The following is a 121,284-nucleotide window of genomic DNA, read 5'->3' as shown; positions in this document are numbered from 1 at the left end:
CTTCTCACTCAGGGTGATGGGTTAAATGCAGAGGACAAATTTCACTGTGTGCATCGTGTGCTGCATTGTATCACATGTGACAATCACTTCACTTATTTTCCATTTTTTCCTCGGCTCCAGTGCAGCCAACACGTAGGGCCTGTCCTCACCTGGTTCTGCTGAACCTAGCTGAGATAAGGCTAGACACATTCCAGGAACCCGGGGCTTTTCTCTCACATTCCTGGGCACAACTGCCCTCTCTCTCCTGTCCTTCGATTCTTAATTGTACACTTTTGCGCTTCTGTCCATCCTGTACTTTTTTTTTTTTTTTTACAATTGTCCTCCTCCCTCTGTCATTATCTTTCAATTTATCCACAACCACTTTCCCCTGAAACTAGAACACATGTGAATGTGTGTTTGTCACGGCTGCCACCCCAGCTCCAGGCCCACAGAGGGCAACCCACCCGGAAGGAGGCGGGACACAGGCCAACCCGGCACGTGGTGGCCATCTTGAACACCGCGAACTCATCGTAGCCCAGTCTCAGTGTTGTAAGCCCGTTCTCCTCTCCGGCCCGCCGTGTTCCGCTTCCCTTACTCCACGGTAAACCGAGCGTCCTCACGCCCCTCTCCCACGGCCGAAACTCTTCTCCTTCTCCGCTCTCCTCTCCTGCTTATGCATCCCCACAGCCATCCAATCGCAAGCGCTGCTACAACCCGGCTCCCCTTGGCACGGGCCGTACTTTCGCCGCCTCTGCACCTGCGTCTCTGAACCGGCATCCTGACCGTGTCACTCGTGTGTTACGTCTCTGATGCACCCACTAGTCATTCATGGCAAATATGACCAAGGAGGAAATGGAATATTTTCTGAACGATACTAAGCTGAGGTTTTATTGAGCTGCTTTACAGGAATCGGTAACTAAAGCAACTCTCTGGGTTTCATACCTGCGTCAGAAGAAAAGAAAGAGACACACACACAGATCACAAATCACATGCACACTTTGCCTCACTCTCTGATCTTGCAGATTACAGAAGGAAACATAACGGCTTATTGCTACCTGAAAACAAGAAAATAAATTATGTCCTAGACTAGAAAAAAGCAGAAAGAGGAGAACGAGACTCACAAAGATATTTACAGTACAGGCCAAAAGTTTGGACACACCCTCTCATTCAACGTGTTTTCTTTATTTTCATGACCATTTACGTTGGTAGATTCTCACTGAAGGCATCAAAACTATGAATGAACACATGTGGAGTTATGTACTTAACAAAAAAGTGGAGACCTGACCTCCACAGTCACCGGACCTGAACCCAATCCAGATGGTTTGGGGTGAGCTGGATCGTTATTTCACCTTTTTTTGTTAAGTACATAACTGTGTTCATTCATAGTTTTGATGCCTTCAGAGAGAATCCACCAATGTAAATGGTCATGAAAACACACTGAATGAGAAGGTGTGTCCACACTGTTGGCCTGTACTGTGTGTGTGTGTGTGTGTGTGTGTGTGTGTATATATATATATATATATATATATATATATATATATATATATATATATGTGTGTGTGTGTGTGTGTGTGTGTGTGTGTGTGTGTGTGTATATATATATATATATATATATATATATAGAAGGGTGAGGAAGAGATAAGGTCAGATAAAATGACAAAAACACACACACACTGTTATCAGAGTTAAAACACCTCATTATATAATTTGAGCTCAGACCCAGATAACTAGTGACGTACAACAGCTTACTGTAATACTAACCGTAATATTTACTAGAATGCATCATTATAAGGTTTTACTGGAAGCAGGCTGCTGAAGCTCTTTTCACACAAGGTGCTGCAAGTTCACACCTGGTGAAAAAAAATGAGAAGAATAAAGACCAGAACGTCCCCAGCCATCTCCTGAGTCACCAGCGTCAGCATGTAGCCACACCTCCACCGTTTCACAATGATCTGCACCCAAATTCCTCTCTCACTTTAACGAGCCCTCGAGGAGCTTTCAAAACCAGGATCCTGTGGAGATTCATTCCTACGTTTGTGTTTCATGTTTCGAATGATGAATGGGAATCAGCTGCAACCAGCATTTATTTAAAAAAAGTGAAAAGTCATTGTGATACATAGCAACACAATGACACATCGCCAAAAGTGAGCAGCGGGCAGGCATGAAAGGCGTACAGGGACAAGTGTGTGGGTACGGTACCTTGATTAAGAGGACCTCAGTGGTACCTCCCGATGACAAGTCCGCTTACGAGGCCACCACTGCCCCTGTCTCTGTAATAGTTTAAAATACACATTCAAGCCGTGGAACACACAACAATTAACAAAAAATCCCTTTATCGGTCAACCCAGAGTGAGAACTGCCCAGCAGGAATCCTTCTCCTCTCTTATTGGACAATCACAAACTCCAACTTGAACCGATTTGGACAGTGAAAGACAGTAGGTCGCGAATCCAGAAGAGGAAGACCCTGGGGTCAGCATGGGGCATAAAGACACGGCCATGGTGGTTGCTGCAAACTCATTGTTGATTCATTCATGATGTGCAAGCCATTCCATGTTTGATCCCTGTTTTATGCCCTCAACTTCATTCTACCTTTTATGAGTTCCTCAGTTCCTGGCGTTATACCTCGGCGGATCGGGATTCGAACCAGCAACCTTCCAGGTCCGGGTCCGCTTCCTTACCCACTACAGATCCTTTCTCCAATGCACCATGTCTGACTATTTAATGCCAATTGAAATTGGGAACACACCACAAGGAACATGGAAGAGAAGCATCCAGGAATGTCCGGTCCTTGTTGTTTTCGAGACTGTAAATGTCCAAATTCAGAGGTTTCAGATATTCGGTATACTGCCTGTGGAAGTCCTGAAATATTCATTTGTCTTTGTCTGTTTACCAGAAACAGAAGTCTGGCCCTCCTAGGTATCATTCTCAGTAAATCTGAGACAATTCAAACTGCAATTTCAATTTCATGCTACATTCATGTTACACTTTTATACTAAGAGCTAGAGGACCAAGCCCACCTTGTTTCAGTGCATCAGATCCTTTAATCCCAGAGGGAAATCCTGCTGAAACTCATGTAATATGATTTGACAAGTGTGATGCTCACTAATTTCTATTCAGTTTGGAGTTGATTGCAGCTAATAGATTTTCTTTGGAAATAACATGGGCTTAGTTAGAGTCTATATTAAGCCTAGGTTTTAGTCTTCATGTCCATAGTGTTTTGTCCATGTGTGCACGTCGTAGCAGGGATACAGGCCTGACGCCGGCATGGCCTGGCTGACGCGCTTGACGGTAACGACGCTGTACTTAACCTGGTTGACTTTGGTTTCTGTATATGCTACGCAATAAGACGAATCTTGATGTTGAATACAAAGATGTCCGATTATTCCGATACAGCACGTAGCAGTCATCACCAGTAAGCTCAGTAGCAAGTAGCACAGCAGAGCGTTGCCCTTTCGGCGTCGCGTAAGCGGTCAAAAACCCTTTGCCCCTACCCAAACAAGCAACCATTATATCTACCATGCCACCCAGTGTTCCACATAGGACATTACAGCATTTAACAAACAGCAACATTTGGCGCTTACACATCCTTTGCCCAATAATTTGTTGATGGCAGCAATTACAGCCTCAAGTGCTTTTGAATATGATGCCACAAGCTTGGCACAACTATCCTTGGCCATTTTGGCCCATTCCTCTTTGCAGACCCTCTCAAGCTCCATCAGGTTGGGTACACAGCCATTTTAAGATCTCTTCAGGGATGTTCAATCAGATTTAGCCGGCCAGCTAAACAACCAGCTAAACAACACAGGTTACTGTGCTCATTTATTTTATTATTATTTTATTTGCACCTTCAACAGCAGAATTTTCTATACCTTTCCCAGATTTGTTCCTCGAGACAGTCTTGTCTCTGAGGTCTACAGACAATTCCTTTGACATCATGCTTGGTTTGTGCTCTGACAGGGACCTTATATATACAGGCGTGTTCCTTTCCAAATCAGGTCCAGTCTACTGGTTTTTCCAAAGCTGGACTCCAATTAAGGTGCAGAAACATCTCAAGGATGATCAGGTGAAACAGGAGGCAAAGGCTGTGAATACTTATGTACATGTGATTTCTCAAAATATAAAAAATAAAATTTGCCAAAATAATCTCAAATAATCTTTTATTCACATTGTCAATATGGGGTGTTGTGCATAGAATTCTGATTCAGAGGGGAAAAAAAATATTATAGAATAAGGATGTAACATAACAAAATGTGAAAAAAGTGATGCGCTGCGAATACTTATTGCGGATGAATGACTGATTCATTTTAAGCAGCATCAAAAACTAAAACATAAACCTCAGCAGAAAAGCGCTGCAGTCCCAGCGCCGTGGAGGAGGCTGAAGGGGTTGAACAGTGGGCCAATTGGGAGGTGGCCGCAATGCTTGAAAATAAACACGGCGACGCGAGGCCACCGAATCTAATGCTGAACGCTGCTGCGCAATTCAGGGAAACCATGTGACTTTCCACAAGGCAGCGGAGGGGAGATGGATGGGGGAGGGCAGGGGCTCACAGAGAAAGTGGGTTTATAGCACATATGGCGACGCACGTGAAGAGGAAGATGCCTAAAGAGAGAAGTTGAATTATTAATCAATGTTGGGTAAACAGATACACGACTTAGAATTATTAGCAGAATTATGGTCAAAACAAGTAATGGCTGACTATACAGTAATACATTCCATTTTGATACATATAAAAACATTTTAGAGATGCATGAGACATATCATTGTTTTTCCTTTACTTTTGTGTGGTGAATTTGTCGACTGTACATCAATTATTAATTAAAGCAAATGAAAAAATGTATATTAATGTTGTGAGTCCAGTGTATTCTTATACATTTTTATTTGTCTACTCACAATGACCAAAAATTGCAGAAGGTGGGAGGGAAGTCGGCACATGACATAAATTTGTAATCTGTAAATCTGACAATCTCTAGTTATCATCACAAGATGCTGCGACAACACGTGCTTCTCCATAGAACAAATGAAGTGGATTCCTCATATTGCTCATACTTGATTGTGTAAATAATTGCACTAATGCGCTGTGAATACTTTCCGAATGCACCATATGGAGTTTTTTGCAGATGAATGACTGAAGAGATTCATTTTAAGCAGCATCAAAACCTAAAACATAAACTGCAGCAGAAAAGCGTTCAGGCTGCAGTCCCAGCGCCATGGAGGAGGCTGAAGGGGTTGAACAGTGGGCCAATTGGAAGGCGGCTTGAAAATAAACACAGTGACGCGAGGCCACCGAATCTAATGCTGAACGCTGCTGCGCAATTCAGGGAAATCATGTGACTTTCCACAAGGCAGCAGAGGGGAGATGGATGGGGGAGGGCAGGGGCTCACAGAGAAAGTGGGTTTATCGCACATATGGCGACGTACGTGAAGAGGAAGATGCCTAAAGAGAGAAGTTGAATTTTTAATCAATGTTGGGTAAACAGATACATGATTTAGAATTATTAGCAGAATTATGGTCAAAACAAGTAATGTTTACTGTAGTTACTGCTACTGTTACACTGGTTATTGCACAATACCCTACCCGTGATGCCTGAGTCTAATTGAACATAATATCTTGCTTGCATTATAGCGTTATCAATTTTTACTAATTTTACTAGCCTTACTCTCCTTTTATTTTATTCAGTTTTATTTAATTAGATAACTTTTATTTCAATATGCACAGTCAAAAATGGGTGGTTCAGGATGCAATTCACTGCATGTTGTACTACTATAACTATACACAATTTTTTATACATTTTTATTCGCCTTCTCTCAATGCCTGGTCTGTCAGTTTATGGGTATTTGCCTAAATAATAAAAATCCCTGTGAATTGACGATTCATGATCACATTAAAGGTGCTTTAGGGGACATTCAAGACTAACGTGGCTTTTCACTGGGATGTCCCAGTTGAATGGACACACTCTTACCTGTGCAAGACATTTAGCCCGGGACTGAATCTGTAACTACTGATTGTGAATCATCTCAAATGTAAGATGCTATGAATAAAACAGAATTCTAATTGTTTGTGTGTGAACTGTAGAAGACTTTGTGTCTTTTTCTTATGCGCAGCCAAACATGTAGACACACACACACACACACACACACACACACACAGCTGTTTTACTCTGTGCTAAAGTGGTCAGGGCATTCTAACTGTGTGAAAGAGGAAGGGCACCCTTGGGAGCTGGTATTGTTTAATTAAAATCACTGTGTGAACAAACACACTGAATAATTCATTCATGTACAGTGTGTAAAAGGCCGCAGGTCAACACAGCGGGGCCATGTTCTCTCCAGAATGATCTTCATTACAATGTCAATAGTTCTATGCACCAACCAAACCTCGAACCTCCCGGAGCTCTAATCAGCTGATTTAAACCGGCCCATACATTAAAATACAAGATAAGAACTATATAGTGCCTGGAGTCAGTGTTCTGATTATTTTCAGAAATTCTCTCCCCAAACGCAGTTTCACTTTTAAATTGCGGCTGGTCACAGCTTTCCAGGACGCCAGCTTTTCTCACCATGGGAACCAGTCAAAAACCAATGCTTTTGTCTGCTTTTTGTATATACAAAAAATGTATATCACAGTATATATATCCTCTGTGGTATGATATGTACTCTGATATACATATTTATTTAGTGTGTATTGTCTGACCGTAATGCTGTAATTTCCAGATGTAAGACCAGACATGGAGAGTCATTGCTCTGTTTATGAACCACATGAGCAGGTATATGGGGTTGTAGATACACTTCTTAGATTATGTGTTATAGATTATGTGTTACAATTAATTAACAAAAAGCAAATAAAAGAGCAATATTGTAAATAATAGACATTGAAACATGCTGACTAAAACGAAGACAGGAACACACACACACACACACACTGAAGAGGTGTGATTCCTGAAAACTGAATGATTTATTGGCTGTATACAGTTCTGGTCAGATGTTTAAATACACTTACTCTGAATTCTGGATTTTCTCTAATCTGCACATGGCCAAAAACAGAGCGGCTGAAATGTATAACCAATAATGTATCACCAATAATCTTCTAGCAGAATTGGTGAGGTTTATTTAAATTAGCTGGACATTAATCATAACCATTCCAAAAGTTTGAGGGTATCTTGCTTTATCCATTCCACAAATACTCCTGTTGTGTATCTGGGATCATTGTTCTGACACCCAATCATGTCTATGTTTTTTAAGTGGGTGGAGGTCCGTTCTTGGATGGCACCCTCTCACTTCATAATGACTCTGTGACACTGTTGTTCCAGCAGTTCATGACAACGTTCTGTCAAACAGACCCTATTTATTCTGACAGCTGTAGTTCATATGTGTGATTCTCAAACAAAATTTTTTGAACTATAAATTGAAGTTCAAGTTCAAAACTGAACGTATTTATTTGCTGGTAATAATGATTAAAATCTCTGCATTCACATACAGGGAATAAAACATTATTAACTAGTAACGCTCTCTTCAAGTCTTAAAGTGAAGTGATTGTCATTGTGATACACAGCAGCACAGAACACAGTGCACACAGTGAAATTTGTCCTCTGCATTTAACCCATCACCCTGAGTGAGCAGTGGGCAGCCATGACAGGCGCCCGGGGAGCAGTGTGTGGGGACGGTGCTTTGCTCAGTGGCACCTCGAACCAGCAACCTCCTGATTAAGGGGCCACTTCCCAACGACAACACCACCTCCTCCCCACCGCCCAGACTCGTGTTTGTGTCTGAACTCAGTCAGTCTGTATTAGCCAATCACTAAATAACATGAGAAACATGCTGACCAACGAAAGGTCTGTTTGGTCCCACTGGTCTGAGATCAGTCACTACAGCAACCATGCTGACCACAATTCCACTGGCCAGAGGTGCTGCAGTTCAGAACGACCTGCTGACTACAACGTCCACCAGTTCCTGTAATCCAGAAGATCCTAAATACATTTAACCTCGTTTTGAGCACATATATGGACAGACACACACACACACATATTTACATTTACAGCATTTATCAGACGCCCTTATCCAGAGCGACTTACAATCAGTAGTTACAGGGACAGTCTCCCTGGAGCAATTTAGGGTTAAGTGTCTTGCTCAGGGACACAATGGTAGTAAGTGGGATTCGAACCCGGGTCTTCTGGTTCATAGGTGAGTGTGTTACCCACTAGGCTACTACCACCCATATATATATATCTGTATCAGGGACAGGAGGTTCTGTGCTGATCTTCCAGACCCTGGCCTGTTTCTGACATCTGATGCATTCAGCATCGCACCTTCACCTTCAAACCAGTGTGGGTCTTTCACAAAAGACATGCAGTTTATTTTCAGCCGGAGGGTTTATGGTTATTGGAAAGGCGGCGTCTTTTCCCTCCTTTCCGAGAAGGAGTCAATATTTCTCTGTCTGCCCCGCTGCACACTTAATCCAATTTTGTGTCAGAAACACAGTCTGCTGAAAGACAGGCTGCATGCCATACACACACACACACACACACACACACACACACACACATTCTCGTTGAAATCAGCCAGCAGAAATCTCCTTCACTGAAACATCGTGGTGTTCAGACACAAACACGAGTGCATACTTTGACAAAAGACCTGTGAATGCGTGACAGATTCTTGAGTTTGAATCCTGAACAGACCTGTTAGAATCTACCTGGACCTGGATCATGTCACCCCCTTGGTCCACTTTCCTAAAGGCTTAACAAATTCAGCTCTCCTATAACCTCTGGAGCTGGACCTGGACACTGTATTCAAGGTGACAGCTTCTCAACATCTCACCACTAGATTTACACAGTCTGTCACGCCCGCGCCAGCTCCACCCCCCCATGACATGCTCCCCCTCCCCTGTGTATGAGGTCAGTGTCTGTGTCTGCATGTAATGTCGTCCGTATCCGCTGGCTCCTGCGAAAGTCCCAATCCAATAAACAACATTTATTTCTTATATAGCCCATAATCACATACAGTATGTCTCAATGGGCTTTGACAGACCCTATAGTTGACATTCCCCCACCACACACACACACTTGACCCTTCTGCACACAAGGAAAAAATAAAGGAAGAAAAAAGGAAAGGGACACCCTTCCAGGGAAAAGGGAGTCTGCAATTGGTGTCAGTGCAGGGTTGGTGATGATTTGTCCAAGAAAAGAAAAAATAAACAGTCCAACTGGTGTAGTGGTGGAAAGTGCGGTGGCAGTAGGTAGTATGTAGTAGTGGGTAACACACTCGCCTATGAACCAGAAGGCCCAGGTTCAAATCCCACTTACTACCATTGTGTCCCTGAGCAAGACACTTAACCCTGAGTGTCTCCAGGAGGGGACTGTCCCTGTAACTACTGATTGTAAGTCGCTCTGGATAAGGGCGTCTGATAAATGCTGTAAATGTAGAGCATCTGTCCATGTTTGGAGGCCCTGGACGGTGCACTCCCTCGCACTTCCGTGTTGTGGGTTCCTTCTCACGCTCCCTTCCAAGGTCCCTGCGGTACAGATAGTGACCCCCACAGGTCTAATGAGCGTCAGATGCGGCTGGTTCTGTCTCATCCGCTCCCCTACATTAGCCCCGGGTGATCCGTAGTCCACAGAGCTGTCCTTCAACACAAACCCCGAGGTTTACGTGTGTCCCGTGTGTCCCCATAACAGCGTGTGCTGTGTGCTTTGTTGTCACGGTTTATGTACCGTGCAGGATTGTGCGTAGCCACAAGGACGCCCTGTACCTGTCTGCACAGCCAATCCAAGGCGAAGTGCTTAATGGAAGTTTAACTGTGGGTAGCGGTGACTGACTGACTGCGCACACCCACCGACAGAGATGACCCCCCCATCGAATATTTTTAATTCAACCCTCAGAGGTTGAATTAACCCTCAACCCGTCGTTTCCTCTCCATCCCCCTCGGGCCTTCGTCTAAATCGTCTTCGTCGCCTTCTGCCCCGCACTGATGAGAGGGAAACATGGAAGTTTTCTTGTTACCAGATTAATTCCAGTTGAAATCTTACATTATATTTCATCTTCCTGTTCTTATGCCAGTCTTTAAAAAGGTTGAGACCCTGACTCCATATCAGCTTGGTGTCCTTAGTCCATTGAATATATTAATATATAACAAGTTACATAATTCATGATTTACTTATTCATTTCTGAACAGAATAGATGTCTGGGTCCTGTCATTCCAAAGTTAAAGTAGACTCTGTTGTGATCTCTGCTATATAGTGTGCAGGTATACAGAGGGACAAGACGACGTGGACTTACACTAGAAGGAGGGTGGAGCAGTAGTGCCGGTGTCTGGAATGATGTGCCTTGCAGTTACAGGAAGGCCAGAGCCACTCTCTTTGGTGACGTCACATGCTGCTACCAGCAGGGGTGCTGTTAAGCTGATGAGCGGACCTCCAGAAGACTCTCCTGTAATCAGTCACGGGACAACGGTCAGCCATGACGGGTGAGCAGGCGAAAAGTCTCATTCCTGCAACATCGTAGAATCCATTATCACCCATTTACTCCCCCAGTCCTCTCTTACCGATCAATGTATTTCACAGTCTAGAAGTGGAGAACCTCGGGGGAAGGCGTTCGCTGTCCAGCCGTCTGCAAGGACAAACGCGCATTCGGTCGTTGTAACAGGAGGGGGAGACTGGTGGGGAGGACATTAGAGGTGTTGAAATTAATCGTATAATCGATGCATCGCGATGCAGACGTGGGCGATATTGCATCGTAGGGGTGTTAAAATTAATCTTATAATCGATGCATCGAGATGCAAACGTGGACGATTTTGCATCGATGCAGTGCAGAACATAATCAATGATATCATGATGACGTGGAATTCAATTTCAGCCTGATCTGGGAACAGCGCCACTCCGAGTAGTTTTACGCTGCACGTATTTTCACGTGACCAATTTGGACATTACACGTACCAAATATTACTGCTTTTATGTAATACAAGTTGAAATAATACAAGGACCTCGGTTCCTCTGCTTGGTGGAGATGTCGATCTGCATCAGGACCGGGGCAGACGATTAACTCCGCCCACAACATAGTGCCGTGTGCATTTAAAGGAGAACCACCGGTATATATAACTGTTACAAGGTGAGTGCGGACGTAACACGTTTTTCTGCTCTGGAGCAAATCCGAGCGTCCACACAGGCGTAGGAGACCGTAACTCTGGTATTTGGAAACATCGTGTGACCATGTAGAAAATGGCTGGGATGCATCGCGATGCATCAATATCGAGGCACTGCTAATCGCAATCGAATCGAATCGAATCGTGAGACCAGTGAAGGTTCACACCTCTAGAGGACATGTCACGTCAGAAATCATCACTGCCACCACTAACCTTTAAGGCGGGCCTAAAAGGGGTGGTAGCAGCCTAGCGAGTAACACACTCACCTAGCGGGACAGTGGTGGCCTAGCGGTTAAGGAAGCGGCCCCGTAATCAGAAGGTTGCCGGTTCGAATCCCGATCCGCCAAGGTGCCACTGAGGTGCCACTGAGCAAAGCACCGTCCCCACACACTGCTCCCCGGACGCCTGTCATGGCTGCTCACTCAGGGTGATGTTTAAATACAGAGGACACATGTCACTGTGTGCACCGTGTGCTGTGCTGCTGTGTATCACATGTGACAATCACTTCACTTTACTTTATGACCCAGAAGTCCCAGGTTCAAACCCCGCTTACTACCATCGTGTCCCTGAGCAAGACACTCAACCCGGAGTGTCTCCAGGGGGGGACTGTCCCTGTAACTACTGATTGATAAGGCCGTCTGGTAAAAGGGATTACCAGCATGTTCATCTCTATCTTGTATTTTTGACATGTGTGCACGCTGCAGGTAGTCCAGGAAAAAAAAGAAAACGTCTTCATTCATCCTCCGGCTCTTACGAAAGCTGCAGCAGAGGAATTCTTTGCGCCGAAGGCGGGGGAGAAGGGAAGGGAAGCCGTTTCAGACTGGACTTCCAGTAAAGCCCCCCCCCCCCCCATCCTCCCCTTCTGCACAGCCACTGCACACGCAGGAGCGCCAGAGGACTGAACGTCAGCATCACGCTGGATGCTGCACTGCACGGTCTCCAACCTTCTCTCAGGAAGAACTTATTTCTAGATTTTGGGCAACGGTGCATTCGTTGCTTTTTGGTGCCAAAATTGCAAACGGCTCTGCAAGAAATTGTGAATTTCATCACCCTACCGTGTTATTCCGAAAGTAACGATGGTGGAATTATTGAGAACATCAGCGAGATTCATTACAAATCCTCCACTTTGTAAGAACCAGACATTAAACCTGACAGCGAGGCATATTCCAGGACTGCACATCCATTTGGAACGCCACTTTCCTTTTATCGCACACATGCATGGGATGTTTGGGGGTCCGGAAGGGGGCGTGTCCATTTAAAACACAATGCCGACGTCCCACTGCCAGCTGGCACACCCTTCACCAGCCAACAGCCAGCCCCCACAGACGCTTACTGGAAGCCCGGGCAGCTGCTTCCCTACGGTTCACGGGTTGGAGACACGCGTCGACGCACATATACACTCACAAACAGTACATGACACCGACTAGAACATCACCTTAACATTATCGGCAACCTATACCCGATCAATACCTCTTCAGTGGTTCAGGGGAGGGGCGTAATGCAGCCGGATGATTTCAGGTCAATGCCCCGTGGTGCGGGTGGGGGGTGTCATTTTGGTTTAATAGTTTAACCCCCACGGAAGCAGTAAAATTCATAGGACCAGAGACACCAAGAAGACACCCATGGTTACTGAGTAAAATATTGCGATCGACGGTGTTGAAAGCAGCGGAGTAGGAGGGCCGTTTCAGCCACACATCGTTCACAGTTTGGGTTTTACAGTAATACGACCTTCAGGGCGGCCTCAGCAGCTTCGTTTCTGAGAACATCTGTCCACCAGTCCAAAGCCCCACCAGAACTGGAGCAGGTAACTGGACTCGATGTGGGTCCACGCGTCTTCGCAGCGTCTGAGCTTTAACAGGGGCAGTGGCGGCCTAGCGGTCAAGGAAGCGGTCCCCGTCGACAGGAGGTTGCGGGTTCGAATCCCTGAACAGCCAAGGTGCCACTGAGCAAAGCGCCGTCCCCACACGCTGCTCGCCTAGCGTGGTGCTTTGCAAAAAAGCAGAGAAGCAATTTCCTTCGGGATTATTAAAAGTTAAAAAAAACATGAACACCGAGTAGACACATTACTAAACCCGAGAAACAGCGACACCTACCGGACGATCCGGAATTCGCCGCAGCCATTGCGGAAAAGCGACCGCGTTCCGTTTATTTTTCCGTCAGAAAGATGGAACAAGAAGGACACGACGGACGTCGCCGCTCACCTGGACCTTGTCGCTGACCAGGTCCACCCCTTCACGGGGACAATATTCCCCGATGGCAGGTGGGAACGGTGCCGCGCTCGGATCTCAGGCTGGACGTGGACTCGAACCGGCGAAGCGGCACCGTCACTCTTCGCCGCTCCCTCGGCTTCGCCTTCCTCCGCGTCGGATCGATCCAAAGTTCGCCGGGACACGCGGGACATGGGGACTCGGGGACGATGATTTCCTCTCGGTTCTCTCTCCTGCGCGGCTTCCCCGGACTCGGACTCCGCCCCGCGGCCCGGTTCTACTACGCCGGCGCCGCGGACGGGGCGAGCGGGTCGCCGCCGGTGCGGACCGTCGACCTGCGCAGCGACACCGTCACCAAGCCCGGGCCGCGGATGCGCGGAGCCATGGCCGAGGCCGAGGTTGGGGACGACGTGTTCGGAGAGGATCCCACGGTGAACGGTCAGAACCGCGCAACACGCGGCGGCTTGTTTCGTTTGCGTTCATGTTTAAATTCGTTGTAAGTTGCATTACTGAAACCAAATAAGTTTTCTGCGTTAGAGAAAAAAAAATTACATTTACAGCATTTACCAGACTTACAATCAGTAGTTACAGGGACAGTCCCCCCCCTGGAGACACACAGGTTTAAGTGTCTTGCTCAGGGACACGATGGTAGTAAGTGGGATTTTAACCTGGGTCCTCTGGTGTGTCACTACTCTTTAAAAAAAAAAAAAAAAAAAAAAACAGTGAAAGCGATTTAATTGTCACACGTGTCACAGCACAGCACCCAGTGCACACAGTGAAACGTGTCCTCAGCTTTTAACCCATCACCCTTGGTGAGCAGTGTGTGGGGACGGTGACTTGATCGGTGGCACCTCGGGACTCGAACCCGCAACCTCCAGATTACGGGTCCGCTTCCTTACCCGCTATTTTGTGATTAGTGTTGTGGCCGAGTTGTCCCCACATTGGTCACCTATTCTGAGACACGTTTGGTTGAAGTGTAATCCATTTACTCTGGTGTGTCACTACTCTTTAAAACGGGTCCAACGTTTTATTGTAATTCCATCAGTGCAAGGTACGAGTGACGAGTGCAACCACGTACACGGTCGAGTATAGGCGATGCGCTGGTGTTTAGGGCAGTGGTGGCCTAGCGGCCCCGTAATCAGAAGGTTGCCGGTTCGAATCCCAATCTGCCAAGGTGCCACTGAGGTGCCGCTGAGCAAAGCACCGTCCCCACACACTGCTCCCCGGGCGCCTGTCATGGCTGCCCACTGCTCACTCAGGGTGATGGTTAAATGTAGAGGACACATTTCACCGTGTCACCGTGTGCTGTGCTGCTGTGTATCACAATGACAACCACTTCACTTAGGGTTGGTGAGCTCTGCCGTGTGCTGTATTACTCTGGCATTAAAAACTAATTGTGTTCTTCTGCTGTTACAGGAACCACGTTACCTGAATAATACAATTTTATGATACATTTTTTTACCAAAGAATCAATGGTTGAACCATTTCTCTAAATTCTCAGCACTGTCAGGCAGTGAGCAGCAGGACACAGCAAGCGTGGGGAACGTGCACCTCTGACTGAGTGTTCGTCTCTCTGCAGAACTCCAGAGGCTTGCCGCAGGTATTTTCGGGATGGAGTCGGCCCTGTTTGTGCCTTCGGGCACCATGAGTAACCTGATTGCCGGTAAGATCGGGCTGGGCCTTCGCCAATGAGTCTACTGCAGACCGTCAGTCTGGGATTGCTTGATCACCGGCGCTTGAGACTGTGTGTGTGTTCCAGTCATGGTGCACTGTAGGCAGCGTGGGGATGAGATGATCGTAGGTGACCTTTCTCACCTGCACATCTATGAGCAGGGTGGGAGCGCACAGGTGAGACCTTCCATTCCCCTTTACAGTTCAAGTGGTTTTAATATTATTCTACAGGGTGGGCCATTTATATGGGTACACCTTAATAAAATGGAAATGGTTGGTGATATTAACGTCCTGTTTGTGGCACATTAGTATATGTGAGGGGGCAAACTTTTCAAGATGGGTGGTGACCATAGTGGCCATTTTGAAGTCGGCCTTCTTGGATCCAACTTTTGTTTTTTTTTTCAATAGGAAGAGGGTCATGTGACATCAAATTTATTGGTAATTTCACAAGAAAAACAATGGTTTTAACGTAACTTTATTCTTTCATGAGTTATTTATAAGTTTCTGACCACTTATAAAATGTGTTCAATGTCACCAAACATTCCCATTTTATCCATATAAATGGCCAGCCCTGTACTGCCCTGTACTGTACTGTGGTGGTAGTAGCCTAGTGGGTAAGTCACTCGCCTATGAACCAGAAGACCCAGGTTCAAATCCCGCTTACTACCATTGTGTCCCTGAGCAAGACACTTAACCCTAAATTGCTCCAGGGGTACTGTCCCCTGTAACTACTGATTGTAAGTCGCTCTGGATAAGGGCGTCTGATAAATGCCGTAAATGTAAATGTACTGCATTTCATAAACCAATGTAGTAAATGTAGTGTAATGTAAATGCCCCAAGCGTGGCAGTGGTGGCCTAGTGATTAATCAAGCAACCCCATAATCATTAGGTTCGAATCCCGATCTGAGGTGCCACTGCGCAAAGCACCGTCCCCACACACTGCTCCCCGGGCGCCTGTCATGGCTGCCCACTGCTCACCAAGGGTGACGGTTAAGAGGACTCGTTATTAGACATAAACTCCCTTCTATGGCCTTGCACTGATGAAGTAATTCCAGTGCTTATACATGTGATTGGCAGACGTATGTAGTCATGGAGTTCCAGTCGATTTCTACGAAACCTGATGGAAAGATTGAGGAAGGAGGACCTCATTACATTTCAGATCCCCCCTGGTCCAGTACACTGGGTCGGCATTTTATGTGATAAGAGAGCACAGTGTGATCTGGGTTACTTACGAGTACACTTACGAGTAAAAATGGTGGACCATAACTTATTTATTTAAATAAATTGTCTGTGCTTTATTTGCTCACGTCTTTGGAGATGATTTTGTGGCAACAGCAGCATTTCTTCATTGGAAGGGCATGAGTGGATCCACAAATTTAGTCAAATTTTTGCAATATGTTGTATTTTGTTTAAGCATTCTCTTAGTATATATACAATCCATATTAATATTAGTTTTTTTTTTTTTATATAAATCCATGCATTCGTATCAAATCATATAATAGAGGAGGGTTTTTTTCTCCAATGGTGTCCCAGTGAAGAACACTGTTGTCCTCCCTCCCAGCTGGCTGGTGTCCACTCCACCACGGTCACCACTCTCCTTAATGGCGCCTTCGACCTGGACCAGGTGGAGGCCAAGATACGTCGTGGCTACCCCGACCCTCACTACCCTCGCTCACGTCTGGTCTGCGTAGAAAACACCCACAACATCCAGGGCGGGCGCGTGCTGCCCCTCTCCTTCTTACAGGAGGTCAGTGTATTAAAAAAATAATAAAAAAGGACCTGTTGCTCTGTGGACTGATTTCAGAATCAGAAATCACCAAGCATGCGATGTCACAGTTACTTTTCATCTGGCCAGACCTCCTACAACAGCTGACCACACATACACACTGACCAGACTAACTTTTCTTTCGTGCAATATGTGTATATATACCAACTCTGTGCATATAAGTCTTAACCTTAGCTAAGCTAGGCTAAGCTAGCGAAGCTATGCATTCCTGTGTTCAAGTCAGCCTCCAAACAACGTTTTGGCTAAACATAGGCATTAACTATTTAGACTGTTTTTAGCTGTTTAGTTAACTTTTCTCAAACTTTGAAGGTTTCCTAAAGAAATTCACCTCTGTTTTCAAATCTTAACCTTAGCTAAGCTAGCAAAGCTATGCATCCCTGAGTTCAAGTCAGCCTCCAAACAACGTTTTGGCTAAACATAGGCATTAACTATTTAGACTGTTTTTAGCTGTTTAGTTAACTTTTCTCAAACTTTGAAGGTTTCCTAAAGAAATTCACCTCAGTTTACAAATCATAACCTTAGCTAAGCTAGCAAAGCTATGCATCCCTGAGTTCAAGTCAGCCTCCAAACAACGTTTTGGTTAAATGTAAGAGCTATAATATGGGATTCTATAATGGCCAAATATAATCAAAACAGTTGTTTAGCCTTACCAGGGTTTGTCGTTCGACAGTAATGTAAAAGAGTTTTTTGTGATTTATTTAATTTTGTATAATATTGTATTTTGAAAGCATTTCAGGTTATAAGTAGTTTGTATGTTTATCATATTGCAATCACATATTGCAATATTGATCTCAATAATCGCAATATGTCTTTTTCCCCAAATCGTGCAGCCCTAATACTGACATAGTTTTTTCTTTTCTGTTATTTGCTTATTTGTACATTGAACTTTTATATTGTTTTTTTTTTTGCTGCTCCTATCTTATCATCTCCATCTCCAGTTCTTATCTTGTACTGTCCACTTTCTGCCGTGACAATGTAAATTTCCCACTTGTGGGACATCTTATCTTATCTGTTGTCGAGTGATCAGCCGTCAGTGGTTGTAATGCAGCATCTGATGCTTCCTTTCTCAGGTGGCGTCTGTGTAAGGAAGGTTCAAATCTCAGGCTCAGGCGCCCTGCAGTCTCTGGATAGGATTCAGCTAAATGTAATGAAGTGTTCATGAGCAGCTTCGATAAAATAACCGTGTGTGTGTGTGTGTGTGCGCGTTTTGTAGCTTCGTACTCTGGTAGACAGGTATGATCTGCAGCTACATATGGACGGAGCTCGCGTGATGAACGCGGCTGTCGCTCTGGGGGTCCCTCCCTCCACCATACTGCAGCACTGCCACACTGTCAGCGTGTGTCTGTCCAAGGTACGCCCTGCGCTGCCAAACCTTCGGCAAACGCCCACCGCACACATTTTATGCTCCTCCCATTTTTTGTCAGGGTCTGGGAGCGCCGGTTGGCAGCATTCTGGCTGGACCGAGGGAGTTTACCCAGCAGGCTTTGCGTGCCCGTAAAGCATTAGGCGGGGGACTCCGCCAGGCTGGCATCTTGGCGGCAGCAGGAAAGGTGGCGTTGTCAGAATTGCTGGGAAGGCTGCAGGAGGATCACCAAAACGCCCGGGACTTCGCACAAGGTGACAGTCTTGTCTTTTATACGTGTTAGTAGCGGTGGTACGTGGGATTGAGGTCCCAGGTTCAAACCCCACCTACTACCATTGCGTCCCTGAGCAAGACGCTTATCCCTGAGGCGTCTGGAAAATGGCGTAAATGTCATTACTTCAATCCGTTCTCCAGGTTTAGGGTTCTGCTTATCTGATGTCCTCTCTCTAGCCCTTTTGCAGTGCAACCCCCCGATCTACCAGCTGGACCTTGATGCGGTTGAAACGAATATCCTGCGTTTCCGTGTGTGTGAGCCGGGTGTGAGCCCCGTGGAGCTTTGCCGGCGTGCAGCTCAGGTGTGCGAGGAGGAGGAGCGAACCCTCGGCCAAGGGGTGCGGGTTCTCATGTTCCCACATGTGGGTGGGTCAGTGAGGGCAGTGTGGCACCTGGGTGTCTCAGAGGAGGACACGCGTCTGGCTGCTCTCAAGATGCAGTTTGTGGCCCAACGGCTGACCAGAGAGAGACACAAAGGCCACTGAAGGGATTTCCAACTACGGCCAGCCTAACACCGACCGTTCAGCATTTCACAACCGGTGGATGGTGGACCTCAGCTTCCCATGTCATCATCTGACATCAGATCCGAGTTCTGTACATTCTGTTTGGCTATCTTAGTATAATGAAATAAAATACTTGAGGAAAATATTGTTTGCATGATAATATTTGTTCATTAAAACAGCACACATGCTTTTGAAGTGAAAATCTGTGACGCAAAACCTTTGTTCAAACTGCACAAAGCATAATTTGATGTGCTTTGTGTGGAGAGACCAGGTGAGGAACTTCATGCCCACCACCCCTCACCAGTAGAAGTATTCATATATACAGTGGGTACAATAAGCACACGTCACCAATTTTTAAAGTAAATATAGTCCTATAGGTGCCATTGACATGAAATTTAGGGTAAAAAAAAAAAAAAACAGATATCCATTAATTAAATGTGTAATACATCATTGATTATTCATACAAAGCCTTCTCTGAAGCGTCCACGAGACTTCCTGCCACAGCCATCCAGCCTTCAGACCCACACAGAAGACAGCGAGGTTGAAGAACCTGGTGTGTGTGTGTGTGTGTGTGTGGGGTCATATGTGAGGAGTATGAGCGAGACACTGACCGACCGATGGTAACATCTTCTAAGAACAACTTTACCCCTCTCAATAAACTCTGCTAAAGTGAAGAATCTCCCAGCCTGAACTCTGACTCTTCACCTGGACTTCGCATTTCATCTTGAGGACAGGATTAACTTAAGGAAGAAATCTGGTCTGACTGGTACAGTTGCCAACTTTCTCAACACCAAATGAGAGGCACTTGCGTCCCACGGTGCACAGGACATAAGACTTTTAATTTAAATTTTCCAAACACATTTATCTATTGTAAGACGCATCAGTACCAACCTGAATTTTGCTTGGTATCGGATCGAATAGGAAAGCATCCCCAGTGGAAACCGCTCCTGTACAGATTCAGCTGCGTCCGGCCAGGCGACTGAAGCGCTGCATTGTGGGATCTGTAGTTTTTGTGTTGCCAGCGCTTCATATTGCCAGGACGTTATGATAGATCTATATAACGTGAGCCTGACACCCCTGAAATGGTCTAGAACTTACAGCAACGTTTGCACGAGTTCTGCCGTTCTGCCAAGCTGTCAAAAAAGACCAGAAATAGATGGAATGGAAACCATCAGCGGGTTTTGGTTTTACCCATCATGAGATGGTAATGATACATGTTTTATAGGCCATCAGTCTGATATAAATTCCTAATTAAATCCTAATTAGCAGAGCACCTCCTAATTACTGACCGATTTCAGATGGTGTCATGGATTTCGATGATCATCCTTTTTATGAAGGTGCTCTTCACGCTGGACAAACACAACTCAAACCCTCGTCTCTCACTTCCTGAGAGCTTCCTATAACTTTTGTACCCTTAAGCACATCATTTCGATGAATCATCTCATAGCTTCCATAGACCTGACGTCATGCGGACTGGCCGTGTCCCACTTCGGAATGAATTTCTTGCATAAAATATTATCCAGAGTATACATAATAATAACAACAATAGTCAAATGTTATTAATATTGGCATAAGACCATGTACTTGTATTTTTCAAATCTACTGTTCATTTCTCAGTTGCTCATATAAATAAAATATGAACGATTTAAATTTAGGTGAGATGCAAACCAAACCAATAAAAACAGGTCGATTAATAAGATAAAGGCTATACAAGAATTAAAAGACATAACGGGTTTTGCAGCTTGGATTATATGTTTTATTGACAATGTATGGAGTGAGACGTGGTCAGAAAAGGCAAAATATGGCATGATGTGACTATCTGCTCACATGAGGAGCCATCTTCATTTTTATAACATGAACAGAAAGACAATCCCACTTCTCTGCTGCACATTACTGAGTGTCAAATTGTTGGATCAGGACATTCACTCCATTAGTTGGCTGTGCATCATTTGTAAAGTTGGCAGTGTGTGAATAGGTACAGTGTAAATAATGCATCGAGGACAATATTTTTTTAATTGATTTTGGGGTCTTTGTCACTCATCAATAATGATACATTGAAAATTTCAATATTAGAAATTAGTAAACCATTACATTAGCATTCAATAGAATTTAGAATTATTTTGCATATTTAAGAATAATAGAATTTAAATAGTTAAATGATATCGATATCTAACCTTTTTATTTTTGTGATTTAGTTAAAAGGTTTTCAGGTTATACATTATGGTAAGATATTTCAAACTCATTGTGTGTGAATCTGCCATGTATACAGTAAATGTTATTTGGTGAGTTTCCTTTTTTCAGGCATCTTTTAGAGATGAAAGCAAGTCTAAAGTGAAGTGAAGGTCATGGGTACATTATAGGTCACTCTCTCCATAAAGGGCAGTAGAAAATGCGGTATAATCAAGCGCTCCAGCCACCGTACCCGGTCCAGAGTAGGGGGGCATTCGCATGATGCAGTAATCGGCCTGGTCTGGGGGCAGCTCTCTCCGAAGCTCATCTGCCAGGATGTATGGCTGGGGGGAATTAAAGAGCATTTTTAAAGGCTGCATATCGCCACTCTGCTTTTACAGTACGTGCTTTTTTACCCCAGACACATGCTCACCTTGTCAGTGGCCAGGATTCTGAAAGATGCCACAACTTGATCAGCTGTGTCAGTATCTGCTGTCTCCCTAGTCATAAAATCAATAAAGGACTGAAAAGAGACGACCCCGGTTGCACTTGGATCCACCAACATCATGATTCGTGCAAACTCCACCTCACCCTGACAGAGGAAAAATGACAGTGAGCATATTTTCAGAGAGAAAGACAAGATCATAAAAAATCTGCATCTGCAGTGCTGCGCCTACCAAATCATAACCCATAGAGATCAGACAGGCTCTAAAGTCATCAGTGTCCATGACACCATTCTTTTTCTACAGGGTGAAGGAGCATTAGGTCACAGGTGAGGGAGAGCAGGAAAGTCGATCCAGGGGGGGAAAAACATCCAGAAGAGTCCATAGGAGAATGAGGCATCAAAAACCAGGCACAAGAGAAAGCAGGACCTAACACAGATACACACACACACACACACACACACACACGAGCAACAGAAATACACAGAACAAAGAAATACTTAGCATTGTCCTACAAAGAAAATGTCTTGTATCTTCAGATGAACAATGTATTAAAGGGACACCATGGACTGCCAAATGGCTTACATCATATTTATGATTTAGTGAAGCGATTGTCTTTGTGAAACATTCCAACACAGCAAGCAGTGCACACAGTGAAATGTGTGTGTGGGGACGGTACTTTAGTGGATTTGAAGTGGCAACCTTCCGATTGCGACTACACAGACCCCATCACTATCTATACATTATAAAGACAGAGAGTTTAAATCTGAAAACAGTCAACAAGCTCATTATTTTTTTTAGGCATCGGAAAGGTTGAAAAAGTAGAACATCCCTTTAATTGTAAGAAAAACTGAAATGATATGAAGGTTCGGGTTAGTGTAAGTAAGTACCTTTTTATCACTCCCCATATGGCCCAAGCTAATAAGGCAAGACTTAAATTCGGCAGGAACGAGTTTACCAGCACTTTCCTGAGCCGAGGCAGACACACACAGTTACACACAGTAGTTAGTATAGTTGAGCATACATTTCTTTAAACTGTCACAGCTACTTTAATACTTCCTTGTACTTTGCTTCAAATTTAGTTTGATATGCCACACATTCAGCCAAGGCAAAAACAATTCATTCCTTAATTGCTTAAATTAACTAAGTAAAATAATTGAAAAGAATAAAACTATAAAAATCACGCACACGTAGCACATTCTAGCATGCATTTTCAACCCCATGATCTAATGTTATCTAGTAAATATATTGCATTATTAAAGCCTATTGTGATCACTGTACCCGGTCAAAGTGTTTGAATGAGGAGCGGAACTCATGCATCTGTTCTTGGCTGATGCCCTTAGCATCTCGGATCAGGATCTGAGTCTCAATTTCATTGATGGTTCGAGCAATGGTGGTGAGGAGCAGCTCCCAGCCAACCCGAATATGCTGCAGTTGCCATAGAAACAATCAGATGGAGAGTTATCATTGAAGAAGTGGGTAATTATACATTCCTGATTTACATGCATATACATTTTTTAATACCTCCATTGTATAATTGGTGTGTTTATTATCAAAAATCAGCGATTCTTGTATAAGTTGGTGGTCTCCTTCCAGCTTGTCGACGTTGGGCTTGTATGCAATGATCACGTGTTCGTACTGCTTCAGCTGAGTCATCTGATCCTCCAGAGTCCCGCCCATCTCCAAGGCACAGCGTGCAATTTCCTGTAAGGTTGTCAGGATTGTTAACAACAGCTCCAGTCTACACCATCATTATTCAAGGTCAGAGGTGATGGTCCTTCAGACCTCCATCCTTGTTTGGATCCAGGGTCCAATGAGGTTGGCTTGGGCAGCAAACTGCCGCCTCAGCCTCTCATTAGCGTGCTGCCTAGCCAACTCCTCCTGCAGTGCTCCGTCTCTCTGAGGAACCAGCGTTTTAACCTAAACACACCAACGCAGAGGAAGATTCCATAATCAAGCTCTTACTCAAAACAGAGCTGAATCAATTCTAATTAATGAGGAACCCTGACCTTGTCCCACTTGACGACGATCTCCTCGGTGCTGATGGTGCTGTAGGGATTTGTGACGTTGCCACGGATACCATAATTCTGGTAGATTTTCTGCACCTCATTTTGGATGCCCAGAATGGCCTGCCTCTCACTGTCTGCTTCAGGAAGAGTGGCTTTAAACTGCTCATGAGCTGCGGTTAGACTCTATATGGAAAAAAAGGAGAAAATAAGTGAAGATGTTGGTATGCATAGAACACACGGCTGAATGGTTTTGTTTATACACGAACACTACCATTCAAAAGTGTGGACGCCCCTGCTCTTGGTGGTTATGGAGACTAAGATGGAGACATTTTGAAGAATCCAATGCAAGATACATAGTATTTGGTATTTGTTTTATGAGGAAAAAGTGAAGTATGTTTGATGAATCTGTTTTTTCCTCTTTTTACCTTCATGGTTGCTTTGTTAACTGTGTCATCATCAAAAGCTGCTTGATGAGATGCTTATTAACATGAGTGAATGATAAGATATATGTAAGTCACTCTGGAATAGAGCATCTGCCCAATGCTGTATATGTAATGTAAATAAGAAAGTGTTCAGCATAAACCTTCGGGACTGTTGGAAACCAAGATTATTAAATGCTGCCATCACAGCAAAAGCTCCCTGCTTTGGTGGGACGCAAATCTTCTTTTTTGTTTATTACATAACCGCACATGTTATTTCATAGTCACGTGTCATAGTCCATTTTGAATTAAAGACCAATAAATGAGCATCCAAACTTTTGACTGAGTGTGTGTGTGTGTGGGGGGGGTACCTGAACTTCCTCAATGGTGTGCACTATAAACATGTCCTGCAAATCTTCCATTGCCCCCTCCATCCAGTTATTAAAGGGAGCTGATCTCTTAGCAAACTCCAAAAACAGCTGGTCCACAGTTTCCAGTAATTTCTCTGTCCTCTGAAGCACAAACAGAATATCACGTTGAGGTTTATTGTTATTTCAGCTACATACAGAACAAACCTGGAGCTACATGGAACATTTAAACAAAGTTACACACTGACATAAAGTGCACTTTAAATGCACAAACTGGACAAACAGGGGACACGGGCAGTGCAAGAGTAACATTTAACAAAAACATGTAGACAACAAAGAGACAGACAGCGCTAAACTGGTGAAATGAATAATGAAGGTTGCAAAGTAAATAGTGCAAATACTGCTGTGCACAATGGAAGAGTACTATAATAAACAACATTAGGCCCGAATGCTTGAGTAACTTTTTCCGGATGGTAGGAGGGTGAAGAGTGCCTGTGAGGGGTGTGTGGAGTCTGTCACAATGCTGCTGGCTTTCCTGATGCACTGGTAAATGCTCTCAATGATTCCTCTATGGAAGGTGGTGAGGATGGGTGGTGGGAGTGAAAGTAAAGTGATTGTCATTGTGATACACTGCAGCACAGCACACGGTGACACAACAAAATGTGTCCTCTGCTGGAGGCCTGCTCTCTAGTAGTCAGAGCGCGTACAGTTGTTTTCATCCTGTAGATTAGTAGGATGACGAAGCTGGAGGATTTTCCAATTGTAGACATGGTCATCGTTGGTTCTTGGTTCTCTTGTTCCCAAATCAGGTCAGTTATGAGGGACATGACACATTTCAGCCTTCTTGTGCTTAATAGACATGCCCACTGACCATCTCATTCACCACTCACCTCCAAGGCTTCTCTCCTCTTCTGGGTCAACGTCCCCAGATGGTCCCACAGGTCACAGATGCTCTGGCACCTCTGATTGACAGCGGCAACATCGTGGTAGTCAAGCTCACTAAAGAAACACAGGGATCCTTATTACTTTGCTCAGTGGCACCTCAGTGGCACCTTGGCGGTTCAGGATTTGAACCGGCAACCTTCTGATTAATATTGCTTAATGGCAAAACTGGACAATATTCTTAATGACTATATTTTATGTTGTGCTGTCTATAGGCCAGCATATCTACATAATTACAGAGATTGTAAAAAAAACTTTGAAAGTTTTCCATCGTTTAAAGGTCGGCACACTGGTCCCTGGTCGCTTGCACTGGGGCTTTGGATGAATGACAAGAACCTTGGCTGTTGAGCACGTGTGTGAGCCAGCGAGGGAGGTGAGGTCAGATGGCAAAGAGGTGAAGGACAGAGTACTGATAACAACCGTGCTAGTCAACGGTGACACTCTCTAAAATCTATTTGTGGCCACAGAGGTATGCATGACGTCCATTATCGGACCCCTGCAAGAAATTTCACACGCGTCTCTGTTATAAGGGGGAGAGAGGAAAGTCTGGGGAAATGGCATCGTACTTGAGCTCCTGGGCGATAGCTGCAATCTGTTCCACTCGGTCCTGATGAGCCGCCAGGTCGCTCTCAAATGCTTCGTGTTTCCGTAGCAGTGCCCTGATCTCCGACAGAGAGGCGGAATCGTAATCTTTCTGGGAAAGAATCTGCTCCTTGCCTGAATACAAAACACACAAACACACAGACAAGGCAGTAAAAATACAGGTCTACACACACAAGGATGCTTCTTATTCTTCTCATACTGCATCAGTCTAGTGAAGTTTCAGTTGACTAAAAGTCTTAACATTTTAGTCTAATTTTAGTCTGAATTTTCCATGACTATTTTAGTCTAGTTTTAGTCAGTTGTACTTAAGTAGTTTTTGTTTGTAGTAATGCAATTCTATTTAAGTATTCAAACCCATTTCACAATAAAAACAAGGTTATCTTATTATTATTATAAATTTGTTACCTTATAGACTCAAGAATACTCTACATACATTCCAGACTTGAAAGACACTCTAATATGTTCTTTGTTTTTGGACCACAAATTCTGTTTCCTTTTCCACTTGATTGCAAAGAAAATGCGTCCATGTGTCCAAAGATCACTTCGTCATTTTTTCATCACCACATGTTCACACATCAGAAGTATCCTGAAATCTGATATTGCAAATGCAAATGCATATTGCAAAAGTGACGTCATCTGTGTGACGAGAACCACTGGATAAAAATAATAACACAATTAAACGATAGGAAATAATGTCTCATTTGTTGTTTATTTTAGTCTCATTTTTATTTGTAGACAATATTACATGATATATTTTGTTATATCTATAATCTCATTACCAATATTTAGTGAAAATTAAGTGACTGTCATTGTGATACACTACAGCATAGCACACACAAATGTGTCCTCTGCATTTAACCCGTCCCCCTTAGTGAGCAGTGGGCAGCCATGACAGGCGCCCAGGGAGCAGTGTGTGGGGACAGTGCTTTGCTCAGAGGCACCTTGGCACTTACCCGCGGCCACTTACCCACTTGGCCACCACTGCCTCAGATATTTTCCATATAGGGGGCAGTGGTGGCCTAGCGGTTAAAGGAAGCGGCCACATAATCAGAAGGTTGACGGTTCGAATCCCGATCCGCCAAGGCGCCGCTGAGGTGCCACCAAGCAAAGCAACGTCCCCACACACTGCTCCCTGGACGTCTGTCATGGCTGCCCACTGCTCACCAAGGGTGATGGGTTAGATTCAGAGGACACATTTTTATGTGTGTGCTGTGCTGCAGTGTATCACAATGACAATCACTTCACTTTCACATAGCGTCAAAAAGTGCAAAAGAGCATCCTTCTGGTTGCCAGAGCTTTTGGCAGCAGCCAAACATCTCTGGTGTCTTCCCCTGGCTTCATAAACGTGCTGTCCAGGAATTACAATTTGCGTTGCCAGCATGGAGAACAGCGGGAAAACAGATCCAGCGTGGTGCTTGAATACTATCAGCCCTGCAGTTATACTTGTAGAGCAGGGCTCTCCAACCCTAATCCTGAATGTTTTGGGCTCATCCGTATTCAACCTCTGTGCCTATTACCACCCTGTTATTGCGGCAGATCAAGTATATCATCCCTCTACGGCGAGGGCTGGAGAGCCTGTCACTTACCACTAGCCCAGGTCTCATGGGTGGTCGCCTTCTGACGAAATTTCTCAGCCAGATGGTCGAGACGTTCTAGGCGGCGAATCTCAGTCAGGAGCCACTCCTCATACCCCTTCTCTGCCTGCTCCAGGCCCTGCCAGGCACTTGCTATGTCCTGCAACACACACACACACACAAACAAAGACCGTTTACAGCTCGTAAAAGTTTCTCTGCTTAACTAAGCGTTTAATTCATTTCGGTACGCATGGAGCCGTCATGAAAGCGCTCTGGATCTGTACACGTCAGCTGTAACGTAGTTCACTTACAGACACCATCTTGCCCTCCGAGGGCATGAAGGAGGGCCTGTTGCTGATGCGTAGTTTGGTCTGCAGGGTGTTGAAGCTGATCTCCAGCTGGCATTTCTCCTGCACTTTTGGTGGTTTGTGAAGTCGTCTATAATCTCGGAAATCCTCCAGTTTCTTCCGCATTTCTGACATGGTCTTTTCAGGAACTCTGTTCTCCAACCAGGGGGTTGTGCGTCGGATCCACTCCAACAACTGATTCCCAGAGGAGAAAGTTTCGCATCCATTGTCATTACAGCAATATGTTGGGTGTGTTCGTTTTTGAGGGAATATCATATACAACATATATCTGTAGCATCGGCATACCTCACTTGCGAGTCTCTCATAGTCCTCCATTAGTTTCTCATTCTCCTGGTTCACACCAAGAACTTTACAGATCCGGTTAGCAGCAGTTTCAGCCTAGGGCAAAAAAGAAAAGGGTTAGAATTAGAAGATGGATGGAAGGTGTTTTGTTACATGATTAATCTCATATATGATTTTGCACAGACACAAACATGTTAGGGATCTATATACCTGCTCAGCACCAGCAAAGGCATGGTAGAAGCAGGACACATAGGTCATAATAGCTCTCTCATCAGGCTTGGGGGTGTTCACAATGTCTAGAAAGGGATAATAATGGGAGAACAAAACAAGGAAAGGGGCTTGGTGAAAGTGAAGTGATTGTCACTGTGAAGCACAGTAAGCACAGCATACGGTGCAGACAACGAAATGCACCCTCTGCATTTAACCATCACCCTTGGTGTGCAGCGGGCAGCCATGAACGGTGATTTGCTCAGTGGCACCTCGGTGGCTCAGGATTCGAATCGGCAACCTTCCGATTGCGGGTCCGCTTCCTTAGCCGCTAGGCCACCACTGCACCACCTCTTATCACCACCAAAATAAAAATCTGATGGGAAGATTTAACAGTAAGTGCAACAGGGGAACTGAAAAAGTTATTCAGAGAATCAAGACCAACTGTTACTAGAGGACACTATAGCATGGGAATGAGGAAGTGTAAATTCTAGAAAGATCTTCATGGGTGTTCAAACTACACTTATATTGTCTAACTACCACAAAGAGGGCACTACCCTTTATTCCAAGGGACTAAGGTGCAAAATGTACCTTCTGAGCCCCTGCAAATCTGTGATAATAACTTGAAATATACGTCATAATTGTCCGCTCATCTGGTCTGGCTGTACTCACTAGGTCTGTGGAGCCAAATCCATGCAAAATTAATATTCACCCATTTACCATAATGAATTATTTCCCAACGTAACGTAAAATGACTTTACCCTCTGCATCCAGCATTTTAGGGATGTCCAAGTATTTCTCTGCGATGTCAAAGGCCAGATTCAGGTTCCCCAAATGATCATCCTAGAGACATGAATCATGTTAGACAGATTCAAACACCATAGACCTGCTCCCAATCAGAACACTCACGCATAAAAGATGCATAAACCAAAGAAAAAAAAAAAAAAAAAAAAAAAAAACAGAAACTGTGGCAATAATTCATGTAGCATACACTGACCCACTATAACATTATGACAGGTTACATGAATATTGTTGCTTTTCTCATTACAACGGCTGCTGGCAGCAAGTGGGATATATTAGGCAGTGTCTCTGAGTGGCTTTGACAAGAACCAGGTCTTGTCTGGGATGTTCGAGCGTCTGTGTTACGTGCCATGGAGGCATCACCTCACAACTTACTAGAGGAGCTACTCAAGAGGGTCATGATGTTAAGTCTGATTGTCGTATTTTTATAAGGAATCAGTGTTTCTGATAAATGACAGTAATTACAGATTAATTACATGAATTATAATTACATGAATTATAATCATAAATGACGAAATGAGCACTACAACAGATCTATGTTGCCAACACTGGAGTTTCCAGAGACGATCGTGTGATGAACTGATGTAGATATGGGTTCTGAGGGCCAGTGGGATCGTATGGCTCTTGACTTGTTCTTTACTTTGCTTTACTTTAAGATAAGATGCTTTTATCCAAAGCGACTTATAAGAGGAAGACACCAGCAATTCTCATTCGGTTTCTATCGATTTTGACCTACAAAGCTATGAGCCCTGGTAAGGCCTAACTCGTCAGGAAAAGACTCGTTCCACTGATGGCCACAGCAGAGAGCCGCCTTGCAGGACAATAACAGCTGCACAGGGATCCAGGCATCCCAGCGGCGCACTGCCCTAAACAGAGACTCTGCGCCGGGGCTAAAATGGCCCGGATTACCACAGCCAAGCTCACCTGGAGCCGCAGAGGACAGCTGGAAGCGAGGCAGCCCAAAGTGCGTGTGAGCGTGCTGGGAGAAATGGATACTGTGGTACAAAGTTGGAGTGGGGGGGGATTAGACGAACCGGATGACCTTGCAACACTTGTTTTTAGATCCCAATATCCGGATGTGTGTGTGTGTGTGTTTGTGTGTGTGTGAGAAGAGAGAGAATCAGCAATGCACAAACTTGTTAAAAGTCTGCTAACAACCTCCTCGGTCTGTATTAGACACCGTGTGATCCAGAGTACTACATCATCTGCACTGCTGATACCAGCTCGGAGAGCCTACGATGTCACCAAGGGCCAGCAACTTTAGGCCACATGTTCTGGAATTGCCAGTCTTTGTATAATTTCTGGGAAAACATTTTCATAGTCTTGTCATCTTTATGTAAGAGAACGATTGAACCTATACCATACGTTTCTATTTTTGGGGCGCCCAAGCTAATCGTCAAGAAAAGTTCAAGGAGATATGGTCACCATTTACTGATTATGTTAAAAGTCCAGCATATATACTGTATATTTACAGTACAGGCCATAGGTTTGGACACGCCTTCTCGTTCAATGTGTTTTCTTTATTTTCATGACCATTTACGTTGGTAGATTCTCACTGAAGGCATCAAAACTATGAATGAACACATGTGGAGTTATGTCCTTAACAAAGTGGAGACCTGGTCTCCAGTCACCGCACCTGAACCCAATCCAGATGGTTTGGGGTGAGCTGGACCAACAAGTGCTAAACACCTCTGGGAACTCCTTCAAGACTGTTGGAGAAGCATTTGATGTGACGACCTCTTGGAGCTCATCGAGAGAATGCCAAGAGTGTGCAAAGCAGTAATCAGAGCAAAGAAACTAGAATATAAAACATGTTTTCACTTATTTCACCTTTTTTTGTTAAGTACATAACTCCACATGTGTTCATTCATAGTTTTGATGCCTTCAGTGAGAATCTACCAACGTAAATGGTCATGAAAATAAAGAAAACACGTTGAATGAGAGGGTGTGTCCAAACCTTTGCTCTGTCTCCTTGCTGTTTGACGGGCGGGGCTGAGGGTGGTGGGTGGATATTGGTCAACAGCTGTTATTTGTTTGTTGTTGGAAAATTGAAAATCACAAATAAAACATAAAAAAAAAAAACTAACATGTCTGCTAACATTGGATAACGCACAAGCTAATACCGGACTGGCTCCTAAACTAGAGGCCTACTTTCCACTTTCAACACAACACCACCACACTCACGGCTCAACAGTAACACAGATGTCTGAACGCCTACGCCATCGCTGCCCCTTTTCTACCTTGAGCTGGTGGACGTCGAGAAGTTCAGGCCTGTGCCTGTGAATGAGGGCACAGAAGGCGAGGCCGTCCCTCCAGCTGAACACAAGCAGAGATGCAAGCAAAGTATTTACGCAGGGAGGAGGATGGGTTCGCAGGCGAGTCACTTTTGTTAGTAGGACCGTGTCTGACATTTTGAAGAACTCACTGTGACCTCCTCAACGGGAGAGAATCAGGCAGACACACTGGTGCTGTTAATATTGCAGTTAACCTAAAACGAAGGGCCGGATCACAAAAGCCTTTAGCAGAGGGTTTCAACTCTCGGCTTCTCTTTAAATGAAAATGTAAGGGTCTTCGTGCTGCGTTCACATGCTAAAGGCTTTTCTGCATCGACCCCCTTTCTATGTTAATGGCAGGGCCACACCAAAGACCTTGTTGAGCTTGGCGTAATCAATCAGGTCAGGCCGATGCCTGTGGATCAGGGCGCATAATGCCAGACCATCCTTCCAGCTTCACCACCACCACCACCACCAGGAACAGAAAACCAGGATCACAGTCAGGTGACAAAGGCCAAATAACTCACTCAAAAGAATGCGTGGATGGAATTTTTACTGAAATCCCATCGCTTCAGACTGGAGCATCTGGAAAATCGTTCCAGCTGTTCATTGAAGGTTCAGCTTGCTGCTTATTATTCGTATGCTTTGCACGTAGACCTCAGTATGAGCTCCGATAAAACACTGAAGATCTGCCGCACCTGACGTGGAAGTTCTGGACGTTAACGTTCCGGTATGGGGCGGTCTTCCTCTGACACCACAAAAGAAGGCCTTCTTTAGCGGAGGTTTCTTGAGGGGGAAAGCATCAACAACAACAACAAAAAAAATATATATATATATATTTTTTTATCTTTTTCTAAACATTTATGAAACTACACAAAGTGTAGAGGGTTAGTTTAATTTCTCGTGTCTTCCTCTACCTTCCACTGAGATGTCCTGGATGGCAAAGCGGAGGATGATGGTCCAGATCATTCCAAGGGTCATCTTAACATTCCCATCCACAATTTCTACAAAAACAAGGTTGGACAGGGCACCTTATCAGTTACATTTTGCTGCCTTAGAAACAATGGTGACCATAATAAAGCACAATTACAAAATGAATCATTAAACAATACCTTCAGCTCCTATAGAGACCAGCTTGACACCTTTGCTGGTGATGAATTCGAGAGCTTTGTTCACATTTGCTATCTTGTGAAAACGCATCTTTCCTCTGTCAGGCTTGGGTAACCGTTCACCTGAACGGAAGAGAGCGAATTGGAATAAAGCCTGAGGTATGAATAAAGCAGACGTTTTACGCCATTTGGCAACGTCTGTCCGTAGTGATCGTGAACAGATGATCTGAGTACCTGAGATGACCTCCAGTAACAGCATGAGTTTTAGGCCGTTCCTGAAGTCCTCTTCGATGTTCTCTATCTGTGTACCAGCCTTCCTCAAGTGGGAGTTACACCAGGCTGTAAACGTCTGTAAGAACACACAAATAATTAGCCGTGTGTATCGCAAGGATCACAGGATACGAATATATCACAATGTATGTCGATGCTGTACATAGTGTACATTGTACAATTCACTGAAATACAAGATGCTGTGATCGGTCCGTCACGTTTTGAGATTTCACTCTGCCTGAAAGTAATTCGAAGCACCCAGCTGTACAGCGCCATCTACAGGAGTGGAGGTTGATTCTCATCTCTGCCGACCTCGCTATAGAGAACGCTCGGCAGCACCACCCGGTGGACTAAACTTGCTATTTGAGGTCCCTGTATCGATACAATACCACCACGTAAAAATATCACAATATATTGCTGCATCAATACTTTCTAACACCCCTACAAGTAATTATGATTAAAAAAAATGTTTTATTAAAAAGCATCATCTCAGCAGTGTTTTTTCAACAAATTTGTAGACTGTACAAAAAAAAGTGAAAAATTCAAGGCAACTGGTTGAAAAGAGAACTTAAAAACGCTCCGCAGACAGTTGCCTTGAATTTTTAAGTATTTATAAAAATCTTTTTTTAGGCTACTCTCGCAGTAAACGAAACGAATGATTCGTCACCACAAACCTGCCGCGACAGCACTACACAAAGACGCCATGTCGATAGGGGTATTACAACAACATTACAACAGGGATAATATAGCAATAATAAAACCATGCTTAGATGGTTGTGACCAATGTGACTTTTGAAAAATAACTGCACGTTGTTTTTGTAATATAATAAAGGCTGGAAATACAACAAATCCAGAAGGGAAAGCAGTCAGTAACTTCATCCCCCGCAATGATAAAGAGTTTATCCCCGATATCCTCCTGTAAAAGAGCGGTTTAAATGGTTGGTGTGTGGATAGTAAAAAAGAATTAAGAGGACGTGACTCAAGGACTCAAAATTGTTCAAAATTGATAGTAATACAGACAACGTCTAACATGAGACCGTCGTAAAAGCAATGAGTGCAACAACAAAAAAAAAGTCGGAAAAACAGCAGCCGGCAAGTTCCCTCAACTTCACGCCCATGTGGTTGTGGTACAGATATAGGCGTGAAGTTAAGGGAACTTTAAAATGCTTCACAGCTGGTTGCCTTAAATTTGTACATTTTCCCAACTTTTTTTTTTTTTACGTTTCGCAATCCCAAATAACATCATTTACTTTTTATGTTAAATTAATGAATCGTTTGTAATTAAAGTGCGTGTAATATAATTTGGGGAAACAACAGATTTCTCTTTTTCTCTATCATGGGAAGGGAAAAAATGAAGCATCCTCTGTTCCGCTATGAGATAAAAGAAGGTTTATTCATTTTGTCTTCACTGACCAGGCTCAGATACTTTGATTTTTAAGAACCTTAAGATCTTATCTGCTCTTAGCATGTTGACAATTAGGCTCAGCATGGGGCCTAAACTAAAACCTGGAATCTCATATATAAGATTCACCTATGAGCAAGTACGGCCAGAAATACAGACACAGACACAGACACATACACACCACACACACACACACCAGACACATGCACACCACACAGGCACACACACACACACACACACACACACACACACAGACACACACAGACACATACACACCACACACACACACACCACACAGGTACACACCACACAGACACAGGAACACACACACACACACACACACCACACAGGCACACACCCACATACCACACAGACATACCACACATACACACACAGACACACACACACAATATCCAGACCAAGAGTGCTAAATATACCCGTGAATCATGTCGATATCCACGAAGGGCCTGACACGATGCCACCTGTGGATGTTCGCGTATTGGGGACAATGGACAACCGAGGCCAGACCAAAGGTGTTCCTGTGATGTGTGTGTCACTTGTCACTCGCCTGATCGTAAGATGTCACGCTCGGACGCAGAACCCGCCTCCTGTCGCACCGACAGGTTTACTGGTGTCCACGGGACCGCGCACGGCCAGGACTGGATTCAAGCCCGAAAAACAAAAGGAATTCCACGCCAAGGGCATCGGATTAGCCCACTATAATGCCTCTAAAATTAGCCCGAGCGTCCGCTCTAATCCCCAGGACGTCACCGTTTGTTCGAAGCATCTGTCGACAGTCGGCATGCCGGCGGTATCAGGCTGGAGAGCCGCCCGGCGGATCTATTGTTAGCCGCTGACCCTGCGCACCCAGCGGCGTCCGCGGTTCAGCTCAGCTCGGACCTCTGAACAGAACCGTCATCTTGGACCGCGGGTTGCTCTTTACCTTGCGCTGTTGCTTCTCCCAGGCGGGATCCAGGAGCAGGTCGCGGTCCCACTCGTCCTCCTGCGTCATGTACTCGTCCTGGCCGTATCCGTTGTCGTAATGGCTGGTGTTCTCCAGTTGATCCATGTTTTATCACCCGTCTGGTGCTGTGGGGTTTTTTTTTTTTTTTTTTGGTGTTTTCGGAGCGGAGACTCTTCGCGTAACACTTCGCCCTCTCACTCTCGCCACGGGTTCGCCGACCTGACAGAGAGCATCTGGCAGTCGAGCGGAGTCGTTTGCGAACGAGTCGTTCAAAGGAACGAATCTTTTAAAGGAACGAGTCGTTCAAAGGAACGAATCTTTCCATGTAAACAAACCTAAAACATCAGACTGGCAGTAATGATACGATGGAGAGACTCGCCAGCTGTAGCAGGGCACTAGGCAGGAGCGACAGAGGGGTTCAAGATTCAAGATTTCAATTTGTCATGTGCATAAATATAGCAGTACAACAGGCAGTGAAATACATCATGAACCACTTTGTTTGACTGTGCTCTCATAAAGGAAAAGTTATAAAAACAAATTAAATAGAATAAAAAAACAGTAAAAGAGTAAGCAAGCTAAAATGCAAGCAAATATTTATATTATAAGGACAACATAAAAGACAGACATCATTGGGTAGTGGCTATGGGTGGTAGTAGCCTAGTGGGTAACACACTCGCCTATGAACCAGAAGACCCGGGTTCGAATCCCACTTACTACCATTGTGTCCCTGAGCAAGACACTTAACCCTAAGTTGCTCCAGGGGGACTGTCCCTGTAACTACTGATTGTAAGTCGCTCTGGATAAGGGTGTCTGATAAATGCTGTAAATGTAAATGTAAATGCTATGGATTCTGTTAAAGTGCATTGTGCATAGATTGTGCAATGACCAATGTAGCTGTAACAGGTTGCAGGGTAGTGATTAAATGAGCAGTCAACAACAGTGAACATTCAGATGGTCGTAGTGTGAGGTGTGGTGGCATGTACTGGTGTGTTGAGTTCAAGTGAATTAAAATGAAAACGAACTGCTAAAGAAGAGAAAACTGACAAATAGCCACCGCAGGTAATAAGTAGTGTATAAAACCCGCAGTTTGAGAAAATTTGTGACTCTCATTGCAACAACTTGCAAGGGAACAGTGCACGATCAGTACGAATCGTTCACTGAACTGTGGGATACATGTTTTATTTAAAGGCGCCTTTCTGACACACAAGGACACCGTACGCAGCAAAACTACAATAAAAGACAAGATTATAAGCATAATAAAACGAGATTAAAAGACATCGATACTACAAATCAATTAGACGGATACAAATAGAGACAAAGACAGATATGGAAGGCCAAGGCCCTGAATGGCCTTAAATGCTAACAGAATAATTTTGAATTCAACCTGAGACTTAACCAGGAGCCAGTGGAGTTGCTGCAAAACAAGTGGTATATGATGAGTAGGAGTTCTACGGGCGGCTCAATTCTGAACCAGTTGAAGCTTATGGAGAGTTTTGTGAGGAAGATCGTAAATTAGGGAGTTAAAATAATCCAAACGAGAAGTGACAAGACTGTGAACAAGGATGGCAATAGTATGGTGGGTGAGGGAGGGATGGAGGAGTTTGATATTAAGAAGATGAAGAAAATAAGATGAAGAAATGACACCCAGACTCAGTTAAAGAGCATACCATTGGACAGGACACTTCAAACATCATGATTTATAAACGAGTTTAGTTTTTACAAAGGTGTTGGTCAAAAGAACACAGCCACGACATTCAGTTCGGGAAGTCGGGTCCACAGGCTCCTCCTGCCACGCACTGAATGATTCGGTGAACGAATCTTTTTAGTGATCCGATTCTAAAGATTCAGTACATCTAAAAGAACTGCCGTGCCCATCACTACCCGATACCATCCACCTTCGTGCCCAGCCCTGCTTCTGGACGCAAATTATCACAGCAAAAAAGAAAAAGATTTTTTCTGTCGCGCTCTTCATGCTCTTTTTTTTTTCATGCTAACTTTTCCAGGCATTTTAGCAGAACGCACTGCGCTCGTAAGTACTGCACTCGGCTCTTAAAGAGACAACGACCATAAAGCAGCAAACATTCCAAATAACCATGGTTTCTCTTATATGACAACATCACCACGTACACAACGGGAATGAGAGAGCGAGAACGTGTATGTGTGGATCACCAAGTGTGTTGCTTATTAATAGACGTGATAGACAAGCGGCACCATGCTTGGTTTCTTTAGCAAAAAAAAGCAGGCTTGCAAAGAACTATATTTCTAATAAAGAACTGAATTCTAAATTTAAAAAAAATTCTTTAAACAGAGCAGTGCTGCTATTTAAACATTTGAATATTAGACACAGGACTTTTCTGGCATGTCAGGTTCTCTCGAAAAACCTCAAATCATATCTTACATTGAGAAAAATGTCAATTTCACAGTGTTTGCCACCAAGTGGATCCCATGCAGCGCGAAGTTTGTTTGCATGGGAAAACGTTCCCGGGAAAGTGGAGTGATGCAGATATACGAAGTTCAACACGGGGAGCTTTAGATGGTTAAAGAGGTGCGTTTTTAATTCATGGTATACACACTGGCTTTCCTTTTAATTAGATCACTCAGTTCGGATACCATAGCAACCATCATCATCTCAGACTGTTCATGTGGTAAAGACGGTGTTCTTTATAGTATCACACTTCACACACATTGGAAGCCTTATTTTTCACATCAATAACCCTAAGTATGCTTAGGGTTATTGATGTGAAAAATAAGGCTTCCAATGTGTGCATGCGTCCATACTAGGGCTACACGATTATGGCCAAAATGATAATCACGAATATTTTATAATCAAAATTGTAATCATGATTATTAATCATGATTATTAATCATTTTAGGTAAAACACATTTTTACTGCACTCTGTATTTTAAACAAACAGTAAGTGAACAAGACTTCAGACGTTCCGCGATAAAAAACATTTTCTTAAGAGATGACCCCAAAGGCAGGTCACTATGAAAATCCTTTTTTTTTTATATGAAAGATGAACATCCATTTACCTGCTTATTTTGGATAAAAACTAGAGACAGGGCAGGTCCATATACAGAGAAATATTGTATAGGTTTGTCTACAACTACAGACAATGAAATAACTGGGCAATATATAGAGGTATAAGAACAGAAGCTGTGCCTTTCCTATGGGGTGAGGCAAGGGAACACAGATTCATTATTTCATGATAAAAATTTACTTGGATAAATGTTTCAAAGGAAAGTGCTAATCAATATGTTTTGTATATCTTCCAGATTGAGATAGCAACACCCATAAGATGTGGCACATTTGGAGCCACATCTTTAGAGCAGCGATATCTAGCTACAGGGGATTTTGGTGGAAATCTAAATGTTTGGTATGTAGTAGAAATCCAGACAGCTAAGAACTATAATAAGTGAACACTTACGTGAATGCATTTATATCTGCAGGAACCTGGAGGTACCAGACACGCCGGTGTACTCAGTACAAGCGCACAAAGAAATTATTAACTGCATTGATGGAGTAGGAGGACTTGGAATTGGAGATGGTGCACCTGAGATTGTTACTGGAAGCAGAGATGGTAAATGATTGTTTTAATCGCCCCTTATGCTTTTATACCATCATCACCCTTGGTGAGCAGCGGTTCGGGACTCAAACCCGTAGGGTGGTAGTAGCCTAGTGGGTAACACACTCACCTATGAACCAGAAGACCTGGGTTCGAATCCCACTTACTACCATTGTGTCCCTGAGCAAGACACTTAACCCTAAATTGCTCCAGGGAGACTGTCCCTGTAACTACTGATTGTAAGTCGCTCTGGATAAGGGCGTCTGATAAATGCTGTAAATGTAAATGTAAACCCACAGCATGCGGGTCCGCTTCCTTACCCGCTAGGCCACCACTGCAGATGTCAAATGAAATGAACAGAGACAGGGGAGAAAAAACAATATCATTAAGTCGCCTGTTACTTTTTGCAGGAACGGTTAAGGTTTGGGACCCCAGACAGAAGGACAAACCTGTGGCAGTCATGGAACCAACCAAAGGGGAGACAAAGAGGGATTGTTGGACTGTTGCATTTGGTGAGTGCTTTGCTGTGCCGTTAAAGGTGCTGCTTTCATGGGTCTGGTTTCAGAGCAACTCATAGGGTTCTAATTTTAAAGAGTGAGTCAAATGTCCAAAAATTTAAACAGGCTGTTTCAAATCTGTTTAGGTCATGCATTCAATGACCAGGATCGCTGTGTGTGTGCTGGATATGATAATGGAGACATCAAGCTTTTTGACCTCAGGAGTATGTCTGTACGATGGGAGAAAAATATAAAAAGTGGGGTAAGTTACTTGTTGTATATAGTGTGTTATCCTAGTATTAAATAGTATATTAAATTACTACATTAAATTAGTATTTTATTCTTTAAGAATGTTAAGTGTCAGTTTTACAACCTTTTTTTATGCATTTAGTTCATATTTAGTTGTACATTCATCAAACGATTGCTCGCTATTTCTGAAAGTTCACCACTGACGGGTGCGTTTCCTTTTTTTATTTCATTTTAAACATTCAGGTCTGTTGTGTCGAGTTTGACAGAAAAGATATCAGCATGAACAAACTTGTAGCGACATCGTTGGAGGGGAAATTTCATGTTTTTGACATGAGAACCCAGCACCCAACCGAAGGCTTTGCTTCAATTTCTGAAAAGGTGAGTAAGAAAATATGTCTTTGGATGTGTTTGCTGAGAATAAATAATAAGTAATAATCTAATGTACACCGTGTCTTTCTGCACTTTGTTTGCTTTTTAAGGCCCATGTATCTACAGTTTGGCAAGGAAAGCACTTGCCCCAGAACAGAGACATCTTCATGACTGCAGGTGAAGCTGGCGATCTGCATTTATGGAAATAGTAAGTGTCCGTTTATGAATAATGAGAGGATTATTTATAATAAATATGCAAGATATGCATTGTTTCTTCACTTTTAATTTGTGTGTTCCAGTGAGTACCCAGCCCAGAGGAGTAAAAAGGACTCGGAGGGTGTTGAATCCGGTGTAGCCGGGAGTGTGAAACTCTTGCAAAAAAACACTCTGTCATCACAGCCAATTTCTAGCCTGGATTGGAACCCTGATAAACAGGGACTATGTGTGTGCTCTTCGTTTGACGAATCGGTCCGTGTGCTTATTGTGACTAAACTGAACCGTGTGTGAGTGTCATGATCCAGTCCGGAAGGGGCAACTCTGGGTTTACTGCCTCGCCATGTCAAACCAGCGTGACAATGAGTACATATTTCAATGAACAATGACAGCAATCCTGTTTATTCTCTAAAGACCCACAATGTTGAATTGAGTTCATTTATTGACTGCTTTCATTTCATTCACAATAATAAAGAATTCCATACTAGTTCATGACCATTAAGAATTAATTCTGTGTCAATGGAACAGATTGAATGGACTGATTGTATCAGTGATCATATCCAATGTTTGACTTTTAAAAAATCCGAAGGTCATAGTCATCCACTGATCTACCGTGGATTCCAGCATACACTCAAAAGCCTTCAAAAAACCCTGTTTTTAAATTAGCATTTAGGATGTCGATGTATTTTTCAAGGCAGCCTGTAAAAATGTTCACTAAACGAACACAAGTATGGCAGATTTTCAAATGACTAGTGTTGTATTTTCAGAGAGATGTTATATTGTTTATTTCTTAGGATTTTATGTTGGTCTGTCAATTTTTATATCGATCATATCATTTTATTCTTTATCTTAGTAGTAAATCAATAATCAATCTTTGACTGAATAATTCAGAATATGAATTACAATTGCACTGGCAGGGACAAATTATACTCTGATGTGCTGAGGCATTATGGTTGCTCTCAATTAAATCTGACAGTTCATGAAACATAAAGGTTGAAAATAACATTTGTTTAAGTTAATAATTTATAATAATGTTTCAGTGCAAAACGAAACTGTCAAAAAGTATTCAAATATTCAAATATTGTTAAAGCCCCTTGAGTCAATTTTTGTCATAAGTCATAAGTGTTGTCGCCTTGTCATGAGCTTCACCTGTGACTAATAATGGATCCATTAGGTCTCAGGTGTGTATAAAAAGAAGCCCAGAACAACAGACCTTCACATCAACTGCAACTAGACCTCTGCAAACATGCCTAAGCTTCACCCTGAACAGTTTGTCGGATTCTGACTTGAAAAGGCCTCCATGGTTGAATCAGTCCCCAGAAGCCAGCACTAAACAAAAGACAATTGAAAAACCGTGTGGCGTTTGCCAAGGCCCACAGCCTGCTAAAAGGATAGACGCTGGAACTGCAGTTTAGCACCGGTGGGACCGGAGTGCGGTTTCCTGTAACCATTCAAACACATGTAAAACATTCCAAATATTCAGAACTCTTGGCCTATAGTATTTGAATCTTTAGCTGATAAATTTAACAATGCGCAAGTTCCCACCCTCTGCTTGAGGGCTGAACACTGGTGTGGACTTGATGGGAGAGACCTGGGTTTTAAGACTTAGTTTATCTGAAGTCTTGGATGACCCGTCTCGAGTAATGTGTTCTCTCTTTTCAGTCCCCGTCAGCAAGCGCGCTGCAGCATTCTGGACCAGCTGAAGTCGTGATAACAGTGACTGTTGGAGACCAAACAGGATATTGCAGTAGTCAAGCTGCAATGTAATATAAGCATGGTATCAAAGCTGGTTTAAAGCTGGTATCTGTCTGTTTTAGGGGCAGGCAGATTTGCATATCATAGACATAAAAATCGAATGAAATGTCATATTTTGTTAAAATGGTTCATAGTGGGAGTGTTAAAAAAAAAAAAAGTATAGAGCACTGGGGGACACCATAGTGAACAAGTACCTAGGAGCATGTACATTCACCAATGCTGATAGAAAAACTTCTGTCAGAGAGGTAGGATCTAAACCACTCTAGAGCAGTCCCTTTAATACCCATGCATTGTTCCAGTCGGGAAGTTAAGATACTATGGTCAACCGTATGAAATGCTGCTGTAAGGTCCAGCAGTACGAGGATGGCGTAAATCACCAGAATCAGCAGCTAAAAAAGATCATTATAAACCTTCAACAAGACAGTCTTGTTCACAAAAAAAAAAGAAGAAGAGAATAAAGTAGTAGTAAAGGTACTAAAAAAGGTAAACAAGCTAAAATGCAAGCAAATATTTATGTTGAATGACAACATAAAAGACAGACATCATTGGGTAGTGGCTATGGATTCTGTTAAAGTGCATTGTGCATAGATTGTGCAATGACCAGTGTAGCTGTAACAGGTTGCAGGGTAGTGATTAAATGAGCAGTCAACAACAGTGAACATTCAGATGGTCGTAGTGTGAGGTGTGGTGGCATGTACTGGTGTGTTGAGTTCAAGTGAACCAAAACGAAAATGAACTGCTAATAAAGAGAAAACTGACAAATAGCCACCGCAGGTAATAAGTAGTGTATAAAACCCGCAGTTTGAGAAAATTCGTGACTCTCATTGCAACAACTTGCAAGGGAACAGTGCACGATCAGTACGAATCCTTCACTGAATGTACTGTCGGATACATGTTTTATTTAAGCGCGCCTTTCTGACACACAAGGACACCGTACGCAGCAAAACTACAATGAAAGACAAGATTATAAGCATAATAAAACGAGATTAAAAGACATCTATACTACAAATCATTTAGACGGATGCAGATGACTCAGATAGAGAAATTCCACTTGAACAGATGGGTTTTGAGTGAGGATTTAAAGGGCAAGAGTGAATTTAGATTTCTGAGCTGGGGTGATACTGAGTTTTGAACAAATCAAATGGACGGAATAGGATGATCTGATTGTACGAGAAGGAGTTGCAACCTGGATAAGGCCCTGAATGGCCTTAAACGCTAACAAAATCATTTTGCATTCAACCTGAGACTTAACCGGGAGCCAGTGGAGTTGCTGCAAAACAAGTGGTATATGATGAGTAGGAGTTCTAGTAACGATGCGGGCGGCTCAATTCTGAACCAGTTGAAGCTTATAGAGATTTTGTAAAGAAGATCGAAATTAGAGAGTTAAAATAATCCAAACAAGAAGTGACGACAAGTACTGACAGTAGTATGGTGGGTGAGGGAGGGATGGAGGAGTTTGATATTAACTTCTGTTGAGGATGACACCCAGACTCTTAACCTGCTCAGAGGACCAGACTGAACAGTTATCAATATCAATTGAAATACTTGATTTAGTACCAATACGTAAGATTTCAGTTGTATCACTGTTTATTTTAAGGAAATTTGAGATACAGAATGCAGATAGATGAGTACAGATAAGATGGCAGAGAATCTGGGGGTTGGATAATGTTCTTATATAATGCGAATAGTGACTTTGTGTTACCGTCATCTGAGCAAATTAAACCAGAGTAGTAGTTGTGTGAATTATCCAGTTCTTGTAATGGACCAGTTAAAGAGCATACCACAAGACAGGACACTTCAAACATCATGATTTACAAACGAGTTTAGTTTTTACAAAGGTGTTGGTCAAAAGAACACTGTCACGACATTCAGTTCGGGAAGTCGGGTCCACAGGCTCCTCGAACTAATCTTTTTAGTGATCCGATTCTAAAGATTCAGTACATCTAAAAGAACTGCCGTGCCCATTACTACCCGATACCATCCACCTTCGTGCCCAGCCCTGCTTCTGGACACAAATGATCACAGCAAAAAGGAAAAAGATTTTTTCTGTCGTGCTCTTCATGCTCTTTTTTTTCATGCTAACTTTTCCAGACTTTTTAGCAGAACGCACTGCACTCGTAAGTACTGCACTCGGCTCTTAAAGAGACAACGACCATAAAGCAGCAAACATTCCAAATAACCATGGTTTCTCTTATATGACAACATCACCCGAACACACACTAGAGAGAAGCGCACACACAACGGGAATGAGAGAACGAGAACGTGTATGTGTGGATCACCAAGTGTTTTGCTTATTAATGTAGCCCGTGATAGACAAGGGGCACCATGCTTGGTTTCTTTAGCAAAAAAAGCAGGCTTGCAAAGAACTATATTTCTAATAAAGAACTGAATTCTAACCTGATCAGCCCATCAGATTAGAGTTCTTTTTTTTCACCTAATCAGAATGCAGGACATCTGGCAAAAAAGAATTTAAAGAGAGTTTGAGTTGTTCTTTTATCTTTTGAATATTAGACAGTATGAGTAAGTTAGTAAACAGAAAAAAACAGGACTTTACCCCCAAGAAGGTCCAGAAAGGGAACAGCTTGTCTTCTGGCAGTCTCCAGCCCATAGTGCCCAAAAGTGCATCCTCTACCAGGATAAACTTATCGGGCATTGTGAACATGAAGAACTGTCAAGGGGAGCCAAGAGAGAAGGCCTACCAAGATAGGCGTTCCAAATGGGAGGCTGACTTAAAAAAGAGGCAGGCCATGCTGAAGCAAACAGAGAGGGAAAACCAACAGGCAGACTGTGGTTTTATCAAGACGGCAGCAGACCTAAAAAAGAGGGAGGCCGTGCTGAAACAAAAAGAAAAGGAGTACCAACATGCCAAACGTGGCTTTAGCAAGATGGAAGCAGACTTAAAAAAGAGGGAGGTCATGCTGAAGCAAAAAGAGACGGAGAACCAACAAGCAGAATGTGGCCTTAAAAATGGAGAAGGCGACTTAAAAAAGAGGGAGGCTGTGCTGAAGCAACGAGGGAAGGAAAACCAACAGGCCAAACGTGGCTTCAACAAGATGGAAGCCAACTTTAAAAAGAGGGAGGCGGTGCTGAAGAAAAGAGAGAAGGAGAACCAGCAGGCAGAATGTAGCCTTAACAAGAGGGAAGCAGACCTAAAAAAGACGGAGGCCGCGCTGAAACAAAAAGAAAATTAAAACCAACAGGCCAAACGTGGCTTTAACAAGAAGGAAGCCAACTTAAAAAAGAGGGAGGTTGCGCTGAAGAAAAGAGAGAAGGAGAACCAGCAGGCAGAATGTGGCCTTAACAAGAGGGACGCAGAATTAAACAAGAGGGAGGCCGCGCTAAAGCAACGAGAGAAGGAAAACCAACAGGCCAAATGTTGCTTTAACAAGAAATAAGCCAACTTAAAAAATAGGGAGGTGGTGCTAAAGAAAAGAGAGAAGGAAAACCAACAGGCCAAATGTGGCTTTAACAAGAAGGAAGCCGACTTAAAAAGGATGGAGGTCGTGCTGAATCAAAGACAGAAGGAGGCTTCCCAACAATTAGAACATAAGTTCAACAAATGCAACCCTTTAGTTATAATGTTATTGTCAGGCGTGTAACCACACAGACAATCGTGAGAGAATGGATACACCCTTGTAGCGTACGGGATTGACCCAAACGCGGAGAGAACCGCGGGAGGTTGGAAGACACAAGCGATTGTTGTTGTAACGCCTGAGCGCTAAAAGCGGAATCCCACCGGGGAAACGGCGTTACGATATACCGGCCGATAACAGTAGCTCGCGAGCTGAAGAGAAGGAGGAACTCACGGTACCGGAGATGGAGAGGACTGGATACGGGATCGGGAAAAAGGTGGGAGCTCATGGACCATGAATGAAACACGATGTCTGAGCGAGGAGCAGGCGCCAGGACTTCCTGTTTATCTCCTGTCCTAACCAATCCTCGCTCTTCCTCGCAGTCGCCTGACTCGCTCACCAGACAGGACCCCCCCCTCGACGACCGGCTCCTGACGGTCCCGGACGAGAAGGCTGGCGGCGATGGAAGGCCGAGATGAGGTCCAGGTCCAAGATGAACCGGGAGGGAACCCAGGAACGTTCCTCGGGGCCGTAGCCCTCCCAGTCCACAAGATACTGGAAGCCCCGGCCATGAGGACGAGAGTCCAGGATCTGGCGGACGGTGAAGGCGGGACCACCATCGATGATCCGAGGAGCAGGCGGAGGGGCTGAGGGGGGAACGAGTGGGGAGGAGACATACGGCTTGAGCTGGGAGATGTGTAAAACGGGGTGGACCTTGAGAGACGAGGGGAGGCGCAGCCGATAGGCGACCGGGTTGATTTGAGCGGTCACGGGGTAGGGACCGACGAAGCGAGGCATCAGCTTCTTGGAATCGGTGTGCAGACGAAGGTGACGACTGGAGAGCCAAACTCGATCGCCGGGCTGGAAGGAGCGTCCCGGACGGTGCCGACTTCGGTGCTGACGGATGTAGTCGGAGTTGGCTCGAGTGATGGCAGTCCGGGCCTTGATCCAGGCTGAGCGGCACCGCCGAACCAGGTCCTGCGCCGCCGGAACATCGACCTCTGCTTCCTGGTGAGCAAAGAGGGGCGGTGAGTAGCCGAAACAGACCTCAAAGGGAGACAAGCCCGTAGCAGAGGAAGAGTGCAGGTTGTGGGAGAGCTCGGCCCAGAGCAGGAACCGAGGCCAGAGACGGGGCTGCGAGCACACAAAGCAGCGCAGGAAGCGGCCGAGTTGCTGATTGGCCCGCTCAGCCTGACCATTGGACTGGGGATGGTATCCAGAAGAGAGACTGCGGGTGGCACCGATCAGACGGCAGAAGGCTTTCCAGAATCCGGCGACGAATTCTCGGACGTCTCGCCGCATGGAGGGCCACCACAAAGCGCGCTGGAGGAGGCGAAGGGTACGGGCCGGACCAGGATGCCCCGAGAGCGGAGAGGAGTGGGCCCAAAGTAGAGCCTCTTGGCGGCAGCAGGAGGGAACATAAAGACGACCAGGTGGCGTCTCCGGAGGAGCCGGCTCCCCAGGCAGCGCACGCCGGATGGAGTCCTCCAGAGGCCAACAAAGAGGCGCGACGATCCGCTCGGCAGGTATGATAGGGTCCGGATCCGGATCCGGGACAGAAGAAGAAAATTGCCAGGAGAGGGCGTCTGCCTTAGTGTTCTTGGATCCGGGACGGTAGGTCAGCTGGAAAGATTCAAAAAACAAAGCCCAACGAGCCTGGCGGGTGTTGAGCTGTTTGGCTGAGCGGATGTGGATCAGGTTCTGGTGGTCGGTCCAGATCAGGAATGGCTCAACAGCCCCCTGGAGCCAGTGCCGCCACTCCTCCAGAGCCCACTTGATGGCCAGCAGCTCACGGTCCCCAACCCCGTAACGCTGCTGAGTGGGAGAGAACTTACGGGAGAAGAAGCAACACGGATGGAGCTTCCTGTCTGGACCACGTTGCGAGAGAACAGTGCCCGCGCCCATATCGGACGCGTCCACCTCGACAACGAACTGCTCGGCCGGTCCGGGTGGCGAAGAATAGGAGCAGAGGTGAAGAGACTGATGAGGTGATGGAAGGCCCGAAGTGCCTCTGGAGGAAGAAGAAATGGCCGGGGTTGATGAGCTGGTTTAGTGAGAGTCGTCAGGGGCGCTACAACTGAACTGAAACCCCGGATAAAACGCCGATAGAAATTGGCGAACCCCAGGAAGCTTTGCAGCTGCTTAAGACTAGTGGGTTGGGGCCACTTGGTCACAGCTTTGACCTTCTGGGGATCCATGGCCACGCCCTGGGTAGAGATGGTATAACCCAGAAACGCAGTGGAGCACTGGTGGAAGGCGCACTTTTCCAGTTTACAGTACAGCTGGTGGGCAAGCCGACGTTTCAAGACGGCTCTCACATGAAGGACATAATCCTGTTCATTCTGGGAGTACACTAGAATGTTGTCCAGGTACGCAAACACCCACCGGCCCAGCATGTCCCGGAGGACGTCATTGATGAAATGCTGGAACACGGCGGGCGCATTGCACAACCCGAACGGCATCACTAGGTACTCCCAGTGTCCTGTTGGAGTAATGAAGGCGGTCTTCTACTCATCCCCCTCCCGGACGCACACGAGGTTGTAGGCGCTGCGCAGATCCAGCTTGGTGAAGATGGAGGCCCGGGAGAGGGAATCCAACGCCGTGGAGAGGAGAGGAAGCGGGTGCCAGTTCTTGACTGTGGCCTTGTTCAGCCCCCGGTAGTCAATCCAGGGGCGGAGGCCCCCCTCCTTCTTCTTCAGGAAAAAAAAACCTGCGGCCGCAGGGGAGGTGGAGGGCTGGATGAAGCCTTGTTGGAGGGCCTCCGCGATGTAATCCTCCATCGCCCTGTTCTCTGCGGGGGACAGAGAGAACAGCCGACCTCGAGGCAGCACTGCACCAGGTAAGAGGTCGATGGCGACGTCATAAGGATGGTGCGGAGGCAGGGTGGAGGCTCGCTGTTTGCTGAAGACCTCAGCGAGGTCACGATAAGATGCAGGGATGGATTCGATGTCGGCGGGCGGGGGGGCTGGGGACTCTCTGGAGCATGTGCTTGTCCTGGGAAGCAGACAGCGCTGGCGGCAGGCAGGACCCCAGTCCAGGATGCGGTTTTCAGACCAGAGGACATGTGGATCGTGGAGCTGGAGCCATGGATAACCCAGGATGAGAGGTGATGAAGGTGCCGAGATGACCAGGAAGTGGATGTGTTCAGAGTGGAGGCCGATGGACATCAGAACTAGCTGGGTCTGAGACTGGACTGGATAAGGTTGGAGAGGGTGTCCATCGACAGAGGTGACGGGAATGAAACGGCTGACTGCCTCCAGGGATATTCCCAGCTGGGAGGCTAACCCTTGGTCGATAAAGTTGTCGGCTGCTCCTGAGTCCAGGAGAGCCTCCAACTCGACCCGCTTGTGTCCCAGCTGGAAAGTTACCCTGAGCGAGAAACGAGAACTAACGACATGAGTGGACGTGCCAGGCACAGCTCCCCCGACACCTACCTGGCCACGGCGTTTCCAGGACGGAGGGGGCACTGGGGACGGCGATGTTCCGAAGAGCCGCAGTATGCGCAGAGGCCCTCTCTCCAGCGGCGGTCTTGTTCCCCCTGCGGCAGTCGTCCGAGCTGCATGGGTTCCTCGGCCGCTGGGCTAGCGGCCGCACCGGGAAACAAAAAACGAGGCGGAGACGGCGTATGAGTGGAAGGTGGTCTGTTCCAACGTTGAACAGGTGGAGGCCGTGTCAGAATCCGCTGATCTATACGGAGAGCCAGATCCACCGCCGCATCGAGGGTTTGAGGTGCTTCCTTGCCAGTCATCTCGTCTCGGATGTGATCTGCCAGGCCCTCTATGAAGAGAGCGTGAAGAGCGTCGTCTCCCCAAGAGAGTTTGGCTGAAGAGGGTTCGGAACTCTGAAGCGTAGTGGCAGACGGAGAAAGACCCCTGACGCAGATGGAGAAGCTGGGAATCCGGAGCCCTCTCACTGCTGGCTGGGACGAAAGTCTTCCAGAGTTCCTCAGAGAAGAGAAAATAATCGTTGCAGATGGGTGATTTGGCGTTGTATAGGGCCGCCGCCCACTCCTGTGCACGCCCGGACAGGAGAGATGTTAAGAGAGCCACCTTGGCGCAAGACGTCTCATAATGGGAGGAGTAGCACTCGAAAATCATATCCAAGGTGGCAAATAACCTGTCCGGGCGGCTGATGTAGCTGATGGAGCAGGCGGTCATGTGAAATTTGGTGACACTTAGAACATGTTGAAAACTTAGCATAATGGCAAAAATGCTAACAGGGTGTGGCCAAGATGCGTCACATAAAATTTGGTGAAGTTTTGACCATGTTGAAAAATTAGCATATTAGCATGATTATGCTAGCATGGTAAAATAAAAAAAGCCAACGCTCTTTTTCCCCGTTACTTTTCCAGACTTTTTAGCAGAACACACTGCACTCGTAAATACGCGTTGACGTCATCATCCCCCTCTCGGCTCTTAAAGAGACAACGACCATAAAGCAGGAAACATTCCAAATAACCATGGTTTCTCTTATATGACAACATCACCCGAACACACACTAGAGAGAAGCACACACACAACAGGAATGAGAGAGCGAGAACGTGTATGTGTGGATCACCAAGTGTGTTGCTTATTAATGTAGCCCGTGATAGACAAGCAGCACCATGCTTGGTTTCTTTAGCAAAAAAAGCAGGCTTGCAAAGAACTAAAAGTAAAGAACTGAATTCTAACCTAATTAGCCAATCAAATTCAAAGTTCTTTTTTTCAACCAATCAGAATGCAGGATATCAGGAAAAAAGAGAATTTAAAGAGCGAGTGAGTTCTTCGTCTTTTGAATAGTAGACATTTGGAGAACTGTTGAGGTACGTGCTGAGGGCCTGTCCTGTTTTTACTTGCCGAATTGGAATAAAACAGGCGGCTGCACTCTTATTCCGTGTTTTCTTGTGTCTGTAGTGTGCAGATGGAGTTACTGTTCGGTCGGAAAAAGACCCCAGAGGAGATGCTGAGGCACAATCAGAGGGCGCTGAATAGAGCCATGAAAGACCTCGACAAGGAATGTCAGAAGCTGGAGCGGCAGGAGAAGAAGATCATAGTAGACATCAAGAAGATGGCCAAGCAGGGCCAAATGGCAAGCATTCTTTACACATTTCCATGGAAACTCCATGGTAATAAGAACACGGGAGTGACCATAATTGTCTGTTTCGCTTTTTAACACAGGATGCGGTCAAAATCATGGCGAAGGACCTTGTTCGCACACGGCGATACATAAAGAAATTCATCATGATGAGAGCCAACATTCAAGCAGTCGGCGTCAAGATTCTGACCCTCAAGTCACACAACAGCATGGCACAAGCCATGAAGAGTGTGACCAAGGCCATGGCCACCATGAACAGACAGGTACGGTGGACTCTGGCTTTCCCACACTTTCGCACTTCCGCACTTTTAACACTTTTTACACTTTCCTCTGTCTCAGCTGAATCTGCCGCAGATTCAGAAGATAATGATGAAGTTCGAGCAACAGAGCGTTATCATGGAAACGAAGGAGGAAATGATGAATGATGCCATTGATGATGCTATGGAGGGTGAAGATGATGAGGAAGAAAGGTGAGAATCTTCAAGCCCTGACTGACTGTGATTGTAAATGTTTCTTTATTCTTAAATTCGTTTAATTAACTGCTGTTTTCCCATCTAGCGATGCCATCGTCTCTCAAGTGCTGGATGAGATGGGCCTGAACCTTTCAGACAAACTGTCCGGTAAGAGCAGAGCGTACCTACTTATCGTTGGGAGTCTGAAGCAGCCTGTTGCCGTAACGCGTCATGTCTCTTCTCGTTTGCTCCTTTAGATCTGCCATCCACCAGTGGCAGCCTGTCTGTGGCCGCCGGAAAGGAGGCCAAGCCCCAGCCGGCCCTGGCGGAGGCCGAAGTCGAAGTCGACGTCGACGCCAACCTGAGGGAGAGGCTGAATAACCTCCGGAGGGACTGAGGCGGCTCCTGGGCCCTCATACACTTACAAGCATGTTGAGAAATAGGTTTGGTCAGCGGTGTCTTGATGCGGCGTGCGACTTTTCTCTTTCCGATTCATTTTATTTCTGTGCTGTATGTTGTTGTAAATGACCAATGATCTAAATAAGACTACTTTTAAAATAAACTTATGTCAAAATGTTAGTTTGATTGATTTATGACCTTCCCCCTTCCCCTCTCTATCTCTCTCTCTCTCATCACCAGCCTGGGGTAATGTGTGTGTGTGTGTGTCTTACACGTCTTACAAGTCTTACAATCACTGCACTGGTTTCCCATCAAATTTAGGTTTGACCTCAAAATCCTACTTTTAACCTTTAAAGCTCTAAATGGTCTCACGCCACAGTACCTGAGTGAACTTTTGGTTCTTTACGAACCGCCACGCCCCCTTCGATCAATGGGTGCGGGGTCACTACTGGTACCAAAGGTGCAGAAGGTCACAGCTGGGAGCAGATCCTTCTCCTATAGAGCTCCGCAGTTGTGGAACAGCTTGCCTGTCAGTGTCCGGGACTCAGACACAGTCTCAGTGTTTAAATCCAATCTCAAAACCTATCTGTTTTCTCTGGCTTTTTGCTAAAGTCCTAGACCCTCATTTCACTTCACTTTGACACAGTGTCAATTATAAAGTCCAGTTTATCACAGAGTCCCCCTGTTAGACAAAGTTAAATTGACCCTAGTTAGGCTGTCCTAGTTAGGGTACCGGGCCACTGTAGCACCAATATACTACTATAACCACATATTTCAGTATTGGTCGTACAGTGCAACCGTCTGCCGCTGCTTCTGTTTGTTTTTCTCCGAGACACGGAATCAAGCACCCAGACTACTGGCAGACCCCAGTGAAGAGACCAGCAAATAAATCCTGGTTCCTGACAACTGCTAAACAATGAAACAAACCAGAGGGTCACTACAGCCACCACCACCGTTACAACTACAGCTATAGGGATCTTAAAATGGACCAGTAACATCATTATGGACACGTAATCTAGACCATGACACTGACTAGATCCTGGACTTCTAGTGAAAGAAAAAAGAAAAATTCAATTTCTACAGAGTGGAAACTATTACTCTTTTGCTAAAATAAAACAAATCGTCACGTTGTTTTGTGAATAAGCCAAAGGGTGTTTATATATATATATATATATATATAAAACACATGAAACATAAATGAAATGAATTTCTATTTAGTTGAACCATACACAGAGAGATAAATGCGGGTGAATTACATAATGTTTTTAACACGTTCTGTTTATTCTACGTTCTCCCCACCTCACACTGTGTCACCCCTGCCGGTCCAGATCATGATACCAGGAAATACAGGAGTGTTGGTCTATTGTGATCACATATCTAGTCAGAGATGACTACTGATTGTGAAACAGGCGGAAAGCACCACTTCCAGCCAAGCTGGACCAGTGTTGTGCATGAACGCATTCAATGAACGGCGTTCATTAAACAAGTTCCTATTTTTCGTGAACGCTGAACTGAACGAATCAGTTTACAAATTATGAACGTGAACGAGTCCGAAAAAAAAAACTAAAGAACGAACGAGAACTAGTTCATTTTTTGAGCTGTGAACTTGGTTCAAAATGTAAAAAAATTTACTTTGAACGTAAACTAGTTCTTTTTCAGTGTGAACTGGCACAACACTGAGCTGGACATTATGCTAGCAAAGACATTAAGCTATCTTCTCTGAGCTAATAAACCAGTTTTATCCTACCACCGTGTTAAAAAAATAATGAAGCTACACTGGTGTGATTTTTATACTATTTCTGTATGTCAACATACATTTCGCTTGATAATAGTATCATAACATGTCATATCATACCCAAAAGCATAGCATACCATAGCATAGCTTACCTCTATATGTTTTTTTAAATTTGAAGGGGAGTTTTTAAATGCCAACAATTCTTTATGTTGAGGCAGGCATGGGATGCAAAGAAATCGCAAGGCTCTGGGTCCATGTTGAATGTCTCGTCTTCTTGAAAACAAGCCGGTCTACCAGCTCGTGCTGCTCTGCCATCATTGAAGCTAATAAAGCCTGATTGGTAGGAAATGGCAAACAACGCTATTATTCCAAAAACTTCATCACACCTAGAATAACGATGACTGGTTGTTGCTTTATTATCATGTACGACGAATGTTTTAAACAGGTTTATCGACAGCTAGTGAGGAATAGAATCTCCATGCTTTAATTTGAATAAAAAGGATCGACATAGAAACCGTAGAACCAAGGCACTTCTAAATCCAGATTCACTCTGACAAGGTATAAAATGAACATGGACTATCACTTACATTTAAGGCATTTGGCAAACACCCTTATCCAGAGCTTTCAAGTTACCATCGATGAAGAGATCAATTCTGGTTCACTAGGACCCCCAACTATGAATACAATCCCTCTACCCACTCCGCAGTAGATTCTGTTCAAGTTCAACAGTTCAACAACAAGAAAGTTACAAGTTAATCTAAATATTCTTTAAGGAGGAAGGTCTTGAGCTGCCGTTTGAAGGTGCTCAGTGACTGAGCTGTTCTGGCCAAGACGGAGAAGAGTCTAGATGAATGTCTTCCTTTTACCGTTAGCGATGGAGGGACCAGGCGAGCAGTACTGGAGGTTCTGAGAATACGAGGTGCAGTGTGAGGTGTAATAAGGGCTGTGAGGTAGGATGGTGCTACTACATGTTTGGCTTTGTAGGCCAGCATCAGTATTTTGAATCTGATGTGTGAAGCTAGTGGGAGCCAGTGGAGGGAACGTAGCAGAGGGGTGGTGTGGAGAAATTGGGAAGGTTGAAGATCAGTCGTGTCTTGAGATTACTAAGGTCTGAACCAGTAGCTGGGTGGCCTGTGTTGACAGATAAGGGCGGATTCGTCTGATATTGTAGAGAATCTACATGAGCGGGAAAGATTGCTGATGTGAGTCGAGAAGAAGAGTTGGTTGTCTATTGTTAATCCAAGGTTGCGGGCTGTTGTAGAAGGAGAGAGCTGTGAGTTGTCCATGTAAATAGCAAGATCCTGAAGTGGGGAAGAATCTGCTGGAATGAATATTAGTGGCCCTGGAGGGCAATATAAGACAATGAGAAGGATGTTCACAGGAGAAGAAACTGAGACTGCATGGAATTCAAAAGAAGAGATGTTAAGATGTGGGAGAGGCTATGGTGTGAAGGACCAATTTCTTGATATTAGAAGACCAGTACCCCCTCCTCTCCCAGTTTTTCTAGGAGTGTGGGAGAACGTGTAGGCAGAAGAGAGGGCAGCAGGTGTAGCTGTATTCTGAGGGGATATCCAGGTCTCTGTTAGCGCCAGGAAGTCTAGGGAGTGGAGAGTAGTAAGACCAGAGATAAAATCCGCTTTTTTAACAGCAGATTGACAGTTCCAGAGCCCACCTACCACACTTGTTTAAGAAGTAGATGACAGGGTGGGGTAGATGAGGTTGTGTGTAACAGAGCCTCTGCTGCGTGAGTATGTTTTCCTGGGTCTGTAAGAGATGGTTAGTGGAATAGGTTTCAGACACATGGTTACATGGTTACAATGTGGCATTTAGATATGGCTGGCAAAATAGATGAACTCACAAACCAAACTGTAACCAATAATATCTAGAATTTGGGACATTTTAGATTACCAGTATTACATTGAACATCAAAAACCATGTCCCATGGTGAACAATTTGATAATAACTGATCAGGATTTGGAAATTGCAGTTAAAGCTAAATCTTTTCAGTTCAGTATGATCAACATGTTTAGTATCAGAATTTACATTTATGTGAAACTGTTTTTCTCTCTGAACACCTCAACAGTGCTATAATCTCAAATAGTAACTTTAAGTGATTCCCTGATATCACTTTTAAGATCATCTCACTATATTTACATGACTTTGCGTTACAATATCTGATCATTGTTGTCATTTGTTTTTCTGATTTGGTTTTAATGTACAATGGACACTATTTTTCTACATGTACAATCTTTATAGAACCTTTTGACTTTATCAGACTCCAGTCAAAGAACCCAACCAAGTGTTTAAAGTAGAGGTGGGCACAGATTAATTTTCTTAATCTAGATTATGTCCATCTTGGAATTAATCTAAATTAATCGAGATTAATCTATATTTTAGATTAATCTAGATTAATCTAGATTAAAATGGCTCATTTGAATTCTGCCGAAGGCATTCAGAATATGTGTGCTACCCAAATAATGACTAAAAGTAAGTCTTTGAGAACGGGTTTCTCAAGATAGGTGGCGCATTAGACCAGGGGCTCATCTCCTGTTTCCAAAATGCATCACAAACTGCTTGCGAAAGCTGTTCTACTATGATAATTGGTGATGAAAATAAATTATGTTCAATAAGATGTACTTGTGTTTACCAACTGTTTATTCAGTTAAATAGCTGCATCCATGTTACCACGTCACGTTTGATGTGGTAATTTCACAGTTCGAAGACTCATTCTCGCCCCCTACAGTGCTATTCGGCTAGGTATACATCCGCGCTAAAATATCAAGGTGAAAGTCATCATAGTGTAGCGGTTCTTCTTTTGCGTTGTGTAACTTTTGGATTTCGTTTCTTGAACCACAAATGATGAGCTGACACCCAAGAGATTTTCTGTGCAAAGTGTATTCTGTACAAAAAGCAAGGTCGCATCAGAACATCGCGTCACACATCACGTCTTTCTGCACCTCTCTCTACAATATACAGTATATAACACACATGCAAAATATGTACATAAATTAAAATGAAAGAAATAACTTTTTGCACACAAATCCCACGCACCTCACAACTCACGCCATGTGTCCAAGAGAACTAAACCGGGTCTCAAAAACAAAATAAAAGTCTTTAGGAAATAAGAAAATAAAAGACACAAGAAAGAAGAAATATACTTATAAATCTAGTGCAACCATTTAACTCCGGCACAATAGCTTGCGTAGTATAGACCCAGCTCCCAACACAACTTTGTGAATAGATTAACGGCGATATTTTTTTTATCGCCCGATAAGAGTCTCACGTAATGCAGCACGTTAACGCCGATAACGGCCCGCCACTAATTTAAAGCCTTTGATCAAGTTGAATATTCTTTGTATACTGTTGTGTTTGATCTCCGTCAAGAAGGCAGGTTTCCCTGCAAGTGTGATCTCAGACGCCTGAAGATCGTAAAGGACACATAACCACCACCATCGGCTACATTTGAATTCCCAACTGACCAGGAAGGAGCAGAACAAACAAGCAGATGCACAATCATGATTGTGCATCATGTCGAAGGAGATCAAGCGGCCATCTGTAAGCTGGGACATTCTGCAGGGCCACAATGTTTCTGCAGCTTTGTTTTGCGTAGAGGTTCATCACCTCTTTGGGGTGGTAGTAGCCTAGTGGGTAACACACTCGCCTATGAACCAGAAGACCCAGGTTCAAATCCCGCTTACTACCATTGTGTCCCTGAGCAAGACACTTAACCCTAAGTTGCTCCAGGGGGACTGTCCCTGTAACTACTGATTGTAAGTCGCTCTGGATAAAGGCGTCTGATAAATGCTATAAATGTAAATGTCTTCTTCTCCATAATGGCCTTCTCCCGAGCATTTGGTCCTCCACTTGTGTCTTTGTTGGACTGCGGTGACACCCCCAAGCAGGAGACGACAAGAGCATGACATGGAAGAAACAACAAATTCTGATTGATCTGTGGCAACTTCCTGGGAGTCAAATGTATAAAAGGAATTTCTCTTGTGGTCTCTGGGCTTCCGTTTCCTTTCCATCGGGTTTTCTTCCATTCCAGTTTTCTTCTTTCTCTGTTTCTCCTGGTCATAAGTTTGGTCATAATTAGGTGTATGTGTTTGAGTTTCTTGTATTTTATCCCATCTCTTGGAACACGCTCAGGGAAGAGCTCGGTTTTACCACCAGAGGGAGCTATCACTGGAAGGGGGCATTGGTGTTAACTTACGCTGTATTTTCTTCAGATAAAGAAATGCCTGCACGAGCGAACAACACTGATGATTCCTGCCTGTGTTTTCTCTGTTAAATACAGGTTAGTATAGAGCACCACTATTTCTAAATAGGTGCTCAAGGTGCTTCTGAAAGTAATTATTGCATTCATATAGAGTTAAACTGTTTTGTTTGGGTTGAAACGGAGTAACGGAGTATAGCAGCTATTGAATGAAAGTAATATTCGAGTAACATGTATTTCTGTTGAAATATTTCACTGAGGTGAACCTGTGAGAGGACCGAAAACGTAATGTAATTTAGGAAGTGAGTATATTACAGAGAATTGAAGAAGAGTTTGTAATACGTGCAATTGATATGTTTGTAAAGTTAAGTGTAAAATACATTTTCTTGAGATAAAGAAATGCCTGCATGAGCGAACAACACTGATGATTCCAGCCTGTGTTTTGTCTGTTACATACAGAAACCGCAGACACAACCCACAAACCAATACACAGTCCCGGGGCACTGGGATCTGCAACACATAACAATGCGTACACAAGCCAAAACACAACGTTTTCAGACATCAGCATCAAATAGATGGAATATGTTAAGACAGCCAGAAATGTTAACATTCAGCACGCTCTGACAGAGGGTGAGATGGTGGGTGGGAAATACCATCTTAAAAGCTATTATGAAAAAAATGGTCGTAAACGTGGTTTAGAACTTAATGGGTGTATGCATCATGGACATGATTGTAAATACTCACGCACCCAAACACACCCTTTGTCAAAGGTGCCAAACAGTTTTCTAAGAAGGCATTTGATGATAAGGTTGAAACCCTCACCAAAGTGTACGGCTTAAAAGATGAAGTGCGAGTGGTGTCATTTAAAACAGGTCGACCCGTCGGTCATAGAGTTCATGTCAACATACTCACACCCCAGTCGTCTGAAGCCGAGAGACAGTCTCTTTGGCGGTCGGACGAATGCATACAAAAGAGAGAGAGAGACATACACACAAACAGAACACACCCATACTCTGCCACAGGACGTCACAGTGAGGAAGATCGTAAATTAGGCAGTTAAAATAATCCAAACGAGAAGGGACATGATTGTGAACCAGGATCGCAGTAGTATAGTGGATGAGGGAGGGATGGAGGGGTTTGATATTAAGAAGATGAAGAAAAGACTTCTGTTGAGGATGACACCCAGACTCTTAACCTGCTCAGAGGGCCAGACGGAACAGTTATCAATATCAATTGAAATACTGTCAGTTTTGGATAATATTGATTTAGTACCAACACGTAGGATTTCAGGTGTATCACTGTTTAATTTAAGGAAATTTGAGATACAGAATGCAGATGAGTACAGATAAAATGGCAGAGAATCCGGGGGTTGGATAATGTTCTTATACAATGAGAACAGTGACTTCGTGTTACCTTTATCTGAGCAAATTAAACCAGAGTAGTAGTTGTGTGAACTATACAGTCCTTGTAATGGACCAGTTAAGACAGGACACTTCAAACATCATGATTTATAAACGAGTTTAGTTTTTACAAAGGTGTTGGTCAAAAGAACACAGCCACGACATTCAGTTCGGGAAGTCGGGTCGACAGGCTCCTCCTGCCACGCACTGAATGATTCGGTGAACAAATCTTTAGAACCAATCTGTTAGTGAACTGATTCTAAAGATTCAGTACCTGTATATAAAAACCTCTGTACCCATCACTAGTCTTAGAGTTTGTTCCTTATTCAGCATGCTCAAATTTACCCATGCCCCAGTCCGTGACCTGCTCCCCTATATCGACATCATCCACACAGACCCCAATATCTTACTCCAGGGTTTTTGGAAAAGTTGGCAGCCATGCACTGGTCCATATTTATCTGCAGTCTGAAACATCAAGATTTCATTTAATAACATACACACACATACCAGAAATTAGTACGTATTACTTGAGATTTTACAAACAGACTCTAAATGAATATTGGTTAACTAGTGACCTGTACATTCATGTGTTTGTGTTTTAACTTTGCTCACCTGCAAGGTAAAAGGGAGCAATAACACAATTTCTTCAACACAGTTCCTGAGTGGGGATAAATGTATAAAATAAAAAATAAACGAGAATCCCCAGCCAGAATCGAGACACGTCACGTCCGCGAGCTGAGAGGCAAAGGAAAGCACAGAAACGGGACATTCTGGGAAACAATGATTTATTAAACACATATCAAAACAGGCACGAGGGCCGAAAACAAAGGAAACAAAGAGGAGGACATAAACAAACCTGCAGGCGGGTGCCGATTGCCAGAACTGAAAACAACTGTACACACAAGTCGTACGGTCCACATAAAATCTCGCAGCCCTGACAGGCTACTCCGAAGTTCCTTATAATCAGGCTTCCATGGCTGGAACCCTGATGTCAATCAGATTGGTGCCAGGCGCCACACTGCTCCCGGGCGCCTGTCATGGCTGCCCACCGCTCACTCAGGGTGATGGGTTAAATGCAGAGGACAAATTTCACTGTGTGATGTGCTGCTGTGAATCACAAGTGACAATCACTTCACTTCACTATATATATATATATTTCTTTTAATATACATATAACATATAAACTTTAACATATAAAAACTTTAGTTTCAAAACTCACTTTTGGTTTGGTTTTAAGCCTTTTCAATAAATAATTAAAGCTTGCAGTTCATTAAGCACAGGGTTGAGGTCCACCATGGAATAGAGAGGAATGTTAAATTCCAATCCTAGCTTTATATAACACTCTGCAATGTACGGCCTTATGTTCATGGAGGTGTAAGCTCTGAGGTGTTTTGTCCAAAGAGCTTCATGTGTTTTGGAAATTTTTGGAAAAATCGTAGCAATTTTTTTCTCCTCTGCTTTAGTTAGTCTGGGAATATTGTAGCAAGAACACATTGGATTATCACCACCCAGGGTGAAAAATCTGCTGCTTAAGGATGTAGTTGCTTTTGATTTTGCCAAACGGTAGCTTACAATTACAGTTACATGTAAATATTGTATGTAAAAAAGGTTACCGAAAAACCCAAATTAAAAGAAAGAAAGAGAGAAAAAAGCCAAGAAGCCATTGACAAACTATGAATACAATCATTTTATTTACTTTGTTTTTCCTTCCATAAATCAGACTAAAAAAGTTACAAGTATTCTCTAAAGAGTAAGGACTTAAGCTGCTGTTTGAAAATACTCACGAACTGTGCTGTTCTGACCTCGAGGGGAACTTCATTCCACCACCTAGGGGTCAAGACAGAGAAAAGTCTAGACGAGTGTCTCCCTTGTACCTTCAGCGGTGGAGGGACCGGGCGGGAAGTACTGGAGGGTGGGTGGTAGTAGCCTAGTGGGTAACACACTCGCCTATGAACCAGAAGACCCAGGTTCAAATCCCACGTACTACCATCGTGTCCCTGAGCAAGACACTTAACCCTGAGTGTCTCCCGGGGGACTCTGTCCTTGTAACTACTGATTGGAAGTCGCTCTGGATAAGGGCGTCTGATAAATGCCGTAAATGTAAATGGAGGGTCGTAGAGTGCGAGGTGCAGTGCGAGGTATAACAAGGGCTCTGAGGTAGGATGGCCAGCATTTGTATTTTGAATCTGATGTGGGGGGGAAGCTACTAGGAGCCAGTGGAGGGAGCATAGCAGTGGGGTGGTGAGAGGGAATTTGGGAAGCTTGTAGGCCAGTTGTGCTGCTGCATTTTGTATTAGGGTGGTAGTAGCCTAGTGGGTAACACACTAGCCTATGAACCAGAAAACCCAGGTTCAAACCCCTGAGCAAGACACTTAACCCTGAGTGTCTCCAGGGGGGGACTGTCCCTGTAACTACTGATTGAAGTCGCTCTGGATAAGGGTGTCTGATAAATGCTGTAAATGTAAAATGTAGAAATGTATTAGTTGTAAATGCCGGATGGCAGTCAGAGGTAGACCTACTAGACTTCTCTAGAAAGGCCATTCCTGCGGCCCATCCGACCTGTGCCATTCTTTTGAGGTTGGGGTTAGTGGAATCACTCTCATCTGTCTTCAAAAGTTGAGCTTATAATGCCATGTCGACAGCTGTGCATGCCTTGTCATACTGTCGTTGTACGGAAAACCTGTTCCATCTGACTTTAAAACTTTTGTAAAAAAAGACCATGTGGTGTGAGAGAGAACAGAAAAACTCTTTCTCCCTCCACACAAAAGCACTGTATTCAACCACTCCAACTTGATGTTACCTGGCAGAAAGAGGCATGGCACAATAGAGGTTAAAAATGAACAGTTTCTAATTTATTAACACCAGTAAATAATTATTGTAGTTACATGTGAATATTGAATGTAAAAAGGTACCAAGGTTACAGAGAAAATAAAAATGAGAAGAAAGAGTAAAGGGGGAGAGAGAGTGAAAAAGCCATGAGAAAAATGGGAGAAGAAAAAAAGACTGGATGGAAAAAAGATGGAAAACCCCTGAGCAAGAGAGCTCAGTCCCCTTTTCCACATGTGAGCAGACCTTTATACCCCTGGCCTACAGGAAGTTGTCACTGGCCTACAGGAAGTTGTCACTGACCAATCAGAACCTGTTGTTTCTGACGTCACGCCCCTGGTGCCTCCCATTTGGGGAAGACAAAGAGAGTGGGCGGTCCTGACGGCTGACACTTCACACATTGCCGTCACACAAAAGGCATGTAAAACAGAGGTGTTGAATCTTCACGCACAACCATTGACACAGGAATGTCACATATCTTCTTGTAGAAAGCTGCTTTTTCAAGACAAAAGCATGGTCCTGCGACACCCAATCTTACACTTTATTAGCCTTTGAATTTTGAAACACTATTTTGTTTTGCATTGAAACTATTTTTCTGAATATTTAGCATCTACCATTTTCCTGTATATTTTTGAATAGCAGGAAATTCACAGTAAAAGGTTCAAGGACCAAAATAATATTATTCTCAAATTCACCCACGCTCCCTGAAGTCGAATGAACTCTCTGTTGGACATACTAGAGCAGATGATGTCCATTTGGCACCGCCAAAGATCCAGCAGCATCAGATGCATTTACATTAACACCATGTTACAGATGAGGTCTATATCTTATGGACAGGCTCGTCTCAAAAATGACATTCAGCAAAAGAAATGCAAGAATCCATTTATACTCAAATTTATTTGACAGATTATTGTTCATATTTTAAATGAGACGATCATATTCATGCTTCAGCAACATTCTCTGTTGGGTGAAAACAGTCACCGTGCAGCGCCAGAGCAAGAAGTAGACAGGAGAACCATGTGCCATTCTTTACTCGGCCGAGGAGAAATAAGGCCTCACCGAAGTGCTGAACGATTTCTGCCTAAGCCAAGCTTGCAGTCTTTATTTATACACAGAATTGTGACCCCGAACAGGTGAGTCACGGAAAAACATAGGAATGCAGGCAGAACACAAATAAAACAACTCCATACATGGTTGGAGACTAAAGGGAGACTAAAGACTAAAATAACACCTTCTACAGAGAAGAGTCAAATTCTTCTAACATTCTCTGATCCCACCTTTCTCAAGTCCAAGTGTAGTAAATAGGCCCTCATCTAGGGACGAGGTGTTTATGTGTGGTTCTGGTCATATTGAGGTCTTCACGCCACCCAGGGGTGTTCAGGTACACAGGCTGGCCTTCAAACCTTAACAGTTGTCATCTTTTTAGCGCATTTATTTCAGCGTGTGTGTGTATGTGTGTGTGTCAACCATGACTTGATCTCCTGCACTGTGCTGGTATGTAAGTGTGAGTCACTTCACACAGAACTGTCACTCATCCAGGGACAGAAGGAACTCACACACACACCCAGACATACACACATACGTCTGAGATACGAAACATGCGCCTTTCAAAGGTTTTTGGTCAAATTTCACATATTTTAATGAGACACTGAGGACAGACCAGGAGGAAATTTGCACCCCAGACTCAGTTAATGTGTGTGAAGAAGTCAATTATGAGGCGTTAATAAACCACGGATTTAAAATAAATGGAAAACAGATTTAAAACAATTTATTTCATGCTTGTTTTTGAATGTTGTTCATTGGCGTGACTGTGGCATGATTTCTGTATAATGTAGACGCTGCATGAATGAAGATGCTTGTCCACCACCTTTACAGATTAGATTTCATTGAATCTACAATTTTCAAACATTTCATTGCACCGCTTCTGTTTTCCTTAAAAACTATGCTTATTTCACAATCACACATAAAGATATACACAAAATTTCTGTTTTATCATGGATTTTATACCTGCCATTCTTCACATACTTCACCTCTGTTCTTTATTTTACTAATTTTACTAATAAACTTTTAATAAATTTTTCAGCTGCAAAAATGGAAAAGTGCTATATTATTATTAGTCGTAGTAGGATCATCATCCACCCCGATAAACCAGACTGGAATCTGAACAAACAACCAGAGACAGACCAAATATGGATTGATATGATTGTTTATTGATCTGAGCAGCACAGTATAGTTTCCACTTATCACAGTACTGTACTTGGCACAGTGTTCTAGATAACGTTAGTTCTAGAAAAGGCACGTACAAGTGATTATACCTGCAAAAATAACAAAAAAAAAGAAAAGAAAAAAGGGACCACACAACTGCAACCATATCAAACATTTAACACCAAACAAAGATCTCTTGATTTATTTAACTTTAATGCACCTTCATGATTGTCTGCTGTTCCTTGTAACAATATTAAAAACAGAAACCATAATAAGCCATTTAATCCAATATCATGTGGTACAGCATGCTCACATGCATGGCCAAGACGTCACAGACGAGCCACAAACACAACCAGCCCAGCAGTCAGAACGAACCACAACTTCAGCAATATTCACGTTTAAGTGGCCAGATGCACTTCCGCTTACCACGCAGTCAAAGACACGAAAACCCGGGAAATTCAAAGTTGTCTAAGAGTAGTGGGTGACAGACATGACAAGCACACCTCAACAAGGAGCAGAAGCAGATTCGGCACCGCCACTGATGTGCTGGATTCTGTCTCAATACACTCAGCCCCAAGACAGTCACTGTAAAGTGAAGATGTCTGCCGCAGCAAGGACATGGTGAAATAGAGACATGAACTTCATATCATGGGTCCAGATCAAATTCCAATGATTCAAATGTACAAGATAATGTACTGATTATATTGCTACATTAGCATTAGTGACGTGCTATCTTGTGCCATCTAGCCTCATCTACTATCGCCATAATCCTTATTCAGCACGTCACTAATTCAACAACCAACATTTCGCAATAATATCTGGAGTATTGTTGTGCATTTCATGGATTCTGCTTGTGAGCCTGCTGTGTTCAAAAACATTCAAAATGGAACAGAATGTGAACATTACTCACACCAGCCTGAATATTACTAATGCTGAAACCACACCGATTCAGATACAAGTCCACAGTTGTGAAGTTAACTCCTGCGGTCACATTTTCCAGGAGCTTTTACTATGAAAGAAATAAACAGAGAAGCTGACTACTCTGTTTAACTAACTACCCACAAGCTGCCTTACTGTGGATCAGATGAATGCGGCATACTGACAGCATTCAAATGAACGTTTAACACATTTTTAGGACATTCATATCATTAGACAGTATAAAAAAAACGGCATTTCTGCAGCTTCTTGACACTCCGAGCTGAACCTGGTGCTGTGGAGATTTAGCAGAAGCAGATGCCGTTAAGTGATTCTGACCAAAACTCTTTAATCCAGATTATTCTTTGAACTCTTTAAGTCATGGGCAAGAATACAAACACAAACCAACAGCTACGCATACAAAAGAGCTACAAGGACCCAGCGAGAGAGAAGAACGCAGATCGTCCTTTAACCCTCGTACCCATCCGATCTTCGCCGCTGGATCCACACCTCGTCTTGGCGGCTGGGCGTGAGACCTGCTTTTTCTCGATGGGGTCTGCAGAAGCCGCTCTGCCCTTCCTGTGATGAGAAGTAACTGATGGGATCTCCTGCCAGCCTGGAACCAAAATGAAGAGGATTGAAGCAGTTAGAAGATTCTTTAACAAACAGCACACTGTGCTGAATATTAACAAAAGAAAAGTATTCTAAGTGATAAAGTGATTGTCACTTGTGATACACAGCAGCACAGTGCACACAGTGAAATTTGTCCTCTGCATTTAACCCATCACCCTTGGTGAGCAGTGGGCAGCCATGACAGGCATCCAGGGAGCAGCGTGTGGGGACGGTGCTTTGCTCAGTGGCACCTCGGCGGATCGGCATTTGAACAGGCAACCTTCTGATTACGGTGCCGCTTCCTTGTCCGCTAGGCCACCACTGCCCCCTGAAATCAGGGGAGAGCGTGAAGGCAGTCCCCCACTACCAGAAATGATGCAGTCGAGATTCCCACATTTGGGGAATTCGCAGGGGTCAGCACAGTCGAAGTGCAATGGCTGAGCCTCGCCCTGGGTGAACCGCCTTCTTGATCACGGTTTCTCCCCTGCCAGGTAAGTATGGTTCAAACCCCACTTACTACCATTGTGTCCCTGAGCAAGACACTTAACCCTGAGTGTCTCCAGGGGGGGACTGTCCCTTTACCTACTGATTGTAAGTTGCTCTGGATAAGGGCATCTGACAAATGCTGTAAATGTATTCTACATATAAAAACAAATTCTCCCAAACCAGACCTGCTTTTGGCTGCTCCGTGTCGACCGTTTTCGACCACAGACGGCACCTGGGGGGGACAAAGGGACAAAGAAATGTGGTGATTTCCCTCAACATTTTTGGTGCTTGTCGGGTTGGGTACGTACGTAATGGGCGGGGCAGCGGTGCTCAGACGCACTGCCCTGGTAGTACTCCACCAGCCTCTCAGCCAGTGCGATCCGCCGGAGAAGGCTCTCGATGAAGCAGCGAATTCGGACCTTCCCACACGTCTCATGCTGTGCTGCGGCTTCCAGAAAATTCTGAATGGTGAGAGCCTCCCTGGAAAGAGTGGGGTCAGACGTGAGGGACCCGCTGAGAGCTTCCTTCTCCACTCACCACTCCTGGAACCTGGCCTTCTACAAAATAACACTTTTATATCAGACATTATAAGGGACAGCAGTGCAGGCCATGATGGACTTTTTGGAATCTTGACGTCCCGTGTCCCACATCAGACTACATGGCTTCAGGGCTCAACACTCACTGTTCCTTCTTCTGCAGCTCGTGCTCCGAGGCGCTCAGCTGCTCCCGCAGGGTGGCGATCACCATGACGGCAGCGTCCACCTGCCTGCTCAGGGCGCGCCCTCGCTCGTACACCTCCTGCCTCTCCTGGGCCAGGTGCTGGGTGTGGGCGTGTTCGCACAGCAGCTCCGCCTCGGTCTGGACCAGTTCCGCGCTCAGCTGCCGCAGCCGGCGCTCCATGCTGCTGTCCGCGGCCCTCAACATCCCCTCCAGCCTCATGCGCACGTGGGCTTCCACGGTGGGCCGGCTATCGAGCCTCCTCTCGGGTGGTGGAGATCTGGGCGGGGCTCCCGGGCCTGGACGGTGGCTGTCCGCTGCGGCCAAAGGGGCGGCCTTGTGGCCTTCACTCCTCATGGTGTCCATGTCTTCCGTCTTGCAGCCTCTGCTGTACGCCAGGAGGGCTGTGTCCGTGTTGCAGCGCCCCCTGCTGCTTGGGAGGCTCAGGTCGTGCACGCCGTGGAAGGCGTGGCTGTATTCCAGGTGGGCCCTCAGCGATGCCAGGCTGCGAAAGCGCTGGTGCTCGCCACACCTGGGGCAGCGGAAGGGAAGCTCGGCAGGAGGCGGTCTGGCTCCGCGCGCTCGCCCATTATCCACGAACAGAGGTGGTTTGTTAGCGCCCAGCTTCTGTTGCATGATCGCTACATCCTGACAAACACATGAATCGGCACATTAGAACCACTCCATCATGCATTATGCCTGAAACCAGGCTTTTAAACTGGGTTGCACGTTGATATTCTGGCGCGTGCCACTTCCCTAATGCCACCATGAGTCACGACAGTGTGTGTGTGTGTGTGTGTGTGTGTGTATGGACCATCTCAGCAAAACCACGTCCTGGGAGTTACGTACCTACAACAGGTCCGGGCTGACAGCAGCGCCTCCGCCACAATCAGGCAAAATTGCACCTGAAGTAACGTTCACCAATTCAGCTGCGACATGATGGAGCAGGTCGCGTGACGTCACACGCATTTCCAGCTCGGTGCTGATGAATGTATTGGACTCGGCTTGGGTTATTGATTCGATGCTGGTTATTGAATGGTCCCTGAACGGAACAGTTGGTCTACGCCGCTGAGTCCGATATCTGCGGAATAATCGAAGACCATTAGAGTCGCCGGATTAGAGTCGCCCTACCAGTGCTGGTGCTAATGTCGCCGCATGCGGACGGATCTACTGCGCGCTGTTGTCCTATGTGCGCGGGTAGAAACGTTCTGTTCACGACGAACGCAGCATTATCTGCACAAATATGTACCGCTTGTAGGAACAAAACGCGCTCTCAGGAGAATTTCTCGGAGAATTTAAAAATCACCACGGGTTGCCAGATTATGCCAGAAATCGGCAGATACTCAGCATGGTTACTCAACCGGACGTAGCGTTACATGTACTGAACAGCGTGAAGCTCCCGTTTCCGGCTTTCCTGATTAAAAGCAGTACATCTTGTTCAACTATCATTGTATGACATGACATGATATAAAAATACCCAGTGTGAGGCCATGTACATACTGTCAGGGTCAGAATCTGTGTAATAAACTGCAGCCTCACTTGCCTATTTATGATCCTCCGATTTACAATTGACGTTGGAATTAAATCTAAAAAAGATTAAGAAAAGTCTAATCCGAGTATATGTACTCTTTGGAAAATTAGCATGGTTTATTGTTTTTTCCCCTTTGTTGTCTTATATTTTGATTTCTGATTGAACGTGTTTCATTTGTCCTTGATTTATTAATATGTAATTAAAATAAATTTTTAATGATTTATTTCATTGTTTTGTCATAATCACGTTTCTTCCAATCTGGCAACCTCAACATACTTTGCCCGTAGGTGGCCTATACCATTGCTAAGCTATTGGAGGGGGGGGTGACACAGAGCTAATGATTTCAGGCAGGATACATACATAGTTTGTTCAAGATGAAAATAGAGTTGGTATGCGTAAATACATCTTAAAGAAAATGAAGCCAATTTGACGTGAGCTCATTGTTGTTTGTGTAATTCATTCGCCGGTATTTCGTATTTGAATTGTGGTACGACCCCGTTCGCGTCTGGCTGAGGACGAATGGCGCGCATGGAGCATCCGCGGAAAATTCAAAATCTCAGCAAAGATGTGAGTTTGCGTGTTTACGTCCAGCGAAAATACGAACAGGCGAGGAATGTTTGCATTGTGCTTTGCGAACCACGCAGAACCGCGTCTAGAACATGTAAAGCGCGAACCTGGCGGCGGACCTGTTGTGTGTTGTGACTGGTAAAAACGCGTCGAGTTGTCTGTTGTGTATGTTGTCTGAAAGAAACGCGTTACAGGTGGCAGATTCATCGTTAAAACATTCGTTGAAAAACTTTTAATTGTACATATATGTCTAAATGAGAAACGCAAAGGCCGACGCTTAGTAAAAACAAAAGAAAGAACAGTTTAATTCGAGTCTATCTGCGGTATCTCATCAAATCAACGAAACAGCGCCCCCTTGGGAAAGTAATGGGAAGTGATTGTCGTTGTGAGACACTGCAGCACAGCGCACGGTGACACAACGAAATGTGTCCTCTGCATTTAACCATCACCCTTGGTGAGCAGTGGGCAGCCATGAAAGGTGTCCGGGAGCAGTGGCACCTTGTCGGTTCTGATTACGGGTCCGCTTCCTTACCCGCTAGGCCACCACTGACAACTTCAGTTGTAAATCAGTTGTAAATTCAGTTGTGTAAAAAAAAAAAAAAAATCAACTGGGGCAGTAGTGGCCTAGCAGTTAAGGAAGCGGCCCCGTAATCAGAAGGTTGCTGGTTCGAATCTCGATCTGCAAAGGTTGCCACTGAGCAAAGCACCGTCCCCACACACTGCTCCCTGGGCGCCTGTCATGGCTGCCCACTGCTCACCAAGGGTGATGGTTAAAGGCAGAGGATACATTTTGTTGTGTCACTGTGTGCTGTGCTGTGTATCACAATGGCAATCACTTCACTTTATACTGCCCCCAGCTGTCACAAGATATGACGGTTACAGAATATTATGTGACGCCTGTTTAGGAGCGGCTGGCCCTGGAGACGCGGGTGCGGGACGGGGCCTACAAGCTGCTGGTCGCCAGCTCCAAGCCAGAACAGGTCCTCAGCGCCTCCAAGAACCTCGTCACCTGCAACAGCCGCATCAGGGCCTACATGAGCGAGGCCGAGCGGCCGCAGGAGGGTCGCGGGCCGAGCAGGAGGTGTGTAGACCGGGCGTCCCCAGAGAGCAGCAGTGGGGACCAAGCTCCTTGTAAAGGGAAGGTGGCCTTGTCTGGACTACGGATCCCGCTGATGTGGAAGGACACAGACCACTTCAGCAACAAAGGAAGTGAGGGAATTTCACATAAATCCTGCATGTCTCCTTTTATTACCTAATGTTGTTGAAAGACACTTTCACTTTTTATAATATTCTGGTTCCTTATTGTAACATTTGACCATTTTGAAGATTGGTGGCAAAGTGACCATGAAGCGCTCTTGTCTTCCAGGCTCCCGCCGTGTTGCTTTGTTCTGTCTGATGAAGATCGGCTCTGAAGTTTTCGATACGGAGATGGTTGTTGTGGACCGCTTGATGACTGATGTCTGCTTCGATGGCACAACAGTTTTGTAAGTCTTTACTTTAAAAAATTTTTTTTTTTTTTTAAGGAAGAATAATCCAGGGTTCCTACTTTCATTTAAAAAGAGACAAGAGAACTTTTCATTTAAATTGATTAACACATAAATGTATAATGAAGTACATAGTTCCTGTAAGACTGCACAAGAAACGTCTTTCTACGTTTACAATTACAACGTTTAAAGTGTATAGCGTTAGTGCAGCGCTTTAGTATGTTTGCCAGCTTTTGCCAGCTTGAACCACTTCACTTGGTGCCATGTGCGTTGCTTCCATAATCCAGCATGTCCGCAAGGATCTGATCTATGCTGGAACATTAAGTTAACTGGTTGTCATTGTGAAGCACGGCACACGGTGACACTACGAAATGTGTCCTCTGCTTTTAACCACACTTGGTGAGCAGTGGGCGCCATGACAGGCGCCCGGGGAGCAGTGTGTGGGGACGGTGCTTTGCTCATTGGCACCTTGGTGGATCGGGATTCGAACCGGCAACCTTCTGATTACGGGGCCGCTTCCTTAACCGCTAGGCCACCACTGTCCCCACTGGGTACATTTTTACCCGGGTTTGTGTGAACATTGTCATTTAAGTTAAGCTTTTTAGGGTTGTTTAACAAATGTACAACTTGTCTTTTTGAGTTTTTTTTTTTCCACTCACATTTGTACTGAGATTTCAGAGAACATATATGGTCATGAAAAATTTGAGTAAAAGTCATGGAAATTCTTTAGTAAAACTCCTTTTTTCTTTGTTTACTTGCTGACGAGTCATTCATCTTCCCCTATTGTTTTTTGTTTTTGTCGTCTGGTTGTATTGACAGTAATGCAGCAGAGCCTCACTTTGAGCTGAAGTTGGAACTTTACAGCTGTGCGATGGAGGCAGATGCCCCATTGGCCAACACCCCCAAGAAACTCGCAAGGAAGCTGCGCTCGTCTTTCGGCAAAGCATCTGGCAGGACGCTCTGTCCACTGCCGGACACAGAAGACCCCGACGCGTTCCTGCGGTCCCACCCCATACCACAGTAAGGATGAATGCTTCATTTTACACTCACCTCACGCCCAGACTGGTTTTACATGGAGGTTTTCTGCTGCTGTGTCAGGGCGGCCAGATTCTCTCTGCTGGCCTACACCACGCTGGGCATGGCTCAGGCGGAGGGCAGCTTCCAGTCCCATTCGCTCGTCGTCCTGCAGAGCGGTATGTTGTTTGCACCATATCTGCTGCAAGGGGTCGTGGTATTGATATGTTGGTGGATGATAGTTCCTAAATAGCTGACCTTTGACCTGTTTGTTGTTATGTGGGTGATTAGCGGACTTTTCGTCATGGCTGCCTCTCTACGGAAATCTGTGCTGCTCTTTGGCTGCTCAGCCGGACTGTATGACCCGACACATGATGAGCGGCTTCCTCAACCGACAGGTGCCACTTCCTGAATCTTTTAATACTTCTTAATCTATTTTTTTCCATGAGGACATTTCTATTCTGCGTTGTTTTCCCAGGAGAACATTGGAGATGTTTATCGCTGCTGCAGTCTGTACTGTGTGCTGAAGGGCGGGGCTTTGTCCTGCTACTACAGTCCAGAGGAGATTGAGGCCAAAGTGGAGCCGACATTCTCAATTCCCATCAACCAGGTACTGGAGTAACCCATCTCACACATACTTCCACACCAAGGGTTCTCTACTGACCTGTGTGTGTGTGTGTGTGTGTGTGTGTGTGTGTGTGTTACAGGACACTGAAATCCATGTAGTTGACAAAGACACCCAAAGAAGAGGAACCAGTCTGAGTATCACGAACCCGGGCGGCGGAGGGAAGATCTGTCACCTCTTCACCGCAGAGACCCCAGAGTCCATGCAGGAGTGGACCGAGTCCATCTGGCAGCATCTCTACGACCAGAGTTAGTGAGCGAGCGAGTAGGGTTGCCACTGTACTGAAATAAAAAAAACAAACAAACAGAGGATAGATAGATAAACAGATGAAAAAAGGCATTGGGTCCTCCAGGTAGCAGGGGGAGGGCCTGTCCACTGCCTGTTGAAAATTATTATTATTTTTTAATTGTTGGTAGTCCAGAGATTTCCATGAACTGGCCGATGCAAAACTGGAATCGATACCAGTGCTAATTGATATTGAAATCTATACTACACAATGGTAGTAAGTGGGATTTGAACCCGGGTCTTCTGGTTCACAGGCGAGTGTCTTACCCACTAGACTACTACGAGCCCCTTTTGAGCCATATTTATAAAAACATGCTTCTTTTTTTGTGCGACAGGTCAGTGGCTGCACTGCTGTCAGAAACTCATGGAGATTGACCTTCATTCACCATGCAAACCACCTCCCTTCCTCACTAAACAAGCTGACTCTGTCTACCACGACCTCAGTAAGTCAGCAGCTGCCCAGTTCACATTTATTTAAGTCCTTCAGTTCCACGTGTTAACAGGAGATCAAACTGTTCCACAGGTATCGGCTCTCCTGGCAAATTTGAGAGTTTGACCGACATAATCCACAACAAAATAGAAGAAACTGGTGGCCGCTTTCTTATTGGCCAAGAGGAAGAAAGAGAGCCTCCCCACTGGGCAGCGTTTTTTGAAGGAGCTCATCCCATCGTTGCGCAGAAGACGGTGATGTCACCAGAAAAGGGGGGGGCCATGTCTAGTGGCAGCAAGAAGCGACGAGCCCCTCCTCCCCCTACTGATAAGATGCCATATGCACCGCCCAAAAGCAGCAGCCAGTCCCCTCGAGAGAAAGAAAACCCCAGTAGAGCTGGACGTTCTCGAATGGGAAGACCTTCACTGGATGCAAAATTCTCCACCATCATCCATCAGCTGCAGAAGACCCACGCCCAGTCATACAGAAGCGCGCCGCTCAGACAGATGGAGCCACCCCAGCAGGCTGCTCAGCCCTCCAGGCCCCAGTCTCTCTCCACGGGACCCCCGCCGGTTCAGGCCCATCCTGTCCCTGCGCCTCGTAGCAAGTTCAGAAAATCCTTCAGAGAGAAGATGAATCCCAAAGCCTGGTGAATGAGCAGCCAGTCAGTGGCTTACCTGACGCCACCAGCACCTCTCTTTATTCAATATTCGTTCTTACTAATGAGCATCAGCTTTTAAGGATCATGAATTGTGCTACGGAATGCCCACCCCAGGACTGTATTACTACTTACCACTATTACCAAAACTCATTGATTTTGCTTTTTTATATTACTATTACTTAAGAACTACTGGTTTACTTTTCTATTTTAATGCACTTTTATTGTAAACTGTTGGGGAAATATTAGACTTCATACCACTGCATGCAACACTTCTTCACTAAATTAGTCACTTTACTGCTAACCATCCAAATTGGATGTATCTGCATGATGTGAACCACTTTTTAATGACCTTGTCTACTTACTGTCAAGTCATTTTTATTTAGTGTTAGGGAAAATGTGAACAAAACAATGCTTTCATTTGCCTTTTGTATATGAAAAGTGTAATTATGTTCTAATTCATTGTCTGATTTAGATCTACTGGAACTGCATGGCATTAAATTATGGGATGGGGAGAAATGATGTATTTCATGTTACAGATTTTGTAATGAATATGTGACTTAGCATTTTCAGTCTATTTTTAATTGTTTGTAGTAGAATGTATAATAGTCGTGAAATTCTATTTTGTAATACATATCTCTGTAAATCTCAGTATTTGTAACAAATAAACATTTGTGTTTAGTTCCTTCACATCTTCCTTATTCTTTAGACTCCTCTTTCGGCTTGGCTTATCCTGGTCGCCACAGCGTCAACAAGGGGTCAGGGGTCGCTGACATGATAGTGAGATGTTGGTGGATGATGAAAAGTGAAAGTGACGTGATTGTCATTGTGAAACGCTTCAGCACAGCACACCGTGGCACAGCGAAATGTGTCCTCTGCTTTAACCTTAGCGAGCAGTGGGCAGCCATGGCAGGCGCCCAGGGATGTATTTGTAGGTTTATTTGAACAGTGAGCGACAATAAACAACAATCCCGAAAAATACATTTCAAATGATTAATTAATTAGCATTTTAATGAAAAATAAATATTTGATCCTTTTTGCAAAATGTGCTTTAGTACCTGGTGACACAACCTTTGTTGGCAGCACAGAAGTCAGAAGATTTTTATCTTGTCATGTGAAAAGCTGTGACTTGTATCTTGTTGTGTAAAAAGCTGTGAATTCCATGTTTCCGTGTAAAAGGTTGTGGTTTTTATCCTGTCGTGAAAAGCTGAGTATTGTATGTTGTCGTGTAAAAAGTTGTGGTTTTTATCCTGTCATGTGAAAAGCTGAGTATTGTATGTTGTCGTGTAAAAAGCTGTGAAAAGTTGTGGTTTTTATCCTGTCATGTGAAAAGCTGAGTATTGTATGTTGTCGTGTAAAAAGTTGTGGTTTTTATCCTGTCATGTGAAAAGCTGAGTATTGTATGTTGTCGTGTAAAAAGTTGTGGTTTTTATCCTGTCATGTGAAAACCTGAGTATTGTATGTTGTCGTGTAAAAAGCTGTGAAAAGTTGTGGTTTTTATCCTGTCATGTGAAAAGCTGAGTATTGTATGTTGTCGTGTAAAAAGTTGTGGTTTTTATCCTGTCATGTGAAAAGCTGAGTATTGTATGTTGTCGTGTAAAAAGTTGTGGTTTTTATCCTGTCATGTGAAAACCTGAGTATTGTATGTTGTCGTGTAAAAAACTGTAAAAAGTTGTGGTTTTTATCCTGTCATGTGAAAAGCTGAGTATTGTATGTTGTCGTGTAAAAAACTGTAAAAAGTTGTGGTTTTTATCCTGTCATGTGAAAAGCTGAGTATTGTATGTTGTCGTGTAAAAAGCTGTAAAAAAGTTGTGTTTTTTATCCTGTCATGTGAAAAGCTGTGAAAAGTTGTGTTTTTTATCCTGTCATGTGAAAACCTGAGTATTGTATGTTGTCGTGTAAAAAGCTGTAAAAAGTTGTGGTTTTTATCCTGTCATGTGAAAATCTGAGTATTGTATGTTGTCCTGTAAAAAGCTGTGAAAAGTTGTGGGTTTTATCCTGTCATGTGAAAAGCTGTGAAAAGTTGTGTTTTTTATCCTGTCATGTGAAAAGCTGAGTATTGTATGTTGTCGTGTAAAAAGCTGTAAAAAAGTTGTGTTTTTTATCCTGTCATGTGAAAAGCTGTGAAAAGTTGTGTTTTTTATCCTGTCATGTGAAAAGCTGAGTATTGTATGTTGTCGTGTAAAAAGCTGTGAAAAGTTGTGGTTTTTATCCTGTCATGTGAAAAGCTGAGTATTGTATGTTGTCGTGTAAAAACCTGTAAAAAAGTTGCGGGTTTTATCCTGTCATATGAAAACCTGAGTATTGTATGTTGTCGTGTAAAAAGCTGTGAAAAGTTGTGGTTTTTATCCTGTCATGTGAAAACCTGAGTATTGTATGTTGTCGTGTAAAAAGCTGTAAAAAAGTTGCGGTTTTTATCCTGTCATGTGAAAAGCTGTGAATTGTATGTTGTCCTGTAAAAAGCTGTAAAAAGTTGTGGTTTTTATCCTGTCATGTGAAAAGCTGTGAAAAGTTGTGGGTTTTATCCTGTCATGTGAAAAGCTGTGAAAAGTTGTGTTTTTTATCCTGTCATGTGAAAAGCTGAGTATTGTATGTTGTCGTGTAAAAAGCTGTAAAAAAGTTGTGTTTTTTATCCTGTCATGTGAAAAGCTGTGAAAAGTTGTGTTTTTTATCCTGTCATGTGAAAAGCTGAGTATTGTATGTTGTCGTGTAAAAACCTGTAAAAAAGTTGCGGGTTTTATCCTGTCATATGAAAACCTGAGTATTGTATGTTGTCGTGTAAAAAGCTGTGAAAAGTTGTGGTTTTTATCCTGTCATGTGAAAACCTGAGTATTGTATGTTGTCGTGTAAAAAGCTGTAAAAAAGTTGCGGTTTTTATCCTGTCATGTGAAAAGCTGTGAATTGTATGTTGTCCTGTAAAAAGTATTGTATCATGAAAAGTTCACCGCTGTATCGCGTTGTGTGACATTTCGAGAATTAAATCGTGTCACGTGGAAAGGTAAGAATTGTTTTTTTTCTTGTCGTGTTGTGTGAAAACTGGCGCGGATTGTAATTCACTTTCGTAAAATCCTTTTAAAATGAAGTTTGATTTGCTGTATTTCTAGTTCGGTTCTGCTCGACGTCGGAAGGGAGCGGAGCCGCGAATTCGACTCGTTGGAAGTCCGCGAGGAGCGCGGATCCGGGGAATCTCGCAGAGACATGAGCCGTGAGCCCCGTCGCCAGGGCAGGAGCGCAGCTCGACTCTGAGTCGAGCGGTCCCGGGAAGCCGCGCCATGGCCGCCCTGCAGACAGAGCCGACATTCAGCGGCGAGCGGACTGCGGACGCCGCCGCGCCGCTTTCAGAGGCGGTAGCCGACCCGGTCTGGACCGAGGAACGGTTCCCTGTAGACCGCAAGAAACTGGAGCTCCTGCTTTTAGGTAACGTGAAGTTCGGTGTTTTGGGTGTTTGTTTCGGGGCTGCGCCGAGAGATTCGACGCTTGGTGGAGGTTTTTCCTCCTGCTTTCTGTGTCAACAGCGAGTGTGAAAGTTTCACAGCTCCGTAAAGGCCTTGAGGGAACAGTTTTGCGCAAACTAAGTCGCGGACTCCCATACATCCTCATCTCCTTCTCTGTAGACCAGGTCTGGGCATCAGAGATGTCATTCTGAAACGAGCAGAGGTTATAACAGTGCTCCCAGCACATCCTTAAACCCGCTTCTGCCCTGCCTGCCCCCTCCACCTCTCCAGGGTCTCCTCCACCTTCCCACTCTCGCTGCAGATCACAATGTCATCAGCACACATCCTAGTCCACCGGGACTCCTGTCTAGTCTCGTCTGTCAGCCTGTCCATCGCTGTAGAAAGCAAGGAGACCCACTTCCACGGCTTAAATGTGAATATTAAATGTGAACGAAAAGTGATTTATGGTGCGATGCTGGTGGTCTCCCAACACGATACACGCCCACTTCCTCGGTTTGAATTCCCGTCTTGACTTCGCCTTGGTTCCGTCGCACACATGTGGAAAACATTTGTCGATTAGCTGTAGAAGCTCGCACCAGAGTCTCCATTAAAAATCAACAAACGCTCCGGAAAGTTGTGTCTCTGTTTGAAAGCTCGAGTCTCCCGGTCTTTATAACTGGAGAGTACAAATATTTCACGTCCAGAACCAGATGAAGGGAATTAATTGTGTGTGTGTGTGTGTGTGTGTGTGTGTGTGTGTGTGTGTGTGTATGAAGTCAGCCTCAGTCAGAAGCTGGACTCCAGTGCTTCTTGCACCACACATTCTTAACTGTACACCAAGCTAGGACCGCTCGTCCCGTGTGTGTGTATAATGTATATACAATTATTGGCAGGGGTGAATGTGTTCATGGTCCTGTTTGATTTTTATTGTTTAAAAGCTGATATCTAATCTACACTTTAGCAGGTTCCTGGAAATCATCCTCATGATAATTCTCTGTTTTTAAAGCAGCCAGCAAGGACGGGACCAGTGGAGGAGAGGATTTCATTCAGAAGGTAAGTGTGTGTGTGTGTGTGTGTGTGTGTGTGTGTGTGTGTGTGTGTGTGTGCGCACATTTGTGTGTCACCTACCAGGGGAGCACATGACACCAGGGTACACTATGAGAAGAAGTGATGTTTTGCTGGGAAAGCTGGGTCCTTCATTCATGAAGACAAACATTGTTACAATCCATGTCCACCCCTTCATTGAGGCAGTATTCAATTCTCTTCTATAATATAAAAAATGCCCATAAATGTGTAGAGGTGTCCAAACGTTTGACTGAAGTGTACATGTCTCGTTATTGAATAGAAAGCTAAATATTGGGCAGCAATATATTTTTTACTATAGTTTCAGTAGTATCTTCACTAGTAGTACTCTGTGTATTCAGAGACAGTCAGACACCGGAAACAATCTGTAGAAGAGTCAATATTTTGTTAAAAGTGTCAGGTGCATTCTGTGTTTGTGTGTGTGTGTGTGTGTGTGTGTGTGTGTGTGTGTGTGTGTGTGTAATAATCAGGGAGAATGTAATATATATATATATATATACACACAAGTGTGTAAGATTTGCTTTGATCATTTAAGGTGATGGGTGAGACCAACACACACATTTCTTGGCCGTCCAAACTGAAGATAGGATCAAAGTCAAAAAAAGGTATGTGTGTGTGTATGTGCACATAATCAATTGATTGATTTGGGAGATTGACAAGGACAAATCTGTCCAGTTTCCGTCACCACGTTGCAGGTTCCCATGTTATACAAGAAAACAGATTCACTTCCTGCATCTACAGCATGAAATTCATGATCTCTTCTTTCGCTGTTCTGTCTTTCTCTGTTTACATTTTTGCCATTTACCAGACACACTTATCCAAAGCACCTTACAATGAGGAGACAAAAAATTATTTAGTAAATGTAACATTAAAATATGTTGTAAACATGATTTAGTAAAGTAAATTTCAGTTGATTATTGAGAATATACTGTATTCTTTCACATTGACTGGAAGTGAATGAATTGAAAACCTGAAATCAATTTAATCATGTTTGACCACCACTGGAAACGGAAAAACAACCAAGAAGTGTCATTGGATAAGATAGGGCAGGTTAATTTATGTATGCCCACCTAATGGGGATGAACTAAACAAGGACGTTGATGTGAGCACGTACCATTTAGGTAATTGCTAGTTTGGTTGATGGGATGGTGACTGCGCTGGAAATATCAAGATAGATTGATTGATTTTGAGCGCTCCCTGCTGGTCACCATTAGTAAAATGCTTGCTTGTGTAAAACCTCTGTTCTCACTCTTCATATACTAATGTAAGTTATTTATTAAAATAAGACATCCTCACGACAGTAGAAGCTAATTGTAACACATACAGTAGGATTACTTAATTAAATCTAAATCTATAGGCATTAATAAATCAATTTGACATTACAGTTGAAATGCACACCCTAAAAGTGATTAAATTGCGTTGACTACACGATAAATTGGTATTTAGAAACTGAATATTATGTAAACTCAACATGAACAATCTTACATGAATTAAATATTTAGCTTTGAAGATTAACAATTAATTGAGAAAAAGAGAAACATTTATGTCAGTTCACCATATCCTGATCATGTGGGACCGATGTACACAATCATATAAAGTTAATTCAAATTTTTTTTAGTGTGCTAACATCTGCGTAATAATGAAAATGTATATTTCTGGATTACGGGACAGTGGGTCGCCAAACTGCCACTGAGGTGCCACTGAGCAAAGCACCTTCCCCACACACTGCTCCCCGGGCACTTGTCATGGCTGCCCACTGCTCACTCAGGGTGATGGGTTAAATGCAGAGGACAAATTTCACTGTGTGCACCGTGTGCTGTGCTGCTGTGTATCACATGTGACAATCACTTCACTTGACTCTTCTCTCTCTTGGAGAATGGGTGGTGGAATGACCTAATAACCTTTCTTTTTAGGAAATATATATATTTTTAGAAAAGAGTTTGGTTAATGCTATTTACAGATCAGGTCCTAGTGACCAAATGAGGGATTTCTATAACAAACATTTTAAAGAACTTATGCAAGGTGTCTGGACAAGATCGTAAATAATATATGATATATAACCACATATAACCTTAACATGGAAATCTTCTGACAAACAGGGTTATGCACACACATACACACACATACACACACACGTTACCATGCTAGAATTTATGTGGAACTGTTATGGAACACAAACCCCCAAACTTATTTTCTCTTTCACACTCACTCTAAATGGTTTCCATAAGTTGGAACCTGAGAGAACTCTGACATGCCCTCAGTCAGGGTCAGGGAGTTTCCCCCCGGTTTATAATTATCATTTACTATTTAGTGCTTTTATTATTATTAAAGGCCCCTGACATAATTATTTTTGCTTTTTATATAGGTCTTATTGGCCTCCTGATGCTATGTACTGTACTGTACTATACTATACGAGGACTAGAGCGGCCTATAGAAGTAAGGGGGCAGTTGTGGAAATGACCTTATCAACACCATTCACCGACCACAATCTTTGGCGCAGTCAGGAAGTCTTGTCTGCATTCTTGCAGAAAAAAATAAATGAACCCACAAATTAACAAAAAAAATACATTTGTGCTCATTTGTGGGTTCATCACTGGGAAACTGCAATGCTTTGCACGTTCAGGATCCATGGTGGTCGGCGGAGATAATGTTTTAGGGGAGGGGTGGGAAATTCTTAGGAATTGGATGTAACTTTTCCCCTTATGACGTCATAAGGGAACAAACTCCAGATCCGACCATCTGAGCTGCCGCTATCTGAATGACAAAGCAGAATGACCAAAGCACTCTTTACACATCACCATTTCTAGCTACTTCAGGACCCTAGACAGGCTAGGGGAACTCGTATTAATGTTAATATGGGGGACCCTTAAGTTATTTCTTTTTGCTGCTCTCAGATCCTCACGTTAAGATCAGTGGTACGTGGGAGCAGGTGAAGGAGGCCAAAGAAAAGATCATGTCTGTCCTCGACACGAAGGTGAGATGGTCCCAGTTACAGTCAGTCAGACATGCATACACATGCGCACACACACCAGTGGTACTGAGAATGAAGTTACTGTTTCTCTGGACCACCAGATCAGTCAGAGATGGAGAGAGTTGGATGGTGGCACTGGTGTTAAATGTGGTGCTAAGACATTTTTCTCTCTCTCTCTTTTTTTTTGACAGAGTAACAGGGTCACTCTGAAGATGGACGTGTCCCACACAGAGCACTCATATGTCATTGGGAAGGGTGGGAACAACATCAGGCAGGTGATTGAGGAGACTGCCTGCCACGTCCATTTTCCTGACTCCAACCGCAACAACCAGGCAGAGAAGAGCAACCAGGTGAAGAACTCAAATCACCATTCATGCACTTATCTGAAGGCAACAGATGATCCTAAACTCCCCTTCTCTCCTCTGCCAGGTGTCCATCGCCGGCCAGGTGGAAGGAGTGGAGGCCGCCAGGCTGAAAATCCGGGTAGGAGATTCTCCTTTTTCCAGGCTAGGTTTGTACTTTAGTAGTAGTAAAAGTACTTTAGTAGGACTTTTAGCAGTTCAAGGCCGTGAGTGGGAGGAATAAATAAGAAGGAACCTTGAGGGGAATCGAGGCTTAAGAGAGGGATCCCATCCTCCTCTTGTCATCACTGGATTACTACATTTTCTAGTTTCTACATTTTCTCCTCCTTTAATTTTAGAGACGCCACAGCTGCTGTAGGGTGGGGTTCTTAATTCTCTTCTGTTGGGTTCTGAAGAGGAACCCTCTGATGCTGTGGGTGGTTGTTGGTTTCAATAATTTTGGCAGAAATTCCATAGACAAAGAGCATCCTGGTTAGTATATTTTGCTAAGCAAACCTGTCAGATTTCAGTGTGGACGTGCTTTTATTTAACTTCTCAAGGACCAAAGTTGTTATAACTCTTTGAAAACTGTTATCATGGCAGAAATAAAAAATGATAAGATATAAAAAAATTTATATCTTCAGATATAAAAATATGATAAAATGAATGTGGGTGTGTATTACACTCCCTTTTATCTCTCTTCTTTACATTTTTAGATTTCATTAATTAATGAGAGGATAGTCAATCACTGGTCCGTCACTGGTTTAGCTGGGCCAGTGCTGATTTAGTAATCGATGACCCTGAAACCAATATATGGAGCTGAAAATTATTCACACACATGCTCCGATACAGAAATATCTGTTCCCTTCATAATAACAGTGCTGAGTAAGGAGCCTGATACCTTGTGACTAGAGAGCCTTACTTGTTCGTCTTCAGGAGCTGTTGCCTCTGGTTCTGATGTTCGAGGTCCCCCCCCTGGTGCAGACGGACCCAAATTCTCCCACGGTGCAGCGCATCTGTCAGACCTACAACGTCTCTGTCTCGTTTAGGCCTCCCTCACGTCTCTACAGAGTTACTGCGGTGGTGCGTGGCTCCCAAAGAAACGTGGACGCCATCCAGGTAAGTGTTCCACACATCTCACCTTTCCAGTTTGTTCCATCTGGATATATTGTGGTCTGATAATCCGTCTCTGTACACATGTGTGTGAGATAGAGAGGTACAGCGGTGCTTCTGGAACACCTGACTGGCTCCATGGCGAGTACGGTGGCGGTTCGCACTCAGCTGGACGTCGGCCCCCCGCACCACCTCTTCATGATTGGACGAAGTGCAAAGAACATCAGCCTGCAAACCGGAGCTCAGATCCACTTCCCTGTACCCAGCATCTCTCACAGGAAGTCCAGTGTGTACATTGAGGGCCGCATCCAGGCTGTGTGTCTTGCCCGGCAGCAACTTATGGTGCGAGAGTGTGTGGAAGTGAGCGAGTGATGAGCGAATGACTGTGAATGCCTGATTCAGTTGCTGATTCAGTCAGCTGATTTCATGTACAGAAGCTGATTTTTATATCCATGGCAGACGCCCTTATCCAGAGCGTCTTACAAATAGTACTTGCAGAAACAGTCCCCCTGCAGACACTCAGGGCTAATTGTCATTCTCAGGGACACAATAGTAGTCAGTGGGGCTTTAACATCTGGTTTATAGGCAGGTGTCTAACCCACTGGGCTACCACCGTGCAATCATTACATGCTGCCACCTTTCTTACCTGGGACCCCTGGGATACGAACCCAGGATCTCCTGTTTACGAGACAGGCACTTTAAACAAGAAAGGCAGGGAGGGAGATGGGTAGATTGATTGATTGTTACTTTAAATTAACCTGGTATTATCACATTATATTTCTGTCTCTCACACTCAACTACAGAGAATTCCGTATTTAATCCGAATTGTGTGTGTGTAACAGGGCTGTCTGCCACTGGTGTTGATATTTGATGTGATGGACGATGTGGAGCCTCAGTGCATCAATGTTCTGCGGGAACAGCTAGATGTCTTCGTCACCATCAAATCCAAACCCAGACAATCCAGCAAGGTAATACCGCACAATACACAGTACTAACGTACATCTTACAAACCCAGCCCTGCACTCTGACGTCCCCACACACTGAGACAAGCAAATTAAAATACACCCACCCGTACAAGCTGAGACATGTGGATTAAAACGCACCCACCCATTCACACTCACTACACACATGCACACTGAGAAGTGCATATTACAGCACGCCTTTCCATACACATTCACTACACACGTCCTGACACGTACACAATGACACATGCATATTAAAAAAACGTAAGGTTATGCATATATCCTCAGTTCCCTGAGGAAGAGGAACAAGGTACAACACAAGAAGTATGGGATAACCATGTCTCTGCGTGCCCAGTGGAAGACTCCTTTAATCACTTCTATAGGCAGGAGATGGGACCACAGGGGTAGGGTCATCTACCCCTTTTAGTTCAGAACCGCTCTTCGCCGAGCTAAGCAGCGCCAGGGCAAGGAAACAACATAGTGTTGTATCTCGTTCCTCTTCCTCAGGAAACACTGGTTATATTCATAACCTGATGTTCGTTTCAGTCGATTCACTCGGTACTCGGTATTGGACATAAAAACAAATTCCAGTGGTATCGAAACAGAGGAAGATGTGGAGGACTAAGAAAAGTGCGCTGCACAGATATCCCCACTGACACTCCCTAAAGAAAAGCCCTGGAGGTGGACACAGCTCTGGTAGAGTGTGCCCCACCCCCTTCCGGGCAGGACTATAAGGCAAGGAGATATATGTATATAATGACGAAGCGTCAACGTTTTAATATTGTTATTAATATTATGCAGGTGCGTTTTAACACTTCTCATGTCCAAAACTGGAAGCGAACTGCTGTATCTCTTTTTCCCTTTCTCACTCTTTCTGGGTGGGGGTTTTATTGTGAGGCGTGCTGCCCTGTCTCCTGCCTCCTGTGATATAAAGGTGTGTTCAGTTGGGCACACAGAGGCGTGGTTATCCCATGTTGTATCGAGTGAATCGAAGGAGAACGGTGCAGTTCGCTCATAAACACACCCAGCCATACACAATTCCTCCTTTCCTTTTCAGACAGCCATTGTGAGGAGTGTGGAGAGAAACGCTGTCAACATGTACGTGGCCCGGAAGATTCTTCTGGGTCTGCAGAAATGTGGTGGTACCTCTAATGGCCACACCTCCAGCTCCAATAACCACACTCCCTCTCCGACCGCTCTCATCTCTCCTGTTGACTCTGACATCCTGGCCTCGGCTGGCCTGGGGCTAAGCACTCTGGGTAATTTCTTCTGCTTGTTCTAGTGGTGTAGCAGCTTTATGTTCGTTTTCCTGGTGCAGTGATCTGCTGTTCAGCTGACCAAAACCAGTACAGCCTAATGCTCCGGCCTGTAATTAACCAGTCCTTTTTTAAAGGCAGACAGGGCTTTTCCTGCATTGAGCCATGAAACGTAATTCCATCTCTGACCAGTCCTTTTGTGATCAGCTAAAACTCATCAGACACAACATGTACATGAGCGAGTTTTCCTGCTCATTGGAGAAAATTTCAACAAAAAGTTCAACAAATGACAGTGGTGCGAGAACAAGGCTGTTGGGTGCCGCACTGTGCAGATAAAGTTCTGCTGTACTCAGATCAGGCCGCCACAGTCACTACTGGTACTACTTCTGAAGATCACCAAGCAACATCATTATGATATGATCGATTATGTTCTGCACTGCGTCGGTGCAATATCACCCACATCTGCATCGCGATGCATAAATTATACGATTAGTTTCAACACCCCTAATTTTGACCATTCCTGGAGTGGAGGAACACAGTTCCTCAGTGAAAAGCTCTTCTCAGCTCATGTGAAGTAGGATTTTTTTGGACATTTTGTGATCTGAACCTGGATTAATGGGTTCAGTGAATGAATCATGAGCAAAATGTGTTCTGATTAAATGCTTGTCCTCCTCATCTCCTCAGGACTCTTGAGTCCAGGAACAGCAGCAGGTCTGAATTGCCCCACACTGAACTCAACCCCAAATGTGTCCAACGCCTCCGTCAGGCCCCCAACCTCCAGTCCTTCCCTGTGGAGCAGAACACTGTCTGGTACACAGTGTAGGTAGTGATGAGAGGATGTCTTCTAATGGATGTTCATCTCAATAAATATATAACCCTATCATGGTTCATATATCCCACTACTTTGTTTTATTTTTCTATACAATGATTATCCATGTCTGTCTCTCAGATTTTTCTTCTGCTCTGATGCGCCACCCAGAGGCCAGTCTGTTGTTGTCTGGTGCTCAGTTGTATGGGCAGGACACCTCCTCTCCTTCCCCTGAGCTCACCAACAGCCACGCCCCGGTAACTTTCCATTCACAACACGAAAACGTGATTTTTATCCTAGAAGCGTTGTACCGATGTACTGGACATGAAATGTAACCATATGTTTCATTTTAATGTTCTGTCTGTCTTGATTTTGTGTTTGTGTGTTGTAGCATGCTGGATCAGTGTACCGACGGTTGTCTTCTGCTTCATTGGCTGATGTGGCCCTCAGTCCTGCCCACTGTGACCCTGCCCAGCCAGCTGATGTACTGTCCAGAAAACCTGGCTCTGATGAGGGTATGCTAACAGACAGTGGGTGAAATAATGCACTATATATGTCTCTTACTCAAACCAAACCTACCAGGGGCAGTGGTGGCCTAGTGGTTAAGGAAGCGGCCCCATAATCAGAAGGTTGCTGGTTCGAATCCTGATCCGCCAAGGTGCCACTGAGTTGCCACTGAGAAAGGACCGTCCCCACACACTGCTCCCCGGGCGCCTGTCATGGCTGCCCACTGCTCACTCAGGGTGATGGGATAAATGCAGAGGACAAATTTTACTGTATGCACCGTGTGCTGTGCTGCTGTGTATCACATGTGACAATCACTTCACTTTTTACCAAGATAGAGTCTGATCATTTCTCTGTAAGTAGGCAAATTTACTAAACTGTATAGACACACAGTTATGCACATAATGTTAAGGACACAGGCATTATACAGCATAAGTACTGCGAATGTGGCATTTTCCCTTTCTAGGGTCGGACACCTTTGTTGAAGTGGGGATGCCCAGAAGCCCCTCTCATTCGGCCAATGGGAGCGAGCTGAAGCAGATGCTGGTTTCCTGTAAAATGTCGTCGCAGAAGCGTCCATCTGTCAAACTCCAGTAGTACGTCACCCACCAGCAGAGAGACTGAAATCTGGCCATGGGCACCCTGCTCTAGTCCTGCAGATTCGTTTTTTTATGAGTCACAAAACCTACTTTACAAAATACGTGTCATCAACATCACAGTCTTCAGAGGCCTTGGCAGGACGACTGCCATTGTCTGCCCAACTGTTATAACCCCAATTCCTCTGGATGTTGTGTAAGACATAAATAAAAACAGAATGCAATGATTTGCAAATCCCTATCATATTGAAATTGAATCCAATATAAAGATTTGTATTGGAATTGTATTGCTGTGTACATCACCTTTCGTTTTAACAACACTCAGTAAGCTAATTGTTGAAGCTGTGTAGGTGGGATTCTTTTCCGTTCTTGCTTGATGTGCAATTTCAGTTGCGCAACAGTCTAGTTCTATTTTGCGCTTCATAATGCGCCACACATTTTCAATGGGAGACAGGTATGAACTGGAGGCAGTCCAGTCTAGTACCTGCACTCTGTTACTACGAATGTGGCTTCGCATCGTCTTGCCGAAATAAGCAGGGACGCCCCTGAAAAAGGACGCTGCTTGGATGGCAGCAAATCTTGCTCCAAAACCTGTATGTACCTTTCAGTATGAATGGTGCCTGGACAGATGTGCAAGTTACCCATGCCATGGACACTAACACACACCCATACCATCCTTTTCCTCTTTGACCCGGAGGATACAACGCCCATGATTTCCAAAAGCCATTTGAAATGTGAACTCGTCAGGCCACCTCAGGTGAGCTCGGGCCCACAGAAACCGGCGGTGTTGATATATGGCTTTTGCTTTGCATGGTAGAGCTTTAACTTGCACTGTGTTACAGACCGCATTAACTGGCAATGGTTTTCTGATGTATTCCGGAGCCCACGTGGTAACATCCCTTACAGAATGATGTCTGTTTTTAATGCAGTGCCGTCTGAGTGATCGTGTGTCGTGGGCAACTTTGTCGTCTACGTGCAGTGATTTCTCCAGATTCTCTGAATCTTTTCATTACATTATGGTCTGTAGATGATGAAATCTCTAGATTGCTTGCAATTGTACATTGAGAAACATTGTTCTTAAACTGCTGGACTATTTACCCACACAGATGGTCACAAACACAGTGTTAAAACAAAAGATTAGCAAAAAAACTATTAAATGAGTCCATTTGAATATTAGATATCTTGACATTTTAGAGTACTTTATTGAATATAGGTTGATTCTGTTTTTGTTTTACACAACATCCTAGCTTCATTGGAATTGGGGTTGTATGTACATAAGTACATAATGCTAAAACTATTAACAGCTATGTGTGTGTGTGTAGTTCAGAATGCATGCTGTCAGAAGTTGACTCTGGTGTATCAGAGACCCCTGTGGCGGACAAACGGGCACCTGGCAGTGAGCGGGCAGCGGAGCGGGCAGCACAGCAGAACTGTGAGAGGATCAAAGTGGTACCACAGACTCCAGTACAGGTACCAGCACACAAAATACACGAACGCACAGGTAACAACACCAGATGGCACCACTACAAAATCCCACCAGTACCAACACCAGACTGGCACCAGACTACATAAACGCACCAATACTACCACCAGACTGGCACCACACTACGCACACACACCGGTACCAACACCAGACTTGAACCGGTTCACAAACCAACACCAGTGGCACCAGACTACACAAAAGCACCAACAGATGAGCAGTCTCTCATTGTAACTTCTTGTGTGTTTAGATGTTTGATTACGAGCAGAAGAAGCTGCTGGAGACCAAAGGTGAGCTGAGACTCTGTCTGGTATTGGCTTTTTTTCAGATATGGGCATTTGCACTCAGTGTGTGTGTGTGTTTGTGTGTGTTAGCAATGCTGAAGAAACCAGTGGTGACTGAAGTGCGGACGCCAGCTAGCACATGGAGTGGGTTGGGTTTTTCGAAATCCATGCCAGCAGAGACCATCAAGGAGCTTTGGCGAGCCAATCATGTCACATACAAACCCAGTGTGAGCACAATGTACAAGGTGTGTGCACACTCGCAGCATCCTGGGCGTGTAGACGCACCCGTAGCCCACTGGGCGCGTGGACGCACCCGCAGCCCACTGGGCGCGTAGACGCACTCGCAGCCCACTGGGCGCGTGGACGCACCCGCAGCCCACTGGGCCCCAGGAGACACTCAGGGTGAAGTAAGCGGGGTTTGTACACCCAGTATTAGGGTGGTAGTAGCCAAGTGGGTAACACACTCATATATGAACCAGAAGACCCAGGTTCAAATCCCACTTACTACCATTGTGTCCCTGAGCAAGACACTTAACCCTTAGTGTGTCCAGGAGGGGACTGTCCCTGTAACTACTGACTGTAAGTCGCTCTGTTTAAGGGTGTCTGATAATTGCTGTAAATGTACCTGGGACTTTCTAGGTGAGTGTCTTACCTTCTTGACTACTACCATGTGATTGCTTTTAGAATCTCTGGGTGGTCTCAGGTACTCGGAGACGTTAGACTGTGGTGGTGTTATTTATGGTACTGGGATCTTTTTGAATTGAACTCTTCTTACTTGCTTGGTTGGTGTTGCAGGGCTCTACTCTCTCACTGTCTCGCTCAGGAAGTCAGGAAAGTGTGGAAAATGGCAGTTACTCTGACAGCTGGCGGGAGCATGGCAAGACCTCCCCAGCATCCCTCATCAGCTCTATGAGGAAGCAGAACAAAGCTGGTGGGTACTGATGGAACCTTCATCCTGGTCTTCTAAACACCTATATGAATCTGAAGGGATTATATGAACACTGAGCTCATGGATACAAATAGATTTCCTGAAAAATATTGACTATAACTGTGTTGTGATTTTGTTCTGATTGATTGTGTGTGTGCATGTGCTACAGAAGAACTGTACCTGAGCAGCAATAATTATATGGACTGCATCTCATCAGTGAGCAGCAGCAGCAGGTTCTCTCTGAGCTCATCACTGAAGATCTCTGATCTTCAGGTGCTCTTCAGCACGCTAGGTCTGGGAAAATACACAGACATCTTCCGGCAGCAGGAGGTCAGTCTGTTGGTCCATCCCTCTATCCATTAGCCTCATTCAATTTATGTTCAAGCAGTGACGATGAGCATCCATAAACGTTCCACAGATCGACCTGCAGATGTTTCTCAGCCTCACTGACCAGGATCTGAAGGAGCTTGGCATCACAACCTTTGGTGCACGGAGGAAAATGCTGCTTGCCATCTCAGGTGTGTATGACTGTGTTGATAGTGGCACCTTAACCAATGTCACCATGTACTGAATGTCAGCAGTGATCGTCCCTTAATCTTCCTGTTAATATTTTTTCTTTCTCTCGCTCTCTATCTCTGCCTCCTTCTCAACAACATGAAGAACTAAATAAAAATCAGTGGAAACTCTTTGATCCACTCAACAGTCCTTCATCCATCCTGGAGGGTGGGGCCAGTGGGCGTGGTGAGTTACATGCAGCCTGTCCCTGCCCCCTGAACATCTCACCCCCACCAGCTCTGCCTGTCTGGGACTGTGGCAAGCCATAAGTGCCAAAAGCGAGACTCTCTGAAGTTCTAAAGGATGGTGTAGAGCCAACCAACATGAAAGTCTCTTATGTGCACTCTGCCTGGGCTTTTTACTCGTATGTTAGCTGCTCCTGGGCAGCTCGTTCAGTGTTAGAAGTGTTATGATTTTTGTATTTTTCTCAGCAAAGGGTTGTAGTGCCAGAGGCTAAAGTAAGCACTTTATAATCAGAGACCAGTGTTCTTGTATATTTTGAGTTTTTTTTTTTTTTATTTGTTTTTCATAGAACTGTCTGTACCAGGTTTTTGTTTTATTCAAATTTTTTTTTCTAGTTTTATTATCAAATCTTGGTTTACAGGTTGTTTTCTCTTTTACATGCAGTGTCATTTTTTTGTTGTTTACAATGTTTGTATTATTTTATGTTTTGTTTTTTTTATATTACATGTTTCTTTAATGGTCATTTGTCAGTAAAGGGCAGCAGAGACAGAAGATATAAATGAAGATGAAAGATGCAAAAACTACATATGAAAATAATGAATCTGGATTGTGAATATAGATATTTTACTTATGTTCAAATTTATGTTTTAGCATGTCATGAAAGGTACGCTTTCACGAGTGCTCTACAAACATCTCCCATGGCACATTTGGCTTAGTCTGTTGTTATAAATCAGTGATGTCCAGGTGGACGTTACCAGAACATTTTGATCAATGCAAATTCCTTTAATATTTTAATCTATATCCTGCAAAGACTGCTTAGCTCTGTGATCCAAACTGGAAAAGATTTATCTTCAGTTTACAGCTAACTGTGTTGCTCTGGCAGTTGCAGCATGTGTCCTGCTGCTAGTTACAAAGGGAACATATTTTGACCAAAGGGATCCTTCCTGTCCAGTTGAAGAGATCTGGTTTTGTGTTTAATTCAGTCACAGATTACATGTGTATGGGTTTTTGACATATTATATGGTTCCTACGCATTCAGCTGTGTTCTTCTGGTCACTGTTGCATCTCTTGTTCTCCTGGCCTTTTAACTTGGCCGAGCAGGAAGCAGGGAGTTATTAGGAACCACAATGAAGGAACGACTCGTGGCTGGAGTTCTCTGCCTGCCCTCTCCAGTGTTCTCCGCACTGTGCTGCTCGGTTCGGAATAGTGGGATTCTTTCTGTAAAACTGGGTTCTGCAGAAAAATTGTGCTTGAGCATTCAGTGAACCAAAACGTTCTGTACTAAAGTGTTTGCTACACAAAAATAAAGAGAATGCAAATGACATTGTGACTTCATTCAGGTGCTTGTGGGACAGTCATCTTCACAGTGGCAGTAGTGGCCTAGCGGATAAGGAAGTGGACTCATAATTGAAACGTGTTGTGTCACCGTGTGCTGTCATCCCTATTTGATCAATTGTCCCACCCCATGCAGGAGACTCTGATGGCACTGAGCAGTTCAGTTGAACTATCTATGATGTGGGAAGGAAAGATTCAGAAGGTCCTCCTGTTGTCAGACTTTTCTTATTATATACGTCAGCACACTTACGACTTACAATCAGTAGCTACAGGGACAGTCCCCCCTGGAGCAACTTAGGGTTAAGTGTCTTGCTCAGGGACACAATGGTAGTAAGTGGAATTTGAACCTGGGTCTTCGAGTGTGTTAAAAGATTACTTAATCTTAAACACAGAAGTCTCGTGATGATTATGATGATGATGTTTTCTCAAAAAAGGTTACTTTATTGGCAACTGAACTTGTTATGGATCCTTGACTGTTTTGCCCTCCCATTCCAGAAGGCTTTCTCAAGTCTGACTGACTGGTCTGAGAAGCAGGTTTATAAACCCGGTAGAATCCTGAAGTACCAACTGTACTGCCTGGTACAATTACATTACAACACAGTTCTTCCAACTGTACCCCGGCGGTTTCAAAGTCGTTCACACTCTGGCTCAGGTGGTCTCATTAACATACATGAAAGCCAGGGAGAAGGACAACTTACACGTGACCACCAACTACCACCTTCAGGGCTCCACAGGGTTTATAATCCTGCTTCAGATTTGAGAAGGCCCTCAGGAATGTCAAACATCCATAACAAGTCCAGTCGCCAGTGAAATAACCTTTTTTGAGATAACCACGTCCTGTATGACTGAGAACCTTCACAGATATGATGATGGTTTTGTACTCCTTAGACAGAAGTCCCATTTCAACGGAATCGCTGCATATTGTAAAAATGCTTCCATCCTTCCTGCTGTCAGGAACCCTCTTTGATGATGACGATGACATGAATCTCATGCAACTCCAGGCTTTATAACATTTGAGTTCTGTACTCTATTCTGCAGAACCTTCTACCTTTATGTTGACCAAAATGAGAATTCTTGTAATAATCACAGGGTCCGGGTCCTGCTGGTTTTCTGTGGTCAGTTCAACATTATTAGTCAGTTTTTAACCAATGACTCTTAATGTATTTTGTTTATTATATAATCATTATTACAAGCAGGTTTATAGAACTCCATCGATGAGCAATTAAGAGCTGTGTGTGTGTGTGTGTGTGTGTGTGTGTGTGTGTGTGTGTGCTGGTGGTTTTACTTGACTGTGGTTTTAAAAGAACACTAGGTCATGATGTCAGCATCAACACTAGCAGATAATTCTGTTTTATATAAATACAAAGAACCAGTTATTCCTCTGGTTCTTGGTATTGGCCAATTTTCTGAAAGTGAAGGGATTGCAGCACAGTACATGGTGACACAACAAAATGTGTCCTCCTCTGCATTTAACCATCTCCCTTAGTGAGCAGTGGGCAGCCATGGGTGATGGTTAAAAGCAGAGGACACATTTTGTTGTGTGCACTGTGTCCTGTGACATTTCAACACAAAGAGTACTTTGAGCATATCAGGTACGTCCTGTGGACCTTTGTTGTATTTTATTCACTCGGTTCAGTCTGTTTAAAATCCGTCTCTTGTCCATCTGTCGGAGAGGTGCAGGGTGGGCAGAAGCTGAGATCAGTGAAAGACAACAGTGGAAGCTATGATTCTCCCATCAGCAGAAAGCTTGCGGGAATCTTCTTCAACTGCATCACAGAGTTCAACACAGGCCAGCCCCCCCAGGACTCACCCTATGGCTGCTCCTGCTACATGGTGGCCGCCCAGACTCGGCTGACCTCCCCCACACATGCCTCTACTTTGCGTATTTGTACTGCATGTACACTACGTTATCCTGGTGCTGCGTAGCTCGCTGGGGGAACTTTTCTGCCAGGAGAGCCTTCCAGAGCTCACTTTGGCCAAAAACCATTTCTTGACAGGTGTGGAGATGAAAGATGGATGTCTCGAGTTCCAACATGCGCAGGATGAGATTCTGGAGGTGATCTACACTGACCCTGTGCAGCTGGCATGGGGTACCATGGGTGAGATTAGAAGGCATCAATTCATGAGCCTGTCCACTATAAATGCCAATAAGGATCCTAGCGGCAAAACCTGCAACATATGCGTGGACCTTTAACATTCAGATTCACCAAACAACGCTCTGAGCTACACACCCACCCCTCATTACTCTACTCTTACTGACTATGTCTCACAGACCAGTTAGCATCTGTGGAAATCAAATGAACAGTGAGTTTTCATGATGTTCTCGTGGTATCCTAACTGTTCCTCTATTTTTTTGAGGGCTAATGGATTCTAAACAGGACCAGTGCAGAAGCTCTAAGATGTCAATCTGAAACATGACGAGTGAAATAGCTATCGTACTGCTACTGAGATAATCTTCTTTATAATGAACATCGGTCACTAACAATGTACAACATGTATGGACAGTAGAAGGAATATTTACATATTAGTAGTCTTGAGTAGTAACTAAACCGAGTTGCGGGTAGTGAGTCGTAGCTGGACCGAGTTGCGGATATTGAGTAATAGCTGGACCGTGTTGCAGGTCGTGAGTAGTAACTAAACTGATTTGCGAGTTGTGAGTAGTAGCTGGACCGTGTTGCAGGTCGAGAGTTGTAGCTGCACTGAGTTGTGGGTCATGAGTCGTACCTGGACCGTGTTGTGGGTCGAGAGTAGTAGCTGGACCGTGTGCGGGTTGGACTGAGTTGTGGGTCGGGAGTAGTAACTGAACCGAGTTGCGGATTGTGAGTAGTAGCTGGACCGCGTTGCAGGTCGTGAGTAGTAGCTGGACCGAGTTGCGGATTGTGAGTAGTAGCTGGACCGTGTTGCAGGTCGTGAGTCATAGCTGGACTGATTTGTGGGACGTGAGTAGTAACTGAACTGAGTTGCGGATTGTGAGTAGTAGCTGGACCGCGTTGCAGGTCGTGAGTAGTAGCTGGACCGAGTTGCGGATTGTGAGTAGTAGCTGGACCGTGTTGCAGGTCGAGAGTTGTAGCTGCACTGAGTTGTGGGTCATGAGTCGTACCTGGACCGTGTTGTGGGTCGAGATTAGTAGCTGGACCGTGTGCGGGTTGGACTGAGTTGTGGGTCGTGAGTAGTAACATAACCAAGTTGTGGATCATGAGTCGTAGCTGGACCGTGCTGCGGGTCGAGAGTTGAAGCTGGACCGTGTTGCGGGTCGTGAGTAGTAACATAACCAAGTTGTGGATCATGAGTCGTAGCTGAACCGTGTTGCGGGTTGAGAGTTGAAGCTGGACCGTGTTGCGGGTCGAGAGTTGATGCTGGACTGTGTGCGTGTTGAGAGTAGTAGCTGGACCATGTTGCAGGTTGAGAGTTGTAGCTGGACTGTGTGCAGGTCGTGAGTCGTAGCGGGACCGAGTTGTGGGTCGTGAGTCGTAGCTGGGCCGAGTTGCGGGTTGAGAGTCTTAGCTGGACCATGTGTGAGTCGTGAGTCGTAGCTGGATGGAGTTGCGGGTCGTGAGTCGTAGCTGGACGGAGTTGCGGGTTGAGAGTTGTAGCTGGACTGTGCGGGTTGTGAGTCATAGCTAGGCCGAGTTGTGGGTCGTGAGTCGTAGCTGGGCCGAGTTGCGGGTTGAGAGTCTTAGCTGGACCATGTGTGAGTCGTGAGTCGTAGCTGGACGGAGTTGCGGTTCGTGAGTCGTAGCTGGACGGAGTTGCGGGTTGAGAGTTGTAGCTGGACTGTGCGGGTTGTGAGTCATAGCTAGGCCGAGTTGTGGGTTGAGAGTTGTAGCTGGACTGAGTTGTGGATCATGAGTTGTAACTGGACCGAGTTACAGGTTGTGGGTTGTACTTGTAGTACACCTGTATTGTGATCAGAAGTGAGTTCAGCTCCAGTTCAGTAGATTTATTCACCTTTACCGTTTAAATGTAAATCTGGCTGAAATTTATTGGAACAAATGACCACCAAAACAACCTGAACTTGAGCTCCAACTCAACTTAGTCCACTAGATGCCGACCTTGAGTCATCAAGAGCTCCTCACCATATCACACACTGCATATAAATACATTTCAGTGGTGGGACTGATGTTCCCATTGGTTCATCACAACCATGTGTCTGATTTATGCAGTGTCCAGACAGACGAAGCTGCCGTGTTTATGGAGTGGTGAATATCTGTGGCTATAAAAAGCTTCCCTGGCATGTAGAATATTGGGGTCAGGGGTCATATCTGTTTACCAGTCGCTGTAATCAGTAAACATCACTTGATAGTTTAGTTTTATGAATTCCCTCATGTTTCCAGTATGATATTTAGAGGCATGTTTTAGCAGCACTAAACTACTACTAAAGTTAATCAACTTTTTCAAAAAGTTAGTTAATCAACCATTTGTTATTCAGTATACTTTATTATAAAACAGTATAGAAAGTTTAAAACATAAATATTAAACTGAAATCATTTTAACAATACAGGCCACACGATGACGAGAATTTTATAAATCCTGCAAAAGCAAAAACAAGGGTGATCTAGCAGCTTCAGTAAAGACATTTTTACAGAAATTATTTGCTTAAAGCACTTTTAACATATGAAGGCCTCTTACAACGAGGCCGTAAGACGTGTAAATATAAAAAATGATGTTTGTCCAGAGTACATAAAATCTGCCATTAACTCTCAATCATTTTATATCCAGGGACAGGTAGCTGACAGCCCACAGAAGGTCTTCAGGCCTCAGAGGCAACCTGGTCACACTCAGAGGGCCACTGGACCCCGGGTTGGTTGCTGCTGACCGGTTTCTCAGTCCAGCAGGGCAGAGTGACCAAAAAAAGGCAGATCCCACCCAGCAGGACGCAGCCACCGCTGAAGAAGAAGGCCAGGTCATACGACTGGGTCCAGTCAAAGAACCATCCTGCAGCACAAAGGAAGGAGATGTCATTATGGTCTTTGCTTGACCACAACACATCAGGAGCTATGCTGGTTTAAACACTATAGTGTGTAAATGCTAGCTTAATACGTGCTTTGGGAGATGTTTCATGTTGGTTGAACATTACCTACAACAGGTGGTCCCAGTGTGATTCCAAACCCTCCAAAACACATGAGAATCCCATGGGCCTGGCCCAGCTTCTCAATGCCAACTATCTTTGTGGTGATGTAGGAGGTAAGTGACCAGTTTCCAGAGAAGAAGCCCACCACTCCGGAGAGAACCTGCAATCCCACATAGCTCTTACAGACTGGGATGAAGAGGAGGGCCATGCCTGAGCCCACCATGGTCAGGGAGTAGAGCATCAGACTGTTTATCCACCGGATGTCAGCCATCACGCCCAGAACCAGCTTTCCTATACCAGTAGTTATGGCAACAATTGAGACAAGGGGTATAAGGGCAATGTCATCAATGAGCCCTTCACTCTGGGCCACATCCTCCATGAAGAGCACCGGTGGAAATGCACCCAGCGTGAAGAGCAACATGGAGATACAAAGTGTGGTGAAGACACGGTCGTGGAGAAACTCTGCTGACTGATGCATGTATGTCCTGTAGGGGAGGAGTTTCTTCTTGATGACCTGGACAACAGCAGACCACAGGCTGCTGTACCTCTGTTCCACAGCACCATTGAAGTCCAAAACCACTTTGGCCTCACTGGCAATGACAACCTCCATAACGGTGACCTTTTCAGCAGTTCCTGGAGCCGCCTTGATGTCTACGGAATCTTCAGGACCAATAACCACTGCAGTTGGCTTCTGGTAGAGCGGGGCTTCCTTCTCCTCTAGAGCAGCTTTCTGTTTGAGGTAGTATCCAGGGAGATGCAGTGGCCTCATCGGCCCAGCACATGGCATGAGGTTCAGAGCCAGTGCTCCAACGATGAGCAGGCAGCCCTCCAACCCGTACAGAGAGATCAGCTCATTCTGCAGCGTGGCATAGAGGAATCCGCCCACGCTGGTACCTGAGGCCGGGTTAGAGGATTAGGAGGGATGTTCCTGTAGTGCTGTTTTACTTCCAGTTAAATACAAAACAAAGAGAAGGTCACCTGTTGTCACGATACCCAGGGCAAGGCCACGCCTCTTCTCAAAGTACTGACACGTGATGGTCAACGTGGCAGCGTAGACAAGACCACAACCCAGCCCTGAAACAAACACACACAATGTTATACATGTCTGTATGTTTCTTAAATGTATTTAAGAAGACCAGGGTTTACACAAACTAATTCTTCTGCTGTACAGAACAACCTGGAGAATCTTTATTTATTACTGAGAAACTTTAGATTAATCTTCCATGAGGAAATAGTTCTTCTTCTATCCTGTGACCATAAACAGGGTAATAAATTACAAGGATGGTGGTGATATCATGAGAGTAAGGAGTAGACTGGTTACCTCTCCTCAGTTAATCTGAGCACAACAGTCTGGACACTCAGCTGACCTCTGTGACCTGCAGCAAGAGGCGCCTAAAAATAAACTCTACCCTTTAAATCTGTTCAACGCGACCGCCCAGCGCTTTTTCCGCCCGGGGCTGCTGCCACGGCTTCGGGTTCCCAGCTGTCACCCCATGTTAGATAATGTAAAGTGACTCGCGTTCCTGCTCAGATACAGGGGAGGTGTGTCGTGACCTGTTATCCCATGGCTGCTGTAAACAGTCCTCACTGCACACAAACCATCATTCTGCAGAAGTTTCACGTTTCCACATGATTCAGCAACCCGGTAACCCTGCAAGAATCTTGATCTTCCCCCTCACACAAATAACACTGCTATTTTTAATGTTCATCCATAATCTGAAATAACAAGATCCAGGTAATGGGGAATATTTATATTTTTAAAGTATTTTTTTCCTGGTGCTAAGATGTAGTGCAGTGGTCATATTCACTAATGTTATTTTCACCAGTTCCCCCGTCAGAACGCTTGAATTAAAGTGCTGATAACCTGTATGTTGGTGTGGGTAGTGGGCATGTTCACATTTGTGTACAAGAGGTATTAGGAGTGTAGAGAACGGATGGAAATAGAGGAGAAAGGGAGGAGATGGAGGCTGTGCTACACTGTGCATGTCACGTAGGGTGAGAGCTTTCGACCCGCAACATGGTTAGGGTGAGAGCTTTCAATCATGCCTACAGGCCCCTCCCCTAAGATAATGTTCTGGGTGTCAGAAATAATTACACAAAAACAAACAAAGGGGTGGGTGGTGGTTAGTCAATTCTCTCCAACATACAGATAACTAGCAAGCAGCAGTGACTGGTTTCTGTCTGTTTATTTCTGTAAAATAAAGATATCATACCACAAACAATCCCATAGGAGAAGATTAGGAAGGAGATGTTTGGGGCAAAGGCACTGAGCATCATTCCTCCAGCAACCATCACTCCACTGAAGATGGTGACAGGTCGGGCGCCAAAGCTGTCCACACATGCGCTGCACACAGGACCTGAAAGAGATAGAGAGGCAAAGTTTGATTGTGGAAGGATTATGCACCATACGACCACACACACACACACACACCCAACATTCCATACTGTCCCCATATCTCTACCCTGCAAGATGAGGTGAAACCTCAGCATGAATCAATAAGTGGGGTTTGAACCTGGGACTCTGTGGTCTTCTGGTTTATAGGCTAGGTTACACACTAGGCGACTACCAGAGCCTTTATTCTATTTAAGGGATAATTACTTCATGTTACCTGACAGAAACATCACATATGTAGTACAGTACAGTTTTTCACATCATAAACACACATGACCCCTGACCCCAATCACACGTGGCTGTTCGTGTTGAACTCCTGTTCTAATCCTGATTTATATATGAGAAATACTTCATTTTGTCACCACCTCATCTTTGAAATGCCACTAGAGATCCAGTTCACCTGTCCACTGGATTCAGTCCCCTCCACAATGCTCCCAACCATCTATCCTGATCTTATCCCCTTCATTTCTCACATCATAATTGGTTCAATGGTTCAAGACCAATCTGGCCTTGTGACATCTGCCTTTAAACAGCAAGGGATCTTCCAATCCTAAAGAAACCCACTTCTGATCCTGCAGACATTGACAACGTCTTTCTAAAGGACCTTGAGCGCTGTATCTACAATCAGCTATCACTTCATCTGTATCAGAACAACCTTCTAGATCCCAACCAGTCTGGCTTCAGAGCAGGTTATTCTACTGAGACGGCCTTTCTGGCTGTTTCTGAGAAGCTACATGCGTCCAGATCAGCAAAACTCTCATCTGTTCTTATTCTCCTCGACTTCTCTTCTCTGATACAAGACTAAAGAGACTTGAAATTTTAGCCATGTCGAGCCCCAAATTTGAAGTCACTGTTATTTTACACTGAAAAAATATAACTAAGTGAATAAAATTATTCGCATGCGTAGTTGGGGTTCTACTGAATCAGAACTGATTCCTTGATGGTAACATGAAAGCACGTTGTAAGTTGCCCTCGTTAAGGGCATTTACCAAATGGCATAATTGTGCATGTGTATGGGGTCAGAAGATTGATCACATTGGTACAGAGGTCAGAGCTGTAACCAGATGTTATCATAGCGGGTAAAAACCAGAACACCAGTTTTCCTACAATAACAGGTCTGGTGGAGGTGGACAGGAAGTATCTGTAAGTGAGATAAGAGAGAGAGTTTTGTATGGCAGCGGAACATTGATATCAGAAGCCGGGCATTGGGAGCCAGGTCTCATGCTGGTGCCAGTTGTGCTGTGAGTGGCAACACACATGTCCACATAGGCTCTCACACGTGAGTTATGAACAAAGAGCAGGTGAAATCTAATTCAGAACAAAGAACATGCTCATCTGAGCCTATGGTAATAGAAGGAACACCTCACAGCTGTAGAGTATTTTCCTACTCCCTATCCCAGTGGCAATGAGACCGAGTTTGTGTGAGTGTGTGTGTGTGCGTTTGGGTTGGGGCAGAATTGGGGGCTGTTTCAAGAGCACACAGCATGGTGAAGTAAAAGTGCCTGGTCATGACTTTCCCGTGACCTTTTTGGAAAGCTGACAGGGTCTGACGCCCTGATAAATAAAATCTGTTCTCTCAGACTCAGCTGCTGAGTCCAGACAACAACAAGAGTGCAAAGCAGTAACATGAGACATGATCCCTCAAAGTTCCCTCCCTGAACTACTCCACCCAACAAACACACAGCCAGACGTGAGATGATACTGAAGCAGTGTGAGTGTGTATGTGTGTGTGTGTGCGAAAGAGAGCGAGAACACTTGGCCTAACCTGTAATTTCTCACACAATAACCTTTTAAAAGACTGGTGACATGTTTAACTGAAACAGACTTAATCACATTAAGAAACACTGGTTTGCATTCTAATGAGGTTGGAGTTTCACTGATCTACAACACCAGTCTACAATCCAATACTGATCTAAAACAGTGATCACACCAGTTTACAACCCAATTCTGATCTAAAACAGTGATCACACCAGTTTACAACCCAATTCTGATCTAAAACAGTGATCTACACCAGTCTGCAACACAATTCTGATCTAAAACAGTGATCTACACCAGTCTGCAACACAATTCTGATCTAAAACAGTGATCACACCAGTTTACAACACAATACTGATCTAAAACAGTGATCTACAACACCAGTTTACAACACAATACTGATCTAAAACAGTGATCTACAACACCAGTCTGCAACACAATTCTGATCTAAAACAGTGATCACACCAGTCTGCAACACAATTCTGATCTAAAACAGTGATCTACACCAGTCTACAAAACAATACTGATCTAAAACAATGATCACACCAGTTTACAACACAATTCTGATCTAAAACAGTGATCTACAATACTGATCTAAAACACAAGTTTACAACACAATACTGATCTATAAAAGTGATCTACAACACCAGTCTACAACCCAATACTGATCTACAACAGTGATCTACCAGGTCTGTTGATATTCAGTGGAGAGCGGTCCCTCCGTTGTTTTCTGAAGTCAACAACCATCTCCTTCGTTTTGTCCACGTTCAGAAAAGCAGTATCTTCATTTTTCAGGACCTGCCTCTTGAAGCACTTCATCATGATGGGTGTGAGTGCAACGGTACGGTAGTCATTTAGACACGACACTGAAGACTCCTTTGGCACAGACAATATGGTGGTTGTCTTGAGACACGGTCCAGGTCCAGCAGCCCTTCGTGAGTTAACTCTGTTTCCTCGTGTCTGCCGTGGTTAGACACAACACCTGATCACTGGAAAGAGTGATCGTAGACACGTCGTTCTTGATTAGTATCAGTCTTAATCAGTATCAGTTATTGATCACAGTATTGTGTTATAGACACCTATCTAACCCATTATCTACATCCATTGTAGATCCATTATAGATCGGTATCTGTGTATGTTGTTGACTGGTGTTGTAGACACTGACCTATAACAGTAATCTATATCACCAGTCTATAAGACAATACTGATTAATAACTATGGTCTACAACACAGAACTGATGTAAAACGGTGATTACATCACTAGTACTCACTACTACATTATTGAGCTATACAATTCTAGGTCCGTTCTAGAACACCATACTGATCTATTACAGTGACCTATAACACTGGTCTACAACACATTACTGATATAGACCAGGCACTGCTCTGCTTCCCAGTGACATGTTCATAAAATGCACGTTCCATCTACTCATTATTTCATCCCTCTTTTTTTATTCTATACTTTCATGCCCTCCTGTTTTTAGCTCACCTGCTTCTTGCCCTCCTCCGTCGCTTCCTGCATTGCTTTGTTACCCTCTGATATGTTCTTTAATGATTCCATCTGCTCATTATGCTCTTCCTTCTCCTGAGAGTCGACATAATGCATCATAATCTCCCTGAGGTAATTTTACATTTCATCCAGGTGAGACATGAACTGATCGTGCAGAGCAGTTATTTAGGCATCATCAATAGCTTCCATGCGATTCATGAGCACCTGAAGGTCAGATGCATTTTTAAGCATCATTTGTTTCAGTTCTTTTAATTTAGACTCCGAAGTAGTACAGATAGCAGTATTTTCCTTGACAGTGACGTTATCAACGATTTGTGGTGTATTTGTACCGTTTTCTATTTCCACACAATCGTTTTCAACGATTTCTGGTGTATTTGTACCGTTTTCTATTTCCACACAGTCGTTTTCAACGATTTCTGGTGTATTTGTACCGTTTTCTATTCCCACACAGTCGTTTTCAACGATTTCTGGTTTATTTGTACCGTTTTCTATTTCCACACAATGGTTTTCAACGATTTCTGGTTTATTTGTACCGTTTTCTATTCCCACACAATCGTTTTCAACGATTTCTGGTTTATTTGTACCGTTTTCTATTCCCACACAATCGTTTTCAACGATTTCTGGTTTATTTGTACCGTTTTCTATTCCCACACAATCGTTTTCAACGATTTCTGGTTTATTTGTACCGTTTTCTATTTCCATACATAATAAAAAAGAACTTAAGGTTAATTATATATATAGGTTATTATATTCTAAAGAATTTATATGGTAGTTGAGTTGAATTCCTTTTCTAAGTGATGTGCTCAATGTTGACTGGGTGATGAAGGTGAGAAAAATGAGTCAAAGAAATCTTGGTGAGATGCGATCCCGAACTCTGTAAAACTGCGGTGTTTAATGTGATGCGTCGGAAAAAAAAGATAGTCTAGAGGGCTGAGCCACCACAAGGTCAGACTTCAGGCCTCATTTTACTGTAAGACCAAACAGTTATAAACCACTGCTGAACCAATTAAACCACAATTGAACCACATTATTCAGAACTCTTGAATATTTTTATTCAAGAGTTCTGAATAATGTGAGGATCTTCATGGTTGGTCGGGGGTCCTCCATCTCACCCCCGTCGCGGTAAACAAGCACACGTTCACTGTCAAAACACACCTGGTCATTGGCATACAGGCCTGGCTGTACCATCTCCTCGCTGCGTCACGGTAAGATCATACAGTTGAATTAAATCTCTATAATCAAATTAGAATCACTGCAATAATCAACCCGTTCAATGCTTTGTTTCTATTGGTGGTGCGACAATGCATCACAGCGTGCAAAGGTCAAAGTTCAACAAAATGTATCTTTGATTGCGGCATGCACATAATCTTTATATGGCAATAATTTAATATTTATTTGGAGTGTGTTTCCTTTATTTTCATTCTTCTAACATCTTTTTACTTTATAATAGCAGATGGTCATCTGTTATTGTGGATCTGTGCTTTGACTTTCTGAGGTTGGGATACCAGCAGTAGCTTGTTGCCCTGGATTTCATTCCAAAGCCATTTTGCAGTGTGATAATCCATTTCACTTGGATAGCTCTGCCGTTGCAGTAAATCGCTTATCAAATTCTGACAAGATGTTCTGATTTTCCTTATAACATGAGTCTCTGCTGTCAATCTCAGTTGGAAGTAACAAATTCCATTGAATTTTCCAGTGTGGAAAATATCTTTTAATTGTAAAATGCTCTTCTTTGGCATTCCTCTGATAAACCATGTTCATTCTGGTAACAGTGCATGAACAGTCGTATACAGTACACTCGTGATGCACTTTGCCATCGATTGAAAATTACTACCACGATGGTTTGGTGCTTTAACCCTGTAGTGATGGACAGTCCAGCTCCACCATCGGAACACATTGGCAAGGTTTCACGCAATATTTAAATGTGACTAAAATTGTAACCATGTTTTTTTTGTTCAGCAAGTAACTGGAATTTTAATGCCACATTTCCAACAGTAATTCATTTGTAATTACATTGCACCCTTCCGGCAACAGGAGTTACTTTGAATGCATGAAAAGTTCTACTCACTGGAGAGCAGGGCCACTCCCGATACCATCGATCCGACCCAGGCCGTCATCCCCTTGCCCTCCTGAAACGTGCTGAGCCACTCTGGGTACAGGACCCCCACGGACTGGGGCGAGCCGAAGGCCAGGAACTGGGCCATGAAGGATGCCACCACGATGGCCCAGCCCCAGCCCCCATCCAGGGTCTTCTCTGAGCTCAGTGGCCCCATGCTGGCCAACACCGGGAACCTGCCGAGATCGTGATGGTGAGACGAAAGCGTGACACGCACAGCAGGGTCCGTGCCCGAGTGGGCACACGGCACGACGCACGGCGAGATCTCCACCTTCCACCAGATTAACAAACGTCCACCCACACGCAGATTATTTTAACGTGGAAACGTTTCCCTACGCGCCACAAAGAAACTTATATAATGTATATATATATATAAAAATCGATATTTAAGAAGTTTCTATGTAAGAAGTTGATCGTCTGTCCGCCTACCTGCCGTGTGCTTCTGCGCTCCGCGGGTCACCTGCTTCACGCGTCCATTGCGTCCGCAGCAGCGCGGCCGGACGCGGCGTTTTGCCGGCCGGTCTGTGGGGGGCGCACTTTTATACCGCGGCGACCGGAACCTCGCCCTGCTGGCTCGGGTTACAGTCGGATGGGCACGTTTCTGGACGAGCAGTGGCAGCCGGTTCTCTTCTGGTTTATTAACTCTTCCTGGACATTTACAGCATTTACCAGACAGCCTTATCCAAAGTGACTTACAATCAGTAGTTACAGGGACAGTCCCCCCCCGGAGCAAGTTAGGGTTAAGTGTCTTGCTCAGGGACACAACGGTAGTAAGTGGGATTTGAACCTGTGTCTTCTGGCTCATAGGTGAGTGTGTTACCCAGTAGGCTACTACCACCCCCACCCGCTCACGACGGCAATAAATACCCAGAACTAACATCAACCGGCGTGTCACAATGAAGTGTGGTCCTCTGCATTTAACCATCACCCTTGGTGAGCAGTTGGCACCCATGGCCGTAGTGCCTTGCTCGGGGGACCTCAGAACCTCACCTGCTAGACCACCTCAGCCGCAGTTGCTTGACTACGCGCACCTTCCATCATATAATACCTGCAGTAGCCTGGCACCCCGCCCAGGAAGTCTGCTGGTGGTTGGTGAAGGTTCCACGCGTCTCGGTGTCAGGCAGTGGTGTCCTAGCGGTTAAGGAAGGGGCCCCATAATCAGAAGGGTGCCGGTCATGCTCACCAAGGGTGATGGTTAAATACAGAGGAAACATTTTACTGTGTGCACCGTGTGCTGTGTCACAATGACAATCACTTTATCACTTTAATATTTAATATTCGGCTGATTTACATTTATCAGACGCCCTTATCCAGAGCGACTTACAATCAGTAGTTACAGGGACAGTCTCCCTGGAGCAATTTAGGGTTAAGTGTCTTGCTCAGGGACCCAATGGTAGTAAGTGGGATTTGAACCTGGGTCTTCTGGTTCATAGGCGAGTGTGTTACCCACTAGGCTACTACCACCCTATATTTTGCTGTCGCCCTGCGAAGTTCCGACGTTCATCAATACGGAAGGTTGCGCTTCGCATGATGTGAGAAATGCAGAACCACCGATGATCACTTTCAGTAGTATTTTCTTCATGTTCCAGCTCCTTCTAATCCAAGTCAAGTGCTGCTCCTTTGATGTGCGCTTTGTTATGCCTCCTGCTCTCTGGACAACCGTGGGAACGTCACGAGACCATTACTGCTCAGAAGGAAGGTGAGAATAGCACAGGACAGAGGAAAGCTGAAAACACTCACTCTTCACCATCTTGTTCTTATTGGTTTAGTTTGTTTTGGTTCTTTTGAACCTAGGACTGCATGAAGGTCTGCATGTCTCTCAGATGTCTCCTAAAACCCAAATGTAATCGTTTTGTGAACAAGGGGAGTCAGAACATCCTTGATCGTGAGCAGAAACCAACGTTTAGCAGGGTTCCTGCTGCAGTTGGAGGACCGGGCTGTGTTATCTGGGCAGACTGATCAGAACTTATGCGGTAAAAAAAAAAAAAAAAAAATCTATTCCCAGTGTCCTCAGCAGGCCTGAAACCTCCAGCCTGGCCGTCTACCAAGTCCCGTCTCTCCAGCCAGCGGGATCAGGAGTGTTACGCTTCTCCACAGACAGAGGTCAAAGGTCACCCACTTCCTTAATGGACCGCTGCTGGACTTGTTTTGAGTTGCTCAGAACCCCGCAGACCCCCAACTGTACGAGGAGAATAAACAGACCCAAGTCTCCTCCATCTCACTCCATCCTGTAGAGCAGCGTGCACACACACACCTTATGATTATGGACCTTCTGACCCCAGGACTAGCTTGAACCAGTCTGAAGCAGACGAGACCGGTGGGTGGGCTGCAGGCCAGAGCTGCTTAGAATGAAATTTTTCGGAGGGCAGATTAACGTCACAGTTGAGGGCAAAATTCATTCTGCATCAGAGTCACAATAGAGACACGCACAGTCGATAATTTTTTTTTCTATTATGTAATATTTCATGATAAAGAGTGTGCAGGTTTAAAAAAAAAAAAAAAAAAGAATTATCTTTACAAGCGTTTAATCAGATCAGGTTCAGGACACTGTTGAACATTAATAAGACATTTATAGTAAGGAGGGGGGCACTAAAATCTACACCTGTACCTTCCTGTCCGACCTCCACCATGTCAACTCAATCCAAAAACAAAAGAAAGCGTTTCTTTTCGGGACCCTGGTGCTCATGTGCATTACTAGACTTTATCAGGGGTCCCGGGTATTAAACACGCCAGGGGGTGTCTGTCTGAAGGCGGGCTACTAGGATCGCAGGTGTTCAAACGGGGGACCAGCAGGTACGTTCTAGAACATCTAGAGCTGAGTAACATCATTCTGTTAGCGTTAGATGCACCCCCTTACAAGCACTGTCCAGAGCAACACACACACACACACACACACACACACACACACAGGTCAATTGTTTTACACAAAGACACCAGTCCCAGTCCATCACTGCTCCACACACTTCCTGTTCTTCTCCATGACCTCCACCCCCCAGTGGAGAAGCAGCGTCATGCATTAAGGCTGAGCAGGGGAGTGCAGCGGGTGCAGCATGGAGATGGAGGAGGACGTGGGCTGGACAGGAGGAGGGAGTGGTGGGTGCGTGTTGGGGGACGGGGGCGGGGTCGGCCGCTTGAACTTGTCAGGACTGTTGCTTCTCCTGGGCGATGGCCTCTGTGGTGGAAAAACAGAAGAAAAGAATAAAACTTCTTTTCATCGTCAGCACATCTGATGCTGGAGTGGCAGATCCACGGTTCCACACAGGACATCAAAATGGGAGTTTGTCTACATCACCCCCACCCCACTTAACACTCCTCAACACAGATCGCGCTGGACCGCTCGATGGACCACAGATCTTTTGCCCGAATGAGGAGAACATTACGTCCTCTGGTTTTCGTTATTCCAAACTTCATTGGCTGTTACCTGCACACCGTGGGAGGAGCCTGGGTGGACATGAAGACCAGGGGGGGTGTAGTGGGGAAGGGGCGCTCTGCTCAGCGTGGCGGGCGGGGTGAATCCCACCGTATGGCTGGCGTAGGACAGACCTGCAGGCAGAAAGATGTAGTAAATAAGACGTGTGTGTGTGTTCGGGCCACCAGCCAATCAGATTCAACCTACAGACAGCCTACGTAATAAAGAATTTTACTTCTTCGTCTACACAAGCCGAGCATCACCTGAAGGTGGAACAAGCTTCTCTCTTCCTAACCGTATACTTGCTCACATTGTCACTTGCGAGGGTGACACACCGCTGTGAGGAAGGCAGCACTCAGCCGATGAACTGGTTCATGCACATTTCTGAATACGGGTGTCGGTGGAAAGTAACGTGCTGCTCGGTATATCCAGGTCAGAGGAAGTGGATAAAAAAAAAAAAAAACCCTGAGCAAGCAGTCAGCTGAAGGAGACCGGCCTGGAGTGAACTCTGACCCTGTCCTGAACGCTTCATCAGCATTACCCTGTTCTTCGGGCTGCCGATTTACACAAAACCACACAACACCCACCTCAACTCCACCCTTCTGGCCGCAACATCGTCAGCTTGTAAAAGTGTGTGTGTGCGAGCGTGTGTGTGATATGTGGGACATGATGACAGGACAAAACGGCGCAGTAACCTGATGTCCCTTTTATCACACCAATCAGGCCACTGTTACACAACATACCAAGGCATCTCAAAGGTGCTCTTTATAAGAACTGCATGTTCTTTAACCCCAATTTAGAAACAGGAACTTAAAAAAAAAAAGAAAAAAACTTACTGCACACCATGAGAGCATCAGGAAAACAAAGAAATGAGGATGAAGCAGGAAAGCTGTGGGAGGCACAGAAAGTTCTTCTGCCACACAATGAACAACTGTAGCGAGGTCAGACGTCACATTCACATTTACATTTACGGCATTTGGCAGACGCCCTTATCCAGAGCGACTTACAACATGCTTTCAAGTTACCATCGATGAAGAGATCAATTCCGGTTCACTAGGACCCCAACTATGAATACATCTATTTTATTCACTCTGTTGTAGATTCGGTTCAACAACAAGAAAATTACAATTTAATCTAAATATTCTTTAAAGAGGAAGGTCTTGAGCTGCCGTGTGAAGGTGCTCAGTGACTGAGCTGTTCTGACCTCGAGGGGAAGTTCATTCCACCACCGAGGGGCCAAGACGGAGAAGAGTCTAGATGAATGTTTTCCTTTTACCTTCAGAGATCTTCACATCTTTATCACCTTAAGACCACCCAAAAAAAAAAAAAAAACAAATTGTGTAGATCGTCTGTCTCAGGAGGGAACATGAAATCCGGCTGTTTACTGCAGGGTATCTGCCGCTTTAAGGAAGCCACATTTAAGGCTTTTTAAGACCTTTTTTAAGGCCACTTTCGTCACATTTAATACCCTACGCCAGGGTCGTCAACTACATTCCTCCAAGGGCCCGAGATTTTCTTGGCAGACACTGAGAGCCAGATGCTCTTCTAAAAAACAAAATTAATCTTAAGTAATATATTATTAATATTCCTCCCAAGTTTATGGCTTTGTCAATGTTAGCAGACTCAATAGGGGCAGTGGTGGCCTAGCAGATAAAGAATCCAGAGCCACAAACATGACACTGAGGTACAACCAAGCAAAGCATCGTCCCCGCACACAGCTCCCCTTTCATGGCTGCCCACTGATCACTTAGGTTAAATGCAGAGGACACATTTCATGCGCACCGCGTTTTGTTGTGTTCTGCAGTTTCACAATAACAATCCCTTCACCTGTACTGCAGCGAGCCACTAGGGGGCGACTGTGATATTTTCGGTTTCTTAATTGTGAGTCATTTCCCATGTGCGTGCTGCACTTGGGAAATGCCATGACCCAGCGGATTGAAGGCTTGTTTTATTTGTTTTTAGAAAAAAAAAATGTTTCCCTCCTCCTAGGCACATTATGACACACAGATCAGGATACGCTAAGATATACAGCGCCATCTACAGGAGTGGAGGTTGTAGTCGCATGCAGATTCTCATTTCTGATGACCTCACTATAGAAAACACTGGACAGCACCTCCTGGAGGACTGGATTTGTATACAAAAATATCGATATGTATCGATACAATATTGCGATATATTGCTGCATCAATATTTTCTAACAACCCTACAACACATTTTAGAAATTCGCCAAATTATTTAGAGGTTACCAGTAAAAAACTAAAAGAGTTTACTGTAAAAGAGGAGGCAGGTTCCCTATGATGTGTAGACATTGGCTATTGATCTCTGTGGCACAAACCTGGAGAAATGGGTCTGCTGGAGCTGGGGGACGGGGTATAGGGGATGGGGCTGGACACGGTTCTGGCCCTCAAACCCTGAGCAGACATTTCATTAAAATACCTAAAGAAAGAAAGAGAAGTGCTGAACACACAATGGACTTTTCTGTGGGACAATGAAGGTTATGGATCAATTTGTCCTGGACCGTTTTGTAGGTGTCAGTGATGGTTTTGTATCAATTTGTCCTGGACCGTTTTGTAGGTGCCAGTGATGGTTTTGTAGCTATTTGTCCTGGACCGTTTTGTAGGTGCCAGTGATGGTTTTGTAACTATTTGTCCTGGACCGTTTTGTAGGTGCCAGTGATGGTTTTGTAACTATTTGTCCTGGACCGTTTGGTAGGTGCCAGTGATGGTTTTGTAGCTATTTGTCCTGGACCGTTTGGTAGGTGCCAGTGATGGTTTTGTAGCTATTTGTCCTGGACCGTTTTGTAGGTGCCAGTGATGGTTTTGTAACTATTTGTCCTGGACCGTTTTGTAGGTGCCAGTGATGGTTTTGTAACTATTTGTCCTGGACCGTTTGGTAGGTGCCAGTGATGGTTTTGTAGCTATTTGTCCTGGACCGTTTGGTAGGTGCCAGTGATGGTTTTGTAGCTATTTGTCCTGGACCGTTTTGTAGGTGCCAGTGATGGTTATGGATCTGTCTACAGCTGGCATTTATCAGACATCCTTATCTAGAGTGCCGTACAATGGGCAGTTACTCTCCTGGAGACACTCTGGGTTAATTGTCTTGCTCAGGGACAGTATTGTAGTAAGTGGAGTTTGAACCTGGGAAATTTGTAGTTCATAGGTGAGTATCTTAGCCACTAGGACACTACCCCAAGCACCAGTCCTGGACTGTTTTGTAGTGTTTTGTCAGTGATGTGATTGCTATTGGTGATTGTTACGGATCTATATTTCCCACTGAACCCAAAAGACCTCTCATTGCATAACAGCAGAGCATGTGATATGAGGCACGCAACGGACACAGGCGTGTACCTCTCGTCATCCATCTCCAGGCTGCTCTCACTCTCGGAAAGTTGCCTGCACAGAGCCTCCCGGCGCTCCACCTCTCTCTGGAGCTTCCTCTGCAGACGGATGTTCTCCTCCCGCATGTGCCGCTCCTCCTCGATGTACTGAGCGCGCTTCTCTGTGTCTGAGAAAGGGAGGATCATTTGGTTGTTTGATGTGACGCCGCCCTCTAGAGGGTCAGGGTAGTCAGGACGTTTTTATTTTCTTCAATAACCATTTACATTTACAGCATTTATCAAGCGCCCTTATCCAGAGCGACTTACAATCAGTAGTTACAGGGACAGTCCCCCGCTGGAGCAATTTAGGGTTAAGTGTCTTGCTCAGGGACACAATGGTAGTAAGTGGGATTTGAACCTGGGTTCATAAGCGAGTGTGTTACCCACTGGGCTACTACCACCCTACTAACTCTCAAGCTCATTATATTACAAGGTGTATTAAAATATTAACTAATTCTGCATATTTTTTTTCTACGTGGTGGCAGGTGGAGGTCACCAGGAAGTGACCTTTGTAGACACTCACGCTGTAGTTCTGTGGTGCGCAGACTCCTCTTCAGCCTCTCCACTTCACTCTTCAGGAAGCGAATGTGTCGCATCATGTTCTCTGGTGAGTCCACCTCCATGGAGATGTCCCGTGGAGACGGGGGAGCAGACACCGGCTGGTCGAGCTTCTCCTGCAGGATTCTGTCAGAGTAACAGCAAGAAAAGTTCTACGCAAAACGGATGAAGATGCCAAACCACAAACCGGGTCCACACAACCCTGCTTCTCCACATTACACCCATTCAGTCAGTCCGATGGTGCCGGAGCCTCCACATCAGCACCTTATTTCTTGCTTCTAGAGCTCTGAAGCTTTAAAAAGTGACGTCGTCATGTGACTGGTGCTGTACCTCTTCTCAGCCTCCAGCTTGTCCATGCGCTTCCACAGCCGGTTGACAAGAGCCTCCTGCTCCTGTTCCAGGGTGTTCTCCAGGTCGATCTTCTCACGCCGCAGCTGCGAAAAGAACAGTCACTTCACTAGCACCAGATTTCAATCCATCCAGTCCGAACACGAAGTCAACCTTCCAACTGCTCACCAGGTGTCAGTACATATTCAGGCGGGTCCTGAGTTTCGAACTGAGACCATTTTACCTGCTTGACTGTTTTATCCTCTGCAATTTAAAACCTCATTTACTCTGGTTACTATTCGAGTATCCAGCACGATCCATTTAATCCATGAATCTGACGGCCTTTGTGATTCACTGACCATCCGGACATACTGAGCAAGGTCATGTGACTGTGTCGTTTCCATCGCAGTTCTCCACATGAGCTGACAATAAATGGGAGATTGAGGTGTTTCCAGTAGAGTTTGATTCAGAAACACAATTATAAATATGTGCTCGAGCCTCAAATCAACGTAAAACAATAAAACAAAACTAATCATGCTAAGGTGCAACCAACAGAACTTGAAGAGACAATCAGCTTGTAATAAAGACCCCTTCAGCACTCACAGCACCATGTGTAAGAGACACCAAAAAGCTAATAAGCGCTACCAAGCTCGATGGACCCCCGAGTTCAGGACCATGTGGGCAGTGGTGGCCTAGCGGTTAAGGAAGCGGCCCCGTAATCAGAAGGTTTCCGGTTCGAATCCCGATCCGCCAAGGTGCCACTGAGCAAAGCACCGTCCCCACACACTGCTCCCCGGACGCCTGTCATGGCTGCCCACTGCTCACTCAGGGTGATGGGTTAAATGCAGAAGACAAATTTCACTGTGTGCACCATGTGCTATGTATCACTTTTTCTTTTTTTTTTTTTTTTAAATGAACCTCAGGAGCTTCTAGACAAGGATCAGGGTTCACCTGCTCCAGGGTCAGCTGCTTGGAAATGGTGTCGTTCTCCAGCTTCTTGATCTTCTTCATCAGTTTGTTGACCTGGAACTCCTGCTCCTGCTCCAGGTGCTGCTCCAGCTCGGCCTTCTCATGCTGAAGCTGAGGGGTGATACACACGGGATCAACAACACACACAGATTCATTGCAGGAACTCTGAGAGAACATGTCAGAACTCTGCACATCCCGTGCAAATGCTGAAAACCTCTGATTCTGATGTGCAAAGACAGTCACTTTTCTACACAGTTCTACATTCTTATAAAACACGGGTGATCCACCATCCTGCGGCTGACGCCTATCGAGAGCCCAGCAGTAGGTCACTGGGAGGAGCAGTGGCCCTGATGTTTTCTAGAAGCACAGACCAGCATCTCATGGTGGGCACCCAATCTTCAGGCCTGAAGGTGCTGTAGTCCGTACCTGCATGAGTTTCCGAGACAGATCGTTAGTGAGGAACTCCTCTTCCTTCTCATAGTTGACAGCAAGTGTCTCCTTTTCCTTTTGCAGAGCCTGGATCTTCTTAAAAAGCGTGTTGGAGATGAACTCCTCTTCCTGCTCAGCTCTTGCTTGCTAAGGATGGCAATAAATAAGACATTTATATCATCTATATCAACACTGTGTAGGTTATAATGAGGGGTGTTGGAAAATTTCGATACAGCAATACTTTGTGATATTTTACATGGTGATATTGACTCGATACAGGGACATTAAGTATTGACATTTTTCTAAACAGATTTAGACAAAAATTCAGTTCTGAGTTCTGTTGTTTTGCCCGAATTGTTAATGTGATGTGATCCACGGCACCTTTTATATCATCTCTGTTTTTTCATTTTCAGTGCACTGTAGAATATTGTGCAGAATCGCAATATATCGCGATATAATCGTATCGTGATACGTATCATATCGTGAGATCCTTGCCGTTACGCACCCCTAATTATAACCCAGGAACATTATCCGCAGTACGGCCACAGACTGCAGGGTGGATTTCAACGCTCATCAGGTCCATCCGGCCACCTGGACGGTCCCTGGTGATCCATCTGCCCAGATTTGAACTGATACGCGCTGAAAATGGCCGAACTGCTCGGGCGGCTCCACCCGCGACACTGCCCGTGGATACTCACGATGGTCACGCTGGCCTTCCGCAGGTCGCGGTTCTCCTCCTGCAGCGCTTTACACTTCAGCTTGAACGTCTCCAGCTCGATCTTCAGCACCTTGTTCTCCTGCTGAAGCGACGCCAGGCGGTTGGTGAGCTCCTCCAGGCGGAACTGGGAGATCACCACGCCCGGCTTACCGGAGACGGAGGCCCCGGAGCAGGACAGAGGAGCGGCCGAGACGCTCCCGGCTCCGTCGGTGTCGCTCTCACTCGCGCTGTCCGCCATCGCAGCGAGGCCGCAGGAGGAGCGCTGGGTCCGGCCTGCGCGGGGGGAGAGCAGCCGCTCCTTCTGGAAGTCGCGGCGGGTGCGGAAGGTGCTGCCACCTGGCGGCCCAGAGGAGTCGCGACATTTTCTGCACAGTCCACATTCATTCTGAGGTTCCATCTTCATTTTTCAGGTGCGGAACCAGAGAATTTAAACTCTCCCTGGAGTCTTCAGCTTTTACCTTTATCTCTGCAGACTTACGGAACCAGAGAGTACAAACTCGCCCTGACGTTCCGTCGCGTCCTCACCTTTTACCTTTATTTCTGCTGACTTCCGGAACCAGAGGGCCCAAACTCGCCCTGACGTTCCGTCGCGTCTTCAGCTTTTACCTTTATCTCTGCAGACTTACGGAACCAGAGAGTACAAACTCGCCCTGACGTTCCGTCGCGTCCTCACCTTTTACCTTTATTTCTGCTGACTTCCGGAACCAGAGGGCCCAAACTCGCCCTGACGTTCCGTCGCGTCTTCACCTTTTACCTTTATCTCTGCAGACTTACGGAACCAGAGGGCCCAAACTCGCCCTGACGTTTCGTCGCGTCTTCAGCTTTTACCTTTATCTCTGCAGACTTACGGAACCAGAGAGTACAAACTCGCCCTGACGTTCCGTCGCGTCTTCACCTTTTACCTTTATCTCTGCAGACTTACGGAACCAGAGGGCCCAAACTCGCCCTGACGTTTCGTCGCGTCTTCAGCTTTTACCTTTATCTCTGCAGACTTACGGAACCAGAGAGTACAAACTCGCCCTGACGTTCCGTCGCGTCCTCACCTTTTACCTTTATTTCTGCTGACTTCCGGAACCAGAGGGCCCAAACTCGCCCTGACGTTCCGTCGCGTCTTCAGCTTTTACCTTTATCTCTGCAGACTTACGGAACCAGAGAGTACAAACTCGCCCTGACGTTCCGTCGCGTCCTCACCTTTTACCTTTATTTCTGCTGACTTCCGGAACCAGAGGGCCCAAACTCGCCCTGACGTTCCGTCGCGTCTTCAGCTTTTACCTTTATCTCTGCAGACTTACGGAACCAGAGAGTACAAACTCGCCCTGACGTTCCGTCGCGTCCTCACCTTTTACCTTTATCTCTGCAGACTTACGGAACCAGAGGGCCCAAACTCGCCCTGACGTTCCGTCGCGTCTTCAGCTTTTACCTTTATCTCTGCAGACTTACGGAACCAGAGGGCCCAAACTCGCCCTGACGTTCCGTCGCGTCTTCACCTTTTACCTTTATCTCTGCAGACTTACGGAACCAGAGGGCCCAAACTCGCCCTGACGTTTCGTCGCGTCTTCACCTTTTACCTTTATTTCTGCAGATTTACGGAACCAGAGGGCCCAAACTTGTCCTGACGTTCCGTCGCGTCTTCACCTTTTACCTTTATTTCTGCAGATTTACGGAACCAGAGGGCCCAAACTTGTCCTGACGTTCCGTCGCGTCCTCACCTTTTACCTTTATTTCTGCTGACTTCCGGAACCAGAGGGCCCAAACTCGCCCTGACGTTCCGTCGCGTCTTCAGCTTTTACCTTTATTTCTGCAGACTTACGGAACCAGAGGGCCCAAACTTGTCCTGACGTTTCGTCGCGTCTTCACCTTTTACCTTTATTTCTGCAGATTTACGGAACCAGAGGGCCCAAACTTGTCCTGACGTTCCGTCGCGTCTTCACCTTTTACCTTTATTTCTGCATATTTACAGAACCAGAGGGCCCAAACTCGTCCTGACGTTCCATCGCGTCCTCACCTTTTACCCTTATCTCTGTAGACTTACGGAACCGTCGCGTCTTCACCTTTTACCCTTATCTCTGCAGACTTACAGAACAAGAGAGTACAAACTCACCCTGACGTTCCGTCTCGTCTTCACCTTTTACCTTTATTTCTGCAGATTTACAGAACCAGAGGGCCCAAACTCGTCCTGACGTTCCGTCGCGTCCTCACCTTTTACCTTTATCTCTGTAGACTTACGGAACCGTCGCGTCTTCAGCTTTTACCTTTATCTCTGCTGACTTCCGGAACCAGAGGGCCCAAACTCGCCCTGACGTTCCGTCGCGTCCTCACCTTTTACCTTTATTTCTGCTGACTTCCGGAACCAGAGGGCCCAAACTCGCCCTGACGTTCCGTCGCGTCTTCAGCTTTTACCTTTATTTCTGCAGATTTACGGAACCAGAGGGCCCAAACTTGTCCTGACGTTCCGTCGCGTCTTCACCTTTTACCTTTATTTCTGCAGATTTACGGAACCAGAGGGCCCAAACTCGCCCTGACGTTCCGTCGCGTCTTCAGCTTTTACCTTTATTTCTGCAGATTTACGGAACCAGAGGGCCCAAACTCGCCCTGACGTTCCATCGCATCCTCACCTTTTACCTTTATTTCTGCAGACTTACAGAACAAGAGAGTACAAACTCACCCTGACGTTCCGTCTCGTCTTCACCTTTTACCTTTATTTCTGCAGATTTACAGAACCAGAGGGCCCAAACTCGCCCTGACGTTCCGTTGCGTCTTCACCTTTTACCTTTATTTCTGCAGATTTACGGAACCAGAGGGCCCAAACTCGCCCTGACGTTCCATCGCATCCTCACCTTTTACCTTTATTTCTGCAGACTTACGGAACCAGAGGGCCCAAACTCGCCCTGACGTTCCGTCGCGTCTTCAGCTTTTACCTTTATCTCTGCAGACTTACGGAACCAGAGAGTACAAACTCGCCCTGACGTTCCGTCGCGTCCTCACCTTTTACCTTTATTTCTGCTGACTTCCGGAACCAGAGGGCCCAAACTCGCCCTGACGTTCCGTCGCGTCTTCAGCTTTTACCTTTATCTCTGCAGACTTACGGAACCAGAGAGTACAAACTCGCCCTGACGTTCCGTCGCGTCCTCACCTTTTACCTTTATCTCTGCAGACTTACGGAACCAGAGGGCCCAAACTCGCCCTGACGTTCCGTCGCGTCTTCAGCTTTTACCTTTATCTCTGCAGACTTACGGAACCAGAGGGCCCAAACTCGCCCTGACGTTCCGTCGCGTCTTCACCTTTTACCTTTATCTCTGCAGACTTACGGAACCAGAGGGCCCAAACTCGCCCTGACGTTTCGTCGCGTCTTCACCTTTTACCTTTATTTCTGCAGATTTACGGAACCAGAGGGCCCAAACTTGTCCTGACGTTCCGTTGCGTCTTCACCTTTTACCTTTATTTCTGCAGATTTACGGAACCAGAGGGCCCAAACTTGTCCTGACGTTCCGTCGCGTCCTCACCTTTTACCTTTATTTCTGCTGACTTCCGGAACCAGAGGGCCCAAACTCGCCCTGACGTTCCGTCGCGTCTTCAGCTTTTACCTTTATTTCTGCAGACTTACGGAACCAGAGGGCCCAAACTTGTCCTGACGTTTCGTCGCGTCTTCACCTTTTACCTTTATTTCTGCAGATTTACGGAACCAGAGGGCCCAAACTTGTCCTGACGTTCCGTCGCGTCTTCACCTTTTACCTTTATTTCTGCATATTTACAGAACCAGAGGGCCCAAACTCGTCCTGACGTTCCATCGCGTCCTCACCTTTTACCCTTATCTCTGTAGACTTACGGAACCGTCGCGTCTTCACCTTTTACCCTTATCTCTGCAGACTTACAGAACAAGAGAGTACAAACTCACCCTGACGTTCCGTCTCGTCTTCACCTTTTACCTTTATTTCTGCATATTTACAGAACCAGAGGGCCCAAACTCGTCCTGACGTTCCATCGCGTCTTCAGCTTTTACCTTTATTTCTGCAGATTTACAGAACCAGAGGGCCCAAACTCGTCCTGACGTTCCGTCGCGTCCTCACCTTTTACCTTTATCTCTGTAGACTTACGGAACCGTCGCGTCTTCAGCTTTTACCTTTATCTCTGCTGACTTCCGGAACCAGAGGGCCCAAACTCGCCCTGACGTTCCGTCGCGTCCTCACCTTTTACCTTTATTTCTGCTGACTTCCGGAACCAGAGGGCCCAAACTCGCCCTGACGTTCCGTCGCGTCTTCAGCTTTTACCTTTATTTCTGCAGATTTACGGAACCAGAGGGCCCAAACTTGTCCTGACGTTCCGTCGCGTCTTCACCTTTTACCTTTATTTCTGCAGATTTACGGAACCAGAGGGCCCAAACTCGCCCTGACGTTCCATCGCATCCTCACCTTTTACCTTTATTTCTGCAGACTTACAGAACAAGAGAGTACAAACTCACCCTGACGTTCCGTCTCGTCTTCACCTTTTACCTTTATTTCTGCAGATTTACAGAACCAGAGGGCCCAAACTCGCCCTGACGTTCCGTTGCGTCTTCACCTTTTACCTTTATTTCTGCAGATTTACGGAACCAGAGGGCCCAAACTCGCCCTGACGTTCCATCGCATCCTCACCTTTTACCTTTATTTCTGCAGATTTACGGAACCAGAGGGCCCAAACTCGTCCTGACATTCCGGTGCGTCTTCAGCTTTTACCTTTATTTCTGCAGATTTACAGAACCAGAGGGCCCAAACTCGTCCTGACGTTCCGTCGCATCTTCAACTTTTACCTTTATTTCTGCAGATTTACGGAACCAGAGGGCCCAAACTCGCCCTGACGTTCCATCGCATCCTCACCTTTTACCTTTATCTCTGCAGATTTACAGAACCAGAGGGCTTAGACTAGCCCTGAAGTTCCGTCGCATCCTCACCTTTTACCTTTATTTCTGCAGATTTACGGAACCAGAGGGCCCAAACTCGTCCTGACATTCCGGTGCGTCTTCAGCTTTTACCTTTATTTCTGCAGATTTACAGAACCAGAGGGCCCAAACTCGTCCTGACGTTCCATCGCATCTTCAACTTTTACCTTTATTTCTGCAGATTTACAGAACCAGAGGGCCCAAACTCGTCCTGACGTTCCGTCGCGTCCTCACCTTTTACCTTTATCTCTGTAGACTTACGGAACCAGAGAGTTCAAACTCGCCCTGACGTTTCGTCGCGTCTTCACCTTTTACCTTTATTTCTGCAGATTTACGGAACCAGAGGGCCCAGACTTGCCTTGATGTTCCGTCGCATCCTCACCTTTTACCTTTATCTCTGCAGATTTACGGAACCAGAGGGCCAAAACTCGCCCTGATGCCTTCATCACGGTTTCACCTTTTACCTTTATTTTTGCAGATTTACAGAACCAGAAAAATTAAACTCCCCCTGATATTCCGTCCTCATCATTTACCTTTATTTCTGGAGATTTACGGAACCAGAGGGCCCAAATTCGCCCTGGCGTTCCGTCGCGTCGTCACCTTTTACTTTTATCTCTGCAGATTTACAGAACCAGAGAAATTAAACTCCCCCTGACGTTCCGTCGCGTCTTCATCTTTTGATACAGACAGACAGGACTATCTCAGACTGTGACAACCCAGTGATCTGAATGGGTATCTACTGCAATATGAACTGTATCTAATGATCTATTTCTGCCAGTTTGACCTCCACATTAATTCACAGGACCTGATGTGGGAGACATTTTCTGAATCCACCCAGTATGTAGTATGTTCTTTCTGATGCTCTGTTGCCTTCAAGATCCAGGAAACAGGCCTGAAATTAATCTGAGATCCCTTTCTGAATACCTCCACTGTGGTAGATAGTAGCCTAGTGGGTAATACACTCGCCTATGAACCAGAAGTCCCAGGTTCAGACCCCACTTACTACCATTGTGTCCCTGAACAAGACACTTAACCCTGAGTGTCTCCAGGGGGGGACTGTCCCTGTAACTACTGATAGTAAGTCGCTCTGGATAAGGCTGTCTGATAAGTGCTGTAAACGACACAGGAACACTCCCTGCTCCAATCTACAGCTGAACTGAACTGCATATTTTTGTATAGTTTATGGTTTGTTCTGTCACCACAGGCCAAAACAAGATTCTTTGTGTGTTGTGAGATAATATAATCATCATCAAGATCCAGTTCTGATTTATCTCAGAAATTCTTACAGGATGTCAACAGTCATGAGCTTTTGAGAAAAGGAGGAACAAGAGAAACGTTTTCAAGAAATAACACATCATAGATTTGCAAAATCAATTGTTTAATTTTTTTATATTGAATTTTCAAAGACGTCTGAAACATTGTGGTGGCATTGCTGCTAGCTTCTAAAAGAGAAGACGTTCAAAAGTCAAAGTGCTGGAAATAAGTACATTTAAATGGCTTCACTCTGTAAGAATTGTACATCAAAAATGTTGCTTGGGTGAAAAAACAGAGTGACGGTCCCTCACACCAACTGATTCCATTAGGATGACCCCCTTAACACGAATGGTCTCAGAGCGACAGCATCAATCAGCACACAAAAGTCAAATATTCACACCACACACCCGACTAAATGGGCTCTTCTTAGATGACGTACGAATGCAAAAAGGAATTCTACGCTATCAATTTCTGCCTGACTCTGGAATACAGCTCCCGTAGGCTTACACTTAAATTATTGTGTTAGCTTCTTTTCTCGCCACACATTTAATAGGATGAAGATGAACTACAGTCAATGAAGGCCTTAACATGTCCTAATGTTAGTAGAATTTATGGAAGAAAACTGTCATTAAAACCCTGAAAAAGGGCAAAATGTCCCTTTTAAAACCACAGCAGCCTTAAATAAAGTCAATGAGCTCCTATAATGATTACAAACAGCATTACAACATACAGAGACCCCTATACACATGATACGATACTAGAGTAAAACGCGAGCATTTACATTCAGATCACCTCGCACTGCAGGAAGCTCTGCCCACCATCTTCTCTACACGATTATTAGACTTCGTTTGGAATATAAAATGTTAGAGCTATATGAGCAAAGAGGGATTTTTCACTTAAATACAGTTTGCAAACTTGCAAAAGTTCTTAAAATAATGTCAATTGCATGCATCAAAATATTAGTCTTCTCAGTATTTTCATAGAATTATGTCTGGATTTTCGCTTCAGCAACCCACAGATTCATGGAAACGTCCTTATTTAAAATCAATCCATTTTGCATTTACAAATGTTTCATTATAATAATTCATTATACAAGAGCAGGAGAACTGACACTCAGACCTTGCTTCAAAGTGGAACCTTGTCAGTGATGTTGAAAGCACTTTTTCTCTGAAGTTTGTGCCCTCAGAACATTATAATACTAAATATTAATTTTACACAGTGTCATTTATATACAGAAAAAGTCACCACACAAAATAATGAATAAAAAAAACAGGGCCGTTTCCATCCTGACACTGTGGTTCTGAGATATAAGGTATAAGGCGAGTGTAGGTGTATCGAAAGCATCCATGTTGTTGACTTTTGATTGGTTCTGATTGGTGTAAAGTGAGCTTTGTGCCATCTTTGGTGACATGGACACGTCTTCGGTTGAAGCGCTTCACTTTGACGCGTTTCGTTTCTCCTGACACCCGTGGCACGCGCTCAGTCGCTAACCTTGCAGGGTCCCCGTGTGGACACAGGACGTCCAGTCTTCTGGGTCCCTTTGAAGAAAAGAAGAGGTGGGGTCCACAGTTCCCTTTGTACACATGAAGCAGAGCCCATAGGTCCCTTAACAGAAGAAATGGGTCCCTGGAGGTGTCCTCTTCTGGAGGAAGTGTGAGTCGTCATGCTCATGCATTCGTCCCATCGCACC

At 44.8% G+C, this 121,284-nt stretch overlaps 9 protein-coding genes, 1 long non-coding RNA gene, 1 other non-coding gene and 2 pseudogenes across 27 annotated transcripts in view; 6 read left to right on the top strand and 7 right to left on the bottom strand.

Annotated features, from left to right (window-relative positions):
- Positions 1 to 8,118: 8,118 nt before the first annotated feature.
- Positions 8,119 to 13,740, bottom strand: LOC114795999 (uncharacterized). 2 transcript variants are annotated; one of them, XR_003750582.1, is made up of 4 exons: positions 13,310 to 13,740; positions 10,512 to 10,622; positions 10,247 to 10,396; positions 8,119 to 9,935 (listed from the first exon to the last, which is right to left on the bottom strand). It is a non-coding gene; the product is annotated as an uncharacterized LOC114795999 (long non-coding RNA). The 2 variants fall into 2 exon arrangements; XR_003750581.1 differs by lacking the exon at positions 13,310 to 13,740 and having other exon boundaries at positions 10,512 to 11,006.
- tha1 (threonine aldolase 1) lies at positions 13,207 to 19,054 on the top strand. The gene is made up of 7 exons (XM_028989781.1): positions 13,207 to 13,753; positions 14,895 to 14,978; positions 15,075 to 15,163; positions 16,548 to 16,733; positions 17,986 to 18,123; positions 18,197 to 18,389; positions 18,586 to 19,054. The coding sequence occupies exons 1-7, from the start codon at positions 13,525 to 13,527 to the stop codon at positions 18,891 to 18,893; spliced, it is 1,227 nt and encodes a 408-aa protein (XP_028845614.1). The 5' UTR covers positions 13,207 to 13,524; the 3' UTR covers positions 18,894 to 19,054.
- A 2,108-nt stretch (positions 19,055 to 21,162) lies between these two features.
- Positions 21,163 to 35,390, bottom strand: LOC114795684 (alpha-actinin-2). Of its 4 annotated transcripts, none has more exons than XM_028989227.1 (21): positions 35,094 to 35,383; positions 32,713 to 32,827; positions 32,482 to 32,601; positions 32,287 to 32,373; positions 32,068 to 32,155; positions 31,745 to 31,823; positions 29,057 to 29,138; positions 28,887 to 28,972; positions 28,092 to 28,184; positions 27,750 to 27,980; positions 27,451 to 27,598; positions 25,828 to 25,978; positions 25,210 to 25,318; positions 24,323 to 24,463; positions 23,533 to 23,715; positions 23,309 to 23,443; positions 23,048 to 23,227; positions 22,805 to 22,951; positions 21,758 to 21,823; positions 21,514 to 21,672; positions 21,163 to 21,424 (listed from the first exon to the last, which is right to left on the bottom strand). In XM_028989227.1, the coding sequence occupies exons 1-21, from the start codon at positions 35,217 to 35,219 to the stop codon at positions 21,266 to 21,268; spliced, it is 2,685 nt and encodes an 894-aa protein (XP_028845060.1). In that variant the 5' UTR covers positions 35,220 to 35,383; the 3' UTR covers positions 21,163 to 21,265. The 4 variants fall into 4 exon arrangements, with proteins under 4 accessions (XP_028845060.1, XP_028845057.1, XP_028845059.1 ...); XM_028989224.1 differs by lacking the exon at positions 28,887 to 28,972 and adding an exon at positions 28,299 to 28,384 and having other exon boundaries at positions 35,094 to 35,382; XM_028989226.1 differs by lacking the exons at positions 21,163 to 21,424; positions 21,514 to 21,672; positions 28,887 to 28,972 and adding exons at positions 22,414 to 22,491; positions 28,299 to 28,384 and having other exon boundaries at positions 21,784 to 21,952; positions 35,094 to 35,389.
- A 2,083-nt stretch (positions 35,391 to 37,473) lies between these two features.
- LOC114796072 (WD repeat-containing protein 92-like) lies at positions 37,474 to 40,422 on the top strand (annotated as a pseudogene).
- Positions 40,423 to 49,679: 9,257 nt separating this feature from the next.
- Positions 49,680 to 51,257, top strand: LOC114796053 (charged multivesicular body protein 2a-like). The gene is made up of 6 exons (XM_028989888.1): positions 49,680 to 50,136; positions 50,228 to 50,402; positions 50,492 to 50,671; positions 50,748 to 50,878; positions 50,967 to 51,028; positions 51,118 to 51,257. The coding sequence occupies exons 2-6, from the start codon at positions 50,235 to 50,237 to the stop codon at positions 51,255 to 51,257; spliced, it is 681 nt and encodes a 226-aa protein (XP_028845721.1). The 5' UTR covers positions 49,680 to 50,136; positions 50,228 to 50,234.
- Positions 51,258 to 63,623: 12,366 nt separating this feature from the next.
- znf365 (zinc finger protein 365) lies at positions 63,624 to 67,735 on the bottom strand. 3 transcript variants are annotated; one of them, XM_028989596.1, is made up of 5 exons: positions 67,218 to 67,735; positions 66,334 to 67,016; positions 65,960 to 66,208; positions 65,837 to 65,883; positions 63,624 to 65,169 (listed from the first exon to the last, which is right to left on the bottom strand). In XM_028989596.1, the coding sequence occupies exons 2-5, from the start codon at positions 67,002 to 67,004 to the stop codon at positions 64,982 to 64,984; spliced, it is 1,155 nt and encodes a 384-aa protein (XP_028845429.1). In that variant the 5' UTR covers positions 67,005 to 67,016; positions 67,218 to 67,735; the 3' UTR covers positions 63,624 to 64,981. The 3 variants fall into 3 exon arrangements, with proteins under 3 accessions (XP_028845429.1, XP_028845430.1, XP_028845428.1); XM_028989597.1 differs by having other exon boundaries at positions 65,960 to 66,131; XM_028989595.1 differs by having other exon boundaries at positions 65,837 to 66,208.
- On the bottom strand, positions 65,501 to 65,664 carry LOC114796253 (U1 spliceosomal RNA). Its single transcript, XR_003750648.1, has one exon. It is a non-coding gene; the product is annotated as a U1 spliceosomal RNA (small nuclear RNA).
- Positions 67,736 to 68,308: 573 nt separating the features above from the next.
- rtkn2 (rhotekin 2) lies at positions 68,309 to 73,229 on the top strand. The gene is made up of 10 exons (XM_028989786.1): positions 68,309 to 68,466; positions 69,372 to 69,675; positions 69,833 to 69,950; positions 70,770 to 70,970; positions 71,049 to 71,143; positions 71,256 to 71,362; positions 71,443 to 71,574; positions 71,672 to 71,837; positions 72,210 to 72,317; positions 72,398 to 73,229. Exons 1-10 carry the CDS (start codon positions 68,419 to 68,421, stop codon positions 72,955 to 72,957), a joined length of 1,839 nt encoding a protein of 612 aa, XP_028845619.1. The 5' UTR covers positions 68,309 to 68,418; the 3' UTR covers positions 72,958 to 73,229.
- Positions 73,230 to 75,840: 2,611 nt separating this feature from the next.
- On the top strand, positions 75,841 to 90,782 carry LOC114795557 (protein bicaudal C homolog 1-like). 8 transcript variants are annotated; one of them, XM_028988967.1, is made up of 22 exons: positions 75,841 to 75,960; positions 76,067 to 76,379; positions 77,403 to 77,449; positions 78,015 to 78,084; positions 80,374 to 80,453; positions 80,642 to 80,800; positions 80,880 to 80,933; positions 81,728 to 81,910; positions 82,004 to 82,246; positions 82,747 to 82,872; positions 83,924 to 84,125; positions 84,807 to 84,941; positions 85,072 to 85,187; positions 85,322 to 85,445; positions 85,901 to 86,030; positions 87,353 to 87,500; positions 87,761 to 87,800; positions 87,885 to 88,039; positions 88,590 to 88,725; positions 88,892 to 89,052; positions 89,141 to 89,240; positions 89,383 to 90,782. In XM_028988967.1, exons 2-22 carry the CDS (start codon positions 76,235 to 76,237, stop codon positions 89,544 to 89,546), a joined length of 2,718 nt encoding a protein of 905 aa, XP_028844800.1. In that variant the 5' UTR covers positions 75,841 to 75,960; positions 76,067 to 76,234; the 3' UTR covers positions 89,547 to 90,782. The 8 variants fall into 8 exon arrangements, with proteins under 8 accessions (XP_028844800.1, XP_028844801.1, XP_028844803.1 ...); XM_028988968.1 differs by lacking the exon at positions 75,841 to 75,960 and having other exon boundaries at positions 75,995 to 76,379; positions 77,406 to 77,449; XM_028988970.1 differs by lacking the exon at positions 75,841 to 75,960 and having other exon boundaries at positions 75,995 to 76,379; positions 81,731 to 81,910.
- Positions 90,588 to 92,989, top strand: LOC114795719 (phytanoyl-CoA hydroxylase-interacting protein-like; annotated as a pseudogene).
- Positions 92,990 to 95,212: 2,223 nt separating this feature from the next.
- slc16a9a (solute carrier family 16 member 9a) lies at positions 95,213 to 104,143 on the bottom strand. The gene is made up of 6 exons (XM_028990176.1): positions 104,069 to 104,143; positions 103,592 to 103,815; positions 98,080 to 98,223; positions 96,845 to 96,940; positions 95,873 to 96,760; positions 95,213 to 95,730 (listed from the first exon to the last, which is right to left on the bottom strand). The coding sequence occupies exons 2-6, from the start codon at positions 103,794 to 103,796 to the stop codon at positions 95,546 to 95,548; spliced, it is 1,518 nt and encodes a 505-aa protein (XP_028846009.1). The 5' UTR covers positions 103,797 to 103,815; positions 104,069 to 104,143; the 3' UTR covers positions 95,213 to 95,545.
- A 2,004-nt stretch (positions 104,144 to 106,147) lies between these two features.
- LOC114795610 (coiled-coil domain-containing protein 6-like) lies at positions 106,148 to 113,727 on the bottom strand. The gene is made up of 9 exons (XM_028989115.1): positions 113,406 to 113,727; positions 112,705 to 112,854; positions 112,261 to 112,389; positions 111,313 to 111,416; positions 110,948 to 111,108; positions 110,396 to 110,552; positions 109,384 to 109,484; positions 107,061 to 107,182; positions 106,148 to 106,811 (listed from the first exon to the last, which is right to left on the bottom strand). The coding sequence occupies exons 1-9, from the start codon at positions 113,661 to 113,663 to the stop codon at positions 106,656 to 106,658; spliced, it is 1,338 nt and encodes a 445-aa protein (XP_028844948.1). The 5' UTR covers positions 113,664 to 113,727; the 3' UTR covers positions 106,148 to 106,655.
- Positions 113,728 to 119,697: 5,970 nt separating this feature from the next.
- The window catches only part of LOC114795444 (ankyrin-3-like), a 60,490-nt gene continuing 58,903 nt past the window's right edge, over positions 119,698 to 121,284 (bottom strand). For all 4 annotated transcript variants that reach the window (XM_028988726.1, XM_028988739.1, XM_028988740.1 and 1 more), the window contains one exon: positions 119,698 to 121,284. This exon is cut by the window's right edge and continues 134 nt beyond it. The gene's annotated coding sequence lies outside the window, so the exon portion shown is untranslated.

Source organism: Denticeps clupeoides, chromosome 8 (genome assembly GCF_900700375.1).
Source record: "Denticeps clupeoides chromosome 8, fDenClu1.1, whole genome shotgun sequence".
NCBI classification, from domain to species: Eukaryota; Metazoa; Chordata; class Actinopteri; order Clupeiformes; family Denticipitidae; genus Denticeps; species Denticeps clupeoides.
This window is presented reverse-complemented; position numbering and strand designations above follow the sequence as displayed.

Coding starts and splice junctions, on each gene's coding strand:
- LOC114796053 (XM_028989888.1), top strand. CDS start 50,235: ATGGAGTTACTGTTCGGTCGGAAAAAGACCCCAGAGGAGATGCTGAGG. Junction 50,672..50,747: donor TGGCCACCATGAACAGACAG/GTACGGTGGACT, acceptor CCTCTGTCTCAG/CTGAATCTGCCGCAGATTCA. Junction 51,029..51,117: donor CCTTTCAGACAAACTGTCCG/GTAAGAGCAGAG, acceptor TTGCTCCTTTAG/ATCTGCCATCCACCAGTGGC.
- LOC114795610 (XM_028989115.1), bottom strand. CDS start 113,663: ATGGCGGACAGCGCGAGTGAGAGCGACACCGACGGAGCCGGGAGCGTC. Junction 111,109..111,312: donor AAGCTGGAGGCTGAGAAGAG/GTACAGCACCAG, acceptor TTACTCTGACAG/AATCCTGCAGGAGAAGCTCG. Junction 106,812..107,060: donor GCTCCTCCCACGGTGTGCAG/GTAACAGCCAAT, acceptor TTTCCACCACAG/AGGCCATCGCCCAGGAGAAG.
- rtkn2 (XM_028989786.1), top strand. CDS start 68,419: ATGGCGCGCATGGAGCATCCGCGGAAAATTCAAAATCTCAGCAAAGAT. Junction 71,144..71,255: donor GCTCGTCGTCCTGCAGAGCG/GTATGTTGTTTG, acceptor GTGGGTGATTAG/CGGACTTTTCGTCATGGCTG. Junction 71,838..72,209: donor GCAGCATCTCTACGACCAGA/GTTAGTGAGCGA, acceptor TTTGTGCGACAG/GTCAGTGGCTGCACTGCTGT.
- LOC114795684 (XM_028989227.1), bottom strand. CDS start 35,219: ATGGATCAACTGGAGAACACCAGCCATTACGACAACGGATACGGCCAG. Junction 32,602..32,712: donor GTTACTGGAGGTCATCTCAG/GTACTCAGATCA, acceptor TCTTCCGTTCAG/GTGAACGGTTACCCAAGCCT. Junction 28,973..29,056: donor TAAAATGCTGGATGCAGAGG/GTAAAGTCATTT, acceptor TTGGCTCCACAG/ACCTAGTGAGTACAGCCAGA.
- slc16a9a (XM_028990176.1), bottom strand. CDS start 103,796: ATGGGGCCACTGAGCTCAGAGAAGACCCTGGATGGGGGCTGGGGCTGG. Junction 98,224..103,591: donor GGGAGTGGCCCTGCTCTCCA/GTGAGTAGAACT, acceptor TATCTCTTTCAG/GTCCTGTGTGCAGCGCATGT. Junction 95,731..95,872: donor ACTGGGACCACCTGTTGTAG/GTAATGTTCAAC, acceptor TTTGTGCTGCAG/GATGGTTCTTTGACTGGACC.
- znf365 (XM_028989595.1), bottom strand. CDS start 67,004: ATGCAACAGAAGCTGGGCGCTAACAAACCACCTCTGTTCGTGGATAAT. Junction 66,209..66,333: donor GAGCTGCAGAAGAAGGAACA/GTGAGTGTTGAG, acceptor GTTATTTTGTAG/AAGGCCAGGTTCCAGGAGTG. Junction 65,170..65,836: donor CACGGAGCAGCCAAAAGCAG/GTCTGGTTTGGG, acceptor TTTTGGTTCCAG/GCTGGCAGGAGATCCCATCA.
- tha1 (XM_028989781.1), top strand. CDS start 13,525: ATGATTTCCTCTCGGTTCTCTCTCCTGCGCGGCTTCCCCGGACTCGGA. Junction 14,979..15,074: donor CATGAGTAACCTGATTGCCG/GTAAGATCGGGC, acceptor TGTGTGTTCCAG/TCATGGTGCACTGTAGGCAG. Junction 18,390..18,585: donor CGCCCGGGACTTCGCACAAG/GTGACAGTCTTG, acceptor TCCTCTCTCTAG/CCCTTTTGCAGTGCAACCCC.
- LOC114795557 (XM_028988967.1), top strand. CDS start 76,235: ATGGCCGCCCTGCAGACAGAGCCGACATTCAGCGGCGAGCGGACTGCG. Junction 76,380..77,402: donor ACTGGAGCTCCTGCTTTTAG/GTAACGTGAAGT, acceptor CTGTTTTTAAAG/CAGCCAGCAAGGACGGGACC. Junction 85,188..85,321: donor TCACCAACAGCCACGCCCCG/GTAACTTTCCAT, acceptor TGTGTGTTGTAG/CATGCTGGATCAGTGTACCG.